The 144,179-nt window shown below is 43.0% G+C and overlaps 3 protein-coding genes across 8 annotated transcripts; all 3 read right to left on the reverse strand.

The window, feature by feature from the left end:
- Positions 1–10,715: 10,715 nt before the first annotated feature.
- On the reverse strand, positions 10,716–14,387 carry LOC124012743 (casein kinase II subunit beta). Of its 3 annotated transcripts, none has more exons than XM_046326670.1 (7): positions 14,249–14,387; positions 13,641–13,721; positions 13,250–13,352; positions 12,762–12,877; positions 12,568–12,643; positions 11,998–12,187; positions 10,716–11,759 (listed from the first exon to the last, which is right to left on the reverse strand). In XM_046326670.1, the coding sequence occupies exons 2-7, from the start codon at positions 13,710–13,712 to the stop codon at positions 11,669–11,671; spliced, it is 648 nt and encodes a 215-aa protein (XP_046182626.1). In that variant the 5' UTR covers positions 13,713–13,721; positions 14,249–14,387; the 3' UTR covers positions 10,716–11,668. The 3 variants fall into 3 exon arrangements, with proteins under 3 accessions (XP_046182626.1, XP_046182623.1, XP_046182624.1); XM_046326667.1 differs by having other exon boundaries at positions 13,211–13,352; XM_046326668.1 differs by lacking the exon at positions 14,249–14,387 and adding an exon at positions 14,049–14,187 and having other exon boundaries at positions 13,211–13,352.
- A 1,295-nt stretch (positions 14,388–15,682) lies between these two features.
- Positions 15,683–72,214, reverse strand: LOC124012744 (protein PRRC2A-like). Of its 3 annotated transcripts, none has more exons than XM_046326671.1 (16): positions 72,087–72,214; positions 62,732–62,883; positions 47,897–48,074; positions 47,400–47,496; positions 47,220–47,313; positions 46,953–47,096; positions 46,302–46,555; positions 35,988–36,228; positions 32,049–32,172; positions 31,649–31,853; positions 31,400–31,498; positions 30,084–30,696; positions 24,818–25,074; positions 22,590–22,932; positions 22,094–22,310; positions 15,683–21,637 (listed from the first exon to the last, which is right to left on the reverse strand). In XM_046326671.1, exons 2-16 carry the CDS (start codon positions 62,844–62,846, stop codon positions 18,577–18,579), a joined length of 6,042 nt encoding a protein of 2,013 aa, XP_046182627.1. In that variant the 5' UTR covers positions 62,847–62,883; positions 72,087–72,214; the 3' UTR covers positions 15,683–18,576. The 3 variants fall into 3 exon arrangements, with proteins under 3 accessions (XP_046182627.1, XP_046182628.1, XP_046182629.1); XM_046326672.1 differs by having other exon boundaries at positions 71,861–72,188; XM_046326673.1 differs by lacking the exon at positions 31,400–31,498.
- A 41,442-nt stretch (positions 72,215–113,656) lies between these two features.
- vps72a (vacuolar protein sorting 72 homolog a) lies at positions 113,657–142,583 on the reverse strand. Of its 2 annotated transcripts, none has more exons than XM_046327076.1 (6): positions 142,308–142,583; positions 129,368–129,520; positions 127,856–127,970; positions 124,026–124,202; positions 123,330–123,474; positions 113,657–114,308 (listed from the first exon to the last, which is right to left on the reverse strand). In XM_046327076.1, the coding sequence occupies exons 1-6, from the start codon at positions 142,422–142,424 to the stop codon at positions 113,915–113,917; spliced, it is 1,101 nt and encodes a 366-aa protein (XP_046183032.1). In that variant the 5' UTR covers positions 142,425–142,583; the 3' UTR covers positions 113,657–113,914. The 2 variants fall into 2 exon arrangements, with proteins under 2 accessions (XP_046183032.1, XP_046183033.1); XM_046327077.1 differs by lacking the exon at positions 142,308–142,583 and adding an exon at positions 139,203–139,431.
- Between the last annotated feature and the right edge of the window lie 1,596 nt (positions 142,584–144,179).

Consider the following 144,179-nt stretch of genomic DNA (forward strand, 5'->3'; position numbering starts at 1 on the left):
GTAAGCAAATTAAAGTGGGTCTAAGGTGACAGGTAAGGTGGAGGTCCTTGACTAGCCTCTCAAAGCACTTCAAGATGACATAGGTGAGTGCTACCTTTGCATTCTTGAGTACAGGAACAATGGTGGCCATCTTGAAGCATGTGCGGACAGCAGACTGAGATAGGGAGAGAGTGAATATGTCCGCAAACACATCAGCCAGCTGGTCTGCGCATGCTCTGAGGATGCAGCTAGGGATGCCGTCCTGGCCAGCAGCCTTGCAAGTGTTAACACGTTTAAATGTCTTGCTCACGTCGGCCACGGAGAAGGAGAGTCCACAGTCCTTGGTAGCATCCGTGTCGGTGGCACTGCATTATCCCCAAAGCGGTCCAAGAAGGTGTTTAGTTTGTCTGGGAGCAAGACGTCGGTGTCTGTGACATGGCTGGTTTTCATTTTATAATCCGTGATTGACTGTAGACCCTGCCACATACATCTTGTGTCTGAGCCGTTGAATTGCGACTCCACTTTGTCTCTATACTGACATTTCGCTTGTTTGATTGCCTTGCGGAGGGACTTCACTGTTTGTATTCGGCCATAATCCTAGTCACCTTTCCATAGTTAAATGCGGTGGTTCGCACTTTCAGTTATGCGCGAATGCTGCCATCTATCCATGGTGTCTGGTTAGGGTAGGTTTTAATAGTCACAGTGGGTACAACATCTACAATGCACTTCCTTATAAACTCACTCACCGAATCAGCGTATATGTCAATATTATTCTCTGAGGCTAACATGTCCCAGTCTGCCCTCACATATGTACAGTGTTCCCAGGAGTGGCAGGCAACCCAATTCATTTTGATTGGGTTATTTTGCATAAAAACCTTTAGGCCTACCCATAGAAAAAAAACACCCTGCAAGAGTGGCAAAAATGGTGTTTAGCATCCCCATTGGCTCGCAAATGCTTCTCAATGTATTTCTTTGTAGGCTCTAGCCTTGAAATAATTTAAATAATATAGCCTAAATAATTCATTTTCGTTCTTTGTTAAGGCTCCCTGTCTGGCTCCTGGCCTATTTAGAGTGTTTATATGCTTTTTAATATGACATGTAGTCTGAAATTATGTTTGCTTCTTACATGACCCTTTTCATGTATATTCAAATACTTTTCATTCAAATCCATATGGTTTGGTTTCAATACTTTAAAACCAATTGGTAGGTCCAGGTAGTCACAAAAATAGATGGATGTTGATTCAATTGTGATTTTAATGAATGGAGCGAATTCGGAGCAGGAGTTTTTTTTCCCAGTGATGAGCAGGGAGCAGTTTTTAGCAGAGTGGTTGGAAAGGACATGGTGAGCATAGTGCGCAAGAACCAGTCCATGAGCCGGGATTCAACTGTGCTCACATGTGACATTGTCCAATCCATTTGAGAAAAGAGGAAGACAAGGGGCAATTATGGTTCAGCATCATGAAGGAATTGAGTTGTGAGAAGGCTGAGCTCCAGCATTTGGGAATCTTGCTCAGGCTCCAGTCAAATTGGACATGCACCAGCTCTGCTCACATACTATGACTGATTCAATGTCATGTTTTAGTTAGGCCTATTCACCATTTCAACACTGTCACGGGGGTAGCATTAAGAGAAGAGGAGAGGTATAGTTTGGACTGCACTATTTATCTCCTTGTCTTTGTGGAGGCAAATAAGCTGATAACTCGAAAACAGGGAGAGATGTGGGTTGGTGTGAGTTTGGAGTGTTGGATATCAGCAAGAAACAAAGGAAGGTATGAGCGTAAACCTTAAGGAGGAGAGAAAAATAGGAAATGCAAATAAATGAAATGGGAAAAACAAGTTTGGAAATTTCAATAGAGAATGATAGGGGCCTCTAGTGGTCAAAAGGCAGTGTTAACATGGGCAGTGCCATTCAGGGCTGCCCATTTTATATTTAAAAAATCACAACAAATACCAACATACACATAAAAACAACGACTTACAGACACACACAAACAACACTAAATCTCCTCTGCCCAGACCCGCATGCTCACACCCCCATCCTTAGTGCTTGCATTATTGTTTGCCACATTAAATTGTAGGGGAGAGAGAGGTATGTTGTCACATTTTTCACGCTGTCTAACATTTACTGGGCACAATATATCACAATGGTATAAATGTCATACCAAATGAAAGACGGAAGTCTTGGGCACATATTCTGTATTCATTACATATTCATATCTATTTCAGTATTGAGTTGTAGACCGTTAAATAGAGAGTGTGCATTTGTACATTGACACACTACGTCTGGTAAATTGTCACATTGGAATATTGATTTTAATTTCAAAACCAAATTCAACTTCATTAAAGATGTCACGACTTCCGCCGAAGTTGGTCCCTCTCCTTGTTCGGGCGGCAGATGGCGGTTGACGTCACCGACCTTCTAGCCATCGCCGATCCACTTTTCATTGGTTTTGTCTTGTCTTTCATCACACCTGGTTCCAATTCCATCAATTACATGTTGTGTATTTAACCCTCTGTTTCCCCCCAAGTCATTGTCCGTAATTGTTTGTTGTAGTGCTTATGCACGGTATGCACCGGGTTTTGTTTGACCCATTTATTGCATTATTCTGTTGACGGTGGTTTATGGTTATTAAACACAACCGTTGCGCTAGTAGCATCGCATTACAAAATAACTAAAAATAAAAACAATCATGCCTTTCAATCAAAACAATAATGCTGGCAGAGCTCACATTCATTAAGTGGCACGACCACTTTACTGAATTTTGAAATCGAACATTCTCTGGCGTGCACATAGACCCACGGTAATTGTTGGAATCGGAATGGAATGTAAATGCTGCAGATAACTAGCTAACTAGATAACTATGTCTAAAGTCTTAACAAAACAGGCATGGTGTTTAAACACACTTATGCACAAATGCACAGCCTATAGGACGAACGTCCGTATCTGACTAATCAGACTAATCTTCAGAGTCACAGTTCTGGCACACATACATTGCTTGGCCTGAGGTGCAAGTATCATGGGCCCATTTGTTGCATCTCTCACACTTCACCCAAGTCTCCTTTGGAAGGCTGAAAATGACTCCACACAGATGAGGCAGAAGCAGTCCTCTTCATCTGATGACTATTCGACAATATATATATTTTTTAGCTGCTTTCTTGTTCTTTGCAGATCCATACTTTGCTACCCTTTCTTCGGAAACAGTCTTTTGCTAGATTGTGTCTTATTCTTTTCCATTTCTAGTGCCTGCTTCACTGGTGTGTCAGTTAGAATTGCGGTTTTGCACCGTTTTCTTCCTTTGCAAGCTGGTTTTCGGGGGCCAGCTTTTGGGTATGGCCGGATGTCCTCTGGAGATGGTAGTCTGCAGTCAGCAATGGCATAGCTGGACATGGGTGAGCTGGTGCGTGTAATTCTTGTAATCCAAGATGGCGTAGCAGTCAGACGTCTTTGTCCTGTCGTGTCCCTTGTATATATTGTTTTACATATTTTTTGTCGCATATCCTTTAAAATATTTTGCTAAACCTCATCATCTAAATACTCTCCTGCAACCCGCCTCACCCAATGTGGCGTGGATCTGCTTTTTTCACTAAAGTATTTATATTTACTTTGGATCTGGAATCCCTCAACTGAAGCTAGCCAGCTAACTACCAGATATCAGTCAGCAAACCATTGCCAGCGGTCATCAGCTAACCTTCAGATCGGAAAGCTCTCGCCAGTTTGAACAACGTGACTCTAACCAGAGCATAACGACCTGTTATTTTTATCCCCGGATTCCTACCTTAAACTGAACATTTTCATCTGGATCTTCACAACAAGCTAACCACAATCCCGGATGACTACTCCTGGCTAGCATTTCCATCCCAGAGCAAGCACCAATTTTGCTTGAAGCTAGCCCTGCCAGGGCTCCTGTGCTACCACCGAAGCATACTCCAGGGCTACAATATCGGCCTGCTAGCTACCTAAAGCTACTTGGAACCCTACTAATTCCATGAATGGTCTCTCAACGTCACCGCACGAAGAGGCAAAAACAGACTTACCACCATCGCAACGTCCCCCCCCCCCCCAAAGGCTAACTTTCTAGCCCCTGCTATCTGCTTGCTTGCTAACCCCGGTCTGCTATCTGCTAAACTGCCGGGCCCTGGTCTGCTAACTGCTAGCCCTTGCTAACTGCTTGCTTGCTAACCCAGTCTGCTAACTGCTAGCTTGCCTGCCCGGTCTGCTAACTGCTAGCCCTTGCTAACTGCTTGCTTGCTAACCCGGTATGCTAACTGCTAGCTTGTCCTGGTCTACTAGCTGCTAGCTTGTTTAGCTCCGGCCTACTAACTGTTAGCTTATTAGCTTGCTAACTGTCTGAATCACCGTGTCCCCAGCCAGCCCAACCACTCACTGGACCGATATGTTCACTTGGCTACGCATGCCTCTCTCTAATATCAATATGTCTTGTCCATTACTGTCCTGGTTAGTAATTACTGTCTTATTCACTGTAGAGCCCCTGCTCAATATGCCTTAACCAACCATGTTGTCCACCTCCTACATATGTGATGACATCACCTGGTTTAAACATCTCTAGAGACTATCTCTCTCTCTTCATTACTCAATGCCTAGGTTTACCTCCAATGTACTCACATCCTACCTTACCTTTGCCTGTACACTATGCCTTGAATCTATGCTATAGTGCCCAGAAACCTGCTCCTTTTACTCTCTGTTCTGAACATGCTAGATGGCCAGTTCGTATAGTCTTTAGCCGTACCCTTATCCTACTTCTCCTCTGTTCCTCTGGTGATGTGGAGGTTTTTTCCAGGTCCTGCAGTGCCTACCTCCACTCCCACCCCCCAAGTGCTCTCATTTGTTGAATTCTGTAAACGTAAAAGCCTTGGTTTCATACATGTTAACATTAGAAGCCTACTCCCTAAGTTCGTTTTACTCACTGCTGTAGCACACTCTGCCAACCCAGATGTCTTAGCTGTGTCTGAATCCTGGCTTAGAAAACCACCAAAAACCCTGAAATCTCCATTGCTAATTATAACGTTTTCCGCCGAGATAGAACTGCCAAAGGGGGCGGTGTTGCAATCTACTGCAAAGATAGAAAGTAATACAGAATTCTGCAGGCTAAGTCTGTCCCCAAACAATTTGAGCTTCTACTTCAAAAAATTCACCTTTCCAGAAACAAGTCTCTCACTGTTGCCACTTGCTATAGACCTCCCTCTGCCCCCAGCTGTGCCCTCGATACTATATGTGAACTGATTGCCCCCCATCTATCTTCTGAGCTCGTGCTACTAGGTGACCTAAACTGGGACATGCTTAACATCCTACAAACTAAGCTTGATGCCTTCAATCTCACACAAATGATCAATGAACCTACCAGGTACAACCCCAAATCAGTAAACACGGGCACCCTCATAGATGTCATCCTAACTAATTCACCCTCCAAATACACCTCTGCTGTTTTCAATCAAGATCTCAGCGATCACTGCCTCAATGCCTGCATCCGTAATGGGTCTGCGACCAAACGACCACCACTCATCACTGTCAAACGCTCCCTTAAACACTTCTGCGAGCAGGCCTTTCTAATCGACCTGGCCGTGTTATCCTGGAATAACATTGACCTCATCCCGTCAGTAGATGATGCCTGGCTATTCTTTAAAAGTGCCTTCCTCACGATCTTAAATAAGCATGCCCCTCTCAAAAAAATGTAGAACTAGGAATAGAAACAGTGGGGCAAAAAAGTATTTAGTCAGCCACCAATTGTGCAAGTTCTCCCACATAAAAAGATGAGAGAGGCCTGTAATTTTCATCATAAGTACGCTTCAACTAAATCCAGAAAATCACATTGCATGATTTTTTATGAATTTATTTGCAAATTATGGTGGAAAATAAGTATTTGGTCACCTACAAACAAGCAAGATTTCTGGCTCTCACAGACCTGTAACTTCTTCTTTAAGAGGCTCCTCTGTCCTCCACTCATTACCTGTATTAAAGAATGGGTCAAAATCAAAAGTAACAGTCTGGTGTGGTCACCAGCTGCATTAAGTACTGCAGTGCATCTCCTCCTCATGGACTGCACCAGATTTGCCAGTTCTTGCTGTGAGATGTTACCCCACTCTTCCACCAAAGCAGCAAGTTCCTGGACATTTCTGGGGGGAACGGCCTTAGCCCTCACCCTCTGATCCAAGAGGGAGGAGGAGGTCTTCCCTGCAACGCAAAGTGTTGAGATTGCCTGCAATGACACGCTCAGCCCTATGATGCTGTGACACACAGCCCCAGACCATGATGGACCCTCCACCTCCAAATCGATCCCGCTCCAGAGTACAGATCTCGGTGTAACGCTCATTCCTTCGACGATAAACACAAATCTGACCATCATCCCTGGTGAGATAAAACGCGACTCGTAAAGAGCACTTTTTGCTAGTCCTGTCTGGTCCAGTGACAGTGGGTTTGTCCCCATAGGCGACGTTGTTGCCGGTGATGTCTGATGAGGACCTGCCTTACAACAGGCCTACAAGCCCTCAGTCCAGCCTCTCTCAGCCTATTGCGGACAGTCTGAGCACTGATGGAGGGATTGTGCGCTCCTGGTGTAACTCGGGCAGTTGTTGCTGCCATCCTGTACCTGTCCCGCAGGTGTGATGTTCGAATGTACCGATCCTGTGCAGGTGTTGTTACACGTGGTCTGCCACTACAAGGGCGATCAGCTGTTCGTCCTGTCTCCCTGTAGCGCTGTCTTAGGCATCTCACAGTACGAACATTGCAATTTTGTTGCCCTGGCTACATCTGCTGTCCTCATGCCTCCTTTCAGCATGCCTAAAGAATGTTCACACAGATGAGCAGGGACCCTGGGCATCTTTCTTTTGGTGTTTTTCAGAGTCAGTAGAAAGGCCTCTTTAGTGTCCTAAGTGTTCATAACTGTGACCTTAATTGCCTAACGTCTGTAAGCTGTTAGTGTCTTAACGACCGTTCCACAGGTGCATGTTCATTATTTGTTTATGGTTCATTGAACAATAATGGAAAACAGTATTTAAACCCTTTACAATGAAGATCTGTGAAGTTATTTGGATTTTTATAAATTATCTTTGAAAGACAGGGTCCTGAAAAGGTGACATTTCTCTTTTTGCTGAGTTTATAAGTACGTTTACAGTAACATTTAATTCTATTATCAGAGCTGATTACACAATATCTCAATGTTTGTTAAGCATGTTCTATGTGTATATGTATACTGGGGCAATTTGTCACATGTGAAGATTTGCCCCAAGGTCATTGAGACAACTTGCCCCAAACTGACATTTCTGCTAATGTTGGCTAAATCGCAAGGTTAGCTCAACATAGGACTGCAGCTAAAGTATCAAAAGACACGTTATTGTCTCCTCTACTCAGTGCAAAATTATCATTTTGAATGTTCATACCTAACAAAGTTTTATTGAATAAAATGTAAAGTGCCAATTTTTTACTTTTGAAGGGGAAAAATAAGAAACTTGTGCTCACCTCAGATTAGAGTGACCTTGACCACATGTGAACAGGAAGTTGACCATAGAACATGTAGTCACACAAAGTAGCTATTTGATTTTTGAGATAGACCCTCTGGTGTTGGAGATATGAACACTTTGACAACTTACCCATGTGAAAACTTACCTCGCACTCACCTACCAATTTGTTTTTCTCTGTCGCCTGTGTATTTCAATAATAAATCATTCGATTTTTATATTGTGTTAACTGTGGGATTGATTGATTTCCACGTTTTTAGTAGACATTTTTCCAAGATGAGTGATGAGAAGAGAATAAAAAGTCCAGGCTTTTGGGTATCTCACTACATCACCATATGCCATGTCTTGAAATATGCAGACAGACGGATTAAATCTACTTTTACATTGCAATACTTCTGACAGCCAACTTTATAGCCCCGCCCATAACTTTTGGAATTCAAACATTCCCAGCAAGCATCGATGATTGAGTCATTATTAGTTTTACACTTAAGACATGACTCTGCCATTGTGCTGTATAATTTATGAATTGTGTCTCTTAAATTACATGTATTTGAAATGGTTAGTCCAAAAGTGCTTTTTAAATCTGTCATGGAAATAAATGTATTTCCGGTTACCAAGTCATTTAAAGTTTCTATGCCTTTAGTTTTCCAGGGCTTCCACCATTTTAATGTAGTCAACTGGTTGGGACTTCCAACTTCATTGGCTGATCTCTCCTGATGACCCTTTTGGGGTCCTGTCCAACTGGGTCATCAGGAGGAATCAGCCAATCGTGAAGAGGAAAATGTACTACTTCAACACGGAGATTGCCTCAATGGCGCTGCCCATGCTGTCACAGATGCTCTAATGGTACAGATACAAAGATGAGTGTTCAATCTGTCTTGAAGGAAATTGTATAACTTCCCGTAAATGTATAAGCCCTGTATGAAATGTCTCAAACATTTGACGTGACGCACATCATTGCCAGGAATTAAGACACACACAAAGTAAGCCCTTTAGAATAGAATTGAAGTTGGACGTATAGCTGTTAGTCATACATTCACACCTCAGAGCATGTACTTGCTCACCGGTATGCATATGCATGCTCTCTCTCACACACACACACAGAAAATTAGAAAAGGTACATTTTCTCAATTCCCAAGATGCTCAGAGAACTGCTGTTGATGGGCAACTGTAAAGAATTCAGAGGGAGATAGTTCCATACTTATGAGGGATTTTTTTTTACGATTTCATGGTGACTATGGAGAAATAATGACCTAATTTATACATAAACCAAACACAATTGTAAGAAAAAAGAAAATGTTTATTGAGAATTCTGAATCCTTGTCACTCTTCCACGGTTGCAAAAGAACAGACATACAGTACCAGTCAAAAGTTTGGACACACCTACTCATTCAAGGGTTTTCTTTATTTTTACTATTTTCTACATTGTACAATAATAGTGAAGACATTAAAAAAAGAAGTGTTAAACAAATTAAAATATATTTGAGATTCTTCAAAGTATTCACCCTTTGCCTTGATGACAGCGTTGCACACTCTTGGCATTCTCTCAACCAGCATCATGAAGTAGTCACCTGGAATGCATTTCAATTAACATGTGTGCCTTGTTAATAGTTCATTTGTGGAGTGTCTTTCTTTCTTAAAGCGTTTGAGCCAATCAGTTGTGTTGTGACAAGGTAGGGGTGGTATAGAGAAGATAGCTCTATTTGGTAAAAGACCAAGTCCATATCATGGCAAGAACAGCTCAAATAAGCAAAGAGAAACAACAGTCCATCATTACTTTAAGACATGAAGGTCAGTCAATATATACATTTCAAGAAGTTTGAAAGTTTCTCCAAGTGCAGTTGCAAAAACCATGAGCGCTAATGATGAAACTGACTCTCATGAGGACCACAGGAAAGCAAGACCCAGTTACCTCTCCTGCAGAGGATAAATTCATTAGTTACCAGTCTCAGAAATCGGCAATTAACTGCACATCAGTTTGCAGCCCAAATAAATGCTTCACAGAAACAGACTGCGTGAATCAGGCCATGGTCGAATTGTTGCAAAGAAACCACTATTAAAGGACACCAATAATAAGAATAGACTTCCTTGGGCCAAGAAACACAAGCAATGGACATTAGACTGGTGGAAATCTGTCCCTTGATCTGAAGAGTCCAAATGTAAGATTAATGGTTCCAACCACCATGTCTTTGTGAGAGAATGCCAAGTGAACGGGTAATCTCCGCATGTGTGCTTCCCAAGGTAAAGCATGAAGGAGGTGTGATGGTGTTTTTCTGGTGACACTGTCTGTGATTTGTTTTTAAGAATTCAAGGCACATTTAACCAGCATGGCTACCACAGCATTCTGCAGCGATATGCCATCCCATGTGGTTTGCGCTTAGTGGGATTATCATTTGATTTCAACAGGACAATGACCCAAACAGACCCCCAGGCTGTGTAAGGGCTATTTGACCAAGGAGGAGAGTGATGTAGTGCTGCATCAGATGACCTGGCCTCCACAATCACCCAACCCCAACCCAATTGAGATGGTTTGGGAAAAATTGGACTGCAGAGTGAAGGAAGAGCAGCCAACAAGTGCTCAGCATATGTGGGAAGTCCTTTTTTATTTATTTAACCTTTATTTAACAAGGCAAGTTAGTTACGAACAAATTCTTATTTACAATAACAGCCTACCCCGGCCAAACCCTAAGACGGACTGGAATCAAACCAGGGTCTGTAGTGACGCCTCTAGCATGGAGATGCAGTGCCTTAGACCGCTGCGCTGCTCGGGAGTCCTTCAAGACTGTTGGAAAAGCATTCCAGGTGACTACATCATGAAGCTGGTTTAGAGAACGCCATGTGCAAAGCTGTCGAGGTAAAGGGCAACTATTCAGAAGAATCTAAAAATCTATTTTAATTGGTTTCCCTTTCTTGGTTACTACATGATTCCATGTGTTATTTCATAGTTTTGATATCTTTACTATTATTGTACAATTGTACAATGTAGAAAATAGTAAAAATAAAGAAAACCCTTGAATGAGTAGGTGTGTCCAAACTTTTGACAGGTACTGTACATTCATTCATTCTAATCTTGACAAATCCATCCTTATTGTTCTGAAATCAAATCATATATCAAGCATTCTACTTTTTGCCACAAGGACTCAAACGTACATGTGCAGTAGGGTGATGAAACCCCTACATCACAAACAAAAAACTTCTCGCCAAATAGAAGCAGATTTTCTGTCGCTATATTTTACATAAATATTTATATTATGTGTGGAGGGTCACCAGTCAAGTCAGTGCCCGTTGTGGAGAGAGATGAGTCCTGTTGTAGTGAAACCAGCCCAGCAACATGTGACAGAGCTGACATTCTCACCGTGCAGTACCAGCACAAACAGGACTGTTGTTTTGGGTGACGCACACAGAGACAGTAGGTAGGTTGGTATGTCTTTTCTGGGTCATTCTAGAACATTTAATTCATTTCAGGTTTATTTGTGTCTATCCTACGTCGCACATATACAAACTCAATGCTATAATGTGTCCTAGACTCGCACTTCCTGTAAACCACAAATCACAGCACCCGTGCATCTCTGTTTAAGGCAAATTTGACAGAACACTTATGAATGACCACCTTGACACACTGGCCTCAGTGAGTGTCAACACAATAAAAGAGTGATACAAGCCTGAGTGTGTGACTTGGTAAAACAATTGTTTACAGGAGCAGGTGAAACGGCAACACCCTTAGTGACAGATTTAGTCCTTATCATCGACCAAACAGTCTCTGTGAGAGCCAGCCAGTGTACATGCGTATGGGGGTAGAGCAGGGATTGCTATTCAACCAGTGGTGACGGTCTACCACGACCCTTTACCAAACCGTGCCAAAGACAGAACAGAAAACAAACAGAACATGGCGAGAGTTCATCATCGGAGCAAAATGGGGTAATATCACAAAAGGAAACAGTAGCGTCAAATCCAATAACATCCATGGACTTCCTTTCCCTCCACCTTTTCTGTTTTGGCACTGGTGAGTTTGGTAACAGATGCATGTAATTCTAAGTGTGTGTGTGTGAGGGTTTGGGATAGAACCTGTGCGTTTGTCTCGCTCACATTTAAACGTCCTAACCTAAACAAAATAATAAAATCTGAAGTACGGGGAGGAGGCATCTGTATGGAGCTTGGTGCAGCTGACCCGAACCCTCAATCATCATCTTCTCTCCCTTCTCTTTCTCTCTGGGCATTAGCGGATGGCTTTGACAGGGCTCTTGAAGCTGGAGGCTGCTTGCAGCTGGAGCTGGTAGGCCATGGGGTGAATCTTGAATCCATAAAGCCTGTTGTGAGGACATGAGAATTCATTAGATCTTGATGAACGTGTGACAGGAGTCTATGAAGAGATTCTATTATGGTAGCACTTATTTTACATGACCGTTTCCTATGATATGTAGCTGAAATGTATTAGGAAATTATCTGCTATGAGTAGAAATTGATCTAGGACTTGCTTTCAGTGAGTTACGTGGGAATGACATGAAAAGGAACAGGCCTATTTTAGGGTGACACAGTTGTACTGACCTAGGCACAAACTGGTTGGCGGGCCTCTTGGGCCTGTACTCTGGGTGCACCATGAAGAGCATGTGGGGGAATCCAGTGCCAAAGTAGGCCCCGTCTGTGTGGTGGTGCCGGGAGGACTTGGGCGTGTACACATCCATACACTTAGGGCAATACAGCTTCACCATAGCCTCGCCTGGGATATCTGACAGACCTAAGGAGGGATAGGGGGAGAGTTTAGAGACGTTACTGGTCTGAAATAATTATGAAATGCTCGAGGACACACTACTGTATTCATCCAGGTGTCTCTTGGAAACCAGATTAGATTTGAAATGGATCGTAATACATTCAAATCTTACAGAGGATTCAACGATAAAGTACACAGAGGATCTGCGTAGCATAGTTTGGGTTAGGAAAGCAATGTGGCTGGATACCCAGAATTGTTTTTGTCTTTGGCACATGAACATTCAAAGCCAAGATACAAATGTTGCTCTTTGAGGTTAATCAAAATGACCCTTAAGGCTTATAGTCAATTACTTGTCCCCACACTAGGCGTGGGTGGTAATGGTTGAAACAAGACAGACATACACTCACCAATGGGCAGCATGGGCTGGTTCTCACAATAGACGCGGGGGCAGTAGCCAAAGTCCCCCTGTTGATACTTCTCCAACTGAGAAAAAGAGAGAGATCAATGGAGAATGTGAAAAACATTTCAGGAGAAATGCTGCATACATGTGATATGCAGCCTTTCAACAAACTTTGGAGACAGAGAAGGGTCGTTGCTGTACCATCTGAGCAATGCCCCTGTTGGTGAGGATGTATCGTGCGTGGATCAGCCCGTAAAGCATCTCCGCTGCCTGCTCTATGAGGTCACTCTGGTTGGGGTTGTCCTCCAGCTCCTCATCTGTGGAACATAGAGAGGAGAGAAGAGCTTATATGAAAGGGGAAGAGGCCACTCATATGTTCTGATTTAAAGATTACTCACAAAAGCATAATTGTGTACATAACTGTAACGTCTTTACACATGCTAAAGATATCGGCATCTAATACAGCAAGACAAAAATATTGAATTGGGTGTTTTAGTTCTGGACTAGAACAAAAGCGTGCCACACACTATAACTCAGGATCAGGGTTAGTGACCACTGAGGCAATTTAGTGTGCGTACACAACTTTAACACTGAGGTGATGCAACCATAATATTTGTATTCTGATCTAAATTGTGTGGGATGTTCTGTACTTCCGAGTGCAGTAGAGATGGTTCTGGAGTTGGGCTGACCTGGTTCTAGGTCCAGGATCATGTCCAGGGCCTGGCGGTAGTGGGGAACCTGCTCATTGAGCCCAGTCAGGTTGAACTTGTCCTGGATGTAGTCCTCATCCACCTGCCAATGGAGGAGAAGACAGAAGTTAGCAACAAATGCCAGACCTATTCATGCTTGAAAGTAAGTTTGTGTAGTGAGGGGTGTCTATGAATGACAGGATTTTACTTGAGCACTACTCAACTCACCACCTGCCTATCAGTACATTGGTTAGCTGAATCAGGTGTGTAGGGCTGAAGCAAAAACCTGCACATCCAGGATAAAGGATTGGCCACACCTGTCTTAGCTTACATTCACTTTTTTTGGTCAATGAGTTTGGCTATATTGCCCTGGGTGCTGTTAGATACTGACCTCACAGAAAAACTCGTTTCCCCTCAGTCCACAGAACCAGGAGATCCATGACACTTCCTCTGAACTGCTCATCTCGGGAGACTAAAGGGCAAAGACATTCAACAACAGAGCCATTTAGTGTGTGAATGTGAAAACGGAAGGTTGATAGTTCAGCAACACAAAAATATCATAAGTAGCTAGCTACAATAAAAAAGACAAACATAATTATATCAAAACCATAAGAGCAATTAGCTAGGTAACTAAACGTTAACTGTAGGAGGTTTCCCTAGTTAGTTACCGTGCCAATGTGTAGTTAACGTTTACGAGCTAAATCATTGGTAACGTTAGTTGACATTGGAAGTGTACGAAATAAGGATATTACCCATGAAAATACCTATGTTATATCAACAATCATAATTAGTAGCGTACCCAATAGTTTGCTAAATGACCAGTAGAAAATGATAGCTAAGTTACATCCTTAGCTACTAGCTAACGTTAAAGCCAGGTGGAAATTCAATATGGCGCATCGTCCAAACTAGGCCGCATTAAATTTGATCAGTTTTCAGTCGCAAGTCCTCTTAGCTATGTCATATCTCACATTAATATATGTAGTAATTCTGGTAACTTACCCCCTCTTTAAAGGGTTTAACGCCAGTAAAATATAAGAAACGTAATATTTAGTGTTGTAAATAAAATGGACACCACCTCCCAGTAAACCGCTGCAGTAGGCGTTTTCGTTGTAGGCAAATTGATGACGTACAAATTCAGAGACTATGGGTACTGTAGTTTTGAAGTCCTCCAAAAACACTATTACGAGAAAGGCAGAAAAACAGAGGTTTTATTGCGTTATGCTTTTAATATATTGTCCAGTATAAAATGTAGGATAGGAACAGAAGTTATAATTGCTTCTTATATAGACCAGAAACTCTCAATCTTCTCTGGTAACCATCAGTGAGGGAACTCCAGAGCGGATAGATACGATTTTATTTGAATATCAAATTTGTCACATGCGCCGAATACAACAGGTGTAGGTAGACCTTAGTGAAATGCTTACTTACAAGCCCCTAACCAACAGTGTAGTTTTAAGAAAATACCTGCAGAAAATTAAGAGATAGGTAAAACAAATTCCTCATCTGCTTGTAATCATTTTTTACATATTCTTTTTACAGCCTTCTACGGACACTGGAAGAATGCCTGTCCTCATATTTTTGGGTCCTTCGTGAATCATGCTGTAACAAAGGTGGCCAAGTTCTGTAGGGGAGGCTTTGGTTTTATTTGGCTTTCAGTACCCAGTCAAGGTCTTAGGATAGCACTAAGACCAATAACCTTCAAAGCTCTAAACGGGAGTGAAAATCTCCCAGCCCTTGTTAAGACTTCTATCCCACATCATCTCAATGCAACCCAGACACTTTAATTAGGCTAAAGACTTTCTAGGTGGGGCCTCGATCCTACAAACTCTTAGTTAACAGCTAAGCACTCTATGCAGCAAACACCCATCCATAACTGAGCAGTATTTCCCAATCAAATAAATTGGAATGTCCTATCCTCCATACACTGATCATCAATCTGCAAGACCATGATGTACAGTACCAGTCAAGTTGGCCACACCTACTCATTCAAGGGTTTTTCTTTATTTAAAACTATTTTCTATATTGTAGAATAATAGTGAAGACATCAAAACTATGAAATAACACATATGGAATCATGTCTTCAAAGCAACCACCCTTTGCCTTGACGACAGCTTTGCACACGCTTGGAATTCTCTCAACCAGCTTCACCTGGAATGCTTTTCCAACAATCTTAAAAGGAGTTCCCACATGTGCGGAACACTTGTTGGCTGCTTTTTCTTCACTCTGTGGTCCAACTAATCCAAACCATCTCAATTTCAATGTTGAAAATAGTAAAAATAAAAACCCTTGAATGAGTAGGTGTCCCCAAACCTTTGACAGGTACTGTACATGCATATCAGTGCAGAGAACCACCTACCATTGCCCAGGCACTGAAATTAATATAGATTTATCTTCACATGGGGGCAATTCATAATAAACTCAGACAAAAACAGATTTTCCATTAAAACAAAAGTTTATTCTCTGTAATTTTATTATAATAAGACACTTCTCTGCTTGTACATTGCTCCCTTGAACTTAAAAAATGGCAACATTTGTTTGTGGGAATGTAAGTTGGGGTAGACAAAAACGTTGATATATACACATGTATATATTGGTATGTTACGGTTCCATTAATAAACCATAAATTATAGAACAGCTTTAACCACTCCAGGTACCTTGGTAATGCTGTAAATATAGTACAATCTTTGAGGTTTTCAAGAATACACTATCGTTTTCTTTAAACATGGATACATACAATATGAGCACATCAATAGTAAGAGTTAAGGAAGGATGCAGGGCTCATAAGCCTGTGTTAAGTGTTTGGCTACCAATGTTTTTTTTTCACAGGCAAGGCAAGCTGCACCCATGGATGTGGTAATGCTTAGTAGAAGTCAGTGGAAAATAAAATGTAGCCACTTCATTTTTGCCTGCCTTGGTGTATGGCAAAAATGGCATTATACCCAAGTAACTGATTATGTACTTAATTTGGGATAAACATATACTTGAATGTATATACATAAATGGATAAGAAAGAACTGTAGAATTGTCTTAATATAGTTCTTAAAACTAAGTGTGGGCAAACAAGGCAAAAGCGTTTGCCATCCACATGACCCCCCCCCCCCCCCCAAAAAAGAAGTTATTATAGACACCAGAAAAAGCATGCACACACTCAAATGCCCTACAAAACATCCCAAAACTAATCTTAAAATGGTGGCTGTCAGTAAACAAACAAACCCCAACTTACAAGCAGTGAAAAATGTATGCAGATAAATAAAATAAAAAGTTATAATTTTATCCATTTCAACTTGGATGCTGCCCCCCCTGCCTCCATCAAATTTTCAAAACCAGCTGTAAGCCATTTTGTGAATCAGTCAGTCTACATCAGAAGTTCTAAACCCATGTATTCCCTGTAACACTCTTGGAGAATAGTATTATACCTTGCAAATGTATTTGGACATTTGGGAAATCAGTGGTGTGACAACACATCACCCTGGCCCTTTTCCACCATAGTCCAAGATTCAGATCAATTGAGCCATATAGTTGCCACCGAGGTTTTGGAAACGTTGTCTTGAAATAATGTACACTTTGAAAATACTTCCTCAATATGGAGCTCTTGCCAGCCCGACTTTTGTTACAGGGGTCTCTACTACAGCACAGTGCAGTTGTATTTGAGTAGAGCGCCTACCTATATTGAGTAGGACAGCATGAATATAGTAGTACAATACTCTGATGGCCAAACTTAGCACTCTGGAACCAGAGTACGACACCTGCTGCATCATGTAACAAACTTTTCAATAAAAATACACCAACCAGTTCTTTATACTATAGGAGTGGATTCATTTATCAATTGAAAAAAAATGAAAAAAAGTCAAACGGTAAAATAAAATATTAGCATATAACTTTATATTTCTTTCTCGCAACATGACTTGCATTTTCAGTGAACAAATGTTTCCCTGACCAGAAGTTTCATGTGAAAATATCTTGAGAAAAAAAATTGCCTCCACAGAAAATGTATTTGTTTTATTTTTTTATATAAAGCATTCAAGCTATTAATTCAGTGTTCTTATGGTAAACAAACTTGATGAACAGGAGAGAATCTTACTTCAGCAAAACGTCCTTTTTTGCAGTGTATATAAGAGGGCTCTCCAACCCTGTTCCTTGAGCACTACTAGAATTTCACACCAACCCTAATCTAGCACACACATTTCTCAGAATTAGCTAGTTGATAAACTGAACCAGGTTAGTTACAACTGGGCTTGGAGCGGAAAAACTACAGGAGGGTAGCTCTCCAGGAATAAGGTTGAGACCCCTGGTATAGAACGTCTGCAGCTTGTGAAAAGAGAATGCTACGTTGAGAGAACCTTTTATCTAACAGGAACAAAAGAGCAACAGAAAGTAACAAGAGCAGGTCAACAATAACAAAATCACACCGTCTAGTTCTGAACAAGCAGCAAAGACATTGATATTAGAGACAAAAGTCAATATCAGGAGAGTGTGGATGGGTGAGCAGTAGTACTTCAGCTGGCCTGTTGTGGCTGTCACAGTAATTAAAGAGATGTACTTGTTCGTCGGGAGATCAAAAACTCAGAGGGAGGTGGGGGGAATTGTATAAAAAGTTATTTTCGAGACCTGCTTTGCAGAAGAAAAATACACACCCCTAACTTTTGAAGGGGGGGCTGAAACAAAACTGACAAGAGGCAAAGAGGGGAAACAAAACAAAGATAATTATTTTGTATAAATCTATGGTACAATTGTTCTCGTTAAAATAAGAACCTGCACCCCCCCCACCCCACGTGGGAACATATAATGTAGATAACTGCCCTACAGAATACCACCCCATTCCAAAGCGTGGTAGAAATATACACAGGTACATAAATATAAAAATCTGCCTTCTCCTGGTTAGCCAATTTATCCAACATGTTTATCATGACATGTTTAACATATCATACTGCATACACACAAACTACTACGCGTGATTGTGTATGTCATATTGTGCTTGTAAATGCAAACACGTGTTGTTTTTTTATGTTTTCCGTCAAAAGGTGTGTGTTCAAAACGAACAAGCGTGTCTGCTGATCCTAAATCGGGGTAGAATTCTGAAGGGTGGTGGGGGGTACAACTGAAAAGGGGGGAGCAGAGTGACACTACAATAACGGACGGGAGTTAGAAGATGGATGAAGAGCGAAAGAAGCCTAACGTGTGTGTACACTGTCTCCATAACTATGTATTGAACAATAATGTGCGAATATGTTAAGGGACGAGAACAGAGGCTGAAGGAACGACAGACAAAGGGATAAATAACAGTGGGGCGGGGTGGATGCATTTGAAATGTTTCCAGATCTTCCACTTCACTTCCTGTTTTTGGGGGAGGGCCAGTTTCCACGGCGCTCGCCGCGTTGGCCCCCTCCATTTCCGGCTCCACCACCACTGGGCGGGCCCCGTGGGCCTCTTCCTTCTCTTCCTCCAGCGTTGACCCTCCTGTTTTGTCGCTCCATCCCGGGACGCTGGCTGGAGAAGCTTCTCTTGTTTGCCGCCTGCTCTTTCGCCGTCATCTCTCGCTCTCCGACTACTCCTCCTCCCCCGCCTCCACCACCACCTCTTCCGGGTGGGTGATGATGGTGATGGGAGGAATAGGACTTCCCTCCTCCTCCCTCCCTCTCCCGGAACTCGGTGAAGTCACTGCTCTCGGAGGCGGTCTCCCACTCCTCATTGGCCTGATCGGAGTTCTGGTTGGAGAAGTCAGGGGATTTGGCACCCCCTGCTGGGTTGTGGTGATGCTGAGAGTTGGCCTGGCCAGAGATTCCCTGGTTGTAGTGGTGGTGGTGGTGACTGTTTGCACTTCCAAGATGGCCACCGGTACTGTTGTTGCTGTTGTTGGTAGCCGTAGTAGCATTGGGGTTAGCATTGGGGGCATTGCATGTTGTGGGAGCCACGTTGGGAGTGCCGTCAGCGACATCCTGAACATAACTCTGTCCGGGCGAGGAGGGTCGTCCTCCTCCGATGACCCCGACTCCTCCGTTGATGCGAGCGGCGTTCTCTCGCTCCTTCAGCCGCCGGAAGCGCGGTGGCTTATCCTGTTGATGCTGGGAGCGCCCGTGGCGACGGCGTCTCGGGGGGCGCTCAAAGCCATCACGCGGGACACGAGGGAAGCCACGCCCATCCGGCACAGAGAGAGGAAGTGGAAGGGGCCCGCTGGAGTTGGTAGTGGGGTTAGCCATGGATTGCTGGATCCCAACTCCTCCGTTCTCTGTGGAGCTCTGTGGGGCTGGAGTAGGTGTAGCGGGGATAGACTGTGGAGGGGTTGCTCCTCCCTGATTCTGAGCTTGGCTTCCGTCCGTTGCCTTCTCCTTCTTCTCCCCACTGTTTCCACGACCCGTGTCTTTGGGTGCGGCCGACTGCATTGGGGCCTGATGCTTGCGGACCGAGGCTGAAGACTTGGAGGCCCAGCCGTGAGGGTCGGCCCTAGATCCTGACCTGTGACCTCCAGCCATTCCTCCTCCTCCTCCACCACCACTTTTATAGATAGAACCTCCTCCCCCGCCGCCACCTCCCCCACCACCTCCCCCCCTGCCCCTCCTGGAGGGCACACCCCTGGGGGTGAACACCCGGGTATGGGAGCCTCTGGGTGGGGCGAAGCCGCTACCGGTAACGTTATCTGTGCCGCTGCCGTTCTTGGTGCTGGACTTGCGATCTTCTTTGTCCGACTGGGCTAGGTCACTGGCGGCACTCTCGCTGCCCGTCTCAGACCCCCTCTGCCTCCTCCTCTTTGGGACCTCCTCATATTCAGAACCCTCGCTGCGGGTCTCGCTCTGATTACGGGCGCGCCCCGGGTTGGCCTGCGACGCCCCTCGGCCTCGCCTTCCCCCCGATGCCTCGTCGTAGCCTCCGCCGGATCGGTAGTCTCGGCTACTCCTGCTGCCCACTGCCCTGCCACGGCTAACGCTGCCACCCCCAGCCATGCCCGTGTAGGTGCCTCTGTAACCTCGGCCGCGCCCGTAGAACTCGCCACCTCGCCCGACTCGGCTGCCACGGGCCGAGACGCTGTGGTAGGACGCACCACCGCCCCTCTCAAAGGAACGCTCTCTGTCCCGCCTGTTAGAGGGGTGGCCAGAGTACCCTGATGAGGGGGTGGGATTGACCCCATTTTTGGGCCCCTTACCCAATCCTCCTCGTTCGTTTGCTGTTCGATCCTTCCCTCCGTTTCTGGGTTTAGGACCTGTCTGAACCGGCACTTCTTTACCAGACACTGCAGCGAAGCTCTGTGGGCCGGAGGATCCTTCCTGCTTGACTGATGAATGGCCTCCATCTTGTCTTTCATCTTTGTCTTTTCCGAAACCTCCGCTGGTCTTTTCTCCTCCCTCGCCCTCCCCTCCTCCCTCTCTCTTCAGCACAGGCCTCTTGATAGGCCCCGCCCTCTTGTTGGTGTTTCCACCTCCCGATTGGCCACCGGCGGGTTTGTTGTGGTCAGACGCTGTTGGGTGATTGGAAGAATCCTCCCCTCCGCGGGAATTTCCACCCATTGCTCTCCTGTTGTGTGAAGAGGGGCCCCCTGCGTTGCTGCTGCCTGGCCTTGGCCCCCACTGGGTCTCAGTCTTGTGTTCCCTCCCGCCTCGCTCCCTCTGGTTGGGCTTGGGGTCACGGTGGTGGTGCTGCTCCTGGCCCTGCCTCTGCTGCTGGGACTGAGGATGGGACTGCTGAGATGTCACAGAGGACTGAGAGTGGCTGTGGCCAGGGCCCATCTTATCCTGCTTCATTTCTCTGCTGCTTCCTGTTTCATGTCTCTGCCCGGTTCCTGTGTCGGCCTCGCGCTGAGGTGGAAGGTGATGCAGGACCACCTTTCCACTGCCGTCCTCCCTGGATGAGGAAGAGGAGGATGAGCAGGAGGAAAGGGACGGCTGTTGGAGCAAGGGCGAGGGGTCACCCTTCTTCAGGGCTTCGCCTCCTCTCTCGCCGCGGCCATTCTCGGACTTGTGGAGATGGAGGGGGAAGTGGGAGGGGGCTTGATGTTGTTGATGACCATGGTGTTGAGGGTGGTGGGAGTTGTTATTCTCCAGGGGGGAGAGGTCAGTGCGCCCGTTGCGGTCGTAGTGGGGGCGGGGGGCCCCCCAGATCTGGCCCTGTTGCTGGCCGCCCTTGTGGCCCTGGCCCTCATCCTGGTGGCTGAAGCCTCCACCACTACCCCTCTGTTGCTGCTGCTGGTGGGCCATGCGGGAGCCCTGGTCGGGGAAGTTGCTGTAGTTGCCCCGGCCTCCCATGTAGGACTGGTGGTGGTGACTGCCTCCTCCCTGGCCCCCCACCTGAGTGCCCACAGGTGGTGGGGTCTGGTTGGAGGAGCCCGAGCCAGAGTTGGGCTGCTGGATGGGGCCTAGCCCCCCCTCTCGCAAACCACGGACTGGAGGGGTGTCACTCCTAAAATAAAGACCAGAGATTTTATAAAAGACACTTGTGGAAACGGCATCCTGTACTAACAACACTGACTCAATTCAAATATGTAAAATCTAATGTGATTTCAACTCATACATATTTTCCTATTCAATCAGTATTGTATGATCTGACAATTAAAGGGGTACTTCAGGCTTTGGGCAACGGGAACCTTTATCTACTTCCCTAGAGTCAGATGAACTCGTGGATTCCATTTTGTGTCTCTGTGTCCAGTATTAATTTAGAGGTAGTTTCGCAAGCACAATGACTGGAAGTCTAACGCTCTAGTTTGCAAGTGCGCTAGAGCTAGCTAGCAATTTCCTTTAAAAAGTAGGCAGAGAAATGGTTTCTACACGTAAATCTGACTCTCGGGAAGTAGATTAGTAGTATCCCTTTAAATGATTGTGATTGACAATTGACCCCCCCCGTCCCGTCCCGTCTTACCTAGTCCCACTGCCACTGTCCTCTTCCAGAGCCTGCTTCTGTCTCAGAGGGGAACTCAGTCCCCTGCCTTCGCTAACCGCGGGGAACACCTCGGGCCCCCAGGCCAGTTTGGGGTCCATAGGGGGCGTCCCACGGTGGGCGTGTCCCGGGTGCTGCTGCCTTTCGAAGTTATCCGAACCAGAGCCCCCCGAATCGGAGCGCTCTCGTCCCATCATCCCTGCAACAGAGATGTGTAACGTTAGAAAAGTCACACACAATTATTCAAATTTTGGCTGACAACCTGGTGCTATTTCTTAGAGCATTTTAACTTTATTGCATTACCATAATCTCTATGGGCTAAATCCTACATTTAAATCTGGTTTGCACAAATCTGCCATTGACCTCAATAGAGGATTTACAATGTTTTGTTTCTTCACGAAACTAAGTTCCATGCAAATTCAGATTCAGCTCTATGACAATATGCCTACTCCTTAACCACACTACCATGAGTACCCACCTGCGTGTTGCATGTTGGGCGGATAGTAATCCATGGGCCCTGGAGGGCGACCCTGCATGCTCCCCTGCATGCTCCCCTGCATCATCCGTGGGTCCATGTAGGGCATCATCATCCAGCGGGGGTCAAAGTTCATGGGCAGGGGGCCGCGGCCCATGGAGCCCTGCGGAGGGTACTGCAGGGGCCCAGACTGCTGCTGCTTGGGACCCTGGGTCTGAGGGGTGGCCCCTTGGCCCTGCTGCTGAGGTGACTGCTGAGGCTGCTGGGGCAGGAGCTGCTGCTGACTCTGTTGGGCTGCTTGGCTGTGCTGCTGCTGCCACTGCTGCTGCTGCTTCATCAGCTGCTCCTGAAGACACCAAGTGGGCGAGATATATTAATAATAAATAAATAAGCCATTTAGGAGACCCTTTATCAAAAGAGGCTTAGTCACACGTGTAGGGCTGGGAGATATATCAAGTTAATTAGATCAATTAGAATGTATGTTTTAGCACAAAAAATTCCACACGCATGCATCGGGAGAATCAAATTATTTTGAGAAACAAGATTTCTCTGGTCTGATGAAACCAAGATTTAACTATTTGGCCTGAATGCCAACGAGGCACTGCTCATCACCTGGCCAATACCATCCATATGGTGAAGCATGGTGGTGGCAGCATCATGCTGTGAGGATTTTTTTTTCTGCAGCAGGGACTGGGAGACCAGTCGAGACAAAGAAGAATGGACCAAAGTAGAGAGAGATCCTTGATGTAAACCTGCTCCAGGGCACTCAGGACTTCAGACTGGGGTGAAGGTTCACCTTCCAACAGGACAACGACCCTAAGTACTCAGCCAAGAGAAAGCAGGAGGGCTTCAGGAAATGTCTCTGAATGTCCTTGAGTGGCCCAGCCAGGGAACGGAATTTAACCTTATCGAACATCTCTGGAGAGACGTGAAAATAGCTCCCCATCCAATCTGACAGAGCTTGAGAGGATCTGCAGAGAATGGGAGAAACTCCCCAAATGCAGGTGTGCCAAGCTTGTAGCGTCATACGCAAGAAGACTTGAAGCTGTAATCGCTGCTAAAGGTACTTCAACAAAGTACAGAGTCTGAATACCTATGTCAATGTCATATTTTAGTTTGATATTTTTTATAAATTCACGCAAACATTTTGGGGGGGGTTTATCATTATGGGGTAGTGTGTATAGATTGATGGGGAGGAAACTATTGCAATCATTTTAGAAAAAGGCTGTAACGTGACAAAACGTGGAAAAAGTCAAAGGGTCTGAATACTTTCCGAATGCACTGTATATTGCTATTCATTATAATAAATCATTTTAAAAAACGGTGTTTTATCAGCACTCCTACTCTACTTTGAACACAGATTATTTATAGCGTTTGTTGTCAAACTTCAGTCATAAAATGGAGCCACAAAAAGGTAGTGGTAAATTCCTCAAACTGGCACTTTGGGAAGGTTAAGCCAATCTGAAATGCAAGGACAAGGACAGAACAACTACTCTGGACCCACATTGATTTGGTTTGTATTGATCGGGGGTTCTTTTCTGGGACAGTGAATGGAACGGTTTGCTTGCTTTGTAGAATGGAACTTCAACTTGGGATGTGAAAGGGACAATATATACCCCATATACGTCGATTTGACTGGGCTTCATCCCCCGTGTACGTCTCTCGTCTACGTCATATCAAGTTTAGATTTTATTTTATTAGGATTTCTTAGTCCAAATAGTCCTCATTTGGACTCATCTTCGAAGAGTCCTTAAAACTTTAAAATACAATTTACAAAACAGACATGATACACTGACATATTGACATGTAAAGAAAAAGCATATTTACGAAAGTAAATAAGAGTAATTTTGCTGCACTGAAATCTAACGTGCCATCATCTGAACCATTAATTAGTCATGTCAACAAATGCAGTGTTAGTAGAATGTATTTTGCAATAAGCATGCGGATTGGCTGTGATCATATCATTATTTCCAATGTACTCCCATATTTGTTTACTCACAATACCCTCTAATATCTTACTGAGTGAAGGGAGTAGACTGATTGGTCGATTAGTGGCAGGCGTAAAGGGTTCGTTGTCTTTCAGGATTGGACACATACATTTGGAAATGGACCCTTTTCCAGTGACCAATTAAATATTTCAGTCGAGCAGCATAGCGAACCAAATGTAGTCCTTAAGATCATTACCCATAAATGTACCTTTGGTAATGACTTCAATAGGTTATTAGACTGACCTGTTGCTGCCTCTGAAAGCGGGGAGGCAGGGACTTCTGGTACTTGGAGAATCCCTGTCCGGGGAGTGCACTGGCTTGGCGACCTGCTCCTCCTCCCATGCCCTCTACCTTCATTGGGTCTACCACTCCTCCACCACCTCCTCCGCTGCGGACTTGAGCACTAACTAGGATCTCCTCCTTCCCCTCCCCAGGCACCAGGACCTCCAGAGAGGGCTGCTGCAGTTGGGGAGTGGGGGGCTGGGGATACACCTGGGTGTCTGGATGGAGGAAGGGGAGAGAATACAGCAATGATATACCACTGGTTGTTGGAAGAGGTAAGCAGATGTGAACGAGCACAAGTAACATGCTATCAAATTTGAAGGAAGGTACTATTGTGAATTTAAGATGTGATAAATCAACAACTTCAAAGATGCACAACTGTTTGATGAAATCCATATTAGCCTTTTGTCTATGGCCCAAACATTGAACGTCTTGAACGTGAATGATGCCAATCATGTGCAGCCTAAGACAAGAAACAGCGCATGACTTGTTCATTCATAGTCACATGCATCAGGTAGCCTAGACCATAGGCCTATACGTTTTGTATCACGACTATATAATAACGGCCAACTAACGCTAAACATAGCTTATAGGCCTAGGCCTCCTGAAACACAATTGGAGAGCACATAGCCTAGTCAAACATGTGGTCTTATAGGCCCAGTCATTGCACAATCGTGTGGGAAAAAAAATGTTCTGGCTGGCCACTATTTAAAAGAAGATCCCAGCTTTCTGGTGCTGCTATATTTATTGCTCAACTCTTAAAATTAAGCACATTAATCTGCTTTACAACCGGTGAAGCCGGCAGCGTGAGATTTAAGGGGAAGCAAATTTTCACCATAAAAATGCACCTTTATAATAAAGCATTCCATGCATCTGTAGATTAATTGAAGACAGCCTACTATTCGTAATGTGATGACTAGATTGTATAGTCACAATTTAGGTGAATAAAAAAAAAAAAACGTGGTCACTGTTCGCAAAAAAAAGACGTTCAATGCATGGCTGAGCGCATGTAGCGTAGAGTAGGCCTAGGTTAACTTCTTAAGGTATAGGGGGCAGCATTTTCACTTTTGGATAAATAGCGTGCCCAATTTCAACTTCCTGCTACTCATGCCAAGAATATAAGATATGCATAATATTAGTAGATTTGGATAGAAAACACTCACACAAGTTTCTAAAACTGTTTGAATCACGTCTGTGAGTATGACAGAACTTATGTAGCAGGCAAAACCCCGAGGACTAACCGTTCAGATTTTTTTCTTCTTTGAGATCTGTCTGTTCAGTGCGTTCTCATTGAGAAACTGTATTTCTTAGGAACTTGTTTTCAGTTCCTACCGCTTCCACTGGATGTCACCAGTCTTTGGAATTTGGTCGAGGTTATTCATTTGTGCAATGAAGAAGTACGGCCATCTACAAACTCCGTAACACTGTTGAGAGTTGCGCAAGACTTGAAAAGTAGCTTGGTTTGTTGTCTTCCTGTATTGAACACAGATAGACCAGTCTTCAATTTGATCGATTATTAATGTTTAAAAATACCTCAAGTTGTATTACAAAAGTAGTTTGAAATGTTTTGGCAAAGTTTACAGGCAACTTTTGAAATATTTTGTAGTGACGTTGCGCAATTTGGAAGCTGTTTTTTTCTGGATCAAACGCGCATAATAAATTGATATTTTGGATATATATGGACGGAATTAATCGAACAAAAGGACCAATTGTGATGTTTATGGGACATATTAGAGTGCCAACAAAAGAAGCTCGTCAAAGGTAAGGCATGTTTTATATATTTTTGTTTTGTTTTGTGTAGAGCCTGCAGGGTTGAAATATGCTACCCTCTGTTTACTGTTGTGTTATCATCAGATAATAGCTTCGTATGCTTTCGCCGAAAAGCCTTATTAAAACTTGACCTGTTGGCTGGATTCACAACGAGTGTAGCTTTAATTTAGTATCTTACAAGCTTGATTTTTATATAATTTATTTGAATTTTCCGCGCTGCATTTTCCCTGGCTTTTGGCAGTATGGGACGCAAAAGCGTCCCCTATACCATAAGAAGTTAATAGGCTATATCAGATTTCTTCTCTCTTTGCACTGAAAAACGTTGGCCTTCTATTAACACATTTGATGCTATTCTACTACACTTTATATGAATGGTACATTAGCATATTATTTTTAACATGACAAATTACAAGGCCTACTTTGCTGACAATTACAAACAGATCAATAACAACTTTGTCCATAGGCTGGTGCCAATAAGACAGGCAATAGTATTGTTCTCTCAATGAAGTTGATAATTTTGATAACTAAAAGACAGATTGCATCAATTACCATTTACTTTCCGCCATTGTATTTTGAAACATTGCGATATGACTGGCTGGGCCTTTACTTTCGATGGCAGTCGCAACTCAACAATCATGTACTTGGCATTTGCCGCATTGCCTTTCCTTCTGACTGTAGGCAATGATATTTAAAACAATCTACAAATTATTTTTGAGGAAGAAGCTAATCATCCTCTGTGGCCAAATCATTAGTAGCCCATTTTGAATGATTTGATTTATTTCTGTCAGTGGTATAAGGTGCTCAAGTAGAAGTACTCAAATGATTGTCTCGCCTGGTTCACCAACTACTTCAGTAGTTCAGTGTGTCAAATCGGAGGGCCTGTTGCCCGGGCCTCTGGTTGTCTCTATGGGGGTGCCACAAGGTTCAATTCTTGGGCCGACTCTCTTCTCTGTATTCATCAATGATGTCTCTCTTGCTGCTGGTGAGTCTCTGATCCACCTCTACGCAGATGACACCATTCTGTATACTTCAGGCCCATCTTTGGACACTGTTAACAACCCTCCAGACGAGCTTCAATGCCATACAACTCTCCTTCCGTGGCCTCCAAATGCTCTTAAATACAAGTAAAACTAATTGCATGTTTTTCAACCGACCACTTCCCACCCGTCCAGCATCACTACTCTGGACGGTTCGGACTTAGAATATGTGGACAACTACCTAGGTGTCTGGTTAGACTGTAAACTCTCCTTCCAGACTCACATCAAGCATCTCCAAATCTAGAACTGGCTTCCTATTTCGCAACAAAGCATCCTTCACTCATGCTGCCAAACATACCCTCATAAAACTGACCCTCCTACCGATCCTCAACTTCGGCGATGTAATTTACAAAATAGCCTCCAACACCCTACTCAATAAATTGGATTCAGTCTATCACAGTGCCATTCGTTTTGTCACCAAAGCCCCATATACTACCCACCACTGCGACCTGTACGCTCTCGTTGGCTGGCCCTCGCTTCATACTCGTCGCCAAACCCACTGGCTCCAGGTCATCTACAAGACCCTGCTTGGTAAAGTCCCCCCTTAGCTTGCTGGTCACCACAGCAGCACCCACCTGTAGCACGCGCTCCAGCAGGTATATCTCTCTGGTCACCCCAAAAAAACAATTCCTCCTTTGGCCGCCTCTCCTTCCAGTTCTCTGCTGCCAATGACTGGAACGAACTACAAAAATCTCTGAAACTGGAAACACTTATATCTCCCTCATTAGCTTTAAGCACCAGCTGTCAGAGCAGCTCACAGATTACTGCACCTGTACATAGCCCATCTATAATTTAGCCCAAACAACTACCTCTCCCCCCTACTGTATTTGTTTATTTTGCTCCTTTGCACCTTATTATTTCTATTTCTACTTTGCACATTCTTCCACCGCAAATCTACCATTCCAGTGTTTTACTTTCTATATTGTATTTACTTCGCCACCATGGCCTTTATTTTTGCCTTTACCTCCCCTTATCTTAACTCATTTGCTCACATTGTATATAGACTTATTTTTCTACTGTATTATTGACTGTATGTTTGTTTTACTCCATGTGTAACTCTGTGTTGTTGTATGTGTCGAACTGCTTTGCTTTATCTTGCCAGGTCACAATTGTAAATGAGAACTTGTTCTCAACTTGCCTACCTGGTTAAATAAACGTGAAATAAAAAATAAAAATAAACACTACTTAAGTCGTTTTTTGGGGTATCTATGCTTTACCATTTATAATTTATGACAACTTTTACTTCACTATGTATGCTCTTAAAGAAAATGTACTTTATATTCCATACATTTTCCCTGACACCCAAAAGTGTGTGTTACATTTTGAATGCTTAGCAAGACATGAAAATGGTCCAATTCACACACTTATCAAGAGAACATCCCATGTCATCCCTACTGCCTCTGATCTGGCGGACTCATTAAACACACATGCTTTATTTGTCATGATGTCCGAGTACTGGAGTGTGCTCCTAGCTATCGGTAAATAAATAAAACAAGAAAATTATGTCTGGTTTGCTTAATATCAGGAATTATAAATTATTCATACTTTTACTTTTGATGCTTAAGTACATTTTTGTAATTACATTGACTTTCGACATTTAAATATTTAAAACCAAATACTTTGACTTTTACTCAAATGGTATTTTACTGCGTGACTCACTTTAACCGGACTAATTTTCGAATAAGATATCTACGTGAAGACCAGATTGTGAATGAGAGACTGATGAAGTGTATGCAGCCTGCGCAAGAAACAGAGCAGAGCGCATGTATTTCATGAGACTTTTTTCAAATCATCATGAGTCGCATCATGTAGCCTTAGTACGTATAAACAAATCTAAAAACATGTAGTGTAACGTTTGAATCACAACTAAAGTTACATAAATAACTCTAAATGAAGCATATAGGAGGTCCTGTTTCTTTGTTAACCACTCAACACAGAATAACCGCATGTGCGCACTTCTTCAGGAATCATTGTGAAAATATGTGTTCTATTTATTCAGCTATGTTCAAATTGTATTTTTCTTACTATAAAATAATGCCACAGGAATTATAAGCAAATCTTGTCCGCTAAATGAACTAGCGTAGATCAGGGCCTAACATAAGAACGACTCAGAATATGCTATTATGTTCTTCTGAAAGAGGCTAGATTTTTTTTTTTTTATGTTTCGTTAGACCTGCTTAAAATAAGTAATGGATTTATTGTGATGGTGTAGGCTACATTCAATTAATTTATTAGACTTTAAAATGTAGATGTTCCAAAAGCTCCGTATCATTGGCTTGTAGGCTATGCATGGAAGCCAAGAGATGCTAAACAGGTTTAAGTTAATCAACGGTCAATTACCGTGAGGCCGGCAGTTATTTGCAATGGCAATCACCGGCTGACAAAATGTAATGACCGCCACAGCCCTAGTCAAAACTCACCAGTAATGGAGTCATAGCTGCTGTTGCTATTGGCCCTCTGTCTGTCGGTGGGACTGGGCCCTGGCACTAGGTCCCTGGTCAAAGCCTGGGCAGCCAGGACAGCAAGGGGGGGCTCGTCATGGTCCACGCAGGGAGAAGGTGGCTGGCTGATGTTAGGGGAGGAGGCCGAGGCCGATAGGGAAGGGCTGGGGCTTCCGGCCGTGGCGCAGTTGCCGTCCAGGCTGGGGGGCTTGGAGCCTCCGCTGCTCCCACCACCACCCTGCTGCTGGGCCTTCTCATCCAGCCTCTTCAGCTTCTCAGCGCAGGCCGCGCGCCGCTCTTCCTCCATCCTTCGCTCTTCCTCCTCGCGGCGCCGGCGGGCACGTTCAACGGCGGCTGAGATCTCCGAGGAGGACTGCTTCCTGCGCTGGCGCCACGTCTCATCCTCGTCTTCACCAGGGGGCGGAGCTAGCAGACTAGCTGTCTGAGGCGGAGGAGTGGGTCCCCCGGGGACGGGGGAAGTAGCCTGCTGCTGTTGGAGCAGTGGGGAGGGGGCGGGCTTCCCGGGGGCCAGGGAGGCAGAGACAGTTCCGGGGGCTACCACCGGGCCGGATTGATTAGGAGAGTTGCGGTCCTGGGAGAGGAGAAAATGGAATGAGGACACACACACGGCCACAATCTTAGCTGCATTATGAAAATAAAACTTCCCTGGTATGATGGTATGAATAACTCAAATTAATAACTGAACCGCAAAAAAGTGTGTGAAAATGCTGTGCGGATATATACTGAGTATACAAAACATTAGGAACACCTCCCTAATATTGAATTGCACTCCCCTTGGCCCTCAGAACACTGAATTTGTAGGTGCATGGACTCTATAAGGTATTGAAAGCCTACCACGGGGATGCTGGCCCATGTTGACGCCGATGCTTGTGTCATGTTGGCCAGATGTCCTTTCGGACGTGGACCATTCTTGATAAACATGGGAAACTGTTGAGCATGAAAAACCCAGCACTGTTGCCATTCTTGACACACTCAAACTAGTGCACCTGGCACCTACTACCATACTCAGCTCAAAGGTACTTTACTATGGTTTCCCATTCACCCTCTGAATGGCACATGCACAATCCATGTCTCAAGGCTTAAAAATACATTTTTAACCCGTCGCCTCCCTTTCATCTACACAGATTGAAGTGGATTTAACAAGAGACATCAATAAACGATCATAGCTTTCACCTGGATTCACTTGTCGGTCTCATGGAAAGAGCAGGTGTTCTTAATGTTTTGTATACTCAGTGTATATACGAGGCCCTCTCTCTCCCCAGGTAGGCAGATACCTGTCGGTAGTAGGAGTAAGGCCCCTGTCCCTGGTGGAGGAGAGGCCCAGGTGGGGGGGAGGGCTGCTCCCGGGGGCCACCCAGTCCAGGCCTACGCCCCTGTAGTGTACAGGCAGTCACAGGTTACAGTTAGCCATTACGTTAATATCCACGTCCTCAAAGCAATTGTGCTTTTTACTGTGAAATAGTCACTGTTCACTTGCATATTATCCCTGAGCTGCCTCTGAACGTCTACTAGACTAGCCATACCTGGAAGGTGGCGGGTGCAATTTGGCCCCCCCAGCCGCTGTTGCACCCCTCCTCAGCCCATCCTGGCTTGCTTGAGGGTGGTAGGGAGCAGTCGTGGTCGGCATTGGAGGGAGGGGTGCAGCTGGTGTCCCTGTCCCCTCCACTGTCAGAGGCTCGGGAGCGCTGGACCACCTGAAGGGGACCTTCTTGAGACCTCTGTATCTCCCTGGGGAGATTCATGAATTCGTTATTTTCTGTCTCCGTCGTTTATTAATTCAGAAACCATTTATGCGGGTGTCTCGGTCTAGATGGCACAAGGGAGGATTGCGAGCAGAGAACAGTACAAAAAGTTTGAAACGGTCAAATTGAATTTCCCACACACTGTCGTTCTGTTATGTTGGGCAGCTACTGTGGGACATACCGTGGGCCGTTCTTGCTCTCGCTTCTTTCCCTCCTCTCGGGTCTCTCGTTCCTCTCCTCATCTTCTTCTCCTTCATCGTCGCTGAACTTTAACTTGGCTGAGTAGTCGATCTCCTCATGTGCCCCTGTTTGACAGACCAAACGGTTCAGAGTAGAAGCACAATGGAACGCATTTGTACCGCTGACATCCACCACCATTTTTAGGGGGTAGATCAGCTTTAATATTGCAGATAGATTGTGGCTTCTATCAATGTCATTTTCTGCATAATTTCCAATCCCCCATATATACTTATTAATTTCCCCTAATACGACCACCCCTCCCCTAATTGGAGTAAACTAACGGACAACAATACTTAGGCTTTTACTTCCTGCTTATACATACTATATACATTTTACGTACACAGTATATTTTACACAAGTTATTATTTAAAAAAATTAAAAATAATTGTTCCAACCTTCAGCTACCCTCAACTAGTGCTGGGCGATATGACAATATATATCATGTGACAATAGACATTTTTCTATTGTTTCATATTATGCTCTAAAGTTTATTTCTTTGTGTCGCAAATCACACTCCTTACGGCAATATTTTTCGTCAATTGGACATGTGTGGAAGGAAATTTGCAACACAAACAAACATGGAGGAGAGTGAACGTGACACAGAGCTCGTACCTAAAAGAGGGGCTACTTCGGTCGCATGGACATAGTTTGGGTATGAAGTCTGGCACGGACCAGAAAACCACCCTCTACAAAATATGCAGCAGGCCGGTCCCGATAACAGGCTCAAACACCACTAACCTCTTTTACCAACTACGCAAGAATCATGTGAAACAGTACAGAGAGTCTACAGATGAGACCCAAAAAAGTTTTGTTTGCAGCACTTGTTGTTTTCATATAATGCTAACGTGAATTCAAGCTTGAAGGAGTGTTTTGTTTACTCGTTATATTTTATATTTATTTGTGAGCATTATTTTGCTGCTATAGTTTAAACTGGAAAGTATTTCATGTTTACATTTGTTATTTTATAAACCAATATTTGTTGCTGCTACAATGCAAACAGTTCTACTATGAAAGAGTATTATTATGTTTGGTTTGGATATTTTAGACCATATTCACATTTTAGACCTATTTATTTTGATTGCAACTATAGTTGAAGTGTTTTCTATTTACCTTTGCAGATGTTAAAACATTAATATTTTGTTACATGCTTAATTGAAAATTTCCACAAAGGTTCTCAGTAAAAGGAGAAATAAAATATGAGTAAGTACCTTGATTTGTTGAGTATAATTCAAAATACAGTAAGAAATAGGTATTTACATTTATATATATATAAACTATTTAGTCATTTAATTAACAGAAAATGTGCTAAATAGTGATGTATCGTTATATGAAGTGACCTATTTCGGGATATGAGATTTGTCATATTGCCCAGCCCTACCCTCAACCCCACCCATCTATCTGTGAAAACCATCTAGTTTTGATTTCTAACTGCCAGATATTTTTAAACTGTGCTGTTTCACAAAAAGTTCTGAACCTTTATTCTCATAGCTTCTACAAAATAATTATATTATTGATCGATTGACTATTACTTTTCAAATCCCCCAGTAGGGCAATTTACAAAGTTAAATCCAGGTAAATGTTGCAATTCTTCAGCAATTCCTGAACCTGTGACAAAAAACAAGCTACATAAAGGCAGTACCAAAACAAGTGATCTAATGATTCCTTACCTTCACCCCCTTCCACATGCCTCCATTTTTGTGGTAATGCTGCAATCAGTTGGTTGTAATATTGAATAGAGCAGACATGTCCATATATTTTTGTTAACTGCATGTGACACAGGACTGGTGGAGTTATATAATTTACAAAGATATCTTAAATGTATTTATTTTTTATCAATTAGTATTATTCATTTGAGTTTAACCGTAACATTTGTTTGGTCTTTTCTGGTGGATTAAAGTGAAATTGCAACCAGATTTCTATTTTTAGTCAAACATAACTGTTTGGGATTCTTGAGGTCAACTTGCAGTCTACAAATTATTTGTAATGAGGTGCTGGCCCCTCCAACCATCCTCCCAAGAAAAAAATAGTCCCGTCTGAAACTAGTTGATGATCCCTGCTTTAGTGAGGTCCACCAATGCTTTAATATTTAATCATTTCTGCCCTCCAAATTCTTATTCATTATATAAATAGGAACGTGTAATTTTATCTGGCGTGCAATTCCAAATAGAGTGGAATATTGTTGCTCATATAATAAAAAATATAAAAAACAGGTTGTTATGTGTGGGCAGGGCCATTAGTACACTGAACAAAAATATAAACTGAACATCTACTGAAACAAAATATGGCAGAAATTTTCCACACACAAAAAGCTTATCTCAATGTTGTGCCCACATAAAAAAAAAAATCCCTGTCAGTGATAATTTCTCCTTGCCAAAATAATCCATCCACCTGACAGGTGTGGCATATCAAAAAACTGATTAAACAGCATGATCACTAAAACAGGTGCACCTTGTGCCGTTATGGTATGGATAGACATAAGCTACTGACAACGAACAGAAATTAAATTTATCAATGGCAATTTGAATGTACAGAGATACCGTGACAAGATCCTGAGGCCATTGTCGTGACAATAATCCGCCACCATCACCTCATGGTTCAGCAAGATAATGCATGTCACAAGGATCTGTACACAATTCCTGGAAGCTGAAAATGTCCCAGTTCTTCCATGACCTGCATACTCACCAGACATGTCACCCATTGAGCATGTTTGGGATGCTCTTAATCGACATGCACAATAGTGTGTTCCAGTTCGTGCCAATATCCAGCAACTTCGCACAGTCATTGAAGAGGAGTGGGACAACATTCCACGGGCCACAATTAGATGTCACATCGCATGATGCAAATGGTGGTCACACCAGATACTGACTGGTTCTGATCCATACCCCTACCTTTTTTAAAGGTATCGGTGACCAACAGATGTGTATCTGTATTCCCAGTCATGTGATTAGGGCCTAATTAATTAATTTCAATTAACTGATTTCTTATATGAATTTTGTAATAGTTGCATGTTGCGTTTATATTTAAACTGGGATATGACCAGTTAAGAGTTGATCAGGGTGATTTTTTTCACAAATAGACAGGTACTGTCCTTTCCATATAGCCAACTTTCTATAAAAAAAGTATTGTAGTGAGATCATTACTTGCTTTCGGGATATGAATACAGAGTATGTCAACCTCACCATCTGATCATTTTATTGGTAAACTACACAGTAATGTAAAAGTTGTGTTTTTTCACGATCCAATACGTAATATGGTACTTATCATAGTTCTGTTGTAATCCAGAGAGGATAGAATAATTTTCTATATTCTCTATGAAGCTGAGCAGGGATCCAGATTGCGGATTTAAAACAAAACATGAATCGTCAGCATACAATGACACCACAGGATAAACCTGGTAGGTCTCCCCTCCCCTACTCACAGCACTACTGGATCCATGAGATGCAGTCAAATGTGATGCCCACTTTGCTTCTCCATGTATTAGCAAACTCCCGCTATATTAGAATACATTTGGGTTGAAAAAGAATGAAAGCGGAATAGTAACATGAGGGCTGGCTTCCTTGTGGTGGGTGGGGGTCATGCTCAATTGGCTTCTTTTGCCAAACAGAAGAAAAAAATGTATTCTTTGCGATAATGGTGGAGAAATAAAAAGCTGTCACAATGTGTAATTTTCAAACATTATATTATTAAATCATAATGCTTTCATAGTGTTATCCAGTCATATTTTTCCCATCTTATAAGGAATGTTCTCATATCAATTGAACAGTGTACCCATATTCTTAATGTGATGATTTTTAAACTTGTCACTGCTCTCTGAGCAGTATAATCAATAAATATAAGTGTTCATGAGTCCTGACATCTCCCCCCCCTCTCTCTCTCTCACCTGCCCAGCCCTCGTCTCCGTCCTGGTGGTCCAGTTCGTCTAGCTCCTTCAGGTCATCCTGCTTCAGGATGGAGGGTCGCTTCACCATCTCTCCTCCCCCACCACGGGGACCGCCCTGGGGACGCCCACGACCGTCATGACCCTGCTGGCGAAACCTGGGAGGTGCCTCACCAGGTGGAGGGTACCCATAGGGCCCCTGGGGGCCGTACGGAGGCGGGAAGGGCAGGTAGGGAGGGTACATCTGAGAGACAGAGAGATACACAAAAGCATTGGTGCAAAAAAGCAGAGATTGACAACAGACTGCTGCTACACTGGTGGCTAACAGGCTGAGAGCCCATCTGGTTGTACCTGTAACAGTGTGATGTTCTAACACCTTAATATACAATGGGAAACGTCGCTAACGAGATACCCACTGATGTACAGAAACACCTAATTAAAATGACAGTATTGTCAAGACTTCGTTCCAAAACCAACAGAGCAAAAAAAACAATGCAAACACATTGAAGTTCAGTTTTTTATTTGGTATATAAAACGTTATACGACAAAGTGCTTTTAAAGTAATCACACACGCTTTATATTCGCAACAAGCCAGTTTGATGGAAATGGCTGCCGGTAAAGTGTGCATATATTGTGTGAATATTAACTTCTCTAGGATAGGGGGCAGCATTTGGAATTTTGGATGAAAAGCATGCCAAATTAAACTGCCTGCTACTCATGCTAAGATATGAATATTATTAGTAGATTTGGATAGAAAACACTCGGAATCATGTCTGTGACTATAACATAACTTATTTGGCAGGCGAAAGCCCGAGGACAAACCATTCACATCGATGGCTCTGAACGAACTTTATTTAACTCTTTGCAAACTGGAAACCATTTATCCGGAGGCTGCATTCATTGTAGCTGGGGATTTTAACAAAGCCAATCTGAAAACAAGACTCCCTAAATTTTATCAGCATATCGATTGCGCAACCAGGGGTGGTAAAACCTTGGATCATTGTTACTCTAACTTCCGCGACGCATATAAGGCCCTGCCCCGCCACCCTTTCGGAAAAGCTGACCACGACTCCATTTTGCTGATCCCTGCCTACAGGCAGAAATTAAAACAAGAGGCTCCCACGCTGAGGTCTGTCCAACGCTGGTCAGACCAAGCTGACTCTACACTCCAAGACTGCTTCCATCACGTGGACTGGGACATGTTTCGTATTGCGTCAGATGGAAATATTGACGAATACGCTGATTCGGTGTGCGAGTTCATTAGAACGTGCGTCGAATATGTCGTTCCCATAGCAACGATAAAAACATTCCCTAACCAGAAACCGTGGATTGATGGCAGCATTCGCGTGAAACTGAAAGCGCGAACCACTGCTTTTAATCAGGGCAAGGTGTCTGGCAACATGACTGAATACAAACAGTGCAGCTATTCCCTCCGCAAGGCTATTAAACAAGCTAAGCGTCAGTACAGAGACAAAGTGGAATCTCAATTCAATGGCTCAGACACAAGAGGCATGTGGCAGGGTCTACAGTCAATCACGGACTACAAGATGAAATCCAGCCCAGTCACGGACCAGGATGTCTTGCTCCCAGGCAGACTAAATAACTTTTTTGCCCGCTTTGAGGACAATACAGTGCCACTGACACGGCCTGCAACGGAAACATGCGGTCTCTCCTTCACTGCAGCCGAGGTGAGTAAGACATTTAAACGTGTTAACCCTCGCAAGGCTGCAGGCCCAGACGGCATCCCCAGCCGTGCCCTCAGAGCATGCGCGGACCAGCTGGCCGGTGTGTTTACGGACATATTCAATCAATCCCTATACCAGTCTGCTGTTCCCACATGCTTCAAGAGGGCCACCATTGTTCCTGTTCCCAAGAAAGCTATGGTAACTGAGCTAAACGACTACCGCCCCGTAGCACTCACTTCCGTCATCATGAAGTGCTTTGAGAGACTAGTCAAGGACCATATCACCTCCACCCTACCTGACACCCTAGACCCACTCCAATTTGCTTACCGCCCAAATAGGTCCACAGACGATGCAATCTCAACCACACTGCACACTGCCCTAACCCACCTGGACAAGAGGAATACCTATGTGAGAATGCTGTTCATCGACTACAGCTCGGCATTCAACACCATAGTACCCTCCAAGCTCGTCATCAAGCTCGAGACCCTGGGTCTCGACCCCGCCCTGTGCAACTGGGTACTGGACTTCCTGACGGGCCGCCCCCAGGTGGTGAGGGTAGGCAACAACATCTCCTCCCCGCTGATCCTCAACACGGGGGCCCCACAAGGGTGCGTTCTGAGCCCTCTCCTGTACTCCCTGTTCACCCACGACTGCGTGGCCACGCACGCCTCCAACTCAATCATCAAGTTTGCGGACGACACAACAGTGGTAGGCTTGATTACCAACAACGACGAGACGGCCTACAGGGAGGAGGTGAGGGCCCTCGGAGTGTGGTGTCAGGAAAATAACCTCACACTCAACGTCAACAAAACTAAGGAGATGATTGTGGACTTCAGGAAACAGCAGAGGGAACACCCCCCTTATCCACATCGATGGAACAGTAGTGGAGAGGGTAGCTAGTTTTAAGTTCCTCGGCATACACATCACAGACAAACTGAATTGGTCCACTCACACTGACAGCGTCGTGAAGGCGGCGCAGCAGCGCCTATTCAACCTCAGGAGGCTGAAGAAATTTGGATTGTCACCAAAAGCACTCACAAACTTCTACAGATGCACAATCGAGAGCATCCTGGCGGGCTGTATCACCGCCTGGTACGGCAACTGCTCCGCCCTCAACCGTAAGGCTCTCCAGAGGGTAGTGAGGACTGCACAACGCATCACTGGGGGCAAACTACCTGCCCTCCAGGACACCTACACCACCCGTTGTTACAGGAAGGCCATAAAGATCATCAAGGACATCAACCACCCGAACCACTGCCTGTTCACCCCGCTATCATCCAGAAGGCGAGGTCAGTACAGGTGCATCAAAGCTGGGACCGAGAGACTGAAAAACAGCTTCTATCTCAAGGCCATCAGACTGTTAAACAGCCACCACTAACATTGAGTGGCTGCTGCCAACACACTGTCATTGACACTGACCCAACTCCAGCCATTTTAATAATGGGAATTGATGGGAAATGATGTAAATATATCACTAGCCACTTTAAACAATGCTACCTTATATAATGTTACTTACCCTACATTATTCATCTCATATGCATATGTATATACTGTACTCTACATCGACTGCATCCTTATGTAACACATGTATCACTAGCCACTTTAACTATGCCACTTTGTTTACTTTGTCTACACACTCATCTCATATGTATATACTGTACTCGATACCATCTACTGTATGCTGCTCTGTACCATCACTCATTCATATATCCTTATGTACATGTTCCTTATCCCCTTACACTGTGTATAAGACAGTAGTTTTGGAATTGTTAGTTAGATTACTTGTTGGTTATCACTGCATTGTCGGAACTAGAAGCACAAGCATTTCGCTACACTTGCATTTAACATCTGCTAACCATGTGTATGTGACAAATAAAACTTGATTTGATTTGATTATTTTTTTGAGGTCACCCTCATTTCAATGGGTTTTTATTGGGAATACAGATTTCTAAGGGACCTTCTTGCAGTTCCTATCACTTCCACTGGATGTCAACAGTCTTTAGAAATTGGTTGAGGTTTTTCCTTTGAGAAATGAAGAAGTAGCCATGTTCAGAATGAAGCTCCAGGGAAGTGTACTCTTTGTTTGAGGCGCATGACCTGAAAGCCAGCTACACTTTGTTTTCCTCTGGTATTGAACACAGATCATCCAGTCTTCAATTTTATCGATTATTTACGCAAAAAAATACCTAAAATTGGACAAAGCTTACAGGTAACTTTTGTAGTCATCTAGCGCGAGTTGGAACCGGTGTTTTTCTGGATCAAACGCTCCAAATAAATTGACATTTTGGATATATATTGACGGAATTAATCGAACAAATGGACCATTTGTGATGTTTATGGGACATATTGGAGTGCCAACAGAAGAAGCTTGTCAAAGGTAAGGCATGAATTATATCTTTATTTCTGCAGTTTTGTGTCGCGCCTGGATGGTTGAAATACGATGGTCTGTGTTTGTTTTCTTGGGTGCTATCCTCAGATAATAGCATTGTTTGCTTTCGCCGTAAAGAATTTTTTAAAATCTGACCCGTTGGCTGGATTCACAACAAGTGTAGCTTTAATTTGGTATATTGAATGTGTGATTTCATGGAAGATGACTTTTTATAGTAATTTATTTGAATTTGGCGCTCTGCATTTTCAATGGATGTGGGCCAGTTGGGTAATATATCCCAGAGAGGATAAGAACAGGCGTTGCCGCTTGAAAATCTTTTACAAATGGATGAAAAACTAGCTACTGAGATAATACAGTGCCCTCAAAGTATTCATACCCCTTGAATTATTCCACATTTTGTTGTCTTATAGCTTGATTTTTTTTTAAATGCTAAAATGTGTTTTTTCCCCCCTCGCAACCATCTACACACAATACCCTATACAGCGAGGAAAAAAATGGAATTTTTAAATTTTTTATTGTATTTTATTTCACCCTTATTTAACCAGGTAGGCTAGTTGAGAACAAGTTCTCATTTGCAACTGCGACCTGCAGTGTGAACAGACAACAGAGTTACACATGGAGTAAACAATTAACAAGTCAATAACACAGTAGAAAAAAGGGGAGTCTATATATATATACATTGTGTGCAAAAGGCATGAGGTAGGCGAATAATTACAATTTAGCAGATTAACACTGGAGTGATAAATGATCAGATGGTCATGTACAGGTAGAGATATTGGTGTGCAAAAGAGCAGAAAAGTAAATAAATAAAAACAGTATGGGGATGAGGTAGGTGAAAATGGGTGGGCTATTTACCAATAGACTAAGTACAGCTGCAGCGATCGGTTAGCTGCTCAGATAGCAGATGTTTGAAGTTGGTGAGGGAGATAAGTCTCCAACTTCAGCGATTTTTGCAATTCGTTCCAGTCATAGGCAGCAGAGAACTGGAACGAAAGGCGGCCAAATGAGGTGTTGGCTTTAGGGATGATCAGTGAGATACACCTGCTGGAGCGCGTGCTACAGATGGGCGTTGCCATCGTGACCAGTGAACTGAGATGGGTCTGGCGATGAATATGTAGCGAGGGCCAGCCGACTAGAGCATACAAGTCGCAGTGGTGGGTGGTATAAGGTGCTTTAGTGACAAAACGGATAGCACTGTGATAAACTGCATCCAGTTTGCTGAGTAGAGTATTGGAAGCTATTTTGTAGATGACATCGCCGAAGTCGAGGATCGGTAGGATAGTCAGTTTTACTAGGGTAAGTTTGGCGGCGTGAGTGAAGGAGGCTTTGTTGCGGAATAGAAAGCCGACTCTTGATTTGATTTTCGATCGGAGATGTTTGATATGAGTCTGGAAGGAGAGTTTACAGTCTAGCCAGACACCTAGGTACTTATAGATGTCCACATATTCAAGGTCGGAACCATCCAGGGTGGTGATGCTGGTCGGGCGTGCGGGTGCAGGCAGCGAACGGTTGAAAAGTATGCATTTGGTTTTACTAGCGTTTAAGAGCAGTTGGAGGCCACGGAAGGAGTGTTGTATGGCATTGAAGCTAGTTTGGAGGTTAGATAGCACAGTGTCCAAGGACGGGCCGGAAGTATATAGAATGGTGTCGTCTGCGTAGAGGTGGATCAGGGAATCGCCCGCAGCAAGAGCAACATCATTGATATATACAGAGAAAACAGTCGGCCCGAGAATTGAACCCTGTGGCACCCCCATAGAGACTGCCAGAGGACCGGACAGCATGCCCTCCGATTTGACACACTGAACTCTGTCTGCAAAATAATTGGAGAACCAGGCAAGGCAGTCATCCGAAAAACCGAGGCTACTGAGTCTGCCGATAAGAATATGGTGATTGACAGAGTCGAAGGCCTTGGCAAGGTCGATGAAGACGGCTGCACAGTACTGTTTATCGATGGCGGTTATGATATAGTTTAGTACCTTGAGTGTGGCTGAGGTGCACCCGTGACCGGCTCGGAAACCAGATTGCACAGCGGAGAAGGTACGGTGGGATTCGAGATGGTCAGTGACCTGTTTGTTGACTTGGCTTTCTAAGACCTTAGATAGGCAGGCAGGGCAGGATGGATATAGGTCTGTAACAGTTTGGGTCCAGGGTGTCTCCCCCTTTGAAGAGGGGGATGACTGCGGCAGCTTTCCAATCCTTGGGGATCTCAGACGATATGAAAGAGAGGTTGAACGGGCTGGTAATAGTGGTTGCAACACTGGCCGGCGGATAGTTTCAGAAATAGAGGGTCCAGATTGTCAAGCCCAGCTGATTTGTACGGGTCCAGGTTTTGCAGCTCTTTCAGAACATCTGCTATCTGGATTTGGGTAAAGGAGAACCTGGAGAGGCTTGGGCGAGTAGCTGCGTGGGGGGCGGAGCTGTTGGCCGAGGTTGGAGTAGCCAGGCACGGCCAGCCATTGAGAAATGCATGTTGAAGTTTTCGATAATCATGGGTTTAATCGGTGGCGACCGTGTTACCTAGCCTCAGTGCAGTGGGCAGCTGGGAGGAGGTGCTCTTGTTCTCCATGGACTTCACAGTGTCCCAGAACTTTTTGGAGTTGGAGCTACAGGATGCAAACTTCTGCCTGAAGAAGCTGGCCTTAGCTTTCCTGACTGACTGCGTGTATTGGTTCCTGACTTCCCTGAACAGTTGCATATCGCGGGGACTATTTGATAATATTGCAGTCTGCCACAGGATGTTTTTGTGCTGGTCGAGGGCAGTCAGGTCTGGAGTGAACCATGGGCTATATCTGTTCTTAGTTCTGCATTTTTTGAACGGAGCATGCTTATTATCTAAAATGGTGAGGAAGTTACTTTTAAAGAATGACCAGGCATCCTCAACTGACGGGATGAGGTCAATGTCCTTCCAGGATACCCGGGCCAGGTCGATTAGAAAGGCCTGCTCACAGAAGTGTTTTAGGGAGCGTTTGACAGTGATGAGGGGTGGTCGTTTGACTGCGGCTCCGTAGCGGATACAGGCAATGAGGCAGTGATCGCTGAGATACTGGTTGAAGACAGCGGAGGTGTATTTGGAGGGCCAGTTGGTCAGGATGACGTCTATGAGGGTGCCCTTGTTTACAGATTTAGGGTTGTACCCGGTGGGTTCCTTGATGATTTGTGTGAGATTGAGGGAATCTAGCTAAGATTGTAGGACTGCCGGGGTGTTAAGCATATCCCAGTTTAGGTCACCTAACAGAACAAACTCTGAAGCTAAATGGGGGGCGATCAATTCACAAATGGTGTCCAGGGCATAGCTGGGAGCTGAGGGGGGTCGGTAGCAGGCGGCAACAGTGAGAGACTTATTTCTGGAGAGAGTAATTTTCAAAATTAGTAGTTCGAACTGTTTGGGTATGGACCTGGAAAGTATGACATTACTTCGCAGGCTATCTCTGCAGTAGACTGCAACTCCTCCCCCTTTGGCAGTTCTATCTGGACAGAAAATGTTGGGTATGGAAATCTCTGAATTTTTGGTGGCCTTCCTGAGCCAGGATTCAGACACGGCAAGGACATCAGGGTTAGCAGTGTGCTAAAGTAGTGAGTAAAACAAACTTAGGGAGGAGGCTTCTGATGTTGACATGCATGAAACCAAGGCTTTTTCAATCACAGAAGTCAACAAATGAGGGTGCCTGGGGACATGCAGGGCCTGGGTTTACCTCCACATCACCCGCCGAACAGAGGAGGAGTAGAATGAGGGTGCGGCTAAAGGCTATCAAAACTGGTCGCCTAGAGCATTGGGGACAGAGAATAAAAGGAGCAGATTTCTAGACATGGTAGAATATATTTAGGGCATAATGCGCAGACAGGGGTGTGGTGGGGTGCGGGTACAGCGGAGGTAAGCCCAGGCACTGGGTGATGATGAGAGAGGTTGTATCACTGGACATGCTGGTTGTAATGGGTGAGGTCACCGCATGTGTGGGAGGTGGGACAAAGGAGGTATCAGGGGTATGAAGAGTGGAACTAGGGGCTCCATTGTAAACTAAAACAATGATAACTAACCTGAACAACAGTATACAAGGCATATTGACATTTGAGAGAGACATACAGCGGGGCATACAGTAATCACAGGTGTTGAATTGGGAGAGCTAGCTAAAACAGTAGCTAAAACAGTAGGTGAGACAACAGCTAATCAGCTAGCACAACAACAGCAGGTAAAATGGCGTTGACTAGGCAGGGAGGGTCGGATTAACTACACACAGATCCTGAGTGCGGCTGGGGCCGACAGATAAAACATAAACAAGCAGAATGGAGTACCGTGATTAATGGACAGTCCAGCATGCATCAGCTATGTAGCCAAGTGATCAGTGTCCAGGGGGCAGCGGTGGATGGGGCAGGGAAGCTGGACTGGCGAGTATTGGCTGTGCCAAAAACAAAAGCCGCTAGCAGTGGCTAACAATGACTAAATAGCTTGTAGCTAGTTAGCTGGTTAGCTTCTGGAGGTTCTTGAGTGTGTTCTAAAAATTAAAAATAATAGCGATTCCGTATCACATTGGGTGAGGCAGGTTACCGGAAGGTATAAACAAATTAAAAATCGAAAAGAGATTGAAAGTAAATATGGGTCCAGTGAGTGGTTGGGACGCGGCGATTCAGACGGTTAGCAGGACCGGTGCTAAACAAGGTAGCAGTTAGCGGACCGGGGCTAAACAAGGTAGCAGTTAGCGGACCGGGGCTAAACAAGGTAGCAGTTAGCGGACCGGGGCTAAACAAGGTAGCAGTTAGCGGACCGGGGCTAAACAAGGCAGCAGTTAGCGGACCGGGGCTAAACAAGGCAGCAGTTAGCGGACCGGGGCTAAACAAGGCAGCAGTTAGCGGACCGGGGCTAAACAAGGCAGCAGTTAGCGGACCGGGGCTAAACAAGGCAGCAGTTAGCGGACCGGGGCTAAACAAGGCAGCAGTTAGCGGACCGGGGCTAAACAAGGTAGCAGTTAGCGGACCGGGGCTAAACAAGGTAGCAGTTAGCGGACCGGGGCTAAACAAGGTAGCAGTTAGCGGACCGGGGCTAAACAAGGTAGCAGTTAGCGGACCGGGGCTAAACAAGGTAGCAGTTAGCGGACCGAGGCTAAACAAGGAGATAGCAAGGGCTAGAAAGTTAGCCTTTGGGGGGCGTCGCGATGGCGTGAGTCTGTTTATGCCTCTTCATGCGGTGACATCGATAGACCAGTCGTGGGTCCGGATATTGTAGCCCAGGAGTACGCTTCGGTGGTAGCACAGGAGCTCTGGACGGGCTAGCTTCAAGCTAAGTGGGTGGAAACGCTAGCCAGGAGTAATCATCCGGGGTTGCAGTTAGCTAGTTAGCTAGTTGTGAAGATCCAGCTGAAAATGTTCCGTTTGCGGTGGGAATCCGGTGATAAAAAATAAATAATAGGTCCGTTATGCTCTGGTTAGAGTCGCGTTGTTCGAACTGGCGAGAGCTTTCCGAGCTAAAGGTTAGCTGATGACCGATTAACTGAAGACCGCTAGCAATGGTTTGCTGACTGATAGCTGGTAGTGATAGCTGGTAGTTAGCTGGCTAGCTTCAGTTGAGGGGTTCCGGATCCGAAGTAAATATAAATACTTTAGAAAAAAATAGCTACATTGGGTGAGGCGGGTTGCAGGAGAGTATTTAGAAGTTGAGGTTTAGCAATATGTTTTAAAAGATACGCGAAGAAAACTCTGTTTAAAAAACTATATATACAAGGGACACGACAAGACGTCTGACTGCTAAGCCATCTTGGATTCATAGGTGTCCTTTGCGAGGCATCGGAAAACATCCTGGTCTGTGGTTGAATCGGTGTTTAAAATTCACTGCTCGACTGAGGTACCTTTCAGATAATTGTATGTGTAGGGTACAGAGATGAGGTAGTCATTACAAACTCATGTTAAACACTATTATTGCAAACAGAGTGAATCCCATGCGCTCTTATTATGTGACTTATTAAGCAACATTTTACTCCTGAACTAGAAGTTTTCCTTAAATGGGTTGAATACTTATTGACTCAAGACATTTCACCTTTTCATTTTTTATTAACATAAAAAAATATATATGAAAATCCACGTTGATATTATGGGGTACTGTGTGTAGGTCAGTGACACAAAATCTAAATGTAATCCATTTTAAATTCAAGCTATAATAACAAAATGTGGAAAAAGTCAAGGGGCGTGACTACTTTCTGAAAGCCACATCTATTGTGAGCACACATGCAGAGATCACACCAGGAGTAGACTTACGAATGGAGGCATGATCCCTCTGTACTGTGGGAAGCCAGGGCCCACGGGGGTCTGGGGCAGCACGGGGCTGCTGGCAGGGGGGTTCCTAGGCGGCCCATGGGACTGTGGGTTCTGCTGCTGGTGGAGAGGTTGGCCTTCCTGGCCACCAACGGCAGCCCCCTCCATGACCAGCGTCCCGCCTGGGCCACCCTCTGCGACCCCTTCCCCGGTGGGTGCCAAGGCGCGGCCCCCACCGTCCCGCCAACTTGTCATGTCTGGGGAGAGGGGGAAAAACAAGGAAAAGAGGTTAAAAAAACAGGAGGGAATAGAAGCCACTTATACTAGCATTTGTATTCAGGAAGAAACAGTGGACATGCAATGAAATCTTGCCATAACCGATGTCCTAGTTACAGAACTGTTTCCAAATTTTTTTTTTTCCCTTTCTTTCAGTGAGAGGAATCTTAGACTCAGGAGTGAATAAGCAGGGAGGTAATTCTCACACTGGCATGTCTGGAAAATGTGGGAATTTTAGGACTTTATTTTTAAAAAAAATTTTTTTTTACAAAGAAATGAAAAAATATGCACATGCTCTGACCACTGCTTCTTGTTCTGTTGGTAGCCCTCTTCACTGTGTGGTCTATAATAACCTATACAGAAATGAGCGTCACTCACTCGGAGGGCGGAGGCTTGGTCCGGGCCCATACCACTGATCTGCAGTGCCCTGTTCTCTGCCAGCTTTGTCCTGGTCGCCAGCCGCCTGCAGGGTGGGAAATTCCTCTCGAGAGAATGGCGACGGTTGGTTTGATCCCTTTCCACCTGTATGGTGCGAGAGAGGAGGGGTTACTCACAGTTAAATATCCAGACGCGAGTTAGTTAGGAAGCCATTGATGATGCAGTCAAGTCTGCGGAGACGTGACAGATGTAAAGTATGATACTCGCCATCTCCTTGTGCTCCATGTGTAACACTGGCCTGAGCCCAGGACCTTGCCCCTGCGGCCTGGGCTGAAACCGGGGCGGGAACCGGAGGTGGAACCTGAGACACACACACAACAATAAGGACCATGGCGGTATGGAACCATTTTGTATTTCAGTTCACATTGATATGGAATTGGTGTGTACCTCTGGAGCTGGCGGGGTTCTCGGGCGGGTCGGTACAGGAGTCTGTGAAACCACAGGCTGCGGCAACTCCAGCTGCGGTTCTGACAATACATCGGTACTGAGAGAAGGAGAGAGAAACGCCAGATGGGTAAGTGTCAGACACGCCAGTCAGACCGACAATTGTGCCAGTTACCGAGTTAGGGGCCTATTACCAATGTTCCACGGCGGTATTGCTGGCCTTTCCTGAGATAACATAGCATCTGTATATTCATATCACCATTAGAATATATTTATTCTGAAGATGGACACAATCCTGCTAATTCAGATAAATCATCAGTATAGATGATAAATCGATTCAATTTGAGTTCTGGGCAGATGTAGATTTTTAACAAGAGGCAATAATAACCCAGCCACGTTAAATAGTAAAGCTCAGTGAATAGAGTGCTGACTGAGAATAATTTAGTATAGTGAAATCGATAGAGCGCCTCATGGGGAGTGTGCAAGGGGGCCCCCCTCACCTCTTTGGGTCTGCTGGTTCCAGCTTGCTTGCCCATCCTGTGCCGTCTTTGGGAACTAGCGAGACGTTGGGGTCGTTGCCTTTGTTCTCCGCCTTCAGACTGGGCAGGCTGGCAGGGGGTGGCATGCGCCGCGCGGAGGCAACTTTACCAAGAGACTGAAGGCCATGGCGGGGGGGAACTGATGGGGGAGGAAGAGAGAGGAGATGAGGTCATTAGCAGAAAGACCACAGTAACTTGAGACCACTGAGAACCAAATGGGAGGGGAGATGAGGTCATGAAAAGAACAGTGGTTATCGCCGACAAGATGTAGGCGTTTGATAAAGACTCCGCAAGAACTGCAGAGAATTGAGTTACAACTAGGGCTGGGTGAGAAGGCCTAAAAAGCATATCTAGATTTTTTTTTAATGTTGTAGAATGTAAAGGGTCAACTATTACTGCATTTCGAATAGTAGTCGAAAATCGAACGAATGCAGGGCTTATGAAATTATACCCAGCTAAATATAAACCTTTAACTTGTCTAGTTTGGTAAAGGTTAAATAAAGAAAGAAATAAGCCTTCCACAACCATGAGACCCACTAATAATTGAATTTGTCAAGAAGCCACTCCTACGTTGTCTTGGCTGTGTGCTTAGGGACGTTGTACTGCTGGAAGGTGAACCTTTGCCCCAGTCTGAAGTCCAGAGCAGGTTTTCATCAAGGATCGCTCAGTACTTTGCTCCTTTCATCTTTCCCCCAATCAACATTATTATAGACACTGGCCTAGATACTAGCTAATATGGCTTGTCATCATGTATTGGAGTTCTCCCTTTCACTGACACAGTAAGACAGTAGCGTTCAAAATTGATCAAAGGGCCAGTCTAAAATAATAAACGGTCCGAATCTGGCCCGCGGGCCACCAGTTGAATAGCCGTGGAGTAAGCTCAAGCAAAGCATATTTACTATAACAGAGTTTACGTGATCAATGGAGGGAACAAACTACATAGGCATTTTATATGAAACGGAGCCAAATCCAAGACAGGATTTACATGTGTAACTCCAGTTCTCATGAAGGATGTAAGCTACTCTCAATCATCTGCTCACTCACACATAATATGCACCTTTTATTTTATTTATTTTTTATTTCACCTTTATTTAACCAGGTAGGCTAGTTGAAAACAAGTTCTCATTTGCAACTGCGACCTGTCCAAGATGAAGCATAGCAGTGTGAACAGACAACACAGAGTTACACATGGAGTAAACAATTAACAAGTCAATAACACAGTAGAAAAAAAGGGGGAGTCTATATACAATGTGTGCAAAAGGCATGAGGTAGGCGAATAATTACAATTTTGCAGATTAACACTGGAGTGCTAAATGATCAGATGGTCATGTACAGGTAGAGATATTGGTGTACAAAAGAGCAGAAAAGTAAATAAATAAAACAGTATGGCGATGAGGTAGGTGAAAATGGGTGGGCTATTTACCAATAGACTATGTACAGCTGCAGCGATCGGTTAGCTGCTCAGATAGCAGATGTTTGAAGTTGGTGAGGGAGATAAGTCTCCAACTTCAGCGATTTTTGCAATTCGTTCCAGTCACAGGCAGCAGAGTACTGGAACGAAAGGCGGCCAAATGAGGTGTTGGCTTTAGGGATGATCAATGAGATACACCTGCTGGAGCGCGTGCTACGGATGGGTGTTGCCATCGTGACCAGTGAACTGAGATAAGGCGGAGCTATACCTAGCATTGACTTGTAGATGACCTGGAGCCAGTGGGTCTGGGGACGAAAATGTAGCGAGGGCCAGCCGACTAGAGCATACAAGTCGCAGTGGTGGGTGGTATAAGGTGCTTTAGTGACAAAACGGATGGCACTGTGATAAACTGCATCCAGTTTGCTGAGTAGAGTGTTGGAAGCCATTTTGTAGATGACATCGCCGAAGTCGAGGATCGGTAGGATAGTCAGTTTTACTAGGGTAAGCTTGGCGGCGTGAGTGAAGGAGGCTTTGTTGCGGAATAGAAAGCCGACTCTTGATTTGATTTTCGATCGGAGATGTTTGATATGAGTCTGGAAGGAGAGTTTACAGTCTAGCCAGACACCTAGGTACTTAAAGATGTCCACATATTCAAGGTCGGAACCATCCAGGGTGGTGATGCTAGTCGGGCGTAGGCAGCGATCGGTTGAAAAGCATGCATTTGGTTTTACTAGCGTTTAAGACCAGTTGGAGGCCACGGAAGGAGTGTTGTATGGCATTGAAGCTAGTTTGGAGGTTAGATAGCACGGTGTCCAATGACGGGCCGAAAGTATATAGAATGGTGTCGTCTGCGTAGAGGTGGATCAGGGAATCGCCCGCAGCAAGAGCAACATCATTGATATATACAGAGAAAAGAGTCGGCCCGAGAATTGAACCCTGTGGCACCCCCATAGAGACTGCCAGAGGACCGGACAACATGCCCTCCGATTTGACACACTGAACTCTGTCTGCAAAGTAATTGGTGAACCAGGCAAGGCAGTCATCCGAAAAACCGAAGCTACTGAGTCTGCCGATAAGAATATGGTGATTGACAGAGTCGAAGGCCTTGGCAAGGTCGATGAAGACGGCTGCACAGTACTGTCTTTTATCGATGGCGGTTATGATATCGTTTAGTACCTTGAGTGTGGCTGAGGTGCACCCGTGACCTGCTCGGAAACTAGATTGCACAGCGGAGAAGGTACGGTGGGATTCGAGATGGTCAGTGACCTGTTTGTTGACTTGGCTTTCGAAGACCTCAGATAGGAAGGGCAGGATGGATATAGGTCTGTAACAGTTTGGGTCCAGGGTGTCTCCCCCTTTGAAGAGGGGGATGACTGCGGCAGCTTTCCAATCCTTGGGGATCTCGGACGATATGAAAGAGAGGTTGAACAGGCTGGTAATAGGGGTTGCGACAATGGCGGCGGATAGTTTCAGAAATAGAGGGTCCAGATTGTCAAGCCCAGCTGATTTGTACGGGTCCAGGTTTTGGAGCTCTTTCAGAACATCTGCTATCTGGATTTGGGTAAAGGAGAGCCTGGAGAGGCTTGGGCGAGGATCTGCGGGGGGGGGGGGGGGGGGGGTGGCTGTTGGCCGAGGTTGGAGTAGCCAGGCGGAAGGCATGGCCAGCCGTTGAGAAATGCTTATTGAAGTTTTCGATAATCATGGATTTATCGGGGGGTGACCGTGTTACCTAGCCTCAGTGCAGTGGGCAGCTGGGAGGAGGTGCTCTTGTTCGCCATGGACTTCACAGTGTCCCAGAACTTTTTGGAGTTGGAGCTACAGGATGCAAACTTCTGCCTGAAGAAACTGGCCTTAGCTTTCCTGACTGACTGCGAGTATTGGTTCCTGACTTCCCTGAACAGTTGCATATCGCGGGGACTATTCGATGCTATTGCAGTCCGCCACAGGATGCTTTTGTGCTGGTCGAGGGCAGTCAGGTCTGGAGTGAACCAAGGGCTGTATCTGTTCTTAGTTCTGCATTTTCTGAACGGAGCATGCTTATTTAAGATGGTGAGGAAATTAATTTTAAAGAACGACCAGGCATCCTCGACTGACGGGATGAGGTCAATGTCCTTCCAGGATACCCGGGCCAGGTCGATTAGGAAGGCCTGCTCACAGAAGTGTTTTAGGGAGCGTTTGACAGTGATGAGGGGTGGTCGTTTGACTGCGGCTCCGTAGCGGATACAGGCAATGAGGCAGTGATCGCTGAGATCCTGGTTGAAGACAGCGGAGGTGTATTTGGAGGGCCAGTTGGTTAGGATGAGGGTGCCCTTGTTTACAGAGTTAGGGTTGTACCTGGTGCGTTCCTTGATGATTTGTGTGAGATTGAGGGCATCTAGCTTAGATTGTAGGACTGCCGGGGTGTTAAGCATATCCCAGTTTAGGTCACCTAACAGAACAAACTCTGAAGCTAGATGGGGGGCGATCAATTCACAAATGGTGTCCAGGGCACAGCTGGGAGCTGAGGGGGGTCGGTAGCAGGCGGCAACAGTGAGAGACTCATTTCTGGAGAGAGTAATTTTCAAAATTAGTAGTTCGAACTGTTTGGGTATGGACCTGGAAAGTATGACATTACTTTGCAGGCTCTCTCTGCAGTAGACTGCAACTCCTCCCCCTTTGGCAGTTCTATCTTGACGGAAGATGTTATAGTTGGGTATGGAAATCTCTGAATTTTTGGTGGCCTTCCTGAGCCAGGATTCAGACACAGCAAGGACATCAGTGTTAGCAGAGTGTGCTAAAGCAGTGAGTAAAACAAACTTAGGGAGGAGGCTTCTGATGTTGACATGCATGAAACCAAGGCTTTTTCGATCACAGAAGTCAACAAATGAGGGTGCCTGGGGACATGCAGGGCCTGGGTTTACCTCCACATCACCCGCGGAACAGAGAAGGAGTAGTATGAGGGTGCGGCTAAAGGCTATCAAAACTGGTCGCCTAGAGCGTTGGGGACATAGAATAAGAGGAGCAGGTTTCTGGGCATGGTAGAATATATTCAGGGCATAATGCGCAGACAGGGGTATGGTGGGGTGCGGGTACAGCGGAGGTAAGCCCAGGCCCCGGGTGATGATGAGAGAGGTTGTATCTCTGGACATGCTGGTTGTAATGGGTGAGGTCACCGCATGTTTGGGAGGTGGGACAAAGGAGTTATCAGGGGTATGAAGAGTGGAGCTAGGGGCTCCATTGTGAACTAAAACAATGATAACTAACCTGAACAACAGTATACAAGGCATATTGGCATTTGAGAGAGACATATAGCGAGGCATACAGTAATCACAGGTGTTGAATTGGGAAAGCTAGCTAAAACAGTAGGTTAGACAACTACAGCTAATCAGCTAGCACGACAACAGCAGGTAAAATGGCGTTGACTAGGCAACGGCGCCAACAGATAAAACAAACAAGCAGAATGGAGTACCGTGATTAATGGACAGTCCAGCGTGCATCAGCTATGTGGCCAAGAGATCAGTGTCCAGGGGGCAGCGGTGGATGGGGCAGGGAAGCTGGACTGGCGAGTGTTATCCAGGTTTAAAAAACTAACAATGACTAAATAGCTTGTAGCTAGTTAGCTGGTTAGCTTCTGGAGGTACTTGAGTGTGTCCTAAAAAATAAAAAATAATAGCAATTCCGTATCACATTGGGTGAGGCAGGTTTCCGGAAGGTATAATAATAATAAATAATAATATATGCCATTTAGCAGACGCTTTAAACAAATTAAAAATCAAAAAGAGATATAAAGTAAATATGGGTGTTTGGGACGCGGCGATGCAGACGGTTAGCAGGCCTGTGCTAGCAAGCTAACAGTTCGTAGATAGCTAGTTGTGAAGATCCAGCTGAAAAATGTTCCGTTTGCGGTGGGATTCCGGGGATGAAAAATAAATAGGTCCGTTATGCTCTGGTCAGAGTCGCGTTGTTCGAACTGGCGAGAGCTTTCCGGGCTGAAGGTTAGCTGATGACCGGTTAGCTGAAGACCGCTAGCATGGCTGGTGGTTAGCTGGCTAGCTTCAGTTGAGCTTCAGTTGAGGGGTTCCGAAGTAAATATAAATACTTTAGGAAAAATAGCTACATTGGGTGAGGCGGTTTGCAGGAGAGTATTTGGAGGCTTAGGTTTAGCAAAAAGTTTTTAAAGAGATATGCGAAGAGAAATATGTAAAAAACGAAAAAGAAACGATATATACAGGGGACACGACACCTACATTAATACTGACTCTACACACATACAAGCTGCTATTAATCTTTCTAATTTCTGTTGCCTAGTCACCTTACCTCTGTACATATAGTGTAAAGTAGTGTGAGGCATTTGGAATTACCTGGATTTATGCAAGAATTGGTCATAACATTTGACCTGATCTTCATCTAAGTCACAACAATAGACAGTCTGCTTAACCTAATAACACACAAAAGTAGATGTTTCCATGTGTTTGTTGAACACACTGTGTAAACATTCACAGTGCAGGGTGGGAAAAGTATGTGAACCCTTGGCAGCAATAACCTCAACCAAACACTTTCTGTAGTTGCGGATCAGATCTGCAGAATGGCCAGGAGGAACTTTGGACCAATCCTCTTTGCAAAACCGTCTCAGTTCGGCAATATTCTTGGGATGTCTGGTGTGAACCTCTCGAGGTCATGCCACAGCATCTCAATCGGGTTGAGGTCAGGAATCTGACTGGGCCACTCCAGAAGGTGTATTTTCTTCTGATGAAGCCATTCTATTGTTGATTTACTTCTATGTTTTGGGTCGTTGTCCTGTTGCATCACCCAACTTCTGTTGAGCTTCAATTGGCGGACAGATAGTCTAACATTCTCCTGTAAAATGTCTTGATGAACTTAGGAATTCATTTTTGCACCGATGACAGCAAGCTGTCCAGGCTGCGGCAGCAAAGCAGCCCCAAACCATGACACTCCCTTCACCATACTTTATAGTTGGGATGAGGTTTTGATGTCAGCTTTTTTTTCTCCACACATAGTGTTGTGTGTTCCTTCCAAACAACTCAACAGTAGTTTCATCTGTCCAGAGAATATTTTGCCAGTAGCGCTGTGGAACATCCAGGTGCACTTTTGCAAACTTCAGACATGCAGCAATGTTTTTCTTTGGACAGCAGTGGCTTCTTCCGTGGTGACTCCCATGAACACCATTCTTGTTTAGTGTTTTACGTATCGTAGACAGGTCAACAGAGATGTTTGCACGCTCCAGAGATTTCTGTAAATCTTTAGCTGACACTCTAGGATTCTTCTTAACCTCATTGAGCATTATGCACTGTGCTCTTGCAGTCATCTTTGCAGGATGGCCACTCCTAGGGAGAGTAGCAACAGTGCTGAACTTTCTCCATTTATAGACAATTTGTCTTACCGTGGATTGATGAACATCAAGGCTTTTAGAGTACTTTTATAACCCTTTCCAGCTTTATACAAGTCATCAATTCTTAATCTTAGGTCTTCTGAGATCTATTTTGTTCGAGGCATGGTTCACATCAGGCAATGCTTCTTGTAAATAGCAAACTCCCATTTTGTGAGTATTTTTTACAGGGCAGAGCAGCTCCAACCAACATCTCCAATCTTGTCTCATTGATTGGACTCCACAATAGCTGACTCCTGACTCCAATTAGCTTTCGGAGAAGTCATTAGCCTAGGGGTACTAGGGCTGGGCGATATGGCCAAAATAGCATTTCATATGAAAGCTGGTGGTTCAATATTCCCAGTTAAGTTTTAGATTGTAGTTATTATAGGAATTATGACGCGTCGACTATTTCTCTCTATACCATTTGTATTTCATATACCTTTGACTATTGGATATTCTAATAGGCACTTTATTATTGCCAAGTCTAATTTCAGGATGTGATAGACTTGAAGTCATAAACAGCACTGTGAATCAACCATTGCTAAGAGCTGCAGTAAAGTTTGAATTAATGCTTACAAGCCTGCTGCTGCCTACCACCACTCAATCAGGTCGCAATTGTAAATGAGAACTTGTTCTCAACTTGCCTACCTGGTTAAATAAAGGTGAAATAACTCAAATAAAAAATAAAATAGACTTAATTATAATGAACAGAAATACGAGCTTTTGGTCATTAATATGGTCAAATCCGCAAACTATCATTTAGAAAACAAAACGTTTATTCTTTCAGTGAAATACGGAACCGTATTTTATCGAAAGGGTGACAACCCTAAGTCTAAATATTGCTATTACATTGCACAACCTTCAATGTCATAATTATGTAAAATGCTGGCAGATTAGTTCGCAAATAGCCAGGCGGCCCAAACTGTTGCATTTTTTATTTGATTTATTTCACCTTTATTTACCCTGACTCTGCATGAAATGAACGCAAGAGAAGTGACAATTTCCTTAGTTAATATTGCCTGCTCAAATTCATTCCTTTTAACTAAATAGGCAGGTTTAAAAAATATACTTCTGTGTATTGATTTTAAGAAAGGCATTGTTGTTTATGGTTAGGTACATTCGTGCAACGATTGTGCTTTTTCACGAATACGCTTTTGTTAAAAAGTCACCTGTTCACCGTGTTGATTATATGCAACGCAGGACAGGCTAGTTATCGTAGTAATATCAACCATGTGTAGTTAACCTCTTTCAGCTAGGTGGCACTATTTTTATGTTTGGAAAAATAACGTCCCCAAAGTAAACGGCCTATTTCTCAGGCCCATATGCTAGAAAACGCATATAATTGACAGATTAAGATAGAAAACACTAAAGTTTCCAAAACTGTCAAAATATTGTCTGTGAGTATAACAGAACTTATATTGCAGGCAAAAACCTGATGAAAATCAAACCAGGAAGTGGCTTCTATTTTGAAAGCGCTATGTTCCATAACCTGCCTTCGCTCCATTTAAAGGGATATCAACCAGATTCCTTTTCTTATCACTTCCTCAAGGTGTCAGTCTTTAGACATAGTTTCAGGCTTTTATTTTGAAAAATGAGCGAGAAAGATATCGCATCAGGTGTTCGCATGAGTTTTGCTTGCGCAACAGAGCTTGGGCAGCCATCGTCTCTCCCTCTCTTGCTAAAAAAGACAGACGCGGTTGATATATTATCAATTATATATTTTAAAAACAACCTGAGGATTGATTATAAAAACTTTTGACATGTTTCTGTGGACATTATGGATACTATTTGGAATTTGTCTGCGTTGTGACTGCTCGAGCCTGTGGATTTCTGAACATAACGCGCCAAACAAACATAGGTATTTTGGAGTGAGTGAGTGAAAACATCCGAAGATCAAAGGTAAACGATTAATTTGATTGCTTTTCTGATTTTCGTGACCAAGCTACTTTGATGCTAGGTGTTCATAATGTTTGTCTAGTGATCGATAAACTTACGCAAACACTAGGATTGCTTTCACTGTAAAGCATATTTCCAAAATCTGACACGACAGGTGGATTAACAGAGCTAAACTATGTTTTGCTATATTGCACTTGTGATTTCATGAATATAAAATTTTTTTGTAATATTATTTGAATGTGGCAATCTGCAATTCAGCGGTTGTTGATGACAATTATCCCGCTAACGGGATGAGTAGCGTCAAGAAGTTTAGATTGATTGTTTTTTATAAAGATAAGTTTAATGCTAGCTAGCAACTTAACTTGGCTCCTTGCTGCACTAGCGTTAAAGGTGGTCAAGCCTGCCACGCAGTTTCCTCATGGAATGCAACCAGCAATAATCGGCGTCCAAAATGCAGATTACCGATTGTTATGAAAACTTGAAAATCGGCCCTAATTATAATTATTATATTCAGCCCAAGGGCACAACAGCCACAAGGGGCATTAATTTTTTAGGGGTCATTACGGCCACACAAAGACGATGCCGCCGGGAAATTCGATGCATTATCAAGTGCTTGTCAAATTGTGAATGAGAGACTGATGAAGTGTGTACAGCCTGCACAAAAAACAAAGCCGTGCTCATGCCTTTCATGCAACTTTTTTCAAATCTTCAGTCGCACCATGCAGCCTTAATGTATTAAAAATCAAAACATATAGCCCAACATTTGTATCACAACTAAAGTGAAATAAATAACAAAAATAAGTATATAGGGCCAGTTTCTCAAATTTTTAAAATGTACCCCCTTTTCATGGTATCCAATTGTTTTTAGTAACTACTATCTTTTCTCATCGCTACAACTCCCATATGGGCTAGGGAGAGACGAAGGGTAGGCAAGTCAATTAATAAACATATTCTTATTTTCAATGACGGCCTAGGAACAGTGCCTGTTTTAAGGGGTAGAACGATTTGTACCTTGTCACCTCGGGGATTCGAACTCTAACCACTGCCGCCCCAAATAAGGCCTGTTTCGTGCCTCAGTGTTTTGATACCCGTGTAAATCTCACTAGGATAAGGTAACATTTGTCAACATATTTTCATAAATACACTCTACAAAAAAAAACAATCTTCGCTCATATTTAGCCTATATTGATCTGAGTTACCTTGTCCTATGGATATCTACAGTTATAAAATTGGCAAGGTGGTGTTAGACTACACGAAACACAGACCTTATTTTAAGTGAATCTAAAAAATATGCTATGGAATAAATGAATTAAGGAACCGCTTTTCAGATTTTGCTAGAAGGTGTCATGGGAATTATGACTCGCACTTTGGTACCATGCCCATTATTAAAATAAGATTTCCTGCATATAGAAATTACAGTTTTTGTTTTCAACATTCATCACAGGTAATTTAAACTCTATTTTTATTCAAACAGTTGAGAGTATTTGTCTCCTAAGCAGACTCTTCATTATCATTGTCACCTTAGAGCTGTGTGCATGTTTTACAGATGGCAGAGAAAAGCAGAGCACCCTTGTGGGACTATTACATGGAATTGGCACCAGGGAAAGCAAATCGTCTTATTTGTGATAAAGATGTAAGCATGGGGTCAGCAATGGCTAAATAAAAAAATACCACCAACCTGTGGAATCACTAACCTCTCTGCGCACCGAACCCGTTAGCGGGATTAAATTCGACAACGTACATTGATCGCTACATAAATAGTCATATTAAACATTCATGAAAATACAAGTGTCTCACATGTTTCGAAAGCCTAGAATCTTGCTAATCCAACTGCGTTGTCAGATTTAAAGGATTTACTGCGAAATAATACGATGCGTTAATTTGAGAACAGAGCCCAATAAAAATAAACTGTTTCAACCAGCACAAGGGGTAACAAAATCACAAATTGCAATAAAATAAATTGTTTACCTTCGACGATCTTCCTCCGTTTGCAATCCCAATGCTCATTGTTACACAATGAATGGTCTTTTGTTCGATAAAATCCATTTTTATAGTCTAACGCGAAATTTTGTGAACCGCTTGTGCTGTGAATTCCGTCTCATTCAATTTTCGACAGCAGATTCGATGTAAATACACACACTAAACGTGACTTTTACAGTCATGTTTGGTTTCATTGCAATCAACTGGTTTGTTTGTAACACAACCAAACCTGATGGGTCATTTCGCGGGACGTATTGGCTGAAAGAAACTGATTTGAAGACAACAAGTAATTACATCATTGTGCACCAATGATATGACCGCTGTTTCGTTGATTGACTGTATTTTAACCCAATGACCACTGATCGTCTTGAAATCCAGCTGGGTAGATAGCCAATGAGCTGAGGTAAACGGCAATATGTAATGGTTGTGTTGGAAGACCAACCCATGTAGTAAAGTCCGGTGTAAAGAGGGTCATTCGCCATTGAAGATTCATACTGGAAGGAACGCATGTTACGCACAGCACTTTTTTGGTAAAGCGCATTTTCAGCTGTTTATATATCAATCAGTATGGCGACTAAGTCAGGGAAAGCTAAATCTAAGTCTAGCTATACAGATGTACACACAATTTTAGAAGAAATTGATCGGGAAAGTGAGACAGATTGTTGGAGGACTGAATTAGTCCACCCACACAGACAGCGTTGTGAAGAAGGCGCAGCAGCCTCTACAACCTCAGGAGGCTGAAGAAATTCAGCTTGTCACCAAAAGCACTCACAAACTTCTACAGATGCACAATCGAGAGCATCCTGTCGGGCTGTATCACCGCCTGGTACGGCAACTGCTCCGCCCACAACCGTAAGGCTCTCTAGAGGGTAGTGAGGTCTGCCCAACGCATCACCGGGGGCAAACTACCTGCCCTCCAGGACACCTACACCACCCGATGTCACAGGAAGGCCATAAAGATCAGAGGACAACAACCACCCGAGCCACTGCCTGTTCATCCCGCTATCATCCAGAAGGCGAGGTCAGTACAGGTGCATCAAAGCAGGGACCGAGAGACTGAAAAACAGCTTCTATCTCAAGGCCATCAGACTGTTAAACAGCCACCACTAACATTGAGTGGCTGCTGCCAAGATACTGACTCAACTCCAGCCACTTTAATAATGGAAATTGATGTAAAAAATGTATCACTAGCCACTTTAAACAATGCCACTTAATATAATGTTTACATACCCTACATTACTCATCTCATATGTATATACTGTACGCTATATCATCTACTGCATCTTTATGTAATACATGTATCACTAGCCACTTTAAACAATGCCACTTAATATAATGTTTACATACCCTACATTACTCATCTCATATGTATATACTGTACTCGATACCATCTACTGCATCTTGCCTATTCCGTTCTGTACCATCACTCATTCATATATCTTTATGTACATATTATTTATCCCTTTACACTTGTGTGTATAAGGTAGTAGTTTTGGAATTGTTAGGTTAGATTACTCGTTGGTTATTACTGCATTGTCGTAACTAAAAGCACAAGCATTTCGCTAAACTCACATTAACATCTGCCAACCATGTGTATGTGACAAATAAAATTAGACATTGATTTGATCTTGGTGATTATTATTACATTTTTTTAAGAGGCACTTGTGCTCCCAAATTATAATTCCAGGAGGCACAGCAAAAATATTTAGGAGCATATGCCCCCAAAATGGTAGCACTGTAGAGCCCTGTTGTATTCTTCGTACTATAAAATAATGCAACGGAATTCAAAGCAAATCTTGTCTGCTAAATGAATAAGTGTAGCCCACAGCCAGATTAGGGCCTAACATAACGACAATTCAGAGTACGCTATTCTGTTCTTCTGCAATAGACTATATACCATGTTTCTTTAGAGCAGTCTAAAATAAATAATGGATATATTGTGATGACGTAGGCTATATTACTTTTTAAAATATAGTTGTTTCAAAGGTCTGCATCAGTGGCTTGTAGGCTATGCAGTCTCTCAATCCAAGATGGCAGCATGTCAAGTCGTTTGTCTGTGATTAGTAGTTTTTAACCTACTAATAACAATTCATTTATAGTGGCGCAAATCTATACTTTCCTTGTTGTGTAGTGCAAACTACTTAGTTTTGCTGGTGTAAAGATAGCGGGTCTCCCCCAACTCGAATACTCTTTTAATCGGCATTTGCACTTCTTTACTCAAAGTTTACCTAAGTAACCCTCCCTTTCCCTCTGCTGAGTGTCTCGTCCAAGCTGCTCCTCTTCGCTCTCCACCTGGCTGACAGCGGCAGCTCAACAATCCCCAAACCGTTCTCTCATTCCACCCCCAATCTACTCACACACAGACTCATACATGCACACACAGTCCCTCTCTCCCCATACCTTTCCTTGGCCTTTATTTCTTAAATCTCTCAGAGAAAATGACAATTTCAGTGGTATTGCTTTGCGGACTGACATGACCGAACCCTGGAGAAAATAAACATTGCCGCTGGGTGAGTATATCGGACAATGGGCGCCTGTTGTCTAAAATTGATGGGGTTAGGATTTTGGCTTTATCAACTGATGCAGTTGTGTTTTCTGAAACCTGGCTCCGCAAGTCTCTTCTTGATAAGGATATTTGTATAAAATGGTTACAGTGTGTATCGCACTGATTGATTTAAAAAAGGTGTGGGTGTGGCTATATGTAAAAGCCTACATTCCTTGTAAGTGTGGCAAAGTCTGAAACTATTTGACAACAGTTGGAATTTCTTGCTTTGAATCTCTGTCCCTGGTATACTTTTAATTACAAAGCCATTGTGGGTTTACTACCATTTTAATTCTTCGGAAATGTGGTGGGTACTCTATTCGTTCCCAGGATTTATTTTGCCAACAGTTCCAATTTGGTAAAAGGGCCTTTATGTACTCTGCGCCATTGGATTTGAACGCCTTACAAATTACTTTTAAACTGGAAGAACTTGTCCCGATTGGTGTTTTTAAATAATTTATGAAGGATTTTGAGGCGGATTCCTTGACCTGTCAATGTTTTTTATTTGCTGTTTTATGATTTCGTTACTGATTTCTATGGTTCTTACTAGAGGTCGACCGATTATGATTTTTCAACGCCGATATCGATTGGAGGACCAAAAAAGCCGATACCGATTAATCGGATGATTTAAAAAAATATATTTGTAATAATGACAATTACAACAATACTGAATGAACACTTATTTTAACTTAATATAATACATCAATAAAATAAATAATGAAACATGTTCAATTTGATTTAAATAATGCAAAAACAAAGTGTTGGAGAAGAAAGTAAAAGTGCCATATGTACCATGTAAGAAAGCTAACGTTTAAGTTCCTTGCTCAGAACATGAGAACATAAAAGCTTATGGTTCCTTTTAACATGAGTCTTCAATATTCCCAGGGAAGAGGTTTTATGTTGTAGTTATTATAGGAATTATAGGACTATTTCCCTCTATACAATTTGTAATACCGATTTCCGATTGTTATGAAAACTTTAAATCGGCCTTAATTAATCGATCATTCCCATTAATCGGTCGACCTCCAGTTCTTACTAGAGGACTTGTCGTTTTCATGTTGTCCGTCTATAATTGTGTAATGACTTGGTGCTGCTAAACTTGGCCAGGACGCTCTTGGAAAATACATTTAAAATCGCAATGAGTCCTTCCTGGTTATATAATTAGTTTTTTTTAAATGCAAGGAAGCCAGGGGATGCTAAATGTGTTAGTTAAACGGTCATTTACGGTGAGACCGGCAGTTGATTGCTTGACAATCACTGGCTGACGAAATTGACCGCCACAGCCATAGTTTTGAGTTCGCAAGAAATGCATTTCACTGCACTTGTGCATGTGACATTAAAACTTAAAACTAAACACTAAAATGTTAAGTGCTAAAATGTGGGTTGTGTATGCACTTCTTGTCAAGTTGGCCCATTCATCTCATGTTGGAAAATGATTGCATAATATGACTTATTATCATAATCGATATCAGCAAATCCAATCACCTATGATGGATCAGAAAATGATCCGATGACCTGGATAAGGACACCTCACGTCAACACCTGAAATTGTTCCACACACTAACACACTACCTGGACAATGGAAACGAGAATACTCACCAACAGGCTTTTGTGCTTCAAGGCTCTTTCCTTTGTAGGTATCAAACAGGTTGAGAGACGCATACTTGGATTTGCCATCCTTCCCCTTTGCAGTTTGCCCAGAGCGCTCTGACATTGCGCTGTCCGCTCATTGAGTAAGGTGAGCCCTGAGACTGGAAGAGAGAAAGAGATGGAGACATTTGACACCATGTATGCGTCACTGAACGTGAAGGTAAACGTGGTGTTGAGTTGATGCAGGTTCTAAACAACAAAACGAGTCCCGATATCCAGTCTTTTCTTAACAGTGTATGCATTACAAAGTTTGTAGTGTGGACAGACAGAGGGGGGGACAGTGCTCAGAACAGGTCAATAACATTAGAGACCAATGTGTGAGCAGAGCTAGCACGTGAACAGTACATTGCCATGAACAAGTCAACACAGGAAATACTGTACCGAGAGAATAATGTGATCCATGGCATAGTTTCCATGGTGATGCATTATAAATTATGTTCACTTTTTCTAGGACTGCCTTGAGAGGGGTTGCCTCCATGGCAACAACACCAGGGTTGAGCCCATTTTCCAGCTCACCAATAAAATCCACTGGGCTGACATCGGTCCAATTCATAAAGATTTGGCTACAGCTTGAGAGTTGTTCTGTGTCTGTAAACGGATCATATATTACAAAAACAATATCCGTCTTTGTAGGGGGAAAATGTTGCCCCCTTGTCATGTTACAAAGATGGAGGTCAATTGCAAACTGCACATTGAGTTGATGATTATCAAATGAATTAACGGGCAACTGGGGCCCTCTGTAGCTCAGTTGGTAGAGCATGGAGCTTGCAACGCCAGGATGGTTTGTTCGATTCCTGGGACCACCCATACGGATGTCATAAGGTGAATGCACCAATTTGTAAGTCGCTCTGGATAAGAGCGTCTGCTAAATGACTTAAATGTAAATGTAATGTAAATACGTAACAAAATGCAGGGGGTCCGCGGTCAGATCTGAAAATATATACAGTACCAGACAAAAGTCATTCCAAGGGTTTTTCATCTAGAATGACCCAGAAAAGACATACCAACCTACCTACTGTCTCTGTGTGCGTCACCCAAAACAACAGTCCTGTTTGTGCTGGTACTGCACGGTGAGAATGTCAGCTCTGTCACATGTTGCTGGGCTGGTTTCACTACAACAGGACTCAGCTCTCTCCACAACGGGCACTGACTTGACTGGTGACCCTCCACACATAATATAAATATTTATGTAAAATATAGAGACAGAAAATCTGCTTCTATTTGGGGAGAAGTTTTTTTTTGTGATGTAGGGGTTTATTCACCCTACTGCACATGTACGTTTGAGTCCTTGTGGCAAAAAGTAGTATGCTTGATGTATGATTTGATTTCAGAACAATAAGGATGGATTTGTCAAGTTTAGAATGAATGTACACAGTACCAGTCAAACGTTTGGACACACCTACTTTTTCTTTGTTTTTACTATTTTCTACAATAATAGTGAAGACATCAAAACTATTAAACATTTGGAATCATGTAGTAACCCAAAATAGTGTAAAACAAATTAAAATATATTTTAGATTCTTCAAAGTAGCCACCATTTACCTTAATGACAGCTCTGCACACTATTGGCATTCTCTCAACCAGCTTCACCTGGAATGCTTTTCCAACAGTCTTGAAGGAGTTCCAACACAGGCTGAGCACTTGTTGGCTGCATTTCCTTCACTCTGTGGTTCAACTCATCCCAAACCATCTCAATTGGGTTGAGGTCGGGCGATTGTGGAGGCCAGGCAATCTGATGCAGCACTCCATCACTCACCGTCTTGGTCAAATAGCCCTTACACAGCCTCGAGGTGTGTTGGGTCAATGTCCTGTTGAAAAACAAATGATAGTCCCACTAAGCGCAAAACGAGATGGGATTGCATTTCACTGCAGAATGCGGTGGTAGCCATGCTGGCTAAGAGTGCCTTGAATTCTAAGTGAATCAGAGTGTCACCATCACACCTCCTCCTCCCTGCTTCACGGTGGGAACCACACATGCGGAGATCATCCGGTCACCTACTCTGCGTCTCACAAAGACACATCAGTTGGAACCAAACATCTCCAATTTGGACTCTAGACCAAAAGGACAGACTTCCACCGGTCTAGTGTCCATTGCTCGTGTTTCTTGTCCCAAGCAAGTTTCTTCCGCTTATTGGTATCCTTTAGTAGTGGTGACTTTGCAGTAATTTGATGTGAAGGCCTGATTCATGCAGTCTCCTCTGAACAGTTGATGTTGAGATGTGTCTGTTCCTTGAACTCTGTGAAACATTTATTTGGGCTGCAATTTCTGAGGCTGGTAACTCTAATGAACTTATCCTCTGCAGCAGAGGTAACTCTGGGTCGTCCTTATCTGTGGCGGTCTTCATGAGAGCTGGTTTCATCATAGCGCTTGATGGTTTTTGCGACTGCACTTTGAAGATACTTTCAAAGTTCTTGAAATTTTCCAGATTGACTGACCTTCATGTCTTAAAGTAATGATGGAGTGTTGTTTCTCTTTGCTTATTTGAACTGTTCTTGCCATAATATGGACTTGGTATTTTACCATTTAGGGCTATCTTCTTTATACCACCCCTAGCTTATCACAGCTGCTTGGCTAAAACTCATTAAAGGAAATAATTTTCACAAATTAAAAAGCTACACCTGTTAACTTCTTGGTGACAGGAGGGCAGTATTGCGTAGCTTAGATGAATAAGGTGCCCAGAGTAAACTGCCTGCTACCCTGTCCCAGATGCTAATATATGCATATTATTAGAAGTATTGGATAGAAAACACTCCGAAGTGTCTAAAACTGTTTGAATGAGGTCTGTGAGTATAACAGAACTCATATGGCAGGCGAAAACCTGAGAAAAATCCAAATAGGAAGTGGGTAATCTGAGGCTTGTAGTTTAACTCAGCCCCTATTGTAGATACAGTGGGATATTGGTTATGTTGCGCTTCCTAAGGCTTCCACTAGATGTCAACAGTCTTTATAACTTTGTTTAAGGCTTCTACTGTGAAGTGGGCCCGAGAGAGGAATGAGTCAGGTGTCTGGCAGAGTGCCACAAGCTCGTATCGCACAGTCACGAGAGTTAGCTCTCGTTCCATTGCTTTTCTCCAGACACAGGAATTCTCCGGTTGGAACATTATTGAAGATTAATGATAGAAACATCCTAAAGATTGATTCTATACTTAGTTTGACAAGTTTCTAAGGGCTGTAAACCTAACTTCTTGAACTTTTCGTCCGATGTTCGGCTGGACCTGAACGCGCTTTTGGATTTGTTGACCAAACGCCCTCACAAAAGAAGCTATTTGGACATAAATGATGGGCATTATCGAACAAAACAAACATTTGTGGAACTGCGATTCCTGGGAGTGCTTTCTGATGAAGATCAAAAGTAAGTGAATATTTATAATGCCTTTTCTGACTAATGTTGACTACCCAATATGGCGGATATCTTTTTGGCTGCCTTGTTGTCTGAACGCTGTACTCAGATTATTGCATGGTTTGCTTTTTCCGCAAAGTTTTTAAAAAATCTGACACCGCGGTTGCTTAAGGAGAAGTATATCTCTAATTACATGTATAACACTTGTATTTATCAACATTTATGATGAGTATTTCTGTAAATTGATGTGGCTCTCTGCAAGATCACTGCATGATTTAGGAATCCTGAACGTAACGCGCCAATGTAAAATGAGATTTTTAAAGATAAATATGCACTTTATTGAACAAAACATACATGTATGAAGTCCTATGAGTGTCATCTGATGAAGATCAAAGGTTAGTGATACATTTGATCTTTATTTGTGCTTTTTGTGACTCCTCTCTTTGGCTGGAAAAATGTCTGGGTTTTTCTGTGCCTTTGTAGTGACCTAACAATCATTTGTGGTGCTTTCGCTGTAAAGCCTTTTTGAAATCGGACACTGTGGCTTGATTAATGATAATTTTATCTTTAAAATGGTGTAAAATAGTTGTATGATTGAGGAATTTTTATTATGAGATTGTTGTTTTGAATTTGGCGCCCTGCACCTTCACTGGCTGTTGGCGGGGTGGGACGCTACCATCCCACATATCCCAGAGAAGTTAATTGAAATGCATTCCAGGTGACTATCGCATGAAGCTGGTTGAGAGAATGCCAAGAGTGTGCAAAGCTGTCATCAATGGAAAGGGTGGCTACTTTGAATAAAATATTCTTATTAAAAACTTTTTTCTTTACATAGTTAAATGTGCTGACAACAAAACCACACAAATGATTAATGGAAATCAAATTGATCAACACAATGGGGGTCTGGATTTGGAATCACACTCAAAATTAAAGTGGAAAACCACACTACAGGCTGATCCAACTTTGATGTAATGTCCTTAAAACAAGTCAAAATGAGGCTCAGTAGTGTGTGTGACCTTCACGTGCCTGTATGACCTCCCTACAACGCCTGGGCATGCTCCTGATGAGGTGGCGGATGGTCTACTGAGGGATCTCCTCCCAGACCTGGACTAAAGCATGCACCAACTCCTCGACAGTCTATGGTGGATGGAGCGAGCCATGATGTCCCAGATGTGCTCAATTCGATTCAGGTCTGGGAATTGGGCGGGCCAGTCCATAGCATCAATGCCCTCCTCTTGCAGGAACTGCTGACACACTCCAGCCACATGAGGTCTATCATTGTCTTGCATTAGGAGGAGCCCAGGGCCAACCGCACCAGCATATGGTCTCACAAGGGGTCTGAGGATCTCATATCGGTACCTAATGGCAGTCAGGCTACCTCTGGCGAGCACACGGAGGGCTGTGCGGCCCCCCAAAGAAATGTCACCCCACACCATGACTGACCCACCGCCAAACCTGTCATGCTGGAGGATGTTGCAGGCAGCAGAACGTTCTCCACGGCGTCTCCAGACTCTGTCACGTGCTCAGTGTGAACCAGCTTTCATCTGTGAAGAGCACAGGGCATCCTGTAAGCACAACCCTCACCTGTGGACGTCGGGCCCTCATACCACCCTCATGGAGACTGTTTCTGACTGTTTCTGACCGTTTGAGCAGACACATGCACATTTGTGGCCTGCTGGAGGTCATTTTGCAGGGCTCTGGCAGTGCTCCTCCTGCTCCTCGTTGCACAAAGGCCTCCTCCAAGTCTCCTGATGTACTGACCTGTCTCCTGGTAGCGCCTCCATGCTCTGGACACTACGCTGACAGACACAGCAAACCTTCTTGCCACAGCTCGCATTGATGTGCCATCCTGGATGAGCTGCACTACCTGAGCAACTTGTGTGGGTTGTAGACTCCGTCTCATGCTACCACTAGAGTGAAAGCACCGTCAGCATTCAAAAGTGACCAAAACATCAGCCAGGAAGCATAGGAACTGAGAAGTGGTCTGTGGTCACCACCTGCAGAACCACTCCTTTATTGGGGGTGTCTTGCTAATTGACTATAATTTCCACCTGTTGTCTATTCCATTTGCACAAGAGCATGTGAAATTTATTGTCAATCAATGTTGCTTCCTAAGTGGATTCCTAAGTTTGATTTCACAGAAGTGTGATTGACTCGGAGTTACATTGTGTTACATTGTGTTGTTTAAGTGTTCCCTTTATTTTTTTGAGCAGTGTATTATATTAAGGTAAAATAAGTGTTCATTCAGTATTGTTGTAATTGTCATTATTACAAAGAAATAAATATGCCGATTAATCGGTATTTGCTTTTTTGGTCCTCCAATAATCGGTATCAGCGGTGAAAAATCATAATCGGTCGACCTCTACTTAGGTTACTAAATGATTCCATGTGATAGTTCCTAGTTTTAATGTCTTCACTGTTATTCAACAATGTAGAAAATAGTAAAAACAAAGAAAACCCCTGGAAAGAGTAGGTGCCCAGAATTATGACTGGTCCAGACACCCTAGCCATAAACTGTTCTCTCAGCTACCGCACTGCAAGCGGTACCGGAGTGCCAAGTCTAGGTCCAAGAGGCTTTTAAATAGCTTCTACCCCGAAGCCATGAGACTCCTGAACAGCTAATCAATTGGCTACCTAGACTATTTTTCCCCCAGCTACAACTCTGTTATTATCTATGCATGGCCACTAACACCCCTACCTGCATGTACACAATTATCTCAATTACCTCTACACCGGTGCCCCCACACAATGACTCTGTACTGGTACCCCCTGTATATGGCCCCGCTTTTGTTATTCACTGCTGCTCTTTAATTATTTGTTTTTCTCATCTCTTACTTTTTTCTGAATTTTGATTTCTTAGGTATTTTCTTAAAACCGCATGGTTGGTTAAGGGCTTGAACTGTAGGTTCATGCTCTACAACATCCGCAGAGTACGACCCTGCCTCACACAGGAAGCGGCGCAGGTCCTAATCCAGGCACTTGTCATCTCCCGTCTGGATTACTGCAACTCGCTGTTGGCTGGGCTCCCTGCCTGTGCCATTAAACCCCTACAACTCATCCAGAACGCCGCAGCCCGTCTAGTGTTCAACCTTCCCAAGTTCTCTCACGTCACCCCGCTCCTCCGCTCTCTCCACTGGCTTCCAGTTGAAGCTCGCATCCGCTACAAGACCATGGTGCTTGCCTACGGAGCTGTGAGGGGAACGGCACCTCAGTACCTCCAGGCTCTGATCAGGCCCTACACCCAAATAAGGGCACTGCGTTCATCCACCTCTGGCCTGCTCGCCTCCCTACCACTGAGGAAGTACAGTTCCCGCTCAGCTCAGTCAAAACTGTTCGCTGCTCTGGCTCCCCAATGGTGGAACAAACTCCCTCACGACGCCAGGACAGCGGAGTCAATCACCACCTTCCGGAGACACCTGAAACCCCACCTCTTTAAGGAATACCTAGGATAGGATAAAGTAATCATTCTCACCCCCCCTCCCCCCCCTTAAAATATTTAGATGCACTATTGTAAAGTGGTTGTTCCACTGGAGGTGAATGCACCAATTTGTAAGTCGCTCTGGATAAGAGCGTCTGCTAAATGACTTAAATGTAAATGTAAGTAAACATTTCACTGTAAGGTGTACACCGGTTGTATTCGGCACGTGACAAATCAAATTTGATTTGATTACTGTATGTTTACAGATGCAATTCATTTTGGCCAAAGGAATAAGTTTAGGGGGTGTAATACATTTTAGAGGAATACTATTACATTGTATTTATTTTTTTGCCCTGCACAAAATGGGTCTGGGGGGGCTCACAGTAATATTGGTATGCACAGTACTCTGCCAATTATAAATTGTTCAACTGAATATTTATTGATTTATCCCAAAATTGTATTTACATAAATGCTCTGTAATTTAAAGTAACTGTCCATTGAAAATCTCACTTTTAAATATTCATATTCTGTTAGCTCATACCCAAATAAAGTTGTTGACTGATCTTATAATCGTAGCTGTGGCCAATGCATAAATTGGATAAAAAAAAACACTTATTAACCATCAGTTATTCACATTACAGACCGGACAAGTAACCGCCACAATGGAATATGGTCATCGTAGTTAATCATCACGTTTTCTGCACTAAACTATGTAGAAAATTGGCCTGTTGGAAACTACAACACCTTACTGCATCGCACAGTTCGACATGATTGGATTTATCTCAAGAAACTGCAGCGCAAGGTGCGTATTGAGATCACAGTAAACAAATTAAATGTCATTTAAATAATTTTACTGCAGTTGGTCAAATAGTTTAAACATCCCCTCAGCGCCCTGCAGGATATTAACTTTAAAAGCTGTGACAAATGTTTTGCTGCCCCATAACAAAATGTGTAGAATTGCAAGAAACTAGCTTGGAAACTGTAATATTTTCTCTCCAATGCCAAGAGGTGGACCATTAAAATGTTCCTTCCCAGGGCCCGAGACATCAAGTCATGGTAAAACAGCTTGTATGTTATTTGTATCTCACTCAATTATGAGGGGTACCTTATTACTTTGCCATCATAGAAGGGTTCCCCCGACCTCAAGAAGTTTGAGAACCCTTGTAAGTGCACTGCAAACCACAAGAGCAACTGACAAGATAACTTGACCCGTTTAAAGGACTGCAACAATATTATTAGAGACCAGCAGACACCCACCATTAAATACACTACATGATAAATAAAGGATGTGTTCAATGCACATTTGTATGACGTAAAGATATGAGTTGCTTTAATGGGATAAATGTACATTTAGTCATACTATTGTCCCAAACACTGCCAAATAGCAGCACACCTTGTGTGCCTCAATACCCCGATGAGATTAGAAAATTAGGTCGTGGGATGGCCGGCAAATAACATGTTGTTCAGGGATTAAGAGGGCAGATAAACAAGCCATCAATGTAATACACCAGGAAAGGGCCTTGTAACGCAAAAAGGAGTTCAGGGCCAGCCACAAGCATGCCATCATAACAGCACACTCAAAGGCAAGGGTCAGCACAACACAGTCCAAGTATACCACTTAAACAAAAATAGTTGCTAGCATAAACATCACATTGTCTGTAGCCATAGTTAACTCTGAACAGCAATCTAATACGGCCTCCATATTCACGTTGGGAGGGGGACTGCGATGTTTCGAAATGCATACCCAGATAAATTGCAGTGGTGAAATTAGTTTAGTTTTACATTGCTCGTTGAATCACAGTGAATACGTCAATCAACTCAGTTTTTAATGCTTTAATATAGATTGTATAAATCTTAATTTCTAGGAACTATGCGATTTGGCAAATTATTTTATGTAGAGAACAAAACAAAATGGCGGTGCGGGTAGGCCATCTGCATTATAACAAACCGGTTAGCAATTAAGCTAGCTAACTATACGATGCAAACATTGCATGTAGCTATGACCCACATGGGCATGGTTGTTGTGCAACAAGATTGTATAACTATACAGTAGAACCAATATATCTACATTAGTAACCTAGCCATCTGTAATAGATCTCTCTACATCTCGCCCTGCTATGAACCAAACCATCCAGCTAATAGCTAGCTAACCAACACTATTGTCGCTAGCGAGTGACTGTTAGCCGATGCTAACGTTAGTTAACTAATGTTACCACATTAGCACACATCTAGCGGTTGCCATCGTTACATTTCAACTATAATATAGTTAGCTAGCTAGCTAATATTTTACATCAGGAAATACAAGATGTAAGTACTAACCTGGTCTTGTCCCGACTTGTCTCGAGTTGTATCGCAGAATAATGTAATCACGTTAGCCCTCTACTAACTAACGTTAGCTAGTTTATTGCTCACGCTGTCGCTGGCAAGTAACGTTTACCCTAGCTTGCTAGCAAAATTACCACTCTGCTAGCTCAAACTACAAATTAATTAACGTTATAAAATAAGAGAGGGGATATTGGAGATTGATGTGTGTAAAGCGGCTTACTTGTACTCCTTTTCTTTTTCCACAAAACCAATGAAAAATAAAAAATATTACAGGAGAGCTTAATCCGTCACTACAAGAGCCGTCAACGGCTACTAGAGACGGTAGTGCAGAGGGGGCGGAGGGCACACAAAGAGGGCGGGGTCAGATTAACATCATGAATTCTGAATCCGCATGTTGTCCTATCAAATCTAACATTTCGGATTATTTCAACATGTTGCATGGATTTAAATCACGCCCTATTTTACATTGTCAGGTCGAGTAGCCAAATAATGTATTTTACAGCGATCTGATCAGCGAACCGTGTACTGGGTTTATTTCGTCTCACTGTCTGGTTGCTATTTATCAACACCAAAACAAAATCAAATGTGTGTTTTTCACTCACAATATAATGCAATTCAATAGTTTATGTTTTACACCTCTTGATCAGATCTCATGCATGACCAAAGCGTTAAAGGGGAAGTTCACTCATTTTTACGTGGCCTTAATTTCACTATTTCTGTGCTTGTAGTATCCCCCAAAACTGTTTTAACATTTTAATATATTTTATTATTTTTATCTTGAGCACAATATTTTTTAGCGAATGCAGAGACATTCAGAATGTGATATGAGATTTTTTGGAGTGTTTTTGGAGCTTTTTCTAACATGCTTTAGACACATTTTCATAGTGCATTGTAGTCAATGGCAAGCGATGACTCAAAAAGTGACAACCAATGTTCTCTGACCAAACAAAAAATAAACAAAATACAGTTTGGGGGATCAACTACAAGCACAGAAACAGTGAAAATAAGGCCACGTGAAATGGGCGAACTTCCCCTTAAAAAAATGGTCAATAATATTAATAATTCATTCATTTATTAGTAATTCATTCAATTATTCATGAATATATTAGTAATTTCATTCATCAATTCATTGTTGACTATAGACAGGCAGCACTATCCTGATGCAGCACAGGGGCTGTATCCATAACAAAACATTTTTAATAGTTGATTATAACTTGTGGATGAAATACTGAAACTATTCCCATTCTTCAATGCTTTGAGGCAAGCATCTCAATATTGGAATTTTGACCTAGATAGTTTGTGTGTATGCATTGATATGTAGGCTACTTGTGCCTTTTTTTTTATGTATGTAGTTCTGTCCTTGAGCTGTTCTTGTCTATTGATTATCTGTATTATGTCATTCTGTATTGTTTCATATTTTGTGTGGACCCCAGGAAGAGTAGCTGCTGCTTTTGCAACAGCTAATGGGGATCCTAATAAAATACCAAATAGATGTGAAGCTTTTCGAGAATGCTTTTTAAATGCGAAACATGTATTTTGATGGAATGTCTAAGATGTCAAGTAACAATTTCCTCTCTTCCTTTTTAAATTTAATGCATGGACAATATCATGTGTAGCAACATTCAGGTAACCTTAATTATCAAGTCAATGTTTTTTTTTAAGACACTCAATTACTTTTACTCTAAGTACTTTTTAATTTAGGTTTTGACTTTTACTTGAGTAGTTTATTTTAAACGTAATTTTTCTTCTACTTGAATAAAATGTAATTAAAGTAACAGAACTTCTACTTGAGTAGGATATTTCAGTACTCTTTCCACTTCTGACTTTGATTAGCATAAAATAAAATAATTTAATGTTCTGTGAGTTCTCTCTATTTCCCATGCATGAACAGTTTCAGTATGTCAAGATGGACAGTAGACCTATTCATGAAGATTACGAAAACATATGCAGATGATAGAGTAGCTTTCAAGTGGGGTAATTGTTGTACTTTTTTTTCAGTGTCAACGCTTAATTAAAGTATTTATTTTATGAATTGTTTTACTCTCTCCTCCATTAAGTTGTTTTTGTTGTTGTTGCATTAACTAGCTCTATGTAACATAAACACACAGTAATCAATGTCAATCGAGACATTGATCTTGAAAGAGAATTTGTTTGGATAGAAAACAAATCAACCTTGAGTTTGGTCATAAAAACAGCTAAAGTTCATCATTAGTGTCACACCAGCATTCACTTTGGCTCCCCCTCCTGTTCAGCTCAGGCATTCAGCGTTGCCGGACTTCAAGCTGCTGCCGAACCCAAAATACCCCTGACTGCAGTGTGCAATTCGGGGCCTGGCTCAATGTGGGTGGAGTCCCACGTTTGACCCCACCCACTTTTTTTGTCCATCTGAGGTTTGACAGTACATGGCAGACGTGTTGAAACACTTTTTTTGCTTCATGCTATATTTTGAGACAAGCTACTGATATTGTTGCAGTGAACATACTTGTTGTGTAAGTCATGTACTCTTAAAATTGTGTTGATAAATGTTATAACTTTGTAATTATATTATTTAATTGAGCATATATACACACACACAGTTGCTACCTGTCCTGATTTATACTGCTATTTACTTTCCTCATGAAAATGGAGACTATACCACAGTGAGAAGCTGAATGTGCTTTTACATTAAGTTATACCAGCTCCAGTACAGAGATCAGAGATTCGGGTGACTTCTATGTCATCTTTACTAAACAATTGAAACAATTAACCCAGCAGACAAAAACAAGGTTTGACCCCTCTTCAAAAATGGCTTCACTCCTGCTCCTTAAAAGTGACAGAAAGTAATGTTCTTGTTGTCAACTGCCTCAATGTAGAACATCTCATAATCTCTCTGTAGCTGGAACATGAAGGGTTCCTTGAGAATATTTTCCTCTTCATCCAGGCCACCATACAACCGTAGTTCTTTAAGCATCACCAATCCAAAATTACATCTAGAATCGGCTTCCTATTTCGCAACAAAGCATCCTTCACTCATGCTGCCAAACATTCCCTCGTAAAACGGACTATCCTACCGATCCTTGACTTCGGCGATGTAATTTACAAAATAGCCTCCAACACTCTACACAGCAAATTGGATGTAGTCTATCACAGTGCCACCCGTTTTGCCACCAAAGCCCCATATACTACCCACCATGGCGACCTGTGTGCTCTCGTTGGCTGGCCCTCGCTTCATATTCGTCACCAAACCCACTGGCTCCAGGTCATATATAAGTCTTTGCTAGGTAAAGCCCCGCCTTTTCTCAGATCACTGATCACCATTAGCAGCACCCGCCCGTAGCACGTGCTCCAGCAGTTATATTTCACTGGTCATCCCCAAAGCCAACTCCTCCTTTGCACCCCCACAACTATCAGTCCCTTGTTGAATTGCTAAATTGTAATTATTTCACCACTATGGCCTTTATTGCCTTACCTCCCTAATCTTACTACATTTACACACACTGTACACATTGTGTTATTGACTGTACGTTTGTTTATCCCATGCGTAACTCTGTGTTGTTTGTGTCGCACTGCTTTGCTTTATCTTGGCCAGGTCTCAGTTGTAAATGAGAACATGTTCTCAACTGGCCTATCTGGTTAAATAAGACCGCATTACAAATAAGGGTTGTAATGCGGTCTTCCCTGTCCATCCCAATTACACTAGGGAGGGAAACAGTGCCTTTAAATGTTTGACGTTCGTACCACCTTGCTGCCTCTAGGGTGTCCCTTAGAAGAACATCTGCTTCCTTGAAGAAAAAGGAAGAATAAATACTAAGAGTAGTGCCTCATTGGGTGATCAAGACAAATTACACCCCACTTTCACAATACCAGCATGCAAACAAAAGCCACTATTCCTAAAGGGGGTTTTCAGTGATATCTATAACTACTCAACAAGTCATCATAACTATTATATCTTGCCATGCATCAAGCCTTCAGCATTACACAGTAGACTACATACCCAGTTCACAGCTCCCGGTTCGCCGTGCATTTTGTTTTCAGTATCATCTAGAAAGAAAACAGAATGTGGACATTAAGTAATGGAAGGCCCTTACTGTCTACTCAGACTCAGCATATGCTAGTGGGGTTTGGAGAGCAAGAGGGTTTACTAATAGGTCTGGCTTATAGCTACATCTTTTGTCTGGCATGCCCTGTTTAGCATCAACCATGATCTCTACTATTTGCCGATTGGCTCATGGGGTGAGCCATTGGTCAAAGGGGGATATGGTGGAGAAGATTTCAGCCCAATGGTTTTGCCCAAATTTGAATCAGCACGTGAAACAGTTAATATATCATTGCGCAACATGTTTATAATATAACATAGACAAGTGAACTCCACTGCAACCAGGGAAGTTTCCCACTCCACTGTAATCAAGGAAGGTCCCCACTCCACTGCAACCAGGGAAGTTCCCCACTCCAAAAGGACCTTTTGTCCACCTTGCTATGGATTTCATAGACATGGTAGAGCGAAAAGAAAGAAAGAGATACTGCCTGGTGATAATTGACAGGTTCACCAGGTGGGTGGAAGCATTTCCCACCACCAACTGATGCGCAAACAGTTGCAAAATTGCAAGTCAGGGAAATTATACCCAGGTTTGGAGTGCCTGAGGTTTTGTCTGCAGACAATGGGACCCATCTCACAAGGGATGTGATTGCCCAAGTGGCCAAAATGATGGGTGTTGACCAGAAGTTTGTGTCCATCTATCACCCGTGGAGTAACGGGATTACAGAGAGGGCTAATTAAATTATCAAAGGGGGGCTTGCAAAAGCCTGCCATTCCACAAAAATTTGCTGGGTGGAATGCTTGCCCCGTGTCCTCATGAAAATGCACAGCAGCCTCAACAAAGATATTGGGTGTACATCTTATGAGATGGTAACAAGACAACCAATGAACACCACAGGGGGGAGACCTATTACTGATCGACAGATAGAAATAACTGAGACACAGTGTGACCATCTTGAGTACATGATAGAGCTAACCTCTGTTTTAAGTTTTCTCCACTCTCACACTAGGAAAGCAAACGAGGTTCCCCCAGGTGAAGACCCTGACGAGCTTCCCATAAACATTGGAGACTGGATGAAACTACGAGTCCATAACAGAAAATGGAACCAGCCAAGATGGATGGGACCTGTCATGTTTTGTCATAGATTGTCACGTCTTGTCCCTGTGCTTTCTCTTCTATTCGTTTCCCCCTGCTGGTCTTATTAGGTTCTTTCCCTCTCTCTATCTCTCTCTCTCTCTCTCTCTCTCTCTCTCTCTCTCTCTCTCTCTCTCTCTCTCTCTCTCTCTCTCTCTCTCTCTCTCTCTATCGTTCCGTTCCTGCTCCCAGCTGTTCCTCATTCTCCTAACTACCTCGTTTACTCTTTCACACCTGTCCCCTATTTTGCCCTCTGATTAGAGTCCCTATTTCTCCCTCTGTTTCCGCTTCTGTCCTTGTCGGATCCTTGTTTGCTGTACTGTGTTCTTGTTCCGTCCTGTCGTGTTTTTGCCTTCATCAGATGCTGCGTGTGAGCAGGTGTCTCTGTCAGCTACGGCCTGCGCCTAGCCGAAGCGACCTGCAGTTTGTGGCCGCTTCTCCTGTCCTTCCCCTCTACAGACTAGAGGATTTCTGTTATGGATTCAGGATTTGTCGTTTTCTGTTTTGGACTTGAATAAACTCTGTTTCTGTTAAGTCGCTTTTGGGTCCTCACTTCACCTGCATAACAGAAGGATCCGACCAAGAATGGACCCAGCGACTACGGATCCTCGCAACTCAGCCGTCGAGATCCAGGGAGCGATGCTCGGCAGACACGAGCAGGAATTGTCTGCTGCTCATCATGCCGTTGAGACCCTGGCCGCTCAGGTCTCCGATCTCTCAAGACAGTTTCACAATCTCCGTCTCGAGCCACCAGCTACTTCCTGGTCTTCTGAGTCTCCGGAACCAAGAATTAATAACCCACCGTGTTACTCTGGGCAGCCCACTGAATGCCGCTCCTTTCTCAGCCAGTGTGATATTGTGTTCTCTCTCCAGCCCAACACATACTCTAGGGATAGAGCTCGTATCGCCTACGTCATATCTCTCCTTACTGGACGGGCTCGTGAGTGGGGCACGGTTATCTGGGAGGCAAGGGCTGAGTATACTAACGAGTATCAGAACTTTAAAGAGGAGATGATACGGGTTTTTGATCGTTCAGTTTTTGGGAAGGAGGCTTCCAGGGCCCTGGCTTCCCTATGTCAGGGTGATCAATCCATAACGGATTACTCTATAGAGTTTCGCACTCTTGCTGCCTCCAGTGACTGGAACGAGCCGGCGTTGCTCGCTCGTTTTCTGGAGGGACTCCACGCTGAGGTTAAGGATGAGATTCTCTCCAGGGAGGTTCCTTCCAGCGTGGATTCTTTGTTTGAACTCGCCATCCGCATAGAACGACGGGTAGATCTTCGTCACCGAGCTCGTGGAAGAGAGCTCGCGTTAACGGTGTTTCCCCTCTCCGCATCACAACCATCTCTTCCCACTGGCTCAGGTGTTGAGCCCATGCAGCTGGGAGGTATTCGCATCTCGACTAAGGAGAGGGAACGGAGAATCACCAACCGCCTCTGTCTCTATTGCGGTTCTGCTGGACATTTTGTCTTTTCATGTCCAGTAAAAGGCCAGAGCTCATCAGTAAGCGGAGGGCTACTGGTGAGCGCTACCACTCAGGTCTCTCCATCAAGATCCTGTACTACCTTGGCGGTCCATCTACGCTGGACCGGTTCGGCAGCTTCCTGCAGTGCCTTGATAGACTCTGGGGCTGAGGGCTGTTTTATGGACGAAGCATGGGCTCGGAAACATGACATTCCTCTCAGACAGTTAGGGGAGCCCACGCCCATGTTCGCCTTGGATGGTAGTCCCCTCCCCAGTATAATATGTGAAACACTACCTTTAACCCTCACAGTATCTGGTAACCACAGTGAGACCATTTCTTTTTTGATTTTTCGTTCACCTTTTACACCTGTTGTTTTGGGTCATCCCTGGCTAGTGTGTCATAATCCTTCTATTAATTGGTCTAGTAATTCTATCCTATCCTGGAACGTTTCTTGTCATGTGAAATGTTTAATGTCTGCTATCCCTCCTGTTTCTTCTGTCCCCTCTTCACAGGAGGAACCTGGTGATTTGACAGGGGTGCCGGAGGAATATCATGATCTGCGCACGGTCTTCAGTCGGTCCAGAGCCACCTCCCTTCCTCCTCACCAGTCGTATGATTGTAGTATTGATCTCCTTCCGGGGACCACTCCCCCCCGGGGTAGACTATACTCTCTGTCGGCTCCCGAACGTAAGGCTCTCGAAGATTATCTGTCTGTTTCTCTCGACGCCGGTACCGTTGTGCCTTCTTCCTCTCCCGCCGGAGCGGGGGTTTTTTTTGTTAAGAAGAAGGACGGTACTCTGCGCCCCTGCGTGGATTATCGAGGGCTGAACGACATAACGGTTAAGAATCGTTATCCGCTTCCCCTTATGTCTTCAGCCTTTGAGATTCTGCAGGGAGCCAGGTTCTTTACTAAGTTGGACCTTCGTAACGCTTACCATCTCGTGCGCATCAGGGAGGGGGACGAGTGGAAAACGGCGTTTAACACTCCTTTAGGGCATTTTGAATACCGGGTTCTGCCGTTCGGTCTCGCTAATGCTCCAGCTGTCTTTCAGGCATTAGTGAATGATGTACTGAGAGACATGCTGAACATCTTTGTTTTCGTTTACCTTGACGATATCCTGATTTTTTCACCGTCACTCCAGATTCATGTTCAGCACGTTCGACGTGTTCTCCAGCGCCTTTTAGAGAATTGTCTTTATGTGAAGGCTGAGAAGTGTGCTTTTCATGTCTCCGTCACTTTTCTCGGTTCTGTTATTTCCGCTGAAGGCATTCAGATGGATCCCGCTAAGGTCCATGCTGTCAGCGATTGGCCCGTCCCTAAGTCACGTGTCGAGTTGCAGCGTTTTCTCGGTTTCGCGAATTTCTATCGCCGTTTCATTCGTAATTTCGGTCAAGTGGCAGCTCCTCTCACAGCCCTTACTTCTGTCAAGACGTGCTTTAAGTGGTCCGGTTCCGCCCAGGGAGCTTTTGATCTCCTCAAGAAGCGTTTTACATCCGCTCCTATCTTTGTTACTCCTGACGTCACTAAACAATTCATTGTCGAGGTTGACGCGTCAGAGGTGGGCGTGGGAGCCATTCTGTCCCAGCGCTCCCATTCTGAAGATAAGGTCCATCCTTGCGCGTATTTTTCTCATCGCCTGTCGCCGTCGGAACGTAACTATGATGTGGGAAACTGCGAACTGCTCGCCATCCGCTTAGCCCTAGGCGAATGGCGACAGTGGTTGGAGGGGGCGACCGTTCCTTTTGTCGTTTGGACTGACCATAAGAACCTTGAGTACATCCGTTCTGCCAAACGACTCAATGCGCGTCAGGCTCGTTGGGCGTTGTTTTTCGCTCGTTTCGAGTTCGTGATTTCTTATCGTCCGGGTACTAAGAACACCAAGCCTGATGCTTTATCCCGTCTCTTCAGTTCTTCTGTAGCCTCTACCGACCCCGAGGGGATTCTCCCTGAAGGGCGTGTTGTCGGGTTGACTGTCTGGGGAATTGAGAGACAGGTAAAGCAAGCACTCACTCACACTCCGTCACCGCGCGCTTGTCCTAGTAACCTTCTTTTCGTTCCTGTTTCTACTCGTCTGGCCGTTCTTCAGTGGGCTCACTCTGCCAAGTTAGCTGGCCACCCCGGCGTTCGGGGTACGCTTGCTTCTATTCGCCAGCGGTTTTGGTGGCCTACTCAGGAGCGTGACACGCGCCGTTTCGTGGCTGCTTGTTCGGACTGCGCGCAGACTAAGTCAGGTAACTCTCCTCCTGCCGGTCGTCTCAGACTGCTTCCCATTCCTTCTCGACCATGGTCTCACATCGCCTTAGACTTCATTACCGGTCTGCCTTCGTCAGCGGGGAAGACTGTTATTCTAACGGTTGTCGATAGGTTCTCTAAGGCGGCTCATTTTATTCCCCTCGCTAAGCTTCCTTCCGCTAAAGAGACGGCACAGATCATCATTGAGAATGTGTTCAGAATTCATGGCCTTCCGTTAGACGCCGTTTCGGACAGAGGTCCGCAATTCACGTCTCAGTTTTGGAGGGAGTTTTGTCGCTTGATTGGTGCTTCCGTCAGTCTCTCTTCCGGTTTTCATCCCCAGTCTAACGGTCAAGCAGAACGGGCCAATCAGACTATTGGTCGCATCTTACGCAGTCTTTCTTTTCGAAACCCTGCGTCTTGGGCAGAACAGCTCCCCTGGGCAGAATACGCTCACTACTCGCTTCCTTCGTCTGCAACCGGGCTATCTCCTTTTCAGAGTAGCCTTGGGTACCAGCCCCCTCTGTTCTCGTCCCAGCTCGCCGAGTCCAGCGTTCCCTCCGCTCAGGCTTTTGTCCAACGTTGTGAGCGCACCTGGAGGAGGGTCAGGTCTGCACTTTGCCGTTATAGGGCGCAGACTGTGAGAGCCGCCAATAAACGTAGGATTAAAAGTCCTAGGTATTGTCGCGGTCAGAGAGTATGGCTTTCTACTCGTAACCTTCCCCTTACGACAACTTCTCTCAAGTTTAATCCGCGAGTAATTGGTCCGTTCCGTATTTCTCAGGTCGTTAATCCTGTCGCAGTGCGACTTCTTCTTCCGCGACATCTTCGTCGCGTCCACCCAGTCTTCCATGTCTCCTGTGTCAAGCCCTTTCTTCGCGCCCCCGTTCGTCTCCCCCCCCCCCCGTCCTTGTCGAGGGCGCTCCTATCTACAGGGTACGGAAGATCATGGACATGCGTTCTCGGGGACGTGGTCACCAGTACTTAGTGGATTGGGAGGGGTACGGTCCTGAGGAGAGGAGTTGGGTTCCTTCTCGGGACGTGCTGGACCGTTCGTTGATCGATGATTTCCTCCGTTGCCGCCAGGGTTCCTCCTCGAGTGCGCCAGGAGGCGCTCGGTGAGTGGGGGGGTACTGTCATGTTTTGTCAAAGATTGTCACGTCTTGTCCCTGTGCTTTCTCTTCTATTCGTTTCCCCCTGCTGGTCTTATTAGGTTCTTTCCCTCCCTCTCTCTCTCTCTCTCTCTCTCTCTCTCTCTCTCTCTCTCTCTCTCTCTCTATCGTTCCGTTCCTGCTCCCAGCTGTTCCTCATTCTCCTAACTACCTCGTTTACTCTTTCACACCTGTCCCCTATTTCTCCCTCTGTTTCCGCTTCTGTCCTTGTCGGATCCTTGTTTGCTGTACTGTGTTCTTGTTCCGTCCTGTCGTGTTTTTGCCTTCATCAGATGCTGCGTGTGAGCAGGTGTCTCTGTCAGCTACGGCCTGCACCTACCCGAAGCGACCTGCAGTTTGTGGCCGCTTCTCCTGTCCTTCCCCTCTACAGACTAGAGGATTTCTGTTATGGATTCAGGATTTGTCGTTTTCTGTTTTGGACTTGAATAAACTTCTTGGCCACGTTCTGTTATAATCTCCACCCGGCACAGCCAGAAGAGGACTGGCCACCCCACATATGCTCTCTCTAATTCTCTCTTTCTTTCTCTCCAGGACTACCTGACATGATGGCTCCTTGCTGTCCCCAGTCCACCTGACTGTGCTGCTGCTCCAGTTTCAACTGTTCTGCCTTATTATTATTTGACCATGCTGGTCATTTATGAACATTTGAACATCTTGGTCATGTTCTGTTATAATCTCTACCCGGCACAGCCAGAAGAGGACTGGCCACCCCACATAGCCCGGTTCCTCTCTAGGTTTCTTCCTAGGTTTTGGCCTTTCTAGGGAGTTTTTCCTAGCCACCGTGCTTTTACACCTGCATTGTTTGCTGTTTGGGGTTTTAGGCTGGGTTTCTGTACAGCACTTTGAGATATCAGCTGATGTACGAAGGGCTATATAAATACATTTGATTTGATTTCAACTCTGTTTCTGTTAAGTCGCTTTTGGGTCCTCACTTCACCTGCATAACAGGACCCTTCCAGGTGACCATGGCAACAAAAGAGGTTGAGATCCACCGATGAGGAGGGGCCAGAGGAGAAACTGGGAAGACCACAGACAGAGGTCCGAGTAAGAAACACTTCTTTGAAGGGGTGGTATGACTTTTGACCTCTATCATGGCTTTCCTTTGTGGTCTGATCAGCCTCATGGGAGAGCCATTTGGATAATGAATTTGAGGTCATTTGTGATACTGATTTTAAGGTCATTTGTGTAATTGATAAATATGATGGAGTTTATAGTTCTTTGATATATTTGTAATTTGAACCATTACGAACAAAGAAAGAGCATAACCTTTGACTAAGGGTAGACTTCCTTAAGTTTCTCTTCCTATGGCCATAAGGGTACAATAATATTTCTTTGTGGAGGGTTTCAGAGTAGTGATTTTGATCTGATTATGTTATTTGAAACTTTGTTTTATCTTTTGACCAGTAGTAGTATTTTTTTTACAATACTCTCATGGAGAATTATGGGATAAAAATGGGGCGTGCATGGGTTTATAAAAAACTGTCAAAAGGTTATTTTGAAACCCCCACTATTTTGGCTTAAGTAATGTTAGTAATCTAGCAAAGTTTTATTTTCCCTTAGGTAATCAGCTGTTGTTGTATGCAGTGTAAGACATTTAACACAACAAGGCTGTGAAATTGATATAATAGTATTATTATATTTTGTTGTTGAACAAGGTTATACATTTAGCAAGAATAAGTTTAACCTCTTTCAGCTAGGGGCACTATTTTTATGTTTGGAAAAATAACGTTCCCAATGTAAACGGCCTATATGCTAGAATATGCATATAATTGACATATTAGGATAGAAAACACTAAAGTTTCCAAAACTGTCAAAATATTGTCTGTGAGTATAACAGAACTGATATTGCAGCCGAAACCTTAGGAAAATCAAACCAGGAAGTGGCTTCCATTTTGAAAGCTCCATGTTCCATAGCCTGCCTTCGCTCCATTTAAAGGGATATCAACCAGATTCCTTTTCCTACCGCTTCCTCAAGGTGTCAACAGTCTTGAGTCTTGCATGAGTCTTGGGCAGCCATCGTCTCTCCCTCTCCTACTGAAAAATACAGTGTCGGTCGATATATTAGCGATTATTTATTTTAAAAACAACCTGAGGCTTGATTATAAAAAACGTTTTACATGTTTCTGTGGACATTTCGGATACTATTTGGAATTTTCGTCTGCGTTGTCGTGACCGCTCGAGTATGTGGATTTCTGAACATAACGCACCAAACAAACGGATTTGGATATAAAAATAATCTTTATAGAACAAAAGGAACATTTATTGTGTAACTGGGAGTCTCGTGAGTGAAAACATACTGAAGATCGTCAAAGGTAAGCGATTAATTTGATTGCTTTTCTGATTTTCGTGACCAAGCTACTTTGATGCTAGGTGTTTATAATGTTTTGTCTAGTGATCGATAAACTTACACAAACGCTTGGATTGCTTTCGCTGTAAAGCATATTTTCAAAATCTGACTCGACAGGTGGATTAACAAAATGCTAAACTGTATTTTGCTATATTGCACTTGTGATTTCATTAATATAAATATATTTTTTGTAACATTATTTGAATGTGGCGCTCTGCAATTCAGCGGTTGTTGATGACAATTATCCCGCTAAAGGGATAGGTAGCGCCATGAAGTTAATAATGGTAGACTTATGTTAAGTATTTAGAACATATTCTAAGCCAAGAGCAGGAGACCGGGAGCGTTACGAAGATTAGAATCTCATAATAAACCAGGATTGAGAGAAGATAGAAGTGACACAGAATAGTTAGATGACAATGAGAAGATACCCCAATTCCCACTCATAACCTTACCCAACCCTAGAGCTGGGGACGGAAAATAACCAGGCATGATAGAAGTCTATAGGGCATGAACACAGAGGGATGTAGCCAGGGCATGAGAAGGAGTCGCACATCCTAAGACAGGAATAGGGGGATTCAGAAGAGATTTGGTAAAAGGATAAGTTGATTGAACGATTCAGAAGTGAGGGAAATAATGGGTGTTTAACAATAATAGGTAAGTATTTTAAAGGGGTAGATGCATTCCCAATTTACTTGGCGGACACGATTATGGTAGTTAAAATATTAGGTCAAGATATTATCCCTAGAGCTGGTTTACTAGGATCTATTTCTTTAAATAATGGATGACATTTTAGCTAATCAGGTAGAACAAATAGAATGCCAGAGTTAGGAAGACCAGAACAGGTAGACATAGAAGTTCAAGATATTCTAGCAGAACACATGAGAAGACTGTTTGTTAACCAAACCAGTATGTCCAAGATTTTGTGTCCAACAGGTGAATTACATGAGAAGGTGATTCACTCAATCCAACCAGGAGACTGGGTGTGGATCCAGTCCCTGAGGACTGGAAGCAGCCCCGTTAGGAAGGCACATACCAGGTTCTGTTAAACCACCTTTGCCATTAGAATAGCTGAGAGAGTCACTTGGGTCCACGTTACCCACTGCAAGAAGGTATGTACACATATGAGCACGGCTGATCACACACAGAGTTAGGTGAAGAACAGAGTACCAACAGGGTCCGGGGGTTACCTCCTTAATTATTGAAGATTTCCTATCCTGACCATTCATCACTGTGGGTGATCTTAGAAGTGTGAGTATGGGGTGGTACCTAGCAGACCGACTAAGGGCAGGAGAGGGTTGGCGGTTTTTGGGAAGAGTAGGGGCTCTGAGCTGCATCATAGTCATGGTAACCTTTCTGATACATCCAGATCCACCACCTTCCGGTACTAATTATATGACGCCGTTGTCATTGTTAAGAAGTAATAGATAAACTACATAATACACTGATGAGTGTCTTACAGAATAAGGAGTCAAAGAAGATCAAGACGTAGGATTTAAGGTAAACATTGAATAATTCCCTAGGAAGGCAAATAACTTTACAGGGATTGGGTGGGCCAAATTGAAGTACTCGGCCAACCCACCTCGGTTCACTTTAACTCCTGATGAGTACCAGTGTTATAGATACAAGAATGACACCGAGAACTTAGATGATTTTAATGGCTGAAAGGTAATCGGTAATGTGACTGACTTAGGTTTGGAAGTACAGGAGACAATTCTTAACCCCACAGCAGCTATAACTGATGTAGGGTGGGCTCGTACCAGCAAATGACGCATACGACAGAAACTACCAAAAAGGGTGATTAGGAACTTGCGCCCCGAGGTTATTGGTCCAACCAGTTCGAGTTAGTCATCAGAGGCCAGTTATAGAAGGCTAAAATAGGCACAGGAGAAGTTTTGACCAGAATGGGAGTCTAGATGGATGCTATTGGAATACTCAGGGAAGTTTCAGAAGAATCAAATAGGTGAAGGCTTTACCACTACCTTATTTTGGTGGTTGACAATACATAAAAATGGGGATTAGATTAATTACATCTATTATAATTAACAAAGATCCATGAATGAAACCGGGGATGCAGTAAAGGGGTTCTCTGACCAACTCTCTGCCACCTCCCTCATGACCTGGTAAAATAGACTGACTCTCGTTATGTTATTGGCAGAAAAGGGCGGAATATGTAGAATGAGTGGGATTCATTGCTGTACGTTTATTTTTTTAATATCACAACTCCAGATGGATCAGTGACCAAGGCCCTGGCTGGTTTAACCACTTTAGCTCACAAATTAGCAGACAACTCTGTGGTGGATAATTCTCTAACAATTTAGTTTGACAGTATGTTTGGGAAATGGAAAAATGTCATAATCACTGTGTTGTGGGCAACTTTCACCTATATGAGTGTGTTTTGGTTTTTGTGTGGATGCTGTTTGGTCCCATGTGTGAGAGGTTTGATCACCAGAACTCTAGAGAGATCGATGACGCAACAAATGGTGAGATATGGACCAATTCCGAGCTCCGACCAGTGGGATGACGAATACAGGCCTTCAGGCCTAGGAGATGGCTACGTTTCTTTTAACCACGAGGAGCCAATGTTAGATGACACTATCTTTAATGTTTAGACAGACTGTTCCTTTCATGAAAATTATGATGAAAATCCTAATAAGAAGTGTCATAATTGGATATAGGCCTAGGACAGTCATTGATGAGTATCGAATGTAAATACAGGTATTGGTTTGGTTTATTCTTGTATAACATTTATGTTTCCATATAGTGTTTGATATATCAGTGTGTATTATTTAGTCATTAAGGGTGGATTGATAAAATAATTTATATGTCTAAAGATAATGATTAAATAATTCCACTCTGAAACCATATAATTGTATGAAATTTATTGGAATCATAAAACCATAATCTGATGAAATGTGTAGTTTTAGTTAGAATTATAACAAGATCCTTTTGTTCCTTTTTAGTATGTAAGCAGGGTGCAAGTGGGAAACAAATGATAAGAGGAGCTATCGACAGACGAGCTGGACTACTGTGTTCCTTACAGGACATTCTGTCTCCACCCGTGGAGGGGAGAAACTGTTAGGTTTGCAGAAAATTATGAAACATGTTGCAGATTAAACAATGTATCTGTGTAGTGGAAAAACACAGACTGTCTAAGCAAGGTGTAGTTTAAGATTTGAACTTGTTTGTGTGTGTTAAGACTGGGTTTGCATTTGTGATGTTAGAACGTTCTCGTGAATAAACACTCTGATTTTTGTAAGCTGGGCTCTTGTCTGTTTCATTCAACCAGAATCTTACAAACTCTGGGTTGCAGACTGAGCAAATGAATTGAAGTTTATGAACATTAATAACAAAATTCTCATAACAATAGGGAAGTGTTCTCCTCTTGTCTTCGGTCGAGTTTAATAGACTATTTTACATATACAGCTGAAGACTGTGAATGTATAGTCTTGTAGTTTTCTTAACCATTTCATGAGTATGGACTGCGTCCTCTGGTCTGTATTTAAATTGCCAACCATTTCAACATGTAGCTACAGCTCCATGCTCTCTGTTCTATAGAGTAGTAGCCATTTCAGCGTGGGGACTACCGTTTCTGCATTTTCTTGACTAAATTACAATTTTGTCATGAGTGCTATTTAAGCACTCAGGGAAAAAGGGGCATTCCCTCCTTTTGCCGTAATGTCTGTGCTGACGTGGGCGTGGCCACTGACATGGTTAGGACTTCATATGAAAAATAATTCTCTCATGTAGAAGGCTAACATTACATTTTATCTTCTCACAAATAGTTTAATATTTAATCATATCAGTTCCCCAACATTTGGATGTGAATCTGATCACTGAGAATTATACACATTCAGAGATACAGTTATGTTGTTCTACTGTCCTTCAAGAGATCCCAAAACACAACTGATCTGACATAATTGTTCTCCGAGTACCCACACACCACTCCAACCGCTTGGATTTAAATAAATATTGTTTCATTCCTCACTTTTGGATGATGGAGTTTTGGCGGAAAGAATGTGTTTGTTCTCAATAGGTTCTCTTTCCCCTCAATTCTCCATGGCAGTGAAGAGTTTCTGCAAGGAATTTATGACCATCAAAATGGCCAACTCTCTACGGGAGAGAGAGGGTGCTGTAGAGCGAACCCACTGCAACCTTATCCTTCAGATCTGAACATGAGAGTTATTACAGACCCCAAAAGACTAAGTAACGAAAGATGTCATTTTATGTTCTTAGTACTGAACAAAACAACAAGTTATTTGTACTGGAGGCCAAGTGCTGGCACAGGATTTGTGGGGTTAGTGTTTGGAACCATTGTACGTCATCTCTTAGGTTGCATCTATCCTGAGTGAGCCTCTGGGTTATATAATCACTCCACTCAGTGGGCTCTCATTCTATTCACTTTTGTGTGTATATTGTGACCAGCCCCCTTATCGATACGTTTTTAATAAAGTTAATATCCTGATTGGTGATTTAGCCTGTGTTAGCATAACCATCCTGTGGTTAATAAATAGTGTTAAATAGTCTATCCAACTCTCATTCCATACCTTACGGCCATAGCAGGCTGAATATGAGAATTTCAACCTTTTAAAGTGCTTACCGTGGGGAGCGTGTGACTGGTCAGGCACCGTGTTATGCGGAGATGCGCTCTGTGCTAGCTCCCCGCATTTGCCGTGCTAGAGTGGGCATCCAGCCAGGATGGATTGTGGCGGCTCAGCGGTCCTGGTCTCCAGTGCGTCTCCTCGGTCCAGGATATCCTGCGCCAGCTCTACGCACGGTATCCCCAGTTCGCCAGCACAACCCAGTCCCGCCTGTTCCAGCTCTCCGCACTTGCCATGCTACAGGGGGTATTCAGCCAGGACGCGTTGTGCCAGCTCTACGCTCCAGACCTCCAGTGCTCCTCCACGGTCCAGTATATGCTGCGCCGGCTCTACGCACTATGCCTCCAGTGCGCCTTCATAGGCCAGTGCGTCCTGTGCCAGCTCTCCACACTCACCGAGCTAAAGTGAGTATCCAGCCAGGACGCGTTGTGGCAGCTCCCCGCACCACGCTTCTAGTACGTCTCCTCAGTCTGGTGATAACTGTTCCCGGCTCCACGTACGAAGCCTCTAGTGATGAACCATGGCCCGAAGCCTCCAGTGACGATCCATGGTCTGAAGTCTCCAGTGATGATCCATGGCCCAAAGCCTCCAGTGACGATCCATGGCCGAAGCCTCCAGTGACGATCCATGGCCCGAAGCCTCCAGTGACGATCCATGGCCCGAAGCCTCCAGTGACGATCCATGGCCCGAAGCCTCCAGTGACGATCCATGGCCCGAAGCCTCCAGTGACGATCCATGGCCCGAGTGCCAGCTGTAATTTGCGAACCTAGTGCGCACCAAATTTACATGTAAAATCAAGCAAAAATGTCTGCAGTCAGACATCTACAGCGGGTGGTCCCTAAAACGCAGTGTACTGAACGATCGGTAGACAAATGCTTGATCCTCATTCGGTGTGATGTGTGCCTTTTTAATAGGGCTTTGGGCCACCACGAGCCAGAACAGCTTAAATGCACCTTAGCATAGATTCTACAAGTGTCTGGAACGTCCATGAGAAATTCAATCATTTGATGTTTTGTTGATGATTGTTGAAAACTTTCTCAGGCGTCGCTCTACAATCTCCCGTAAGTGTTCAGTTGGGTTGAGATCTGCTGACAAAGGCTGCATTTACACAGGCAGCCCAATTCTGATCTTTTTTTCCATTAATTGGTCTTTTGATCAATCGCATCAGATCGGTCAAAAGACCAAATTAGTCAAAAAATGATCCGAATTGGGTGGTCTGTGTAAATGCAACCTGAGACACACACACATCCTTTAAACCCCCTATGCTCCCTTGAAACCCCTATTTCAAAGTCACTGAGATCTCTTCATCTAGCCATGGTAGCCTAAATAATGGGAAACTGTGCATTTGTATACATGACCGTAAGCATGTTGGGATATTACTTGCTTAATTTACTCAGGAACCACACCTACGTGGAAGCGCATTCTTTCAATATACTTTGTATCCCTCATTTACTCAAGTGTTTCCTTTATTTTGGCAGATAAGGTGAATGCACCAATTTGTAAGTCGCTCTGGATAAGAGCGTCTGCTAAATGACTTAAATGTAAATGTAAAATATATTTCTAAATGACTGGAGACAATGTTTTGTGTTTTAAAGTTAAACATTTTAAACACAGTTCTCAATAATTTTGTCATTATCATGTTACAAAATAACATTTGAGGTAATTTCTACCTAAAAGTAGTAGAGAACTGAATAGGGATATAATTTCGGATTTTCAACCGTAAAATATTTACTTTAAATTATGTAGTAGAGAACCAGGGATGCCATTTTTCGTTTTAGAAGTGGGGGGGACATAACCTGGTGGGGGGTCAGGGGGTCCTCCCCCAGAACGTTTTGCTAAAGTACGACTGGAGTTTATATATAAATGCCTGGAATATTTCACTTTTGGAGAATCTCTTATAAATCTCTTATAAAGTTATGTATAGTAATCCTAGGTGTAAAATCGTAAATAATGGCTACATCTAAGAAAGTTTTAAACTGTCGGAGTAAAACAAGGTAGTCCACTATCAGCATATCTATTTATTATTGCCATCGAAAAGTTAGCTGTTAAAATATTTACTTTAAATTATGTAGTAGAGAACCAGGGATGCCATTTTTCGTTTTAGAAGTGGGGGGGACATAACCTGGTGGGGGGTCCTCCCCCAGAACGTTTTGCTAAAGTACGACTGGAGTTTATATATAAATGCCTGGAATATTTCACTTTTGGAGAATCTCTTATAAATCTCTTATAAAGTTATGTATAGTAATCCTAGGTGTAAAATCGTAAATAATGGCTACATCTAAGAAAGTTTTAAACTGTCGGAGTAAAACAAGGTAGTCCACTATCAGCATATCTATTTATTATTGCCATCGAAAAGTTAGCTGTTATAATTAGATACAACAATAACATTAAGGGATTAGAAATCCATGGCTTAAAAACAATGTCATTGTACGCTGATGATTCATGTTATCTTTTAAATCCACAATTAGAATTCCTACACAGCCTTATAGAGGATCTAGATACTTTTTCTAACATCTCTGGATTAAAACCAAATTATGATAAATGATATTACGTATTGGATCACAAAAAAATGCTACTTTTACATTACCGTGTAGTTTACCAATAAAATGGTCTGACAGGGATATGGATATACTCGGTATACATATCCCAAAATAAATAAATGATCTCACTCCAATACATTTCAATAGAAAGTTAACAAAAATAGATACGATCTTGCTATCATGGGAAGGAAAATACCTGTCTGTCTATTTTTGGAAAAACCACACTGGTTAACTCTTTAGTCATATCACAGTTTACCTATTTGCTTACACTTAGAGAGCTGCTTTTTAAATTAAATGAGCAAAACATTAATTTTATTTGGAATGGCTAGCCAGACAAAATTAAAAGTGTCACATCGGCTCCTGCATCTTGTGTCTCTTTGACCTGCCGCCTCCGCCAGTGCTCTTTCCTTCTCTCTGTGTTTATGTGTGTGATTGTGTGGGCAGAGACAGGTGTTGTCATGCAGGTAAAAGAGGACCCAAAAGCGACTTAACAGAAACAGAGTTTAATAATGTTCAAAACGGAATAACTGACATCCTCTAGATTTGTAGAGGGGAAAACAACTGGAGAAGCGGCCACAGACTGCAGGTCGCTTCGGGTAGGCGCAGGCCGTAGTCGACTGAGACACCTGCTCACCCGCAGCGTCTGATGAAGGCACAAAACACGACAGGACAGGGTGATACACAATCACGGCAAAAAACACGACAGGACAGGGCGAAACGCAATCACAGCATGGTGAATACAATACAAGGAACCGACGGAACAGGAACGGATCACAAAGGAATAAATAGGGAGTCTAATCAGGGGAAAGGATCGGGAACAGGTGTGGGAAGACTAAATGATGATTAGGGGAATAGGAACAGCTGGGAGCAGGAACGGAACGACAGAGAGAAGAGAGAGCGAGAGAGTGAGAGAGGGAGGGGGGAGAGAGAAGGATAGAACCAAACAAGACCAGCAGAGGGAAACGAATAGCATGGGGAGCACAGGGACAAGACATGACAATAAATGACAAACATGACAGTACCCCCCACTCACCGAGCGCCTCCTGGCGCACTCGAGGAGGAATCCTGGCGGCAACGGAGGAAATCATCGATGAGCGAACGGTCCAGCACGTCCCGAGACGGAACCCAACTCCTCTCCTCAGGACCGTAACCCTCCCAATCCACTAGGTATTGGTGACCCCGTCCCCGAGAACGCATGTCCATAATTTTATGTACCTTGTAAATAGGTGCGCTCTCGACAAGGACGGGAGGGGGGAGGGAAGACGAACGGGGTGCGAAGAAAGGGCTTAACACAGGAGACATGGAAGACAGGATGGACGCGACGAAGATGTCGCGGAAGAAGCAGTCGCACAGCGACAGGATTGACGACCTGGGAGACACGGAACGGACCAATGAACCGCGGAGTCAACTTACGAGAAGCTGTCGTAAGAGGAAGGTTGCGAGTGGAAAGCCACACTCTCTGGCCGCAACAATACCTTGGACTCTTAATCCTGCGTTTATTGGCGGCTCTCACCGTCTGTGCCCTGTAACGGCAAAGTGCAGACCTCACCCTCCTCCAGGTGCGCTCACAACGTTGGACAAACGCTTGAGCGGAGGGAACGCTGGACTCGGCAAGCTGGGATGAGAACAGAGGAGGCTGGTAACCCAGACTACTCTGAAACGGAGATAACCCGGTAGCAGACGAAGGAAGCGAATTGTGAGCGTATTCTGCCCAGGGAGCTGTTCTGCCCAAGACGCAGGGTTTCTGAAAGAAAGGCTGCGTAGTATGCGACCAATCGTCTGATTGGCCCTCTCTGCTTGACCGTTAGACTGGGGATGAAACCCGGAAGAGAGACTGACGGACGCACCAATCAAACGACAGAACTCCCTCCAAAACTGTGACGTGAATTGCGGACCTCTGTCTGAAACGGCGTCTAACGGGAGGCCATGAATTCTGAATACATTCTCAATAATGATTTGTGCCGTCTCCTTAGCGGAAGGAAGTTTAGCGAGGGGAATGAAATGTGCCGCCTTAGAGAACCTATCGACAACCGTCAGAATCACAGTCTTCCCCGCAGACAAAGGCAGACCGGTAATGAAGTCTAAGGCAATGTGAGACCATGGTCGAGAAGGAATGGGGAGCGGTCTGAGACGACCGGCAGGAGGAGAGTTACCCGACTTAGTCTGCGCGCAGTCCGAACAGGCAGCCACGAAACGGCGCGTGTCACGCTCCTGAGTCGGCCACCAAAAGCGCTGGCGAATAGACGCAAGAGTGCCTCGAACACCGGGATGACCCGCTAACTTGGCAGAGTGAGCCCACTGAAGAACAGCCAGACGAGTGGAAACAGGAACGAAAAGGAGGTTACTAGGACAAGCGCGCGGCGACGCAGTGTGCGTGAGTGCTTGCTTAACCTGTCTTTCAATTCCCCAGACTGTTAACCCGACAACACGCCCATAAGGAAGAATCCCCTCGGGATCAGTAGAAGCCACAGAAGAACTAAACAGACGGGATAAGGCATCAGGCTTGGTGTTCTTGCTACCCGGACGGTAAGAAATCACAAACTCGAAACGAGCGAAAAACAACGCCCAACGAGCTTGACGGGCATTAAGTCGTTTGGCAGAACGGATGTACTCAAGGTTCTTATGGTCTGTCCAAACGACAAAAGGAACGGTCGCCCCTCCAACCACTGTCGCCATTCGCCTAGGGCTAAGCGGATGGCGAGCAGTTCACGGTTACCCACATCATAGTTGCGCTCAGATGGCGACAGGCGATGAGAAAATAAGCGCAAGGATGAACCTTATCGTCAGACTGGAAGCGCTGGGATAGAATGGCTCCCACGCCTACCTCTGAAGCGTCAACCTCGACAATGAATTGTCTAGTGACGTCAGGAGTAACGAGGATAGGAGCGGACGTAAACGTTCTTTTAGAAGATCAAAAGCTCCCTGGGCGGAACCGGACCACTTAAAACACGTCTTGACAGAAGTAAGAGCTGTGAGAGGGGCAGCAACTTGACCGAAATTACGAATGAAACGCCGATAGAAATTAGCGAAACCTAAAAAGCGCTGCAACTCGACACGTGACCTTGGAACGGGCCAATCACTGACAGCTTGGACCTTAGCGGAATCCATCTGAATGCCTTCAGCGGAAATAACGGAACCGAGAAAAGTAACGGAGGAGACCTGAAAAGAGCACTTCTCAGCCTTTACGTAGAGACAATTCTCTAAAAGGCGCTGTAGAACACGTCGAACGTGCTGAACATGAATCTCGAGTGACGGAGAAAAAATCAGGATATCGTCAAGATAGACAAAAACAAAAATGTTCAGCATGTCTCTCAGAACATCATTAACTAATGCCTGAAAAACAGCTGGCGCATTGGCGAGACCGAACGGCAGAACCCGGTACTCAAAATGCCCTAACGGAGTATTAAACGCCGTTTTCCACTCGTCCCCCTCTCTGATGCGCACGAGATGGTAAGCGTTACGAAGGTCCAACTTAGTAAAGCACCTGGCTCCCTGCAGAATCTCGAAGGCTGATGACATAAGGGGAAGCGGATAACGATTCTTAACCGTTATGTCATTCAGCCCTCGATAATCCACGCAGGGGCGCAGAGTACCGTCCTTCTTCTTAACAAAAAGAACCCCGCCCCGGCCGGAGAGGAAGAAGGCACTATGGTACCGGCGTCAAGAGACACAGACAAATAATCCTCGAGAGCCTTACGTTCGGGAGCCGACAGAGAGTATAGTCTACCTCGAGGAGGAGTGGTCCCCGGAAGGAGATCAATACTACAATCATACGACCGGTGAGGAGGAAGGGAGTTGGCTCGGGACCGACTGAAGACCGTGCGCAGATCATGATATTCCTCCGGCACTCCTGTCAAATCGCCAGGTTCCTCCTGAGAAGTAGGGACAGAAGAAATGGGAGGGATGGCAGACATTAAACACTTCACATGACAAGAAACGTTCCAGGATAGGATAGAATTACTAGACCAATTAATAGAAGGATTATGACATACAAGCCAGGGGTGACCCAAAACAACAGGTGTAAACGGTGAACGGAAAATCAAAAAGACATAGTCTCACTGTGGTTACCAGATACTGTGAGAGTTAAAGGTAGTGTCTCAAATTTGATACTGGGAAGATGACTACCATCTAAGGCAAACATGGGCGTAGGCCTGTCTAACGGTCTGAAAGGAATGTTATGTTTCCGAGCCCATGCTTCGTCCATGAAACAACCCTCAGCCCCAGAGTCAATCAAAGCACTGCATGTAGCACCCGAACCGGTCCAGCGTAGATGGACCGACATAGTAGTACAAGATCTAGATGAAGGGACCTGAGTAGTAGCGCTCACCAGTAGCCCTCCGCTTACTGATGGGCTCTGGCCTCTTACTGGACATGAAATAACAAAATGTCCAGCAACTCCGCAATAGAGGCACAGGCGGTTGGTGATCCTCTGTTCCCTCTGCTTATTCGAGATGCGAATCCCTCCCAGCTGCATGGGCTCAGTCTCAAAGCCAGAGGAGGGAGATGGTTGCGATGCGGAGCAGGGAAACACCGTTGATGCGAGCTCTCTTCCACGAGCCCGGTGACGAAGATCTACCCGTCGTTCTATGCGGATGGCGAGAGCAATCAAAGAGTCCACATCTGAAGGAACCTCCCGGGAGAGAATCTCATCCTTAACCGCTGCGTGGAGTCCCTCCAGAAAACGAGCGAGCAGCGCCGGCTCGTTCCACTCACTAGAGGCAGCAAGAGTGCGAAACTCAATGGAATAATCCGTTATGGACCGTTCACCTTGGCATAAGGAAGCCAGGGCCCTAGAAGCCTCCTCACCAAAAACTGAACGGTCAAAAACCCGAATCATCTCCTCTTTAAAGTTCTGGAATCTGTTAGAGCAATCAGCCCTTGCCTCCCAGATAGCTGTGCCCCATTCTCGAGCCCGGCCAGTAAGGAGTGAAATGACGTAAGCAACCCGAGCTCTCTCTCTAGAGTATGTGTGGGGTTGGAGAGAGAACACAATCTCACACTGCGTGAGAAAGGAGCGGCACTCAGTGGGCTGCCCGGAGTAGCAAGGTGGGTTATTAACCCTGGGTTCTGGAGGCTCGGCAGGCCAGGGAGTAACAGGTGGCACGAGACGTAGACTCTGGAACTGTCCAGAGAGGTCGGAAACCTGAGCGGCCAGGTTCTCCACGGCATGGCGAGCAGCAGACAATTCCTGCTCGTGTCTGCCGAGCATGGCTCCTTGGAACTCGACGGCAGTGTAACGAGCGTCTGAAGTCGCTGGGTCCATTCCTTGGTCGGTTCCTTCTGTCATGCAGGTAAAAGAGGACCCAAAAGCGACTTAACAGAAACAGAGTTTAATAATGTTCAAAACGGAATAACTGACATCCTCTAGATTTGTAGAGGGGAAAACAACTGGAGAAGCGGCCACAGACTGCAGGTCGCTTCGGGTAGGCGCAGGCCGTAGTCGACTGAGACACCTGCTCACCCGCAGCGTCTGATGAAGGCACAAAACACGACAGGACAGGGTGATACACAATCACGGCAAAAAACACGACAGGACAGGGCGAAACGCAATCACAGCATGGTGAATACAATACAAGGAACCGACGGAACAGGAACGGATCACAAAGGAATAAATAGGGAGTCTAATCAGGGGAAAGGATCGGGAACAGGTGTGGGAAGACTAAATGATGATTAGGGGAATAGGAACAGCTGGGAGCAGGAACGGAACGACAGAGAGAAGAGAGAGCGAGAGAGTGAGAGAGGGAGGGGGAGAGAGAAGGATAGAACCAAACAAGACCAGCAGAGGGAAACGAATAGCATGGGGAGCACAGGGACAAGACATGACAATAAATGACAAACATGACAGGTGTGCTGCAGTTAGAGCAGATCCCCACCAGCTGCAACCTGTTCCATAATCATGACCTCTACAAATACTCAGTCCTGCCACTTCCACACTGCCAGATCGTAATCTCTGCTCAGTCAGTCTACGCTTCTAGCTATTTGTTACTACTAGTATCCTGTTGCCTTGCTCTGCCTGTTTCTCTGCCTGATGCTGTTTTCCTCTCCGCTGCAGTTCTGCCCGCTCTGACTCCGGTCCCTGTCTCCTGTTCCACGTCTCATCATCCTGCTGCTCTGTTCTGGATTCCCCACTCCACTACTCCCTTGGATTCCTCCTCGGACCTGCTTACCCTATCTCAACCCCTCTCGTTCCAGCCTCAGCCTCTTAACCTGGTCTCCAACATCCCGCCAGAGCTTCCCTGGACCTGCACTCAATCTTCCGCCTGTGTTCCAATAAATACCTTGATTACTTCATGCCGAGTCTCAGTGTCTGAGTCTGCTCTTGGGTTCACCTGTTCCTCTCCGGCCTAACAAAAAGGGCCTATTTATATAATAAATATGAATATCGGAGGGCAGAAATGATTAAATATTAAAGTATTAGACCTCTCACTAAAGGCATCAGTCATACAGAAGTTATACTTAAATCCGAAATGGTTCTCTAGTAAATTAGTAAGTATGTCTCACCCCATGTTCAAGAATGTCCCTTTTCCCTTTATTCATATTACAACTGTACACTTTTGGTTATTTGAAAATGAAATAATCTCCAAAATATTATTTTTTAAACAAGCCATAGAAAGTTGTTAGCTATTTCAGTTTAATCCACCTGAAGAACAAGTGATGCAACAAATATTGTGGTTAAACTCACATATACTAATCGATTTAAAAATTATATATATTTTTTGATAACATTTAAAAAGAAAATATAATCTTTGGAAATGATATCATAAATAGGACTGGTGAAGGTATGTCACACTTGCATCTAACACAGACATATGGAAATGTATGCTCTACCCAAAACTGCTACCAACTAATTGCAGCATTACAACAAAAAATGGAATAGACAAGTGGAAGGGGGAAAAGTAAAGAACGTGTCTGTCGGCCCTGCATTAAAGACCAAAATTGATTAAAGAAATTGTGATAAATAAAAATATATACCAGTTTCATTTAAGGACCCAAAAATTAACAGCTGTGCCATATAAATTGCAAAATAGTCGTGAAGAGATTTTCGATGTACCAATTCCATGGCACATGGTTTATGAATTAGACACGCAAAACAACGCTGGATTCAAAACTTTAAAATTTTTAATTTCAAATATACACATTTTTTGCAACCAATATAATGTTATATTTATGGGGGATACAATCTTCCCAGCTATGCAGATTTTGCTGCGAGGATGCAGTCATTCGATCATTTATTTTGGTACTGTCCATATATAGCTCGTTTTTGGTCACAGGTCCAGGAATGGCTGAAGAATTGCAACATTTACCTAGCAATACTGGATGATTTGAAGTCATAATCAATCGATCAATAATATAATTATTATTTTAGCAAACATGTATATCTTTAATTTACAATCTGTTGAAACTATGAGACTAGAAAGGTTCCGTACTTTTGTGAAGCATCACAGCACAAATGAAAAATATATGGCAAATAGAAATCCAAAATGGATTGTGTTAAGAGGTGGAATGGAGCTGAAGGGTGGGGCTAAAAACTAGATAGCAAATGTAAAACATACAGCATGGAGTCAGTAATAAAGTTGCATCATACTGCAGAACACCTTGCTGCTGCAGCATCCCTTGGCCATGTTATCTAATTGTCAGCCATTTTTTCTGTTAATGCAAGTCACTGCTAGTTTGACCAACAGAGGGCTTTGAGAAGCATTTGATAGTCTTCCATATTGGCATTACCAGATCATTTAAACCATTTCTTTGTAATAACAAAGTATATGGGATTGATTTTAAGACATTTGGCTTAATTTATTTGATTCATATTATGGTGTTTCTATTCCTAGAATAATGAAACCCTCAGGGTGTCCATTAGGAAGGAATGGAAACTATGGCGCTATACAACGTGACGGTCAGGAGTAGGCTACAGCATAAGAGGATTCTAAATAGTTTGCCTTCATTAGACAACTTTGTTCCAATATTTCTGGAAATCAGTGATATTTATTCCCATAGTAATTCGTTATGGATCCATAACTAAATCAACATTGCATTTTGAAAGAGTATTTTTATCATTATTTTATTACCGAAAGCATAAAGACGCCAATGAAGAAATACACTACTGTACAGTATATGCTTTTACATTTGGATAATAAAGAATTTAAAGCATTTTGAAGATATCAGCATTTGTTAATTAGGCTGTAATTGTGCTGCTGGAAACAATTTAATTACGCTTTTTTGCTGACAACGGGTGATGAGCGATCGTAAATTCAGTATTCTGCGCACTGGTACACTCAGAAGAGAGTGCTCTGAAAACGGAGTACATAGCCAAAGTGAATTTACAAAAGCACCTGTATGTCCATTGAGAACGCACAACGACTATACAATTTAGCTAAGCTAACAATGATGGGAATAATCAAGTCAATAAACATTGGGTTGTTAGATAGCCTATAGTTAATAAACTGTCAAGGTTGTTGGATATAACTACTAACGTTAGGTAGCTAGCTAACATACCGGTACATACTGCTGTAATGATATGCTATGTGGTTCGTAAGGACAGCGTAGCTAACAAATTGTCAGCCAACATAACGCGTAAGGTAACTTTTTTGAAAAGTCATTACTTTATTACATTGAGTAGCAAGCTACCGTGAGGACATGCTCTTTCGATTCTGTGGCTAGAGCATGCTTTTGGTGTACAGTGCGCTGGAGTTCGGGCAAAAAGTTTGAGGATATGCAATGGAGGTACATTTGTGTCTTTTTGTCGAGAGCAAAACTGTTATATTTTCAATCAAAAATAATTTAGCAAAAGCAACTTTTTTTTTCAATCAAAAATAATTATTCTGAAAGCAAAAATGAGGCTTCAAAGTAACATATTTTTTATATCAAATATTTTGTAATAGAGGGCAAACTATGCATTTTATTCCCCCAAAATATTTAGAGAACAAAAAATGTATTTGAAAAATAATGTTTGAGTGTCAGTATGTCTACAACTAAAATTCTGTTATGTCTTTCTTTCCGACACAAAGGAAGTCATAGCGGACACCTACGAAGGACTGTGTGATGATGGCATCTCAGGTAAGCAGCACTGGGTGTTCTTCCGTCCAACTTTTACATATCTAGTAGTTAGCGCCTACAATTCAGTGTCGGTTCATAACATTCTACTATATTACATACATACCGTAGAATGATAAACCATGAAATTATTATTCTCAAGCTAACCCAAAAACATTTAGCTATGAACATCTGTTCTCGACAGTTTCGGTTCAATTCATCGAACTTTCTTTCATGGCAACTAATAAGCAGGCCATGTCCTATTTGTTTCATGACAGTGTAATAAAGGTTAGATTTTTTTTACAGAAAGATGAAAGAACACAATATGTCTGTCAGGGAATGCAATTCTGATATGTCAGCTGAAGAGTTAGACCAGAAAGTCAGGGCCATTAAGGCAAGGATGCCCCATGTGGGCTTTAAAATGATCAAAGGAAGTCTCCAAGCAATGGACCATCGTGTACAATGGCGAAGAGTTAGGGAGTCTTTGCAGCGTGTAGATCAGGGCTGCCCAACCCTCTTCCTGGAGATCTACTGTCCTGTAGGTTTTCAGTCCAACCCTAATTTAGCAATTCTGATTCAGCTAGTTAAGGTCTTATTGAGCAGCTAATTAGTAGAATCAGGTGTTAAATTAGGGTTGGACTGAAAACCAACAGAACGGTAGTTCTCCAGGAAGAGGGTTGGGCAGCCCTGGTGTAGATGGTACAGGTATCATTGCCATAGTGATCCAGCTTCGTTGCATTGCTCGGCAAAGATGCTCTGTTCCTGCTCCGCTGTCTCTCGTCCACATTGATACAAATCATAAATTGATAAGGTACTAAGATGTATAATGTCTCCATCAAATCTAAGAAGTTATTTAAACTTTTTTATTATTACTTATTCGAAGACAAATGTTCAATTATGTATGAAATTGATATTGTTCTTCATCAACTGGTAATACATAAATAATGAAGCAGGTTAATAGGTTTAACATTTCACTTTTAATTCCAATGCTTTTTTTCAAGACACAACATTGTCATCTTTGGCGGTATAGATGGATTTTCAAGGAAGGTAAGTATATTATTTTGTATGCATATGGCATATTTCCCATTTCCCATCACCTAATGAACAAGCACAATACCAGTCTGGTGTGAATTGTAGGCTACCTCTTGTATAGATGTCCTATCTGGACATTGCGACCAATAACAAAGCAGCAACTGCTTTTGGGTACTTTATAGATGGAGTCGGCAGAAATGGATGAATTTCAAGGTAAATATTGTTACAGTAGAATGAAAAAAATATACCCTTATATTATGCATATTGTAACATTTTGTGAGGAGTTACTTTCTGTATAAAAACCCTTGACATCTTCCTCATCAAACCTCGTAAGATTGCTTTCTGTGCTGTACTGACGTATCCTGAAAATAACATCTGCTGCTTTAGATTGAACGGCCATATCTCAGTTATTGTTTTCATATCTACAAAAAATAAGCTATTTTATTTACTTTCAGAGAGCGAGCTGATCAAAAAATGTACACCACATAAACACTCAGCCATTTTCACTGGACTGTCAAGCCCGTTTCTGCCATGTCATGATTTCCTTGGGGTTTAGCCTTGCAATAACCAAGTGGTGAGACACATAGCCCTCTATATTTAAATATTTCAGGTACACTCAAGATAAGTGTCTGCGTCACATACAGTCAGTAACCACTCACAGAGGCACATGCAACTTGCATTTCTATAACCTCTGACCCAACTCAGAGCAGGACCACACAACATTGTTCTTTCTCTCTGTTAGAGTGGAAAGCTTATGGAGAGATGTTTGGAGTGCTGTGATATGTCAGTACTACAACAGGTGGAGGACAATGCTTTATCGGGAGGATAATCTGTACATTCTGACAGTGGGGTCATTGTTCCTGACATCCCATGTCTACTGAGAATCTTGCTGTGCTGCAACATCAAGTGAACACTACCACTGACTCCTCATCCTTTGGTGAGGACATATACATGCATGCTCTTCGATTATTTATGCGTCTTCAGCCTTTTTAGGTGCAGTCCTGCCACACTATGTAGGATATTGTTTTAGCCCCAGTTCCACTCTTGATAATGGCAACAATTTGTATTTTTTTTTGGAGGAAGGTGAAAAGATAGCAGGCCCAGCTGTCAAAGAGAGAGTAGGCTATTCTGGATAGAGCAGTAGTCTATTTCTTGTGAGGTTTTCTGTCCTCAGATGTAAAGAGCTGTTAAAGCCTGTCTGCAGATTAAGAGGTCCCAATAAAGAGCAGCGGTTCTCAGTCCTGGTTCTGGGGGCTCAAAGGGGTGCACATTTGAGTTTTTGCCTCAGCATTGCACAACTGATTCAAATGATCAACTCCTCATCAAGCTTCAAGTGGTATTTATGTATTCATTTGTGATGCTATCCTTGATATGATCCTGTTATTGTCACACGCTGCACATGTTTCTATCTATCTATCCATCCAATGTTATCATGATTTGTTATAAGGGATATTATACTTATATTATACAGGAAGTATTATTAAAGAGATGCTATACATTGAAATACAGATAGATGTAGTAGTCCCAGAGTTAAGGATCCAAGTTCAGTTTTGCATTTCACCTCCTAATGATTATGACTGACCGTGTTAGAAAAAGAAAAAAAAGCTTAATCATGCTCTCTCTCTATCCATCTGTCTCTCGTCTGCAGGTATGTTTTGATGTGAGAAAGGAAGCCAGTCCCGTCATCGCCACCTCACCCGCTCTTAAGATAACCAGCCTTGGGCTCCCAGTCGGCCCGAAGGTTAAGAGGCACCGCTAGAGACCATATGTAATTGTGATGAACGGAGAGAATATTAGGGTAGCACTGTAATTCATTAGTCATATGCTGTCTTCCCTGCTCCTGTTTTTTCGCTCAGCTCAGTCAAAACTGTTCGCTGCTCTGGCTCCCCAATGGTGGAACAAACTCCCTCACGACGCCAGGACAGCGGAGTCAATCACCACCTTCCGGAGACACCTGAAACCCCACCTCTTTAAGGAATACCTAGGATAGGATAAAGTAATCCTTCTCACCCTCCCTCCCCCCCCTTAAAATATTTAGATGCACTATTGTAAAGTGGTTGTTCCACTGGATGTCATAAGGTGAATGCACCAATTTGTAAGTCGCTCTGGATAAGAGCGTCTGCTAAATGACTTAAATGTAAATGTTTTACCTATTTCCTTTTCTGTCTTCAACCCCTCTCTCCCCACCTCCTCTTTCTTTATAATGCACACCATATGTGCTTTGAAGTACAGATCAGCCGTTTCCAGCTACTACTCATTTACAACATTAACAATGTCTACACTGTATTGCTGATACATTTTGTTATTTTAATTGACAAAAAAAGTGCTTTTCTTTCAAAAACAAGGACATTTCTAAATGACCCAAACTTTTGAACAGTAGTGTAAACATTCATACCTATTACATACATACACACTTGTTTTTAGAATATACCTTCCTTTATTATTCACCGCAAACCCTACCACCACAATAACACCACTTAGGCTTCTACTTCCAGCTTATACATACTATACACATTTTACAGACAATCTATTTTACAATAGTTATATTTTGTTTGTTTTTAGTCCTGACCTTCCTCTATTTCTGATGTCCATCAAGTTTGATTTCTCCAGACCAACGCAAGGGGGAGTTATCATTATGCATTTGGGTCCCAAGGTTTTTATATGACCAATCATATCAAGTGGTTCCAATGACGAATTTGACACAAGCCGCCTGTCCCTGGTGACTTTCTTCAGCAAAGATGGCTGACAAAACATTAGGACATGAGTATGAATTTGTAATTCGCGACAATGTAAACAGATTTTTTAATATAAATATGAACTTTATCGAACAAAACATACATGTATTGTGTAACATGAAGTCCTATGAGTGTCATTTGATGAAGATCATCAAAGGTTAGTGATTAATTTGATCTATATTTCTACTTTTTGTGACTCATCTCTTTGGCTGGAAAAATGGCTGTTTTTTTCTGTGACTAGGTACTGACCGAACATAATCAGATGGTGTACTTTTATCGTAAAGTCTTTTTGAAATCGGACACTGTGGTGGGATTAACAACAAGTTTTTCTTTAAAATGGTGTAAAATACTTGTATGTTTGAGGAATCTTTATTATGAGATTTCTGTTGTTTGAATTTGGCGCCCTGCACTTTCACTGGCTGTTGTCATATCAATCCCGTTAACGGGATCTCAGCCGTAAGAAGTCAAAAACAAAAATAGAGTGCTAATTTGACCGCTTCAAGTCAACGTACATGAACCTACGGTGTCAGGAAAAAAAGTACCAGCCATGTATCTATTGTAATTTATGAGAAATCGTACAATGTACAATTGGTGTTGGTTTTCTTTTTCAAAAAAGTTACAGATCCAGTCAAAATTTTGGGCCTGCTCCGAAATATATGATAGTTGGCTTCTAAACGAGTTGGACAAAGTGGGTTTGGTGTCAGTTTGGTGTCAGAGTGATATCTTATTTACTGATGGACTCTGACTTGCTGGCTGACTTTTCTCCATTTGCAATACGGTTAAACAGTGATGAATCATCACCAAAATGACAGACTGAAATCAACATTAAAAGTGTTGGAAAATGGCATCACTATAGTCTCTAGGCCGTGCCGGGTTCAAGGAGATGCCCCACTTGACCGAAACTTGCTCTGTCTGACCGCAGCGACCATGCAAAAAAAGGCCAAAATGTCAAAATATTGTACTTGTGATTTCATGAATATGAATATTTTCTAGTAATACTATTTGACTGTTGTGCTATTCTATTCAGCAGTTGCAGACGGAAATGATCCCGCTACAGTGATTGGTAGCGTCAAGAAGTTAACCGGCATGGCTACCACAGCATTCTGCAGTGATACGCCATCCCATCTAGTTTGGGCTTAGTCCCACTATCATTTGTTTTTCAACAGGACAATGACCCAACACATCTCCAGGCTGTGTAAGGGCTATTTTACCAAGAAGGAGAGTGATGGATGGAGTGCTGCATCAGATGACCTGGCCTCCACAATCCCCCAACCTCAATCAAATTGAAATGGTGTTTTATTTCATAGTTTGTGTCTTCACTATTGTTCTGCAATGTAGAAAATAGTAAAAATAAAGAAAAACCCTTTAATGAGTAGGTGTTCTAATACCTTTGACCAGCAGTGTACATCCAAAAAGGTCAGCTGTGCTGTCCCTTTGAGCACCTGACCACATGACTGAATAGGCATAATTAAAAGATAATGGCATGTCTTTAGTGAAGATTTTAAAAAGTAAGGGGCCAAGACACCTGCCCTGGGGAATTCCTGTTTCTTCCATTCAAGAACACCCTCTGTGTTCTGTTAGATATTTAACTCAATAAAGCAGGGGGTGTTAAACCATAACACACGTTTTTCTACCTGCAAACTATGATCAATAATGTCAAAAGCTGCACTGAAGTCTAACAAACCAGCCACCCAAATATATGTATCATCATCAGTTTCTCTCATCCAATCAGTCATTTGTGTCAGTGATGTGCTTTTTGAATGTCCTTTCCAATAAGCATACTGAAAGTTTGTCGTTAATTCGTTCACTGTAAAACAGCATTGTATTTGGCCAAAAGCTATTTTTTCCAATAGTTTACTAAGGGTTGGTAACAGGTTGATTGGTCAGCTCTTTGAGACAATAAAAGGGGCCTTTACTATTCTTAGGTAGCGGAAATTACTTTTGCTTCCCTCCAAGCCTTAGGGCACACACTTTCTAGTAGGCTAAAATGTGGCAAGTCCAAGTTGTCAGACCCCAGTGGCTTGTCGTTGTTGATAGACAAGACGTTTTTCACCTCTTCCACAATCACTTTACGAAATTCAAAATTAAAATGGTTGCCTTTCACAATTTGGTCAGATATACTTGGATGTGTAGTGTCAGCGTTTGTTGATTGCATGTCATGCCTAAATTTGCTAATCTTGCCAATGAAAAAATCATTATAGTAAACTCAACATAAAAAATAAACTTCCTTTCACAGTGAATTGCGTTTATTTTCAGCAAACTTAACATGTGTAAATATTTGTATGAACATAACAAGATTCAACAACAGACATAAACTGAAGAAGTTCCACAGACAAGTGACTAACAGAAATGGAATAATGTAAACAGGTCCCAGACGTGCTCAATGTGATTGAGATCCGGGCTCTTCGCTGGTCATGGCAGAACACTGACATTCCTGTCTTGCAGGAAAATCGCACACAGAACGAGCAGTGTGGCTGGTGGCATTGTCATGCTGGAGGGTCATGTCAGGATGAGCCTTCAGGAAGGCTACCACATAAGGGAGGAGGATGTCTTCCCTGTAATGCACAGTGTTGAGATTGCCTGCTGTGACACACCGCCCCAGACCATAATGGACCCTCCACCTACAAATCGATCCCACTCCAGGGTACAGGCTTCGGTGTAACGCTCATTCCTTCAATGATAAACCGGAATCCGACCATCACCCCTGGTGAGACAAAACTGTGACTCGTCAGTGAAGAGCACTTTTTGCAAGTCCTCTTTGGTCCAGCGAAGGTGGGTTTGTGCCCATAGTCGACGTTGAGGCCGGTGATGTCTGGTGAGGACCTGCCTTACAACAGGCCTACAAGCCCTCAGTCCAGCCTCTCTCAGCCTATTGTGGGCAGTCTGAGCACAGATGAAGGGATTGTGCGTTCCTGGTGTAACTTGGGCTGTTGTTGTTGCCATCCTGTACCTGTCCGCAGGTGTGATGTTCGGATGTACTGATCCTGTGCAGGTGTTGCTACATGCGGTCTGCCACTGCGAGGACGATCAAATGTCCATCCTGTATCCCTGTAGCGCCGTCTTAGGCGTCTCACATTACGGGCATTGCAATTTATTTCCCTGGCCACATCTGCAGTCCTCATGCCTCCTTGTAGCATGCCTAAGGCACGTTCACGCAGATGAGCAGGGACCCTGGGCATATTTTTTTTGGTGTTTTTTAGTCAGTAGAAAGGCCTCTTTAGTGTCCTAAGTTTTCATAACTGTGACCTTAATTGCCTACCGTCTGTAAGCTGTGTCTTATCAACCACTCCACAGGTGCATGTTCATTAATGGTTCATTGAACAAGCATGGTGAACAGTGTTAAAACCCTTTACGGAAAGAACTGTGTAGTTATTTGGATTTTTACAAGTTATCTTTGAAAGACAGGGTAAAATCTAACAATGACCTAATACACAAATCTAAGTAAAGGAATTAAGAATATATAAATGTATGGATGAGCAAAGTCAGAGCAGCTTAGACTAAGATACAGTAGAATACAGTATATACATGTGAGATTAGTAATGCAAGACATGTAAACATTATTAAAGTGGCATTATTAAAAGTGACTAGTGTTCCATTTATTAAAGTGGCAATGATTTCAAGTCTGTATGTAGACAGCAGCATCTCTGTACTACTGATGGCTATTTTAACAGTCGGATGGCCTTGCGATAGAAAAACAGTCGGCGTTGTCGGCAGGATTCACCACGATTTATAGTTGAACTGGTGACTCTGAATCAGTGGAATCAGCCAGCACCTAAAAACAAGGTAGGCACAGTTCCTACACCTGTTAATACTCATTCTGACTTCTTAGGGAGATGAGAGTTGTAGGCTGAAGACAAATGAAAAGATATGGAAAGCCAGAGTTTATTCAGGAGGCCAACTGTATATACTACCGGTAGACCTAGGGGTTGGGGTCCCTAGGAAGGTTTAGCCCCTAATAGGAGGGGAGGAGGGGGCAGTTATGACTTTACAACCATGTAGTAAATTTCCTACAGAGACTCTTGTCTCCCTGACCATGACGTATGGGACAGAGAGGGTTACAGTAGAACAAAAGAACTATCGCGCCAAATTCTACTACATCCCAGAATTTGAGAATTGAACAATATTCCTAATTTTGGAGAATGTGTAAACGGTCAGTGGAGAAGCCAGCTAAGACCCGGTCCGTTTTGTTTCATGTTTGTGACCTCATGAAAGACAATACAGGCACATTATCCTAACTCTATTTATATAGGTTCCTCAGTTATGAGGCTTGCATCTAATTCTTGTATAAAATGAGTGAGTAAAGATGAAAATATTTGCAAAATGATGTAATGTGATGTTAACCTTTAAAATGAGAGAATTGGCCTTCATCGTAAAGTTTGACTGAGTCAGTAGCCACGCCCAAGTGAATAGACATTGATTGAAAATTTTGAAGAAAAAAAACTTTTCCACTCTTGAATAAAAGACCGTGACGAAAAGTCAACTCAGTTCCAAATACCATGAGGACTTGTCCTCACATTTAAAAAGGGCTAATTCTAATTTCAACTCTACAGACAAGGAAACGTGAGCTCTTGCTCCATACGTAAAATGGTTTGATCACCTGAAGAAGTGCATACTAAACTAGCATATATCACACTGCAGATGAACATATGCACACATCTAGTAAGAGAACACTGACCGACGAGGAAGCATCTCCAGAGTGAGATTAACCTCTCAGACCACGTGAATCTCACTCCACAACGACCCGGCAGAATCTACAAAGGACAATGGTGACCTCGACTGGGCAAACCAGAGCCTCACATCACCAGCTTAACTATCGAAGCCAGCTTCTCGTAAATACAATGCATTGCTTTTTCGAATGAGCGATCATTAGGTGCATATGTATTTATGTGAGAATAGCTTCCCAGGTCCGATAGAGACCCATGTTCCTTTAGTCTTCCAAAACTCACTTTTCTTCTCTTTGAATCTATCGTCTTATAACCAAACTGTTTTTGTTTAGTCCACTAGGGACAGTATTTACTGTATACATGTTATGTATTGTATATTCTGTCACTGTTTAATTAGTTAGTAATTAAATAATTGAGCCAATTTGTGTATGGTTGATTCATAAGTAAAGTCTGGGTTTGTGCAGATAACCAATAATTTTACGACGTTCAGATGAGATTGACGGTAATAATAATAATTAATAGAAGACTAATTGATCAGATATTAAATATCTTTACAGTTATATTCGGAAAATTATGACTCTGTAAACCAACATTGTATGCCGACTTCCTAGTTAATTTACATGATTAGTTTAATCACGTAATAATAATTACAGAGAATTGATTTGATAAAATAAGTCTTCAGATTTAATGATAAATCAGAGACACGACATATGACATTGCTTGGATACTCATGAGAAAGAACGCCTTCACAGACGCGGATATTGTCAAAATGTTTTTGGCCTCAGATGAAATATATGATTTCACAAACAAGAAAGCTATTTTAAATCAAGTTACGGGACTAAAACGCTGACTCGACCATAACAAGACGCATAGAAGACATTGGCGAGGACATCGTTAAGCAACTGATTACTGACATATCCGTGGCGCCGTGTTTTAGTATTTCGCTTGACAAAGGCGCTGATGTTCCCTCAAAATGAGTCGTTCAGAGAGGAACTTGTGTTTTATGCCCCTTCAGGGACAAACACAAGGATAGGATATTCTGAAAGGCCTTGTTATATTTGTTGATGATAATAATATTGACTGGTCTAATCTGACATCTGTGTGCACTGACAGTGCCTCAAACACGCGAGGGAAGGAGAAGGTACTCATAAGCCTGATGAGAAAGAGGATATTCCAGAATTAGTTACGTTTCATTGTATCATTCATCATGACGCACTTGTGACTAAACTCAAAGACTGACTTACAGAACGTGATGCAGCATGTCGTGCGCGTGGAGCTGCAGGCAAATGACACATTGCAAGGTGAATGAAGATCAGGTGTTACCCATTTCTGAAGCCTTGTGTCAGACACAGATTATCCACTTCTGAAGCAGTGTGTGCAAAATGTGACACTTTTTTTGTCAGCACTTATTCCTGTGAAGCAACATTTTCAACAATGAACATTGTGAAACAAAAACAGAGACCGACTGACCAATGCACACCTGGACTGCCTCACAAGGATAGTAACAAGACATTTAGAATGAATTCAGTCAAGGAGCAGAAGGGACATTTTCACCCACCCAACTACTGAGGCAACCCTTAATATGGGTCTTATACATATGATGTAGCCTATTAATGTGTGCATGTATATATTTGTGACGTATATATTTGTGATGTGCTCTATTGCACTCGACTTATAATATTGGAAGAAAAAGTACTACAAAATAAAATTCTGTGCGGCCCTCTGAATGATTGTCTCAACCCAAAGTGGCCCCCTTACAAAAACAATAGTGAGTAACACTGCTGTAAACCATGTCATTCGGTTCTTCGTAGGGTTGGGTACTGATGTTTGCTGATGGTTTCATAATTAACTCAAATGACAGAACTCAGGCCATCAAGGTAGTTGGGGTCGAATAGGAGTTCCTTGAGTTACATAACAAGGTGCCCCAAGGTTCGATACTCAGCCCACTACTGTTTACAATCTATATAAATGACATGGGTAATAAATAATAAAATAACTAAAATTAGTCAATTGTATGCAGATGATACAGTGTTGCATTCCATTGCTCCATTGATTGGACAAGCCTTTTCACATTCAAAGTCTGACTTTCAAGCACTCCAGAGGTCCCTATTGGATCTAAAGTTAGTGGTACATGCAAACAGAACACATGCTGTTTTCTAAGTCCCGTAACACAGATTTAAATTAAAAATTGAGTGAGTCCCATCCTACAACAATCTTTGTATCTGGCTTGATGACACTCATTTAAAAAAAACATGTCACTAAGCTGAAGAAGAAGTTCAAGGTTGGTTTCTTTTACAGAAACAAAGAATGTCTGACTTTTGTTAAAAGGAAGGAAATTCCCCAGGTCACTTGCCTACGTTAGATTATGAGGATATTTTCTAAATGCATGCAGCAGCATCAACACTTAAACCACTAGATGCTGTTGTCCATTGTGCCCTTTGGTTTATTACTGGTGCTGGTTATAGAACTCACCATTGTGTTTTGTAGCAAAAACACAATGCAAGCAGCATTTTCTTGGGTTGATCTACAAAGCACTCATGCAGAAACTTCCGATGATCATCATTAATTGAATTTAGACTTACAAATGACCAAACCCGGTCTCAGGATTGTATTTATTATGGATCCCCATTAGCACTCTTCCTGGGGTCCAGCAACATAAGACGGTTACATATAGTTAAAAATACATGGCATTCCATTTCATAACACCGTACCCAACACATTCAGTGTGTTCCCTTAGACCACCACCACATATCTACAATACAAAATCCAGGTGTGTGTGTAAAGAGTGCGTGGGGCAGCAGGTAGCCTAGTGGTTAGAGCGTTGGCCAGTAACCGAAAGGTTGCTGGATTGAATCCCCGACCTGACAAGGTACAAATCCGTCGTTCTGCCCCCGAGCAAGGGAGTTAACCCACTGTTCCCTGGGGGCTGAAGACGTGGATGTCGATTATGGCAGCCCCCACACCTCTCCAATACAGAGGGGTTGGGTTAAATGCAGAAGACACATTTCAGTTGTATAACTTTCCCTTATTATGGGCCTCTTCGCTGTTCCATAAGGTATAACTTTGTTTTATTAAATCTGATTCTACTGCTTGCATCAGTTACCTGATGTGGAATAGAGTTCCATGTGCACCTCCCATAGTCTGTTCTGGACCCACAAGACAGGCCACCAGAGGTCTCTTAATAAAAATCCCTTGTTATTAAGAGACCTCTGGTGGCCTGTCTTGTGGGGTATGGATGGGTGTCTGAGCTGTGTGCTAGTAGTTTAAACAGACAGCTCTGTACATTCAGCATGTCAACACTTTTACAAAAAACAAGTAGTGATGACAATCTCTCCTCCACTTTGAGCCACGAGAGATTTACATGCATAGAATTAACGATAGCTCTCCGTGTACATTTAAGGGCCAGCCGTGCTGACTATGTTGTTCTGTGCCAATTGTAGTTTTCCGAGGTCGCTCTTCTCAACTCTCCGGCAACTGAGTTAGGAAGGACACCGGTATCTTTGTAGTGACTGGGTGTATTGATACACCATCCAAAGCCTAATTAATAACATCACCATGCTCAAAGGGATATTCACCGTCTGCTTTTAATATAATTGTTTTGAACACATCTACCGAGGCATTGAAAAAGCTCCCTGGTCTTTGTGGTTGAATCTGTGCTTGAAATTCACTACTCCATGCAACTCATGTGACTTGTTAAGCACATTGTTACCCCTGAACTTATTTAGGCTTCCCATAACAAAAGAGGCTGAATACTTGACTAAAGACATGTCAGATTTTCATTTTGTAAAATGTTCTACAAACACAATTCCACTGACATTACGGTGTAGTGTGTGTCGATCAGTGACAAAATCTCTAATCCATTTCAAATCCAGGCGGTAACAACAAAATGTTGAAAAGTAAAGGGTTGGGAATACATTCAGAAAGCGCTCTATGTGTTTGCTTCAAGTTGTGTATTTACAGTCTTATGTATTGCGTTGTCATCAAGACCAATTTGAATGTTAGTTCGTTAAATAGTCTGCCCCATATTTGCTAAATATGTTGAACATGTTTGCAGTCCACATAGTTCTAACAGCATTGCTTCAATATGGAAATGCATTGTTAAACATAGGCTATAGGATTCACACTGATATAGGGGCTAGGACAACTGTAAATTGTAGATCCTCAAAAGAAATCAGCAGTTGATATGGAGAGGACTGAATAGTTTGAAGGAGCATGTCTTTGGTAATCAGATGAGCGGCGCTCTTTGAAAATGAGGATGATGGCCTACTTGAACAAGTGAAATGCAGCTATGTGAATTTTGAATAATGAAAAAGCATGAGGGCAAAAACCTCATATTTTCAAGCAGTTTCAGTAGACCATTTAAAACTCCTTTATTCATAGGCTACTTTGCAAATGGCCAGCATAAAAATACACACTGATTAGATTTGCTATTAAGGAGAGGGTAGGTTGTGCTTAGTTTTTAATCAAGTTAAATTAAATGGGGGGGGGGGGGGGGGGGGGGGGGGGGGGGGGAAGAAGAAACCGAGTGTTAATTTAAGTTTCTAAATATGAGATTTACCGGCACAAAAGGCACATCTCTCCTTCCATGAGCACTGTGCGTCATGACTGGATCGGCTGTGCTTCTCACAATCCATCCATTATCAACTGCGTTACCGTTAACACCTGCTTTTTGTGAGTCTTAAATATTGCCACTGGTCCCACAGGTAAATTGCCAAACCTGGTGTAGTCTGTAAAATGCCAGTGCGCCTGTTTTTCCATGATAAAATTGCAAACCAACTTAAGTTTGACACTTGCGCTGACTTAGTTCCAGGCAAAAAAAGGGCCCAGGATGTTAAAGGAAATTTATTGAACATTTTATTCACATACCTACAGGACAGTAGCTCTCCAGGAACAAGGTTGGAAAGGCCCGTTCTATCCTAAATGTAAATTCTATTACTCCAATGTTTACAAACAAGAATTTCCATAGCCCTATGCTTCAGCTGTACACCAAAACAAGTACTGGGGCTGCCATTTCGCTGAATCTTTGAACAGATGAGGGGCTCTAAATAAAAGGAGGACAGACTTATGAGAGAATATAAGCCTCTACCTTGCAACTGTGCTCTGCTTGACAATTTTCTGGCGTGCACTCCTGGAACCTGAGGCATCAACCACAGAGAAACCCCCAGCAGAGTTGGGGAATCCATGAGCTGCCACATATTTGCGGTAGGCTTCGCGAATAATGCGAAAGGCTCGTGTGTTGGCATAGGGGATGTCTGTAACTGGGTCTCTGTATAATGCAGCCTTGTGGGTGACAGGACAGACTTCCTGGATGGGGGGCTGGGAGCCGGTCCGCACAGCCTGGGGGAAGGCAGCCTCAAAGGCCTCCTCGTCGCTAAAGGTGATGTAAGTGCGGGAGCAAAGACCTCCCAAGGGTTGCTGGGAAGGCATTGGACTTGGTGCCACAGGAGCAACAGGCAGCGGTGTGTCCTGGTCTAACCTTTAAAAAAACAAACAAATAAACACTTTAGTTAGTGGTACATAAACTCCTTGGCTAAATAAAGGTTAAATATGTAATAAAACAGACTACCGACAAAGGGCAATAATAGCTTTATTGTAAACAATGCTGTACTCTACTCCAGGTCCACACTGTGGCCATTGCCAAGTAGCCTAGGCTACAGTAGCTACTTGGGCTTAAATAACAGACAAAAACTATAAAGAAAATGCATCCAATATTAATTTAATATTCAAATAGTACTTGATTTCAGCAAGACGGCTGCTGCATCCTGTCTGCGTGTTTAAAAAAATATTTTTTATTTAACCTCTAGGGCCAACATCCAGTGAGATTGCAGAGCACCAAATTCAAATACACAAATACTCATAATAATTCAGAAAAGATGCAACTATTTTACATAGGTTTAAAGATTAACTTCTTGTCAATCCAACCACGATGTCAGATTTAAAAAATGCGTCACGGCAAAACCATACCGTACAATTATTTGAGAACATAGCCCAGCAGACAAATCATTACAAACAGTAACCAGCCAAGTAGAAGAGTTACACAAGTCAGAAATAGAGATAAAATTAATCACTTACCTTTGATGATCTCATATGGTTGCACTCAAGAGATTTATTCAATAAATGTTCCTTTTATTCGATAAAGTATCTTTATATCCAAAAACCTCAGCTTTGTTCGCGCATTTTCTTCAGTAATCCACAGGCTCAAACGTAGTCACAACAGGAAGTCAAAAAAATCCAAATGGTATCCGTAAAGTTCGTAGAAACATTTCAAACGATGTTCATAAACAATCCTCAGGTTGTTTTTAGCCTAAATGATCTATAATATTTCAACCGGACAATAACGTCGTCAATACAAAAGGTAAACCAGAAAGGCACTCTCGGTCACGCACATGAAAAAGCTGACACAGCAGGGTCCACTCTGACTGCTCTTACTCCCTCATTTTTCAGAATACAAGCCTGAAACAATTTCTAAAGATTGTTGACATCTACTGGAAGGCAGCGGAACTGCAATTTGAGTCCTAAGTCAATGGATACTGTAATGGCATTGAATAGAAAACTACAACAAACCAAAGAAAATTGTACTTCCATCGTACTTCCTGAATGGATTTCAGGTTTTCGCTTGCCAAATCAGTTCTGTTATACTCACAGACACTATTTTAACAGCTTTGGAAACTTGAGTGTTTTCTATCCAAATCTACCAGTTCTATGCATATCCTATCTTCTGGGCCAGTTAACTTGTTATGGCTGCAATCCCGATATCGGGATAAGTGTCATCAACAACCGCTGAATAGCATAGCGCTACATACAATAAACATTTATATTCACAAAATCACAAGTGAAATATAGGAAAACACAGCTCAGCCTTTTGTTAATTCACCTGTCGTGTCAGATATTGAAATTATGCTTTACAGTGAAAGCAATCCAAGCGTTTAAGTTTATCGATCGCACAATAAAACATTAAGTACACGTAGCATCAGGTAGCTTGGTCACGAAAATCAGAAAAGCAATCAAATTAATCGTTTACCTTTTGACCTTCGGATGTTTTCACTCACGAGACTCCCAGTTACAAATTTTCCTTTTGTTTTTAGATCCAAAATAACGCGACAAACAAACGGAGGTATGTTCAGAAATCCACAGGAAAGAGCGGTCACGACAACGCAGACAAATTCCAAATAGTTTCCATAATGTCCACAGAAACTTGTGAAACATTTTTAGAATCAATCCTCAGGTTGTTTTTAAAATATATAATCAATAATATATGAACCGCAAATGTATTTCACAGTAGGAGAGGGGAAAACAATGGCTGTCCAAATTCTGTTGCGCGAGCAAAACTCGTGACCACTTGACGCGATGTTATCGTTCTGGCTCATTTTTCAAAATAAAAGCCTGAAACTATGTCTGAAGACTGTTGGCACCTTGAGGAAGCGATAGGAAAAGGAATCTGGTTCATATCCCTTTAAATGGAGCAAAGGGCGGCTATGGAACATGGAGTTTTCAAAATAGACATCACTTCCTGTTTTGATTTTCCTCGGGTTTCGCCTGCAATATCAGTTCAGTTATACTCTCAGACAATATTTTGACAGTTTTGGAAACTTTAGAGTTTTCTATCCAATACTAATAATAATATGCGTATATTAGCAACTGAGACTGAGGAGCTGGCCGTTTACAATGGGCACCTTTTCATCCAAGCTACTAAATACTGCCCCTGCAGCCATAAAAAGTTAATGCAACCGCTGTGTCAGATTTTTAAAAAACTTTGCAGAAAAATCACCTTGCTATAATTTGAGTACGGCGCTCAGAGACCAAAACAACCCAAACAGATATCCGCCATGTTGTGTAGTCAACAGAAGTCAGAAATAGCATTATAAATATTCACTTACCTTTGATGATCTTGATCAGAATGCACTCCAAGGAATCCCAGTCCCACAATAATTGTTTGTTTTGTTCGATAATGTCCATTTATGTCCAAATACCTCCTTTTTGTTCGCGCGTTCAGCCCAGTCATCCAAATTCATGACGCGTGATCACTAGGAGCAGACAAAGTCCGTAGAAACATATGAAATGATGTATAGACTCAATCTTTAGGATGTTTTGAACATAAATCTACAAAAATGTTCCAACCGGAGAATTCCTTTCGTCTTCAGAAATACAATGGAACTCAAGCTAACTCTCATGTGAACGTGCATCACCAGCTCGTGGCTCTCTGGCAGACCTCTGACTCATTCCCCTCTCATTCACCCCCACTTCACAGTAGAAGCATCAAACAAGATTCTGAAGACCGTTTGACATCTAGTGGAAGCCTTAGGAAATGCTATTTGACCCCATAGACACGGTGTATTCGATTGGCCGAGAGTTGAAAAACTACAGAACTCAGATTTCCCACTTCCTGGTTGGATTTTTTTCTCAGGTTTTTGCCTGCCATATGAGTTCTATTATACTCACAGACATCATTCAAACATTTTATAAACTTCAGATTGTTTTCTATCCAAATCTACTAATATGCATATATTAGCAACTGGGCCTGAGTTGCAGACAGTTTACTCTGGGCACCTTATTCATCCAAGCTACTCAATACTGCCCCCAGCCCAAAAAAGTTAATGGAATATGTTTCCTTGTGAAAACATCTTACTATCAATGTTCCCGAACAGCTTTCACTTGGTTTCCCAAATCAAGCACTTGGTAGTGTTAGGAACAGGGTTGGAGAGCCCATGGCATACAGAGTTTGGGCGGAATGTCACCTGTTGCACCAAGAAATAACCAAAGTAGCCTACCCAACATGAGTGAAACGAACCAGCAGGAGAGTGGCCTCCATTCGCTATTCGAGTGCATACAGATTACATGAATGTTTTTCTCTTTCCCCTCTTCCTGCCCATTTGATAATGGGCCATTCTAAATCGAAACTAATTGTATTTATTAGTAAAGACTAGATGAAATTGAGTCTGGTCTGATGGGTGAAAATATGATCACTTGATGAAAGAACAGATTGCAGCCCGAGGGAAGGAACAGAACGCAAGCTTTTCTTTTGCAACTTTATCAAATGATCAATAGCCTATAGTCGCATCAACCAGCCCATATCTTTTGATTTCTAAGGCATCTATGATTTGTATTATTCTCAACTAAAGTTGCCAAATAACTATAAATCTAGCATATAGGACCTGTTTCAAATTATCACCTTTACGCTCAACATAGCCACTTCAAATGGGCCTTCGAGCCAGAATGGGAAAAATATCCCATTTTATTCAGCAAAATGTAATTATATTCTTCTTATTGTAAAATCATATTTTAAATAATTGCACAGGACTTATTATCTTGAAGAACAAGCCTACAGCCTATGGCATGACAGATAACATATGGTAGGCCAATTATTCTGTACTTCTGAAAGACATCTTGCATATCACGTTTCTTTAGACCTTCCTGAAATTAATACTACATTTATTTGTGATGGTGTATTTTCAATTGATTTATGACTTGTATACGGCTTGTATGCATAGATGTGTTTATGTTCATTAACGGTCAATTACTGTGAGACCGGCAGTCTTTTACATGACAATAACCGTAATTTTATGACTGCCACAGCCCTAACTGCATAACATATTTCCATTTGATTTTGGAACACCATATTTAGTATGAAAATCAACGTTGCTATCTTAAATCAAACAAACACTGGGGCGGCAGGAGGGGTAGCCTAGTGCATTGAACTTGTAACCGAAAGGTTGCAAGATCGAATCCCAGAGCAGACAAGGTAAAAATCTGTCGTTCTGCCCCTGAACAAGGCAGTTAACCCACTGTTCCTAGACCGTCATTGAAAATAAGAATTGGTTCTTAAGGAGAAGTGTATCTATAATTCCGTGCATAATAGTTGTTTCTTTTATCAATGTTTATTATGAGTATTTCTGTAAACCGATGTGGCTGTTTTGGAACTACTGAACGTAATGCGCCAATGTAAACAGATTTTTTGATATAAATATGAACGTTATCGAACAAAACATACATGTATTGTGTAACATGAAGTCCTATGAGTGTCATCTGATGAAGATCAAAGGTTAATGATTAATTTGATCTATATTTCTGCTTTTTGTGACTCTTCTTTGGCTGGGAAAAAAATGTTTTTCTGTGACTTGGCTCTGACCAAACAATCGTTTGGTTTGCTTTCGCTGTAAAGCCTTTTTGAAATCGGACACTGTGGTGGGATTAAGAAGAAGTGCATCTTTAAAATGGTGTAAAATACTTGTATGTTTGAGGAATTTTAATTATGGGATTTCTGTTTTGAATTTGGAGCCATGCACTTTCCCTGGCTGTTGTCATATCGATCCCGTTAGCGTGATCTCAGCGGGTCTCAGCCCCTCTCTCTGCACACTGGAGAAAGGAATGAAAAGGAGAGGATATGGAAATGCACAGTGGTGATATTACCTTGAGCTAAAGGTAATGTGTCAGCCTATTATGAAAATATTAAAAAAGCCCAATTACTAGGCTATTCAAAACCAAATTCATATAATTGTAGGCTAACTTTGAATGTGTTTAATTTAGACTAGACCAATTATGTACCAAAGATATCTTAGATCTGTATTGTCTAATGGCACAATTTTTTTTTATATAGGTCTATGTATATATCTATGCGTGTGCATAGATTAATTGTGCACAATCACCTTAGAAAGCACTGTCCATGTCATTGGGTTAGGTTTTGAAACATCCACAACGACCAGGTTTTCCACAACCTGATGTTGAACTTCTTTCTTCAAATTGATTAATCACAGTGAGGTGAGTTTCAAAAGCACATACTACTTTGATGAGTGTTTGCGGTGGTTTTTGATTGCATTTGCACCGATGTCAGAGTGGTTAGAAGGACAATAGAGCCTTGAGTGCCAGGCCATTAGTGACCTGATGATCAATAGTGAGTTGGGTACTACTAACATGTCTAGAGTGTATAAGAGATTACCGTGACTCGCGGGTCACGTAGAATTTCACTGCAGTCATGACTCATATGTGGCGGCAATACGGTCACCGCAACAGCCCTATCAAATGCCCGGTTAAATGTTTTTGCCAAGGCCTCCTGGGTGGCGCAGTGGTTAAGGGCGCTGTACTGCAGTGCCAGCTGTGTCACCAGAGACCCTGGGTTCGTGCCCAGGCTCTGTCGTAACCCGCCACGACCGGGAGGTCCGTGGGGTGACGCACAATTGGCCTAGCGTCGTCCGGGTTAGGGAGGGTTTGGCCGGTAGGGATATCCTTGTCTCATCGCACACCAGTGACTCCTGTGGCGGGCTGGGCGCAGTGCGCGCTAACCAAGGTTGCCAGGTGAACGGTGTTTCCTCCGACACATTGGTGCGGCTGGCTTCCGGGTTGGATGTGCGCTGTGTTAAGAAGTAGTGCGGCTTGGTTGGGTTGTGTATCAGAGGACGCATGACTTTCAACCTTCGTCTCTCCGGAGCCCGTACGGGAGTTGTAGCGATGAGACAATATAGTAGCTTACTAAAAACAATTGGATACCACCAAATTGGGGAAAAAAAGGGGTAAAAAAATGTTTATGCCAAATCACAATTAAGTAATGTCAACAAAATAATTGAGTTGATTTGTTTTACAGGTACCGCATGCACCCCTCTGTCTCAGTATGTGTAAACCATGTATCTGATGCTGTCTGGACAATAAGAGTATTTCTGGCCAGACAGGATCATTTACATGGGCTACATATAGTAAGACAGAGGGGCGCTGATTGGCTCGCTCGGATGCTCTCTCAGGTGATAGTTTCAGCAGAGAGGAAGAGGCTAAGCGAGAGGGCTCACTCTCGCCAAAATCTGTATAGAATAAGCCCAAAGTGGTTATATTGACATATTATGCAGACCTAAACTTGAAGCTTACCTTCCCGCCTTTGGGACAATGACTCTCCTTGTTAGGACGGACACATGGGCATCTCGTCATTATATTCAGATGTGTGTTTTTTTTCTTCTTATGAATTGGAAAGAAATCGATTGCACAGTTCAGATGCTGGCTTCCACTAAAGTAAATTGATGTTTTGCCAAAACTATATAATTACCCATCTAAATAAAATACTTCACCAGGTTTATGACTTAGCCAAAGAGGATCATTGTTTTGAAAAAAAAAAAAATGCAGTGGATTGTTTAAAATCACAAGTGCTTAGGTCTATGCCTATTTGGGAAGCCCTCAATTTGGGCAGCGTGTGGCAATAGTCCTAGCTGATTGAGTTGCAGCTGTCAGTGAAAAGCATCTAAAATGTGTGTGAAGATAATGTGTCTTGAGTATAATTTAAAATGTTGCAACAAGAAGGGGAGGGGTGTGTGGCGAAGATATGGCACGTCTTTCTCCAGAATACGTGCACTCAGCTCTCCAGAAAGAGCTCAGCTGTCTGCCGCCAATTCCTGCTCATTCATTGTGTGAATTGTTTGCTGTTTGTATATTTATCATGTCACAAGTAGGCCTAGTAAATGTATGTGCCTGTGTACGCATAGAAGTAGGCCTACCTGGCCTGCTGTGTGCATATGTAGAAACGTGCCCATTTGGGATGCCTGATCTCTGACTTAACTCAAAGTCCACTACTAATAAACTGAGCCAGTCTGTTTTTTTGTTTTTACATCTTTTGAGAATAATAATGGTTAGTCGCAGTACTTGAAAAATGTTCCAACTCCCCCCCGGCCTCGATGTAAAAGAGAAATGTATAAAGATCTGATGATCCCATATATCCAGTGGAAACAAGGAGGTTGACCAATTAATCGGCATGGCTGATTAATTAGGGCCGATTTCAAGTTTTAAATCGGTCATTTTTGGACGCAGATTACATTACAATCTATGAAGAGACTGCGTGGCAGGCTGACCACCTTAGCAGAGTGCAGCAAGGAGCCAAAGTTAAGGTGCTAGCTAGCATTAAACTTATCATATAAAAAAAAAACAATCTTAACATAATCACTAGTTAACTACACATGGTTGATATTACTAGTATACCTAGCTCCTGCGTTGCATATAATCAATGCGGTGCCTGTTAATTTATCATCGAATCACAGCCTACTTCGCCAACTGGTGATGATTTAACAAAGTGCATTCGCGAAAAAAGCACAATCGTTGCACCAATGAAACTAACCATGAACATCAATGCTTTTCTTAAAATCAATACACAAGTATATTTTTTAAACCTGCATATTTAGTTAAGATAGTTAATATTGCCTGCAAACACTATGGAAATTGTGTCGCTTCTCTTGCGTTCAGTACAAGCAGAGTCAGGGTATATGAAGCAGTTGGCTCGTTGCAAACTGTGTGAAGACCATTTCTTCCTAACAAAGACTTAATTAATTTGCCAGAATTTGACATAATTCTGACATAACAGCACTAGACTTAAGGTTGCCACCCGTTCGATAAAATACGGAACAATTCCGTATTCCACTGAAAGAATAAACGTTTTGTATTCGAAATGATAGTTTCCGGTTTTAACCATATTAATGACCGAAGGCTTGTATTTCTGTGTGTTTTATATTATGAACATTATTGCTTCAATATATCCACATCATTTTCCTTCCTCATGATACCATCTATTTTACCTGGCACCACACGGCCAGGTCTCTGACCTCTTCCCTATAGGCTGTCTCATTGTTGTCGGTGATCAGACCTAACAATGTTGTTTCGTCGACAAACTTAATGATGGTGTTGGAATCGTGCTTGGCCATGCAGTCATGGGTGAACAGAGCGTACAGGACGGGACTGAGCACACGCCCCCGTGTTGAGGATCAGCGAGTTGTTACCTACCCTTACCACCTGGGGTAGGCCTGTCAGGAAGTCCACGATCCATTTGCAAAGGGAAGTGTTTAGTCCCAGGGTTATTAGCTTAGTGATGAGCTTTGAGGGCACTATGGTGTCGAAACCTGAGCTGTAGTCAATGAACAACTTTCTCACGTAGGTGTTCCTTCTGGGATGATGGTGTTGATGTGACCTATGACCAGCATTTCAAAGCACTTCATGGCTACAGACGTGCACGGGCCAGTAGTCATTTAGGAAGGTTACCTTAGCATTCTTGGGCACAGGGACTATGGTGGTATGCTTGAAACATGTTGGTATTGGAACATTTTCATCAGGTTGTGTTTTTATTTGTCGGCTTTAGGCATATGTATTTTATTTAGTTGAAGACTGCTGCATTGGCTTTCTCTGAGTTCCATGTGCTCATTTCATTAGCCGCCAATGGATCACAGTGTAGGCTATCAATGTGTCCATATGACAGATTTTTATAATTTTCTATTCTGATTTTTATGATTAACCACATGACAATGACTGCCTGTCTTTTGGACAACACCCTTGAAAAAAAATGTGCCATCTATGGATATCAAATGCCTGTCCAACTGATTCATTTTGCTGCCGGCCCTGCATTTATCCAGATACTAGAAGGCTTTTAAACTGTTTCCAATAGCATTGCTACATTCTTGTAAAAAATTCTGAAACTCAATGCAGATGTAGCAATTTTTTTCAGCTAAACAAAACTCTTCCACCTAAATATGTGTCTCCTTACCCTTCCACATCCACATTTTCTTCTTTTAAGATGGAGTGAGGCACCAGGGGCATGAGGACAGAGTGGTAGCGGATGGTGGGGCCCTCAAATCGCCGCTTCTTATGAACCTGTTTTTTCTTGTCAGCCTCAAGACGTTCGTAGTTCTCTTTAAAATAAGAACATACAGAAATGGTCAATTAACACGACCCTGGCCAAGCTTTGGACATATTTTCTCACATTGTTCAGTATGCACTGCCATGTGTCATATCTTTTAGCGCTAGGTAGACCCATAAAACGGCTTTGTGCATGGACAAATCTCCGCCGCGTCTCATTCTGAGCGACATCCATTTTTCCTTCCCTGCTTTTGTCCTTAAAACCTCCATTCTAAATAGAGTTTAGACAGTTTATTTTCCACCAACTTCATCAGTATCAACCCATGTAATATGAACACATTACAATCCATTCAGGTAACATGAGCTGTTAACTTGTATATTCAAGTGCCACTATGTGTCTGTAATTACGATTCAGGTAGTTTAAACACCTGCAATTACGGTGTGCACTCCCTCGTATTTTTGAAGTTTCTTGTTACCGTTTCACTGTGCCTATGTGGACGGTGATGTTATGAATCAGTAAACTTAATTGAACTTGAACCATGTCGTCGTTGTTGGGAATTAACAGGTCAACTCGTGACCATTTAGATTCCCCCTTTCGTCTTACCTAGGGATCGGAGGTTGACCTCAGCAGTTATTTTGGCCTCAGCCAGCAACTCTTCCTGGGTCAGGGGTCGGTCGTGGTGGGCTCCCCTCCGCCGTCGGGGGGCATCCTGTCTTTCTTGCAGTCGCAGGTTGGTCTTCCGCGTATGCTCGCTGGTCGACTGGCGCACAGACTTCCGAGCTGGGGAAGTTGCCAGTTAATGACAAGGCTTACAGGGATGGTCCACTCAAAATACAATTTAACATTACTAAACTAGTCAATTCCCCAATACGTGTCTGCATTAGATTTTACACTATTGGCTAAATCAGAGTTAAAAAAAAAAAAGTAGAGGACACACCTCCCATCTTTGCCATTAATCCCTTGTGACAGCATGTGTAACCTTGTGGGTATCTCCCTTTTAACGTTGTCAAATGGGGTTTCAATGGGCATTAAGCCAAAGTTAATGATTTCCTGGACTGTTGCTCAAGCGTATAATTAACTGGTAGTTCCCTCCTGGATGGAATGTGATCCCCATAACCCAGTTGCAAGTTCCACCAAGTTATGTTGCATTCTATGAGTCATTTGAACAGTGTGCCCTGTACCTTTTCATACTATGTGTTCTTACAAACTATTTTCACAAATGTAATGTTGGCACATTTTTCAGAAAGGGATACCTTTGTAATACAAGTTGGACTGGACTGTTGGTAAGGCGTTGGGCCATATGGTAATACAATTAAAAACGGTTTAAAAAAAAAACCTTTGCTAATGTATACAAAAATAAAAAAATACAGAAATATAACATTTATATAAGTATTCAGACCGTTTACTTAGTACTTTGTTGAAACACCTTTGGCAGCGATTACAGCCTCGAGTCTTCTTGGGTATGACGCTACAAGTTTGGCACATCTGTATTTGGGGAGTTCCTGCCATTCTTCTCTGCAGACCCTCTCAAGCTCTGTCAGGTTGGATTGGGGGCATCGCTGCACAGCTATTTTCAGGTCTGTCCAGAGATATTTGGTCTGGTTCAAGTCCAGGCTCTGGCTGGGCCACTGAAGGACATTGACGCCTGTCCCGAAGCCACTCCTGCATTGTCTTGACTGTGTGCTTAGGGTTGTTGTTCTGTTGGAAGGTGAACCGTCGCCCCAGTCAGGTCCTGAGCGGTCTGGAGCAGGCATTCATTAAGAATCTTTCAGTACTTCGCTCCGTTCATCTTTCCCCACGATCCTGATTAGTCTCAGTCCCTGCCGCTGAAAAACATCCCCACAGCATGATGCTAACACTACCATGCTTCACCAGAGATGGTGCCAGATTTCCTCCAGTCGTGACGCTTGGCATTCAGGTCAACAAGTTGAATTGTGGTTTCATCAGACCAGAGAATATTGGTTCTCATGGTCAGAATCCTTTGTGTGCCTTTTGGCAAACTCCATCATTAATGTGCCTTTTACTGAGGTGTGGCATCCATCTGGCCACTCTACCATAAAGGCCTGATTGGTGGAGTGCTGCAGAGATGGTTGTCCTTCTGGAAGGTTTCCCCATTTCCACAGAGGAACTCTGGAGAACTGTCAGTGACCATCGGGTTCTTGTTCACCTCCCTGACCAAGGCCGTTCTCCAATGATTGCTCAGTTTGGACGGGCGGCCAGCTCTAGGAAGAGTGTTGGCGGTTCCAAACTTCTTTCATTTAAGAATGATGGAGGCCACTGTGTTCTTTGGGACCTTCAATGCTGAAGAAATGTTTTGGTACCCTTCTCCAGATCTGTGCCGTGACACAATTCTGTCTCAGAGCTCTACGGACAATCCCTTCAACCTCATGGGTTGGTTTTTGCTCTGACATGCACTGTCAACTGTGGGACCTTAAATAGACAGGTGTGTGCCTTTCCAAATCATGTCCAGTCAATTGAAATTACCACAGGTGGACTCCAAGTTACAGAAACATCTCAAGGATGATCAATGGAAACAGGATGCACCGGAGCTCAATTTCGAGTCTTATAGCAAAGGGACCAAATTTTTATTGTAATACATTTGCAAAAATTAGGGGGGGGGGGGGGGGAACTGTTTTTGCTTCATGATTATGGTGTATTGTGTGTAGATTGACGAGGAAAATATTTAAATCAATTTTATAATAAGGCGTTAATGTAATAGAATGTGGAAAAAGTCATGGGGTTGGAATACTTTCCGAATGCACTGAGAGAGAGAGAGAGAGAGAGAGAGAGAGAGAGAGAGAGATAAAAATATATATACAACATGATCCAACACGTGCTTCACGGTTGGGATGTGTTCTTCGGCTTGCAAGCCTCCTCCTTTTTTCCTCCAAACATAACGATGGTCATTATGACCAAACAGTTCTATTCAGACCAGAGGACATTTCTCCAAAAAGTATGATCTTTGTCCCCATGTGCAGTTGCAAACCATAGTCTGGCTTTTTTATGACGGTTTTGGAACAGTGGCTTCTTCCTTGCTGAGCGGCTTTTCAGGTTGTGTCGATATAGGACTTTTACTGTGGATATAGATACTTTTGTACCCGTTTCCTCCAGCATCTTCACAAGGTCCTTTGCTGTTGTTCTAGGATTGATTTGCACTTTTCGCAAAGTCGTTCATCTCTAGGAGACAACGTGTCTCCTTCCTGAGTGGTTGGACAGCTGGGTGGTTCCATGGTGTTTATACTTGTGTACTATTGTTTGTACAGATGAACATGGTACCTTCAGGCGTTTGGCAATTGCTCCCAAGGATGAAGTAGACTTGTGGAGGTCTACAATTCTTTTTGCTGAAGTCTTGGCTGATTTCTTTTGATTTTCCCATGATGTCAAGCAAAGAGGCACTGAGTTTGAAGGTAGGCCTTGAAATACATCCACAGGTACACCTCCAATTGACTCAAATTGTGTCAATTAGCCTATCAGAAGCTTCTAAAGGAATGACAATTTTCTGGAATTTTTAAAGCTTTTTAACGGCACAGTCAAATTAGTGTATGTAAACTTCTGACCCACTGGAATTGTGATACAGTGAATTATAAGTTTAAGTCTAAGTTATAAGTTAGGTCTGTAAAAATGATTGGAAATATTACTTGTGTCATGCACAAAAGTAGATATCCTAACCCACTTGCCAAAACCATAGTTTGTTAACAAGAAACTTGTGGAGTGGCTGAAAAATGAGTTTTAATGACTCCAACCTAAGTGTATGTAACTTCCAACTTCAACTATATATACATACACACACACAAATATATAAAAAATGATACCATATATAAATATCTCTGAGACATCGGTTGTGTAGATCCAGCTATGGTGCAGGTGGTGACACCTGAATTTGAATCCAGTTATTTTGAGGAAGGCTGAGCGTGTGTGTATCAGCACTAGGAGTTAACGACTACTTTAGCTTAATAAGCAACTTCTGACAGTAAAAACTAAATTGCGATTGTTGCTGATATTTGCGAAATTACTCATCGCTACTGTGTCTCAAAATGTTTGCCCAAAATGAATCATAATTTGGTCTCAAAATTACATTCCTACCATGCTGTCATCAGAAACAGGCTTTCCAACGAGATAAGCCTAGACGTAGTTATTTTAATTGACTCTTTCCACCATGCATATCTGCAATGCCCATGTTTGTTTACAGAGAATTCCATTTTAACATGATATTCAATGAAATGTGCAATTTACCCTGGGCATATGGGCATTTGAAAGGACACATCTCAGATATTGCCACCACTCCCACCTCAGCGTAAGCTTGCTAATGTTAAATTGCCAATCCTTACGTTATGGTAGGATAATACCACAGCCAATACTGTAAACCCACTTGCGTTTGGGCAATAAGATACTTTGTTGAAAAAAAGAGCCCGTATAGATAAGAGGCCTCTTACTCTCTCCAAACTCCTGAAACTCCTGCGGCACCCTCCTCTCCATTTTGGCTTTCTCCGTCTTCTTCAGCTCCTCTGAAGGCCTCTTTGGTTTAGGCTTGGTCACCTTCAGAGGTTCCTTGGAATAAAACAATCAACATGTGCGTGAAAAATTTGCATACAGTATTAAAAAACACATGCAAAACGCACATGATTTATTCATACCTCGGGAGTTCATACTTTGATAAATGTCCCTTTTCATAAATGACATTATCTAAAACAATTAGGGCTGTCCCAGACAGAAAAAAACTTTGCCGACCAAGAGTCTGTTCTTTTAACCAAATAGTAAAACATGTATTTTTCCATATACAGTGCATTCGGAAAATATTCAGACCCTTTCACTTTTTCAACATTTTGATACGTTACAGGCTTATTCTAAAATTGAGTACATAAAACATTTTCCTCATCAATCTAAATACTATACCCTATAATGGCAATGTGAAAACAGGTTTTTAGAATTCTTTCTAAACTAGCGCTCAGGACCTCAGACTGGGGCGAAGGTTTTACCTTCCAACAGGACAACGACCCTAAGCAAACAGCAACAGCCAAGACAACGAAGGTATGGCTTCGGGACAAGTCTCTGAATGTCCTTGAGTGGCCCAGTCAGAGCCCGAACTTGAACCCGATCAAACATCTCTGGAGAGACCTGAAAATAGTTGTGCAGCGACAACCTGACAGAGCTTGAGAGGATCTGCAAATAGCATCATACCAAAGAAAACTTGAGGCTGTAATCGCTGCCAAAGGTGCTTCAACAAATTACTGAGTAAAGGGTCTGAATACTTCTGTAAATGTTTTGTTTTTTTAAACATTTTTTATTAACAAATGTTTTCGCCTTGTCATTATTGTGTGTAGATTGATGAGGAAAACATGTAAACAATAAGTCTAACATTACAAAATGTGTAAAAAGAGAAGGTCTGAATATGTGCCATCCCCACAGCCTCCACAATGGATCAGTCCACACAGTAAGACGCGCATCAGACCGGTGTCTTGTACACCATGATATTTCATTTTTTTGCGTGTTGCACCGAAAATACATCTCGGTCGACCAATAGCCTATCGACCAAACAATCAACCAGTCGACTAAATGGGGTCGGCTCTAAACACTATACCAAAATCGAATTATGCATATTAATGAGGATATCAATGTCGCATGGTAGGGGGTCCAATATGGGTTAACTTTGAGCACCTTCTGCTCTTGAATGGATGGTCATACGCGAGTTGTGCCAAGATGATGTTCTATCAATGGGTTTGCCAAAATCTGTTAGGCATACACGTGGCCCTGATAAAAACAGTTCTCATGGGTAAATGTGTATGGTAATTTTTGTTCAAATCAAAAAGGGTGATTAATTCAATATGGAATGACCCAGTATTATCAGAGTTGTAGTCTAGTGGTTGATTGCCTATGTTCGCGGTCCCCCAGGGGTGCACATTGTGGTTGTTGGTAGAAGTAGTGAGGATGCAAGTTCATTAAGTTACCTTATAAGCTTTGGTGACAACTCGACTCTTCCTGCGAGGAGCATCATCCTCCTGGTCACTATCAGGCTCGTCACCCTCATCTATGTCAAAGTCACTGTCGACCTCGTCCTCTGTGTCCGAGTGCTCCCCTCTGTACTCATCATCTCCCGATTCCTTGAGGGAGAATCCAAATCATACATACATATTAATAATGGTCGATAGCAAATGGGCATGGCCAAACACATGTTTTATTTACAAGGACCAAATAAACCCATAAAGCAACACAGTCTACTTTATAAAAATTGCTGGTGTCCAGGAGTTAGAATTGGGACCATGCATACTTTGCTCATTCAAAAACAGAGAACCAAAGGACAAGCTACAATACAGCAAAGTTAGCAAACAAGTAACTGCAATGAAGCCACCATCTTTATGCATGCCAGCTAGTAGAAATAAGCTCAAGAGAGAAATATATCACTCACTCAATGCTAGTAGCCCCTACAACACCTTCCCCCACAGAACATGGACTTGAATGGGGATGTCTGTTCGAATAATACTTTTAGTGTGGTGTGAAAATGTGAGCCAGCGATGTACCTACTCATAAGACTACACTGTGAAGAGTCAAAGATACAGGGGGACACACAAAAATCCGCCAATCTCTTTATTTTCTCTACTTCAGCGTTTCCCAAATTAGGATTCACAAACACAAAGTTTCCCGATTTGAAAATGGGGTCATAGCTTAGTTATAGAACCACATTTACTTGAGTAAGCTTTTTGGGGGAAATAAAGGACACACCAACAAAGTGTCTTAATAGGTAGGGCTGTGACGGTCATGGCATTTTGGATGATGTAATTGGCCAGCAAAATGACCACGGTCACCGTAAAAACTTTTAGAATAGCATTTTTTATTTATTAGAAATGTTCTCCTCTCCTGACTGCATCTGCGGTCATAGAAATAGAATGGCTAGAACGGGCTTCCCCATTCACATCAATGATGGTGTGATGGAAAATGTTTGTGCTTTTCTAATAACCAATTTCTGTGTTCATGCAAGTGACTGATTGAACGAATCCTCACTATCAGTATCTGCAATTTGGCAATACACCCAGACCCTTGATTTGAGAATGAAAGATCTGTTTCAACGTCTCAGCTTAGAGAGAAGACGCCTCACGAGGTATTGGTCTGTCACATGCATGAAGCAAACGTTAATGATAAATTAATTATGAACGACGAATAAGCTAAATCATGCAAATATAACTTGTCTGCAGTATATAAGAGAACAGGACTGGCTTGGGAGAGCTCCTGATCGACATGTGTACTTGGTGCCTTGAGTTGGTTGGAACCTCTCCAGGGCGCTGATAAAGAATTATTAATTTAAGATAGACTTTGAGTGTCCCTGTGTAGAATTTGCCATTTGCGAGAGTGTCCATAGCAGCAAAACAGGAAGTAAAATGTGCTAAAATATGTGCTGTGATTTCTTGATTCACATTACAAAAAATATATGAGCTAAAATAGTTATCATTTGATTGAACATTCTATATTACCATGGAAATGACTGCATCACAATACCAGTCAGCCACTGAGTGCGTATCCATGAGTTTACCAGACAAATTGCCAGGGTTATAGGTTCCTGGCCTGTGTGCTGCTGCATTGTGGTCATTTAGTCAGCTGTTCGTTCGACAAAAATAATTACAAATAATCACACACGGCAGTTTATAAAGGTACACTACCCTGTTCATGAAAATAGATAGCTCCTAAAGACAGTGAGTCACAGCGAGGCATTCAGTTGAGGTCGACCGATGAAACGGAATGGCCGATTAATTAGGGCCGATTTCAAGTTCATACCAATCGGAAATCGGTATTTTTGGATTTAATTTATTACAGAGTAGTCTTTAATGGAAGCCTCTCACATTTAATTAGGTTAGAATCAGGAATCCCCCAGAGTACCTGTTTAGGTCCCTTGCTTTATTCCATTTTTACTAATCACATACCACTGACTTTGAGTACAGCCAGAGTGTCTATGTATGCGGATGGCTCAACACGTCAGCTACTACAGAGACTGAAATGACTGCAACAAATCAACAAAGAGCTACAGTTAGTTTCAGAGTGGGTGGCAAGGAATAGGTTAGCACTAAATATTTTTTTTAACTATAAGCATTGTATTTGGAACAAAACACTCACTAAACCCTAAAACTCAACTAAATCTTGTAATAAATAATGTGGAAATTGAGCAAGTTGAGATGACTAAATTGCTTGGAGTAACCCTAGATTGTAAACTGTCATGGTCAAAACATATTGATGCAGTATTAGTTTAGATGGGGAGAAGTCTATAATAAAAGCAATGCTCTGCATTCTAACCCTATCAACAAGGCAGGTACTACAGGCTCTAGTTGTCACACCTTCACTACTGTTCAGTCGTGTGGTCAGGTGACACAAAGAGGGACTTAGGAAAATTGCAATTTGCTCAGAACAGGGCTAGCCCTTAGATGGACACAGAGCAAAAATTAATAATATTCATGTCAATCTCTCCTGGATGAAAGTGGAGGAGAGATTTACTTCATCACTACTTGTATTTATGAGAGGTATTGACATGTTGAATGCACCGAGCGGTCTGTCTAAACTACTGGCACACAGCTGGGACACCCACGCATACCCCACAAGAGGTCTCTTCACAGTCCCCAAGTCCAGAACAGACTATGGGAGGCGCACAGTACTACATAGAGCCATGAATACATGGAGCTCTATTCCAAATCAAGTAACTTACACAAAGCGGTAAAATTCGATTTTTTTTTTTTTTTAAGCGGGGTATGTGAAGCAACGCTAACATGGGCACAGACACATGCATACACACACACACGTTATGTGGTAGTGGTCAAGTAGCGGGCTGAGGGAACACGTTTTTTTTAAATTGTATAAACTGCCTTCATTTTCGTTGGACCCCAAGAAGAGTAGCTGTTACTTTGAAAGTAGCTAATGGGGACCCATAATAAATATAAATGACAGTTTTATTTAGAAGGCACACTGCAAATTCCACTATTGTGCCTAACCTTTATTGTGGCTAGCTTGACAATGTGACAGCTAGCTGGCTGCTTATAATGTTAGCTTTGGGCAACAGGGTTAAGTAGCTGGCTAGCTATTTATTTCCATGAACTGAAGTTCAATTACAATAGGCAAACAACAAGGGGAAACATAGCTAATACTTACTCACAAGGATTACTAAATCATTGCTAAGAATAATGAAAATGACTGCAGTTTCTACTGGTCATTGTTTTTAGACTGGTTGTATTGGTGCTGGCTAGGTACCAAGCTAAAGCTAGCTAACCCATAAGTTGCAGTTGAACAAATGATGCTTTATCACCAACACAGTATTGTAAACACATCGTACGTGGCCGGTGTTTGCGTTCCATAGTATTCATGTCATGAGGCTATTACTGTGTATCTCCGGTAGGGCAACATCTAAAAAAAATAACACACTTGGTAGTGTGTACTGGTCCTCAACCAGTCGGCGAAAGCCAACATAACCCATGACAAAGAGCAGTTGATTGTTAAGGGCAATGAATTCCAATATCTTGATTTCAATGGATTTTGCCTTTGAGTTGTCTCGACTTGTTGACTGCTTGATCCACAGCCTCATTGTGTAAAAACGTTTTTTTGATGGTAGTGGTTGTATTAATTTGCAATCTATCGCATCCCACAAATGTCCCAGACTACGTTTGGAATATTTCTTTCTCGCACAGAATAGGTCAACTTTTGTACTATGGTGGATAGTAGATTGACATAGGCGTGTGCTTTTACTGTTAGTTAGGTCTACTCATCTTGTTGGCTGACTAAAAATAAATGTGGACAGTTCTTCCAATATCTTCAATATGCGCCTCGGAATTGCGTCCCCGCAGTTGTCTTCACTTGTAGCCAGTGAGAAAGACCCAATCACGTGAGTGAGAGGTGCTTCTGAGCACGCAGCATGCAGGGAGAAGGGAATTAAAATGATTATTTTCAGCCAAAGGGCACAACTGCCACTGTCCGCAAAAGGCATGGATTTTTTAGGGGGCATTACGGCCACACATTATGCCGCCGTGAAATTCAAGGCATTATCAAGTGCTTGTCAAATTGTGAATGAGAAACTGATGAAGTGTACACTTCATGCAACTTCTCAAATCATCATTAGTCACATCATGCAGCCATAGAATGTATTAAAAATCAAAACATATAGCCCAATGTTCGCATCACTACTAAAGTTACATAAATAACTCAAATTAAGCATAAGAGTATATGTTTATTAAGCACTCAACACAAATTATTTGGAGAATATATCCTTTCTATTTTAATCAGCTTTGTTCAATTGTATTTTTCATACTATGAAATAATGGCACGCAATTCAAAGCAAATCTTGTCTGCTAAATTAGTGTAGCCCACAGCCATATGGCATCGCCAGATCAGGACAACTCAAGAGTTTGCTATGCTGTTCTTCACAAGACATGTGTGGCAGGGACTACAGACAATCCCGGGATACAAAAGGAAAACCAGCCACGTCGTGGAAACCGATATCTTGCTTTCTGGACAAGAAAAACACCGTCGCCAGCTTTCAGGAGAACAGTGGGACTGCGGGCTCTTATTCTCTGTGGCCAACGTAAGACATGTAAACGTGTTAACCCTCTCAAGGCTTCCGGGCCAGATGGCATCCCTAGCAGCATCCTCAGAGCATGCGCAGACCAACTGGCTAGTGTTTACAGCCATATTCATATGCCAGTCTGCTGTCCTCACATGCTTCAAGATGGCCACCATTGTTCCTGTACCCAAGAAAGCAAAGGTAACTGAACTAAATGACTATCTAAGTAGCACTTACTTTTGTCACTCTGAAGTGCTTTGAGAGACTAGTCAAGGATCATATCACCTCTACCTTACCTGTCACCCTAGACACATTTAAATTTGCTTACCGCCCCAATAGATCCACAGAAGATGCAATCGCCCTATCCCATTTGGACAAAAGGAATACCTATATAATATTGTTCATTGACTACAGCTCAGTATTCAACACCATAGTACCCTCTAAGCTCATCATTAAGCTCAAGGCCCTGGGTCTGAACCTTGCCCTGTGCAACTGGGTCCTGGACTTCCTGAAGGGCCACCCTCATGTGGTGAAGGTAGGAAGCAACACCTCCACTTCACTGATCCTCAACACTGGAGCCCCACAAGGGTGCGTGCTCCCTCCTATACTCCCTGTTCACCCATGACTGTGTGGCCAAGCACATCACCAACTCAATCATCAAGTTTGCAGACGACACAACAGTAGTAGACTTGATTACCAACAATGACGAGACAGCCTACAGGGAGGAGCTGAGGGCTCTGGGAGTGTGGTGCCAGGAAAATAACCTCTCACTCAACTTCAACAAAAGGAGATGCTCATGGACTTTAAAAAACAGCAGAGGAAGCACTCCCCATCCACGGGACAGTAGTGGAAAGCTTCAAGTTCCTCAGCGTACACATCAGACAAATTGAAATGGTCCACCCACACAGACAGTGTGGTGAAGGCGCAACAGTGCCTCTTCAACCTCAGGAGCCTGAAGAAATGTGGCTAAGCACATAAAACTCAAACTTTTACAGATGCACAATTGAGAGCATCCACTCGGGCTGTATCAACGCTTGGTACGGCAACTGCACCATCCGCAACCGCAGGGCTCTCTAGAGGGTGGTGCGGTCTGCCCAACGCATCACCGGGAGCAAACTACCTGCCCTCCAGGACACCTACAGCACCCAATGTCACAGGAAGGCCAAAATGATTGTCAAGGACAACAACCACCCGAGGCACTGCCTGTTCACCCTGCTATCATCCAGAAGGCGAGGTCAGTACAGATGCATCAAAGCCGGGAACGGGCGATAGAATCTGTATTTCTATCTCAAGGCTGTCAGACTGTTAAATAGCCATCACTTGCACATAGAGGCTGCTGCCAATAGACTTTAAAATCACTGGCCAATTTAAAAATGTATTTTACCTTTAACTAGGCAAGTCAGTTAAGAACAAATTATTACTTTCAATGACGGCCTAGGAACAGTGGGTTAACTGCCTGTTCAGGGGCAGAACGACAGATTTGTACCTCGTCAACTCAGGGATTTAAACTCGCAACCTTACTAGTCCAACACTAACCACTAGGCTACCCTGCCGCCCCAATACATGAAACACTAGTCACTTTAATAATGTTTACATATCTTGCATTACCCATCTCATATGTATATGCAGTACTATTCTACTGTATCTTAGTCTACTGACATGGTAGATTCGGAAAGGACAAACATTATAGATGTAATTATGTGCACGAGCACAAAACGCTACATTACCTGACCTCCCCCAGTAAAACTAATTAATAGATTGTTTTAATGTGAAATGAATATGGTTGATTATTAAGGTTATGGAGAAGTGCAGTGAATAGTCCCACTTTTTAGGATGTTAATCTAAATTCATGTATTTATGGTTGTTAGTAATTTTGTCTTGCCTTTTAAATCATTATATGTGTTAATGTTTTTACCATCAAGGACCACTTTGGAAACAAGTATTTTAATTAATAATATCGAGTAGGGATGCACGATATATCGGTGGACATATCGGAAGATATTAGTAAAAATGCCAAAATTGGTATCGGCCCGATGTCTAGTTTAACGCCGATGTGCAAAACATATGTCAAAGCGGACATGCATACCTATATAACGTAGGTACATGACGTAATGACGCCACGTAAAATGTAGCGCTACACGTGCAACACAGCATTCCTAACCTAGCCCACAATGTCTGCTGTGTGGATCGAGCAGTAAACAAGTCCAGCAGTCATTTCAAAGAGTACTTTTTTCTTCTTCTGCGATACAACTCAAAGGCGAAATCCATTAATGGCAAGATATCATTAATTTCCCTTGACAATCAACCGTTTCGGTCGTGGGTGATGTTGGCTTTCGCGACTGGTCTACTAACGTTACCAAGTACGCTATTTTTCTGTGTAACTACCGGAGTTACACAGTACTAGCGTCACTGCTATTAGCTTCACAACATACTATGGAACACCGTTTGGGTCTTTGCGTGTCAAAAAACACATGTCAAATAACACTATTTGATGCATTATCTTTTAATTTGACACATCAAACACAATTCCATTATAGAATGTTGTGTGTTCTGAGTTTGCACGTGCAAGCCAAGCACCACCACTACTATCAGTAGCACTGTCAAAGCTGTACAAAAAAAGTCTGCAAACAAGCAACCACCGGCCACTAAAGACGTGTATACAATACTGGTAGTGAAGCATTATTTGTTCGAACGCAACTTCAGGGGTAGCTAGTTAGCTTTAGCTTGGTACCTAGCTAGCACCAATACAACCAGCCTGAAAACAATGATCAGTAGAAACTGCAATCATTTTCACTATTCTTAGCAATCCTTATGAGCAATCCTTGTGAGTAAGTATTAGCTAGGTAGCCACTTGTTCGCTTATTGAAATTGAACTTCAGAGCTAACGTTATAAGCAGCCAGTTAGCTTCATCTGTCTAGTGACGCTCGACCAGACTGGGTTATGTGCTGTGAAGTTAGCCACAATAAGGATTAGGCACAATAGTGGAATTTGAAGTTTTATTTTGAAGGCAACGTACCTCTTTGAAAGTGATGCAGAAGGTTACAATTGGTAGAATCATGCCATATTTAGACTAGATAATGTTAAACAATGTTGGAATCTGAAGCAATGAAATGGGGTATCAGTCTACTCGGTGACACCCACAGACCACAGTTGTTTAGAGTTTACACAAATATTAGTGTTGTAGCTCGTATCGCGGGACTGTGACAGTGTGAAACCACCTCCCCAGTCAGCCTATTGACATTCATATTGCACTGTACAGCTTTACCTAAGGATTATGGATCAATGAAATGGGGTATCTGTCTGCGCAATACCAAATATATTTTTTCCCAAAGCCCTCCTCAGAGTTAGACTCCAAAACATCCACACAGTATTGTTTTTACGCTGGAATAATGTTCAATACAGATAGGTTGACAATAAATGTGGCTCAATTCACAGTTGTTTCAGAGTCCAGCAATAAGAGCTATGATGCTAATGTTCTCTGGGTGTCACTGAGTAGACTGATACCTATGGATTGTGGATCAATGACATGGGGTAGGGCTGCACAGTGAAATAAGTACACACCCAATGCAATTCAAAAGTATAATCCATCCAGTGTGATTTCAACAGATGTTTGTCAAATTAACAAATGGTCTTTTGCTGATTTTATATAACATTCCAAAAGTCTACTTTAATTCTGAAGGCTAACCGCAAAGTCCACTATTGTGTCCAATAGCTTCACATAGATGGGTCCGACCACCATTAATCAAATACGAACTGTCGTATAAATTAGGGTTATTTTAGATGACACTTTAGATATGACCAGGTGAATCCAAGTGAAAGCTATGATCCATTATTGATATCACTTGGTAAATCCACTTCAAATCGTGTAGATGAAGGGACGGAGACCGAATTTAAGCCTTAAGACAAGGATTGTGTATGTGCCATTCAGTGCAGCATAGCACCCTGGATCCCACTGCTGGCTTGCCTCTGAAGCTAAACAGGGTTGGTCTTGGTCAGTCCCTAGATGGGAGACCAGATGCTGCTGTAAGTGGTGATGGCAGGCCAGTAGGAAGCACTCTTTCCTCTGGTCTAAAAAAATATATATCCCAACGCCCCGGGGCAGTGATTGGGTACATTTCCCTGTGTAGGGTGCCGTCTTTCAGATGGAATGTTACACAGGTGTCCTGACTCTCTGTGTTCACTAAACAGGGCAAAAAATGAACACCAGCCACCCACCAAATGCAGGTCAATTTAGGTACTGGTGGGTAAGAATGTCTATTTCACCAGCTACGTTGGCATGTGGTCAACTTGCAAGGCTCTACAGTGCGAGCATTTCATTTGCAAATAGTGATAAGTCAAGTATGAGCATGTGTGAGTTTTGGTTAGAGAAATGCTGCAGAAACGGTTTACATTTTTTTTGCTGTTTTGTTTCATAGCTGCACAAACAAATACATATCCCACTATGCGCAGCAACACTGCCTGGCATGGGAGCTGTGTGCAATGAGTAAAGTGCTGATATTCATTTTGAGGCACAGGCCTAAAAGTTGGTCTAATTTACTTGAAAATCTACAAAGTGAGACTGTCCTCGTGCTTCTTGGCTACCGTATTTACATTGTTGTTTCAACTTCAGTTTGATTCTTCAACATAGACATCCTAGTCAGATGCCAAATCTCACACACACACACACACACACACACACACACACACACACACACCTCCAATTGGAAGCTAAATTCCCAATCCAGCACTCATAATACCATTATGGCCACCTAATCATCCCCAGCTTCCAATCGTCTCATTCCTCTCTATTTCCCAGGTCATTGCTGTAACTGAGAATGTGTTGTCAGTCAACTTGTCTGATAGAAATAAATTGTTTACCGTTATTTTAAGTGCCTTTGTTTGAACAGAGTATGTAGTAGGTGCCAGGTGCACCGGTTTGTGTCAAGAGCTGCAACTGCACAACAGTTTCCCATGTGGATCAAGAACGGTCCACCAGCCAACTTCACACTACTGAGGAAAGCACTGGAATAAAAAATGATCCTATGCACAATTTAACCATGTGGTCAGTGCAGCAGCAGCAGGCTGAACGTTTGACGTCCCTACTCTATTCTCTGTCCCTTGATATTAAAACACTGCAGCTAAAGTAGAAACCCCCTGAATTTAGAGAGCTGACCATCACAGGACTTGGAAGAGATCTGGGTACGGTTCGCTAACTACATTATTACGGTACACTTCGTTTCTCAATCACTACTGCGACGCTAAATTAGCTACTTACGTCGTTGAATCCGCCGTATGTGGTCTTGTAGAATTCATCTTCCTCTTCAGCATCTAACAACTTAGACATGCGGCTCCCCGCCGTTTTACGGGGCTCTTTGCTAAATGCTAAACTCATGTTGATCTAGCTCAGCTAGATTAATAGGGAACGTGCTAGCGTGTTGAAAGCTAACAACAATCAAGTTCTAGTTAACCTTAGCTACCACAAAATACTATGCAGGCAGCTAATGACGTAGATATGGTGCGACATGCTTTTTCTTCTTCAGGTTTGACGGCACTACAGAACCTTCTTCGATACGATTTAATGGCGGTTGGCATCCAATATGTTGCGTTAACGCCACCTACTAGACTGGAGTACAACTCCGTTATACTTTGCTTGAAAAAGAAATGTATAAATAAACAAATTCCATTCCATCTAACACTACCCTACAAATAAAATAAAAATGCCACCCTACTCCACTATTTAAATCTATTTAGTCCTTCCTCATGCCAACAACCTGAAAGGATGGGACATCACTTAACACCCTCTTCTGATGTCAAGTCTCGCACACCCAAATGCCCCTCTGCAGCTCCCACCACTAACCTCAATTTTCTGCAATTTACGTTCCATCCCTGCAGTACAGCTGATAACCATTGCTATAAATGCCAAAAATCCATTCTTACTGAAACATATCACTTGTTGGCCTATCCCTCTGTACTGGTACAAATCTACTACTCACACTACTCCCATCTTCCTCTACTTTCTTCACTGCCTCAGCATATGACAACTTCTGCACTACTCTAACCCTGGAAACCTCAACCTGCCTCTCTCGCACATTTCTGATCCCCAGCCCCACGGGCACCCTACTTCCCCGTATGCTTCATATTCATTTGTCTCATGCCCTTCTGCACACTTCTCACCCTCCTACACACGGCTGCCACATGCCCATAAGCTTGACACCTGTATCAACGTAATGTATTCAGTACAAAATCTCGTTAGGATATACAAGTTATCCTGTATGTCATTTTGCCGGGCGAAGAAGACTCAACATCAAAACTCAAAAGAACAGGCAATGACTTTGTTTCACCACTCACGCCACCCTGTCTGCGTTGCACCAAACGACAAGCATCACAAACACTGGGAATCTTCCCCTTCAGTTGGTCAACTTTACCATTTACTGCTACCCCAGTAATCACTCCTTTCAACGGCACCCTTTTTTTTTTAGAGTGAAACAATTCTGATTTCTTGCCCCCATTCGTTTAACACAGAGCGCCTTCTCCCTCTGACCAGCTGAAACACAAACAGTTAACACAAGACCACTTCTGGTTACCCTCACCGATTCCAAAGTACCCAATTCTGTTTTCACACAACCTGAAACCACAAATAGATCAGCCAAAAGGAAAGGGTCCACTTTTTCCAAAAACTTCACTCCTACTGTCAGACTCATCTTTATCCTGACCCTTGGTGCAAGCCTCAGGCTCCGAGAACTTCACCATACCTACCACCTCCAATACGTTGCCTTCAATCACTTACATTTCTCCTCCTGTCTTCAGCTCACTCTGCTTATACTTTCTACCATTATTCTTAACAAACCATCTCCCTTTTTTCCGCAATTTTTAACCGACCCAAGGTCACCACATTGGCAGGTGATCCGTTTGCAGGGCTCTACAGTGAGAGCATTACATTTGAGAATAAAAATAGTCATAAGTCAATATGAGCACGTGGAAGTTTTGGTTAGAAAAATGCTTGCAGTAGCGGTTTTCAAAGTGTTTCTCCTGTTTTGTTTCATAGCTGCTAATTTCACAAATAAATACATATCCCACTTAGCGCAGCAACACTGCCTGGCATGGGAGCTGTGTACAATGAGCCAAGTGCTTGACAGATTCATTTTTGGAGGCGCTTGGCATAGGCCTAAAATTTGGTGTAATTTACTCGAAAGTCTACAAAGTGAGACTGTCCTCGTGTTTCTTGGCTATTTACATTGTTTGTTTTTTAACTTTATAAGTTGAAGCAGCACACTCAAATTAGACATCCTAGTCAGATCCTAAATCTCTCAGACACACACACTTCACTGTAAAGGCTACACCTGCTGTATTCAGCACATGTGACAAATAAAAGTTGATACATACCACAGGACTCCAGTGGCCCTGTTACCACAGTAAACTTCCACCCAGGAGCTGCTGAACATTTTGTCTCTGAATATTTTGATTAAAATACTCTGGTCACACATTTTTATGAAATTGAGCAATACACCACATTACTTCTTACTAATACATTTCTTGTTTTAAAAACAAAATCTAATTTCTCAATCCGGCCCTCATACCATAATGGCCACCTAATTATCACCAACTTCCAATTTTCTCATTCCTCTCCCCTGTAACTATTTCCCAGGTCGTTGCTGTAAATGAGAATGTGTTGTCAGTGAATTTACCTGGTAAAATAAGGGTAACCTAAAATAAAAAAAAGTGCATTTGTTTTAACAGGGTATGTAGTAGGTGCCAGGTGCACTGGTTTGTGTCAAGAACTGCAACTGCTCAATAGTTTCCCATGTGGATCAAGAAATGGTTCACCAACCAACTTGACACTACTGTGGAAAGAACGCACTGGAGTCAATACGGGCCGCAATCGCTGTGTAAAGCTTTCGACACATTGTTGTCTACGCTCCAACGAATTGAGGCTGTTCAGATGGCAAAACAATCTTAGGGGGGGGGGCAAAACAATCTTAGGAAGCTGTCCTTAAATAGTTCAAAATCAGAAAATGAAAATGTTATGATAGTAAATGAAATAACGATTTTATTTTAATAAATCGCATATTCCTCACTCAATTTACCCACTTAGAGATGTAAAAAAAAATGTTTAAGCATCATTTAACCTGGGAGTCTTATCCAGGCGCAGGCTGAACGTTTGACGTCCCTACTCTATTCTCTGTCCCTTGATATTAAAACACTGCAGCTAAAGTAGAAACCCCCTGAATTTAGAGAGCTGGCCACCTCTTCCAAATCCTGTGATCTGGGTACTGTGTAATGTTCGCTAGCTACATTATTACTTGAAACTTCGTTTCCCAATCACTACTGCGACTCAATAGCTAGCTACCTGCCAAGACAGCTAGCTAAATTAGCTACTTACGTCGTTGAATCCGCCGTATGTGGTCTTGTAGAATTCATCTTCTTCTTCAGCATCTAACAACTTAGACATGCGGTTCCCCGCCGTTTTACGGGGCTCTTTGCTAAATGCTAAACTCATGTTGATCTAGCTCAGCTAGATTAATAGGGAACGTGCTAGCTAGCTGAAAAATATAACTTGTTTGTTGTTAGCTACCACAAAGGACCATGCAGCAGCTAATGACGTCGATATCAAAGATGTTCTACTAAAATATAGCACATCCTGTCGTTTCCAATGGGAGGCAAGTGAGCCTAGTAGGTGGGACCAAGTGTCAAAATGGGTTTTTCAAAGTCGCGTTTATTGGTCAATCAGATGTCAGTCAGATGGATTTAGTGACGTCCATGAAATACATCGTCATCATATTCAAACTAAGTTCAAAATGAGATCCGGACGGTAATTTGAAAAAACAGAGAATGACTTCTCGTCGCAAGGCTGTGCTTGTTCCTAGACAAGGACGATACGGGACGCCTCGGCGGAAATGGAGTCCCTAGAGAAAGCAAGAACAAGATGGTCGGAAGGAGTAGTGCAGTATTATCATAAGGCGGTGAATACTTGGAGAACGGGGGAATGGAGGAGAAAAGAGAGTGGCGGTCTAAGAGAGAGAGGGAAGAAGAGATTGCTCGAGTCAGATAAAAATGGCAGAAAAAAGGGAAATCGTTTGTTAAAGAATGGAAGAAAATGTAAGCAGAGGGAGCTGAAGTCAGGAGAAATTAAAGTGAATGAGGGTGAAGTTGGGTGGTAGGTGTGGTGAAGTTATTGGAGACTGTGGAATGCACCAAGGATCAGGAAAAAGATGAGTGACAGTAGAAGTGATGTTTATGTATAGCACACTATTACTTATACAGCTAATATAAGGACAAGACATGAGACGGGAGTAGAAATTAACTTGGGTTTCCCATGAAGAACATGCCAAGCATTTCAATGTAGGTAAGCAAGGGGGGGGTTACAGGTGCCCTAAAAGGGACAAAACGAGAATATCAATACACAGCACTTGCCTTTTGGCCGACCCATTTCACAGTGGGTGAAAAAAAAGTTGGGTGTTACATACACCTCTAGGAAGAGGGAACACATTACTCTGTGACAACTCAACTCCCTGTGGTGTGAAAGAGGTATGGGATTGTAGGTGCAAGTAAGGATGACAGAGGCAGAGAATTGACCGCTTACAGGGAATTTATTCCTTCACACGGTAAATTTGGGGAAAGGGGGCTGAACGGAACCAAAGCAAAGAACGTAAATGTCAAAGCCCCCTCTCCTACCTTACCTGCCTACCCACCACCCGGTGCACTAACCAAAATACAGGGGGTGGTCCACCCAGGTCTTACCTAGTGTGTATAGACAGTAAATACTACAGGTTATGTATGCACCCAGACCTCTTGCCTAAGCGATACCTAGGTGCCTTCCCCCCTTGGAACAAATTAAACAGAATATTACAATTTCACACAAAAAAAACTCTAAACACAGGACATTAAATAAGCTCTGACTGAGCAACAAATTAACAGAACATAACTATCAGGTCTCTCTCAGCAACAACTAACAGAGATCTGGCATTTACCATCTGAAAAACCACCAACATATGATAACCCTGAGCTCTTTCTAAGAAACAACCAAAACAGGCTATCACACTCAGCTCTTTCCTAATAAAGTAACACTGGCTTATATACAGCTGTATCCTCTGACGAGAGGGCGGGGCCAGCTCCAATTAGCAATGGCCAACCAATCAGCTGCTTGGGGGAATTTCAGGAAGCCATCCTGAAACATAGACATACCAACAAAACCACAACACAGAAACTGGGGAATGTAACATTGGGTAATGTGGAATTGTTGAGGGTAACCAGA

Source organism: Oncorhynchus gorbuscha, linkage group LG24, assembly GCF_021184085.1.
Source record: "Oncorhynchus gorbuscha isolate QuinsamMale2020 ecotype Even-year linkage group LG24, OgorEven_v1.0, whole genome shotgun sequence".
NCBI classification, from domain to species: domain Eukaryota; kingdom Metazoa; phylum Chordata; class Actinopteri; order Salmoniformes; family Salmonidae; genus Oncorhynchus; species Oncorhynchus gorbuscha.

Excerpts from the sequence above, each read along its gene's own strand:
- vps72a (XM_046327076.1), bottom strand. The coding sequence starts at position 142,424 with ATGAGTTTAGCATTTAGCAAAGAGCCCCGTAAAACGGCGGGGAACCGC. Across the intron at positions 127,971-129,367 it reads TTGTCACCAAAGCTTATAAG|GAACCTCTGAAGGTGACCAA; the intron begins GTAACTTAATGA and ends TTTTATTCCAAG. Across the intron at positions 114,309-123,329 it reads GAAAATGTGGATGTGGAAGG|GTTAGACCAGGACACACCGC; the intron begins GTAAGGAGACAC and ends GTTTTTTTAAAG.
- LOC124012744 (XM_046326671.1), bottom strand. The coding sequence starts at position 62,846 with ATGTCAGAGCGCTCTGGGCAAACTGCAAAGGGGAAGGATGGCAAATCC. Across the intron at positions 47,314-47,399 it reads GAACCCCGCCAGCTCCAGAG|GTTCCACCTCCGGTTCCCGC; the intron begins GTACACACCAAT and ends TGTGTGTCTCAG. Across the intron at positions 25,075-30,083 it reads CAGCTATGACTCCATTACTG|ACACCCAGGTGTATCCCCAG; the intron begins GTGAGTTTTGAC and ends TCCTCCATCCAG.
- LOC124012743 (XM_046326667.1), bottom strand. The coding sequence starts at position 13,712 with ATGAGCAGTTCAGAGGAAGTGTCATGGATCTCCTGGTTCTGTGGACTG. Across the intron at positions 13,353-13,640 it reads GAAACGAGTTTTTCTGTGAG|GTGGATGAGGACTACATCCA; the intron begins GTCAGTATCTAA and ends CTCCATTGGCAG. Across the intron at positions 11,760-11,997 it reads GCCAACCAGTTTGTGCCTAG|GCTTTATGGATTCAAGATTC; the intron begins GTCAGTACAACT and ends TCCTCACAACAG.